This window comes from Girardinichthys multiradiatus, chromosome 20 (assembly GCF_021462225.1).
Source record: "Girardinichthys multiradiatus isolate DD_20200921_A chromosome 20, DD_fGirMul_XY1, whole genome shotgun sequence".
Lineage (NCBI taxonomy): Eukaryota > Metazoa > Chordata > Actinopteri > Cyprinodontiformes > Goodeidae > Girardinichthys > Girardinichthys multiradiatus.
The window spans coordinates 37,949,086-38,093,264 of record NC_061812.1 but is presented as its reverse complement, the minus strand read 5'-3'; the positions used below and the strand labels follow the sequence as shown (position 1 = coordinate 38,093,264).

The following is a 144,179-nucleotide window of genomic DNA, read 5'->3' as shown; positions in this document are numbered from 1 at the left end:
TTTATGCTTGATGAATGGCTGCAGCATATGGTTTGTTATCTTTGAAGATTCCAGGGAGATGAGCGTGATGAATTGCTCCAGGCATCAGCCACCTCCCCCCTTAACACCAGCACCACTGCCACAATCATGTTGCACTTCCAGACCTAAAGAAAGTGAAATGTGATGAATATGTCGTTGACTCGAACACCCCTTAAAGAAGCTACTGCTTCCACTTTACACAAACCAGGCTTGAGTTTAGAGAATTACCTGTAACACCAGTGTAGATAGGTTTTAAGGACAATACAAACAAAGAACAGACATGGGCTTGGACTCATCTGGTTCAGTCATTAGTCTTTTTACAATGGACACCAGTCACAGCTTCACAGAGCAGCACAAAGGTTAAAAACGGGTAAGGGTAAACAGGGGAACTTTGTTATTGTAGTGAAATTCTTGATTCTTTACTGACAATGTTGATTCGTTCTTTGTAGGTCTAAATAAAAAACTATTTTCCATTAAGTCAATAAAAAGCTAATATTTTTTGTCAATTAAAGTATATGTACTTTCAAAATAAACTGTGATGTGCAAGTTTTTATGGTTTCTATTCTCAGCATCATTATGTAAAACAGCCAGCCTAATTCCTAGACACTTGGTGCAAATATGGACCAAAGGACAAAATCATCAAATGTCGATGTGACTTTAAACCAACTTTTTTTAATGTCCAACCTTGAGAGATGTCTGTCCTCACCAAGTCCCCTTTTTGTTAAAGTTATTTGTAAGCCAGGTCATTTACGGCAGGTCATCCATCAAGTAAATCACATTAAAAGAGGTGTCAACGGTCCTCTTAAAATAGACCCCCAAAGCACCTATGTCCACATACCGTGCCTGTTAAAGGAACATCAAAATATAAGGTTGGGTATATTTGGGATAGCTGTGATGTTAGACCTCCACCCATTTGTAATGAAGATGATGGACAGAAGGGCTGATGAGTCTCCACTCTAATTTATTTTGGAAGAGCTTGAACAGACTGGGCAAAGTCCTGACCTCAGTGTGATAGAACACCTTTGGAATAAATTAACCTTCCTTTATGCACTGGTCTGCAGTTATGTTAGATCTGGAAGGGCCCATTCCTAAACTCTTCCAGCAAAGTTATGAACATGAAATTTTCAAAAATGTTTTAGTTTGCTGAAGTAGTTTCTTTCACTGGAACTAAGGGACTTATGAAAAACAGACCCACATCATAACATCTCCTGCACCAAACTTTACACTGGCTCAGTGTAAGAGTCCATGCAAAGGGCATCCACGTAGAGTCTTGGTGTATCCTCGATACATATGATGAAATTTAAGTCACAAAGGCTTTGGTGAGTGGACGGTAAAGCAGACTGGGATGTAAGGTTGCACAGTATATCATGAATAACGTATAGTGTCATTGCAATTTTAGTGTGTGCAATATTTATGTCACAAAGGTCTGTTTGGAGAGCATTTATTGATGGCTAATATATTCCAAGGGTTATAAACTTGCATTTTACATGGTAATCTAATGTTTAGCCAGTTGGACAGAGCCTCACGGCAGCAGATGCTCACACTAGACACAAACGGCATCGTTCAGAATGCTAAAGGTCATAGAGAGATGGCACAGATGACAAAGACAGAATAGAAGAAATAGGCATCTATCACAACTGATATCGACATCGTAATATTTATCAATATTATTACATGATTTGTTTTATTTTTTACAGCCCCTAATATCATATCATAATATCAGCACCAGAAATGCTCTATTTAAATTGATTGTTTAGTATTTGAGGAAAGAGAATTTAATTAGGTTTAATACAATACATTTATGACCAAATCAGAGCAGAAAAAGCTACTGTAAAAACTTTATGACATAAATTTAAACCAATTTTCTTTATGAAACCTTATGGACACATTGAACTTCTCAAAATGTATAATATATTCTTTTAAAATGTCCCACATAGCAAACACTTTCCAAATCCCAAAGTGAAACAGGTTTAGCACAAACTATAAGAATCAGTTATTATTTTTTCTTCATCATCACTGAAGTCATGTTTTAACAGAGTCTCATATTTCATTTATTTTTCTTTCCTCTATTAGCTGGAGGCCTCACCTGCAGGCGAATGTGCACACAAACCCGATGCAATGTGAAACCATTGTCTGTTTACTGGAAATGGAACAAGAAACTGTGCCACTGAACTTGCCTGCAGTGCTGCAGGTGCGAATATCTGTGTCCCGGTCATTGTGATTAATGGCGACGAAACCTGGGACTTCGCCCAGCACGAAGTGATCACAATAGCTCTGACAAAGTCAATCAAAACAACCTGTCAGTGCCAAGAAAAAATTTGATGGGGGGAAAAAGTGTTTCATGGGGCCAGGCTGGCTGACAGCACTGCTGATTTATCGCAGATGTGCATTTCTGAGACCACGGGCAAACATGATTTCAGCATTTGGGAAGAATTTTTTGGCTTTCATGTGGCCTTTACAGGGCAAGTTTAAATAGTGGAAAGATCAATAATGGATGGACAAAACACATGGATCCACTCAGAGTCTACATGTGCATGCTTACACACACCTGGACAAAACAGCCTTTTTCTGGTGAAAGAAGCACTAAGATCGTCACGTGCAACATTGAAAATCCTAAATATAAAATTGTACTTGAATAAACTAATCATCATGATGTGGATCATTTTTTACAAGTAGAGGTTTTACTTTGGAGGCGGCTCTGTAACAGGAGCTTATTGTGACATGTTTTGTTATTAATGTACAGTAAGTCCAGAATTATTCATACCCTTGGTAGATTTAGATTTGTAATCATTTTTATTCAGTCAGAAAGTTTGTCTCTGATATAAAATGAGACAGATATCCATCAAAAGATAAAGCAATGTAAACAGTATCAGTTTTGGAAAACATATTTGCTTTTTTTTTCATTTACATTTTTAATAAAACATGGCCTGTTGAAAATTTGTGGAAAAATCTTTATTGGTATTACCTTATACCAAACCCCTCTTATAATTGCTTACCAGCTTTTCGCATGTTTCTACTGGTATTTTGAGGATTTATTCTTGCTTATGAGCTTCAGGTATGTGAGGCTCCTTGCCATAGCCCTAATTTTCTGGCTCCCTCCACAGATTTTTCTAGCAGACTGAAGTCAGACGGGTCCACTCCAAAAACGTAAACATACCTTGCAGATAGAAGAAACAAACTTATCAAATAAAATGTTTACTTTAAACCAAAATCTGCTAGGGGTATGAATAATTTTATTCTTAAGTGTATATAACAGGGCTCACTTGCTCACTGCATGTCTGTAAAATACAGTTAACTGCTATGATGTTTGGGTCGCTGTACATTGCCATCCCTGCTTATTGGCAGCCCGTGTAAAGATGTGTCAAAAATGTCTTAAAATAAATGTCTGCTTTTGTAGCATAGTCTCACATTTGTTAAGAAATATATTTTTATTTGATTACATTTATTCATTGGGGAACAACATTCTGCATAGAAAATAATAAAAGATACAAATAAAGAGCACGAAGGCAATAAAAATACACACACAAAAGATTTTGTACATGATAATATAAAAATTGCAGGGGTAAAGGTGGTGTATATTATCTATATTATATATTAATTGCAGACAGACAGATTTCTGTTAATTATGATCATCTTCAAATTTCAAAATTTCAAATTTACAAACTTTATCAGCATGAGATTACACTGCTGCATTAATAGGCGGCTTGATTTTCAAGGCATTTAAGATATCTTTACCAAACCAAACTCTTGCAGCTATACGTTTGTAATGTTTTATGACTTTTAAACGGCAAATCCTTCTATGTTGGTAAAAAAAAAAAAAAAAAAAAAAGCGTTTTTCTACTCGTTCTAGTTAAATGGCAAATCTGAATGCTGTGGCAAAATGTAGGCTGACCTCTTGGAAATAAAAGCAGCTTCAGCTTTTAGTGATGCATCACGGAAATCAAATAAAAAAAGTCAGTTTGACGACTGAAGTACATTCATTGGATGACTCCTCACAAGTTTATACGTTTACAAAGCATTTAACTGAGGGTACAATTGGTTTTTGAAACTGTACTGATGGGCATTTAGTAAAGCTGATTCTGATTTAAGACGCGTTTGAATAATAAGGTCAATGTACCTGGAGCTGTTCTTTCTGTTCTAAATGCCATGTGTAACAAAGCGTTGTTTATTACTTCCTCGCTTGACTCCCTTATTTCACATGTAAATGTTGGTGTCAGAATGGAATTGTTAGGGGCATTCAAACCAATTATGTTATTATGGCTTGTTATAATGCGATTACAGCGATTGAGCTGGGGCTGATTGTCTCTTTAAGAAGCAGTGAGAGTGACGGGGGGCGGTGCGATTTCACACCCTGGGGTGGGAAACATGGGCGGGGCCCAGCGGGCTTTGAGTGACAGCCGCTTGACTAGCCGACGCAAGGACAAGCCGCAACAACCAATCACGTCGCCAGGAAACCCACGCATCAAATCCCACCAGCCAATCAGGGCAGGCGACGGGAGGATCCGGTATCGCTGTTGTGCTTCCAACGTGGGACTACGGAGCGATCGCCCACAGAAAAAGGAAAAAGTAACTCGGCAAAGGAGAAAACTCATGGTGGTTAACCCAGGCTCGGAAGAAGGAGGGGGACGCAGTTTTGTTATTTATCGGATCGTCTAGATGTTGTGAGCACAGACTGCACCTGATGAGCAGCTGGTGGAGTTTCTTTGGATGGTACCGAGTCCGTGTTTCAAAGTTGGATTTATGCGGTTCAGATTTGGAGCAGAGATTTCGGAAAAGCGCTCGGCTTGAACGTTTTTACCACTATTCCTAATTTATTCACTAAATATTTGCATTTTGGATCGTTCCAACTCCGTTAGACGTTTGTGTTAAAGGCAGTTTTTGGAGGAGAGCAGCTGGAGTCGGGCGCAGAGTGTCCTTTAATATTTGGCTCCTGCGTGTTTTCAAAGGTAGCTGCGAAGGCAAGCCTTTTCCCTTTTACGGACACATTTTTGCTACTTAATTTGAATCAAATGTTTCCGACAGTGCAGCTCTGTTTCTTCGTCTGTGGGTCTCCTTAAATCTCACTCCTGCGTCGGACTCCGGGGGGAGAAAGTTGGGAGTCAGGACTTGTTTCAGAGATGAATTCCGCTGAGACGGACGCAAAGTTGTTTCTACTGGCCTTTGTGTCAAAACAAGACAGTTCATGAGCTGCAAAGGCTTTTTACTTTTCCCGAAGCGAGACTGATCATTTTCCCAGTCCGTGGGATACCTGGAGAGCTCCGCTGCCGCGCTGCTATACTGGATACAAAATGGCGGCGTCCCTGGGACGGCTTGGATGTGTTTCTCGCTGTGTTTTTTATTTAATGTTATCGCTGGAGCTGTCAAACAGTTTTGGACTGTGTTCGGACGCACCTTGCCCTCAGAACTGTACCTGCAGAGGAGATTCGGTGGACTGCAGTGGCTTGGAGCTGACGGTACCGCCTCTGGACCTTCCAGTCCGGACTGTTTCCTTGTAAGTAAAGCGCTCTAGGCGCCTCCAAACTATTTATTGGCCAGTCCATAACGGGGTAACTGGGTTTAAAGAAGAAAAAAACTACGCAACTATATAAAGCTGATATTTTGTCTTGTGACAGAAAAAAGTAGACATGGTGGAAGGGACTTTTCGGTCCAGAACTCTAGCTGGACAGGGATTTCTCTGTGATTGTCCTTCAAGAGCCTGTCAAAGGCATAAGCAAACAATGCAGCTTTGGGTCCATACACCAATAGGCAGAGTTTCTGCATCTTCCATTGGCAGTTTTTATTTTAATTAAATATACCCTAATTTGCGTTCTCACTGTGGCTAGTAAGGTGTTATGATGCTGGGGAGACCCTCTGAAGAAATCTGTTCCAGAAACTGGCTCCTTGTTGTTTGGGAGATTTGAGATAAAACATTCCTGTTCCTTTATTAGCTTGTAGCATATATATATATATATATATATATATATATATATATATATATATATATATATATATAGTAAAAGCGTCAACAGGTAGTTGAAACCTGTTGTCAGTAATATTTTCACAATCCTCACTGTGAAAGCAACTTTGTTAAAGTTAGATAATTTAAGTGCAAGATAAACTCACTCGCATGCCACAGCCAAAAAATACCAAGTAGTTGACAGAGTTACATTTACCCAAGTTACTAAGTTGGTTTCAAAGTATTGAGTAGTAAAGTTTTTGTTTTCTGTGATTCCTTCTCTCTCCCTGTATAGATTAGTTATGTACAAATACACCTTAACATTGCCCTTCTTCCTCAGGCAGTTTTCAAATATCATCATATACTTTGATTAGTATCAGAGATGCTCCAATTGGTCAGCCAGGGATTGGTATCGTCCAGTTTCCCATTGATTGACTCTGATAAACGATCGTCAGGACAAATAAAAAAAGAGATCAGGTTTTCTTTTTCCCCTTATTTATTAAACGCTTTAAAACTAAGAAGACCCACTGTTGTCAGTCTACACTGCATCAACCAGCAACATGCACTTTGATTATCTGTTTTGCGTTCTGTTAGAGGAACGTTTTTTCCTCTTCTATCTGCCGTAGTCCCTAAAATCTGAACCGGCAGATCTCGAAGAAAAAATTGGAAATCGGTATCGGCCAAAAAGAAAGACAGCTCTGTGCATCTCTGGTGTCGATAGCACATAATTACACACATTTGGGGAGGGGATGATGATGTCATTTATTTATTTTTTTATATTTTCTGCCTCTTTAGTTAGGGCCTATTTACAGCAGTTTAATGTGAATGGCAGATTTACATTTATAGTTTGACATTTTTGTTAACATTTCTTTGTCTGTTTCAGCCTTGTATACCTATTTCTAAATGTTAAAAAATACTTTTTATTCATAACATTATTGTAGTATGATTTCATTTTAAATTGATCAACCTTCTAAACCTATTGCTTTTCCATAGTTTGATTTCTATCTGAATGAGTTCCTATTTTCCTAGACATAGAACGAGCAAACTTGTTTGCTTGGGACGAGTAAACAAGCATGTCATAACAAATAAAGCCCTTCATTATTCCTTCAGATTGATGATGTGTATTATCCACATTTCCTTTTCTGCATTGGAAGCCGTAGTTCTCAAATTGAATTTGTAGTAAATAAATCAGTTTTCTGTCCGGGATAAGACTGACAACAGTTGATTCCTTGTCTGTCAGCTCATTAAGGAAAATGAGCTACTTTGGGACATTTTTATGAGCCATCCTCCAGTGTTTTGGGTGTCTCAGCTACGGTCCTGCTGAATGAGACAACTTGTCCAAAGACAACACAAGTCTATCCTCCTCGCTAACCCCCTGAAGCACGAACCGCACTGTCTTGTCCAGCGGCGGTCGATATTCATCAGTGACAATTAGGCGTCTTGTTCCAGGGTTTTCCACCATCTGCTTGTGTTTGGTTCCCGTACATTGTCGGAAACCTGAGGTTCAAAACCAAAGTACCTGAGGGCCTCTGCTGCTCCCAGGTTCCCACGTGCTGCACTCTATCTTTCCATCTGTGAAGTCAGGAATGCAACTTTTAAAAGAAGTCTTCTCCACTTGTGCCCTTCGTTGCTGCAGCTCGTCATGCATGCACACAAGCAAACCCAAACCCTGACAACAGCTGTCTTATTGTGGGACAAATGTTCTGTTTGAAAACAGCTGCTGGGAGTCCAAGCGTCGCTCTGAACCTTCTTCTGTTATCTTCTCCGAACCTTATCGGTCAAGATTTAAGCAGCCGCAATCTTTTTGTTTTCAAAGGGAATGGCTTTATGGCTCTGAATTATCTTTCAAAACGCCTAAGGTTGCACATTTCCACTCGCAGCGAGATAGTAACTTCATGTTGGCAGGTAACTCAAAGGGAGAAAGCGCCATTGTTCTTGACCCTGCATATGAGACAGTTATTATATGGTTGCTTCAAACCCAAATAAACCCCGGTAAAGACTTTTTGACCCATAGCCAGGGGTTTAAAGTTCTATATCCAAGTCTGTTTAAATTGACAGAGCTGTTCATCGATAACTCTCTTTAGAAACTTTGAGATCTTTTGTATGGTTCGTGCAGACCATGCACAGTAACAAAAAGGCTTTTTTACATTTGATGCTAATTATTAATTGCTTGTTCAAATAAGTTGTGATTAGGTGGAGAGCTCTTGTTTCTGTGTCTGATTCCTAGTCTCAAATGAACTGGGATTGCCGGTTTCCGCAGTCAGTCATGAGAACGGAGGAAACCACTAGGGAAGCAGCTATCTCTTTGATATGTGCCCCAGAGGAGGAAGAGGAGGTGCAGGCAGCAGCAGCATCAGTATGGCTGCTAGCAAGGGCAGTCTGGTTTCCACTCTGCCTCACTTTCTCCGTGTCTAGATTTGGCAAGGCAGCATCCAGGAACAAAGATGCTATTTGCAGAAGAAAGTGTCAGAGTTACCAGACTTCTATCCGGCCGCATGGAGGATAGATAAAGGCAGAGCTCCCCTCCACCACCCATAGCTGCACACTGCAGTTCAGCTGGCTTTAAGAGACAAAGGTGGAAATACAGCGTCCTCCACTCCTATTGATGAAGATGTTTTAAAACCTTCGAACTGAAATAATGGTTTGCTGCAGAGGAATAAACTCACTTTGAAAACATTTCTGCAGTTCTCTATCAGTGAGGTTTAAAGATCTTTTCCATCTCCTCAACCATCCTCTTCACTGAACATGACGGCAAAATAAACTTGCTTCCTGTTGTTTTTAACATAATACACATTCATCTATTTCTCTGTTGTCATTTTCTGACTTCTGGAGCTCCGCAGACATATGCCTAACTTGAATGACATGTTCTCTTGTTTTTCACATTTTGAAGAGTGGCAAATAAACTAGATCAGCTTTCTGGTTTCTGTGACTAGAGATGCACGATCTGTTGCCTTTAACGTCCGTATTGGCCAATGTAAGTCAGTTTTAATATATCGGCCCCATAAGTAAAGCCGGGCAGATATTAATAACCAATGTTTATTTTTCCATTGTGGTGGGGGTTGGCTGTGGTTGTTTAACTGAAGCGGAGAAGCATCAGTGTCAGCGCACTGATGGGTGTCAAAAGGGAAATGAATATAATAATTTGCTTTGTAGGAATTGTTAATGGGTGCCACTAATTGTGCCACAGATAATTTGGTAACAAAAAAACATCTTTCCCGAGAGGTACCAATACAGTGGATGGTGCTGTATAAAATATGGTTATTGTATTTATGGCTAACCACAAGTTAACTGGTTCATATTGGATTTATAGCTGTAACCTTCCTGACAGTGGATACAACAGTGACGCTGTTTGTTTCACCTGCAGCTTAAATAACATATATGTTCACTGATTACAGGTTTTAGCCTGCAGCTCATCCATCACTGGCACAAATAAGGCCACGACTGTTGGTGGAAGAAAACAAAACAGTAATGCTTTCCAGCTGTCAAAATAATCACGCCTCAGGACCCTGATTGTAATGGTCCTCTGTGAACAAGGGGTCTTGATGAGGATTCAGGCAAGCAAACATGTTGGCACATCCACTGCAGGGCGGGCTGAGCCAACACGGGCCTGGGGGGGACGCTACCATGTGGACCTCTTATGCACTGTTATTTTAAGTAGCCTTATACTGTAATGATCAGAGATTTTTTTTTTTTCAGTACAGCACACCCTTGTAGTTATGAATCTTTTTTACAACCACATTTGTTGCTGTTTTTCATCAGAACTCTTTTACATTTAACAAATTGACCATTAGCCTCAGAAGTTCGGCTCCTCCTTATGATTGATGAATAGCCTGACAAAATCCAAAGCAAGAAGTCTCTCACACAGTTGCATATTCCCTCTCAATAGTGGTGTTTTATCTTATTTGCAGCCAGTGTATTGTGTGCAAAAAGCATTTTTACCCCCAGTGCTACTGGCGTAATGGGATTCTGTGAGTAAATAAAAGCATGAGCTTTGCTAATTTTGGCAGCGATTTGCTGTGTTTGGTAAAGATGAAGCAGATACCGGGTGTCTGTCTGTCACAGTGTCTCCATGTTTTTCGTGCGTGATGCAGTGAAGTCCTCCTCATGGAAGGTTACAAATTTTTAATGTGCCCCGCCTGTATTTTCATCAGTCTGTTCCGTTCTTGGAAAGATCCTCTTTGTGATCTGGCATCTCCTGACACGTTTTCAAAAGTAACTGCTTCTACGCACAGGGCACTTACTGGTAACAAGGTACCCCAAGGTTATCAAACATAAGCCTTAAAAACTTCAAAAATGTTTTCTGTCATGTCGTTCATACTTTTAATGAGAGAACAGAGAAAGTGACCACAATTTTCCGTGGCTATGAAAATATTATAGCTGCTGTGCACTGCCAGTCAGCTGGCTCTCATAGAAGGCTGCTGTGTTTAATCTCTCACTTTACAAATTTGGCTCTCTGGGAATTCTCTCACAGTTGGATAACTTTCAGGATCTGTATTGGTGTATTTTATCAGTGCTGCACAACATATCGACAGAATCATCATTGCAATGTCAGTATGTTCAATATCGCAGTACCACAGGGCTGCTTGGATGAAAAATCGGATATGATAATATGTTTCATGTGGCATGCAATTAAATACTGTCTGCCAATAATACATTTGGCCGGTTGGTTGGACTTTGGTAAAAATTAGAGGTAATACCTGCATCGAGATATTCAACAGTTCTTTTGTGATCTCATATTTACCCTCAAATTTCAAACAAAAGTGAACACATGTAAACAATATTTCAATATTTCTTTTCTTCAAGAGAAAGGTGACAATTATTCCTACTGCTGTTTTGCTGTTTTTCACAGTTTATCATTCTTTATAGAGTAACAAAAATACAACAAGCTTATATTAGCTGGTTAAGTAGTTTGGCTGTCTGTTCAGGCAGGACTTTACACTCTAGGACTGGTATGTTGAAAATGTTTTTGGGTTTGAAACACTTCGTACTGGTAACTGGCCTATGCCTACAGCTGACTGCAGGATGGCTATCTAAGCACTGACATGACTAATTAACCACCTCATGTTGTTACACTCCCAATGTTACTTTATAAAGAGCATAACGGCAAAAAAAGAGACAATATTCTCCTCAATAAGAAGTTTATCTCTCAAAATCAAAATGCCTGTTGTAGATAACGTCATTATTGCAATAAATATGTATTATTTTTGCAATATTATTTTTGGAACATTATGAATGATTGTCGCCTCTGTTTTTAAATCTAAGAGCAATAAATGTGGTTATGCCTTTTTGTTTCAAATACTGGTGTAAATGATGCATGCCCACCAGCCACACTTCACACTGCTCGGTGTAAACCAGTCGCTCTGTTGCAAGTCGGCCCTAAACTGTCACTTCCAACCAAACGGTGGAAAACCTTCGCACCGCCACCTCCAAGCAGCTGGCTTTGGCTGCTACCCTCAGGAAATGGGTTAGTGTCGGTGGTTTCATGACGGGCGCTGGGAACTCAGGTCTCTTGTTATGGGCTGCTCGGTGGGGGGGGTTTGGCTTCAGGTCATCTCGCCTTTGGGGGTGGGGGGATTATGTGTAGAGGTATGTGAGGATGGGGGTGTTTTCCACCAACTGCATGGAAGTGTTTAATTATTGTGAAGGTCTGCTGCGGCCGCTGCCTTCAGCCTGGTTCCACTTGTTGGGAAAAGTTATGTCAGTGGTCAGAAACCTCAGCCACCGTCACACATGTTGCAACACACACAGGGAAACCAGAGGAAGTTAAGCGTTACATGGCAGTCTGGTTTAACGTCATCTGCTATCAGACACAACCTCTTACGGTATAGGTTTTGTTTTACCTTATTCTGACCCACTGCTAGGTATGGAAAGTATGTAAACATACACGCTCTGAGCGTGACGGGCGGGTGGATTCACATACAGTGTGTCTGCTAGAGTAGCGGACCGCGTCATCTTTGACAACCCATGAACATTTCAGTGGTTTGGGCAGAGATGGAGCAACAGCAGCACCACTCAGCAAGGCTGAGCCCCTTGTGGTTTCTGGGGCATTTCTCACTCTACAGCCTTGTAATTTTGTGGTTTGGGGAGTGATTATACTCCGTTTGTTTATTGTCATAGTTTTGCTAGCCTTATGACTTGCATGTCCTCTGGCGGATAATTTAAAGTCTCAACTTGAGGCTTTGGGAGAGTTTATTATCACTGGCACTGATTGTTATCAGCTGCTCTTCACTTTTCCCTCTCTTATCTGGCTCTTAGTAAAAGCACCAGGAGTTTCCATTAGGAACTTTAAAGGTACAGACAGTTTTTTTGTTTTTTGCTTTTTGCCTTCATCTTTTTCTTTTTTTTTTTCCGTAATTGGCTCTTTTTTGACTATGCGAGATAACTCATGCAACAAGTTAGCTGCGAACAAATTAGAAAGAAACAGTCAAGGTTGACCCACTCTTTGAAACCGCCTGATAGAGCGAGATAAAGTCTGACAACAACACGAAGATACGGGATGAGCTCATGGCCTCGGTCTGGCTTTGATGATAATCAAACAGCTGCTGCCACAAGTCATTCTGCAGGAATTCACTCAGCAGAATAGATGGCACTTTTGTGAGGACAGTGTACAGTGCCAAGTTCTTTGGGGGGGGGGTTATGCTTTCCCTTAAAGTCAGTGTCTACAAAGGGAGCTTGATCAATGAATCATCTGTGAAGTCCCAACATCTGGTAAGAGTTTGGAAATTTGGAGAAGATTGGAGGGGATGGGGGGGAGCGTGACTTGGAGAGAGAGTAAGAGGTACAGCGTAAAGTGGAGCAGCTTCTGCCTGGAAAACACACACAGCATCAAAGTGTGAGGAAAGAATTAGACCAAACACTTTTATTTTGGACACTGGAGCCTTTTTATCTTTCCAAAAGGTTCCTACGCAGTCTTACCAAGTCTGGAGCAGTGACTCAGTTGATATCATTTTCAAGTCTGGATAAGTTTGGAAAAAAAGGAAAATTAAGTATTGAAAAATATTTGAGTATCCAGATATTTCTTCTTTTAGATCTGAATTTCTATAAATATAATTTTTCTACTAATAAATGCCCCCTTACTGATAGATTAAGATCATTTTTGGAAAGCTGGGTTCAGTTTCAGCAGCCACACTTTAGGTTCAGACCTGTAGAATCAAGAAACCACTTAAAAAGAACTTGTCCGACAGCACGCAGGAGGCTGATGGCTGGTACACACTGCAATTTTGGGCGGTCACAGACGAAAGACGAGGATTGTAAGAAAATCATGGAGAAATTTGTGGTTGTGGCTCTAATTATGTGGTGTTACGTCGCACTGTGAGCCAGGTTCGAGGACGGTCTTATGTTAGCGTCTTGCTTTCAAAGATGCCCTGCGATACAAATCTCCCAGTGTCAGATATTTAGAATGACTATCTCACAGTGAGACCTATGTCTGCTAATCAGCCAATAAAACTGCAGCATAAAACCGGTGTTGTACAAAATTCAGTTCCCCTGGTCACACAGCACCAGTATTACACCCATGAGGGAGCTACAGGTTTTCACCATGTAGTGTTTCCACGGAGTTCTTTTGGTTTAGTGATGAGTCCTGTGAGGTTAGGGTTAGTAGATAGCAGACTGGTGAGGAGAATCCGCTTGTGTGGGACAAGCACACAGCAGTCATAGAAGAACAGATTATTTCAGGGGAACTGAATTTTGCACAACACCGGGCAGCCCAAGTTGGCCTCTTTTCCCCAGCCACAACCACGTCCACATTCTCCTCCTCCTTCTTTTTGTCATATTCATTTCAAGGCACATAAATGCCGTTTGTTGTGGTTGTGGCTGGCGGCACAGATAGAAGGTGTACGCTGATGCGGCACACGCTGATGATGTTCATTGTCGTACGTCGTAATAAACAGTCATCGTACAATGTGCACACATCAAACTTGACTGTATCAACGTTTATTAGATCCACATCTTATAGTGTGTCATGGAGTTGTCTTATAAGATTGCTAAAATAACACAGTGTAAGAAGGCCATCAAGGATCATGTCATCAATGGCTTTTTAGTTGTCCCCGAAAAATGACAAAAAGCTTGTCTTGTTCTCATGAAACGTAAATCCTGTACCGTCTGGTGAGTTTGATAAATGTGTACAAATCCTGATGATTTGATTTTAAATGATGTCCTTTTATCTTTAAATTGAAACATGTTTTTTTTTTTTATTCACACTTGTACAAAAATCTAAATTTAACAGGTTTTCTTTTGGCCTCTAGACCATCTTATGTCAACTGGGCCGGTTCTTAAACTGGATCTGGTGTGGGTTGTTATAGCATTGACACGCTTCCTTTTTGGAAATTTTACAAACAAAGACATCCCAGATCACAAACTGTAATTTAAAGAATGTATTTAATCTAGAGTTATCCATATTGCGGTCCAGATTTTCTAAATATTTGAGATTTGTGCAATAGAGCCGATTGTTCATTATTTATGAACGGTACAGATAACCCAGAGCATATGGTTAATTTTCAGATGTCCAAACTAAACTGTCAGGAAAACTGATTCTGGAAAGGAATGACATTTTGAATGGGGAGATATGTAGGAACCATGTTTCTATTTCTCTTTTCCAAAAGAGCAGTAAAACCCCAGCGTCTAGACATCTCCACTAGAAATTATTACCATCAAGGGTAATTCTTGTTCTGCGAGTAAAACAAACAAAACAACGGGGGAAAAATTTGGACAAAGCAATCTTTTTCCGCACTTTGAAGATAAGAGCATTAGGTCAGCCTTGCTGTAGTACTGCACCAATAGCCCAGCTAAAGAGACGTAGCCTGTTTATGTTATTCTTTCAGATTAATTGGAGACACTCATTTCCCTCTGCTCATAACATCTGGCGCCATTTGTAACAAATTACATTGTCATCTCATCTGAACCCTGGGTTTAGTGCACGAGCGTGAGTCTGTGTGCCTGTGGGCTAGCATGTGGGCTGCAGTTCATACATCGCAAGCGTTATTGGACCTCTTTAGAGTCCGAGCTGGACTCTGTGCGTCTGGCCCTGGGGGTAGCGCTCAGTTTTCTCCACGTCGCGCCCGTTTGTTCGGAGTTCTCTCCTGCTCCCCCATTTCCCAGAGCAGCAGCAAGGAGAACACGTGGCTCCAAGATGTGCGCCACCTTCAGAAATGGAGCCAAACCGTCCATCCCGACTGATTTCAAAGCAGTCTTCTGCTTTGTTTAGTGTATCTGGGGGGCAGGTGGGAATGGTTTGGTTAAACATGCTCTCTCCTCGCTCCCCCAGGATTTTACATTTATTAGTGTTTTGGTCAAAATTGAGCTCATCAGATTTATCTTTATTATAGCAAATGTTGTCGGATGGCATATGCTCGTCAAAGCTGATAAGAGACCGTCCTGCTCCTCTCCCTCCCTGCTCGACTTGTGTGTAAATTGGTGGCCCGGAGCTGCTGTTAGCTTTGTGTACACTCTCACTGCAGTTGCTGAGCCATAAAGCGGCCCCTTAATGACAGGAAGAGCAGTGTGTTTGTGTGCGTCTGGCTCTCTGACGCGCAGGTTATTCTTTGACCAGTTTTATGGTGCTCTGAAATGGGCCGCATTAAAGGGCTTTTGTCTCGCAGCGGGACTTGCAGACGGACATCACTGACATCACTTCACACTTACAGCGAACAAAGTTCGCTCCCTGCTTATCTACTGAAGAAATGGGAGAGGTAATGACTATGTATCCCTGTTATGTGCAGGACCCTGCTCCCTCATTCCCCACATCCCCCCGTAAACGGACCGTCCGCTAACTCACAGGCATGGTGTCATATGCTATGACATCACCGCTGGTACTCCTACTGTACGACCACAGCAGCCAGACCACAGCTATTTTCTTAAAGCCTTTTAATGAGTTTTAATAGTGACATCAGCTGCATAGCCCAGGGTTGATAAGTCTGCTGCAGGCTGAGCTCTGCCATTTTTCCAGACAGTTGCTCAGTAGGATGCGGGTTTTATGAGCTTTGTATTTTGTCTTCTGTGGAAGTTTATTTCAAGTTGTTTGGGATTGAAGAAAAGGTGTCTGGTGTGAAATTTAAACTTTCCACCAATGCCCCGGGGGGCAGATGGATGCTCCATCCTGGTTTCTGCCTCAAGAATTTCAAGTTGTCCTGATGGGAGGATGGAGCTGAGGATGGGTAGATGATCTGCTCTGGTCTGTTGTGGTGGAGAGAGAGCGGAGCCAATAAGGCATCAGTTGACACTGGTCACTGGGACCTGTTATCCCGCTGACCCGTTCTCTGAAACGCAAAGAATGGGTCAATTTTATACCAGAATTTGACAGAATATTCAGAAATGTAATTTTAATGGGGTGTAGTGAAGGAAATTTTTTTTCCTGGTGTGTTTGTGAAATCCAGTTAAGGCAGCTGAGCAGGATTTGGACGATGAGAATGGAAAACTGTCTTCTTTATCCCAGTAAATAGTTTTTATCTGTGGACGGTACAAAAAGCTTGAAAGCAGTGAGAACAGGTTTAGGTTCTTGATCGCTTTTGATTCGATCAGATCCAGCTAATTCTGATTCTGACAGTATGGTACATAAAATTCAACGTGGAGTTTTTCGATGATATGGCATACGTTTCTAGTAAGTCTGAAAGGATAATTTAGCTGTTATTTTTCTTCAGATTTTGTTTCTGCTGCCGTTTTTATGTTCATCTCTCCGCTTGTAAATCAGCCAGAAGCTCTGATTCCGTCACAGCCAATTCTTCCAGAAACAGCCTTTAAGCGTTTAAGGTTACTTTCTGGAAAGCATTAACTACTCTCCCTCTTGTTTTTTAAGCGGGAGTAGGTGTGGGGAGAGAGGGAGGGAGTCATTGAGGCAGGAAAGCTGGTCTTATCACCATCTCCTGCCACAGTAGGTGTTAAAACACTGTGAAACTTATCTGATCTGATAGCTAAGAGAATAAATCTGTCTGAAACAAGTGGAGGGAAGAAAGACTCGGTTGTGTAAACACTACAGGTGGCTCAGGGAAAGGCACACATATGCCTGCGTACCAACACAAAAGACCAGTTTTGTTTGTTGCTGTGGCCTTTGGCACCTGTACGGCAAGTTTAGCTCTCGAACTTAATTCCCCTCTTGTTTTTATGTGTCATCATCTTGTTTGTTGTGCACTTCTTTTAGTTTCAAGCTTGAGTCGTGGGAGAGTTTTCCTCCTTCAAACGTTAAACGAAAGGTTTGGGGATATCTCTCTGGTATGTTTTCGTTGCCAAAAATCAGGTTAGGAAAAGCTTTTGTCTGCTCTTGGAGGGCATGAATCACTCTCCATAGTTCTCCCTATTAGAGCACGAGTGTGTTTATGTGTTGGCTGATTATACGAGCCTCTAGGCAGAGGCCGCTTGTGTGAACACTGATTTTTTTTTGTAGGCTCCGCTGTAATTCCACCCTGTTGCAGGGGGACAACAATTCAGCCAACTAACCCACAATAGGAGGTGCCCCAGCACACGAGATCGTCAGGACGCGGGCATTTATGAGCACCGTGCCTCGAGGGCAGACACATGCTCTGCTATTATCTCGTCTCACATACACGTCAGCAGATAAAAACTGGGCAAAGAAGCTGTCATCATCTGAAATTGAGTGCAGAAGACAAGAAAGGGAAATCTGTCAAGTTAAGACGGTGATTGAGATTGATTGTTTTTAAAAAACACTGAGTACCATGCTATTAACACACCCTCCACACATTAGCTTTCTTAATATCTCCATCTGCTTGCTCTAAAATGCTTGGTATGAAGTAACAGCTTCTTCCTGAAACTCTGTGCTCCTCCGTTTCCTCCTCCAGAGGCGCTCTTTTAAGGCCACACTGACACTAGAGACTGAGGAATGTGTTGCATCAGGTAAAAGTGTCCGCAGTCTCTGCCATGTCTCTGCAGGCCCCTTAAAAAATTTTCTGCCGTCTGTCACGTCGGTGTGGAGGGGTTGGTGGAAAGCGGCTGTGGGCTCCTTTTGTATCACCCAGCTTAACCCCAGCGCACACAAGCAAACACTGGTCTCACTGTGGGCTGCTCTTTGCCATCACGCAGTCTGCATGCAAGCAGCCCCCACAATACAAGATCTAAGATATAAGAGCCTCTTGTTTTGAAGATGATCTGGAAACTTTACTTTGAAGGTACAGACTTTAACCTCCGTCTGTCGGGGGCATGCTCACCACATGCATAGTCTGTGGTTGCCTTGGTGATTCCCGCCTTATCTGGGCAGCAGGTGTGAGAGGAACAGAGCAGTGCCTCACCTTCTTTTATGAAGATGAGCAACGTCGCAAAACATGCAGAGGTCATTAGAATGTAAACATTTTCAGCTATGAATTAAACATGACAGAGGTGGCACTTATGTCCTTCATCCATGTAGTGTTGAGGTCTGAAACGGAGCTGTTTGTTCAGCTGCGGCCACCGTATCCCCGCCTTTTCACTTGTTGTTTGACAGCCGTATCGCCAGCCGTTGTTTGACAGCCGTATCGTACAAATCGCTCTCTAATAAGCCTCCTTACAAGTCAAGTGCCAGCTATTAAATACGCTGTTAGCCTAAAGTGCAAATTGACTGCTGCAGATGGATGGCCCGCGGGTCATGTTTGGAAAGTGAGCCGGGAGAGAGGCACACTGTATCGACAGTATTGATTCAGAGCCTTCCCTTGAATGCCAACTGGATTTATGTACTGTGGTGTCTTTACACGTGTGGATGGATAAGGCTGTTTGTCAAATGGGAGATGTAATTTTTATTGCTGCAACTGATCAGAATCCCTTTTTTTTCCACATGCCAGAAAAAATGGGTTTGATATAAAAGACTGAAAGGCTGCAAAGCTAACTGCAAGTAAATGTTATCTGCTGTTTTTATGAAAAACGTTCTTTTTTTTCCATGTTTCAGGAATCTCGGACACAATAAGTTGGCCTCCTTCAGCCCCGAAGCCTTTGACAATCTTCCTAACTTGCGTGAACTGTAAGTATTCAGCTGGATTACCCAGATCAGCTTTTACACAGTGCCTTGCTCATATACAGGGGTTGGACAATGAAACTGAAACAGCTGTCATTTTAGTGTGGGAGGTTTCATGGCTAACCTGGACCAGCCTGGTAGCCAGTCTTCATTGATTGCACATTGCACCAGTAAGAGCAGAGTGTGAAGGTTCAATTAGCAGGGTAAGAGCACAGTTTTGCTCAAAATATTGAAATGCACACAACATTATGGGTGACATACCAGAGTTCAAAAGAGGACAAATTGTTGGTGCACATCTTGCTGGCGCATCTGTGACCAAGACAGCAAGTCTTTGTGATGTATCAAGAGCCACGGTATCCAGGGTAATGTCAGCATACCGCCAAGAAGGACGAACCACATCCAACTGGATTAACTGTGGACGCAAGAGGAAGCTGTCTGAAAGGGATGTTCGGGTGCTAACCTGGATTGTATCCAAAAAACATAAAACCACGGCTGCCCAAATCACGGCAGAATTAAATGTGCACCTCAACTCTCCTGTTTCCACCAGAACTGTCTGTCGGGAGCTCCACAGGGTCAATATACACGGCCGGGCTGCTATAGCCAAACCTTTGGTCACTCATGCCAATGCCAAACGTCGGTTTCAATGGTGCAAGGAGCGTAAATCTTGGGCTGTGGACAATGTGAAACATGCATTGTTCTTTGATGAGTCCACCTTTACTGTTTTCCCCACATCCGAGAGTTACGGTGTGGAGAAGCCCCAAAGAAGCGTACCACCCAGACTGTTGCATGCCCAGAATGAAGCATGGGGGTGGATCAGTGATAGTTTGGGCTGCCATATCATGGCATTCCCTTGGTCCAATACTTGTGCTAGATGCCAAGGACTACCGAACCATTCTTGAGGACCATGTGCATCCAATGGTTCAAACATTGTATCCTGAAGGCGGTGCCGTGTATCAAGATGACAATGCACCAATACACACAGCAAGACTGGTGACAGATTGGTTTGATGAACATAAAAGTGAAGTTGAACATCTCCCATGGCCTGCACAGTCACCAGATCTAAATATTATTGAGCCACTTTGGGGTGTTTCAGAGGAAACGTTTTCCTCCACCAGTATCACGTAGTGACCTGGCCACTATCCTGCAAGAAGAATGGCTTAAAATCCCTCTGACCACTGTGCAGGACTTGTATATGTCATTCCCAAGACGAATTGATGCTGTATTGGCTGCAAAAGGAGACCCTATACCATACTAATAAATTGTGGTCTAAAACCAGGTGTTTCAGTTTCATTGTCCAACCCCTGTAATTATATCCCTTGAGGTTTTTCCTGTTTTGCCACATTATGTGTTTTGACATGTTTAGAGCTGTGTCTTTTCTTTTTCCAGTATTGGTCTCTTTTTAGCTCCACCCGTCTTCCCGTTAACTCTGACCATCTTAGGAATTGCATCCCGACAGCATGATGCTGCCACCACAATGTTTCTCCATGGGAATGATGTTTAGGGGGATGTGGAGTCCGTTTTGGGCTTATCTGATCAAAGCACCTTCTTCTACATTGTTAGCTATGTTTGCAGTTTTTGGCAACATACAAACGAGACTTTTTGTGGCTTTGGAAGGAAGCAGTATAAGAAGCAGAACGCCCTGCTGCAGTCTAGAGCCAAAGCCGGAGAGAAGAGTGCTGAACATCCATGTTGCGTCCATGTTGGACAGCCCTGCTCTGCCCTCATGCAACACACACACACAGTAGTAGGTGCCCGACACCCACTGCATCCTAGCCTTCTGCCTCTACCTTTATCCATCTTTTCATCAACTCCAACCAGAATCCCTCACCTTGCTGAGGAAAAAACATCCTCACAGCATAATGTTGCCACCACCATGTTTCACCAACAAGCATGGTGTGTCCGGTTTGTTGTGCAGTGTTTGGCTTGTAAGTCAAAAGGTTATGTGTCCCCTGCAAACAGCGGCTTTCTTTTTGCATCTCTTGTATAAAGGCCAGATTTGTGGGGTTGATTTTATTTGGCAGTTTCAAAGTAAAGTTTAAATATAAAAGCACTCTATATTTTTTGGATTTTCATATTGAAATCCACGTGTTTCTTTCCCCTTCACCATGATATACTACTTTGGTTATAGAGCATAAATTCTCAATCAAATACATAGAACTATGGTTGTAACGTGACAAAGGGCTATGAAGGCTTCTGCAAGGCACTTTAAATGACTCGATACAGACCAATGGCAATGTGCTTCCCAGCAGCATCCTTCTGTGTGTTGCCTTGAACTAAGTCCAATTAAGAAATAAGTGGTGGTTTTCTATTTTAAGCCTTCCCCTCCACCACCCGATACTGTGGCCAGCACTGGCCTTGTAAATATTTTATATGGCGACGAGAGGGGGCTCGGCTTCGTGTCACTCAGCACCAGCGTGCGGGACACACGATAATACATGCACTGGTGACATCTCTGGCAGGCTGGCCCACCAGTCATACGCTCCTGGACATCTGTTTTACTCCCGTGTTATTTTTGGTTTTCACAAGGATGACCTACCGCTTGCTCCTGCGGCAGACGTGACAAGTAGTATTTGAAGTCCTTTGATTTATGTCCAGATTGAATTTAGCAAACTCACAAAGCTTACTTGTGATGTCTTAGGTTTATTGCAATCTTTTAATACCTATAAGATAAAAATCTGGTACCATTTAATGTGTGAAACAATGCATGTCCTCAGTGTACGTTTGTTTTGGGGTACTGTTTTTCTCTGACCTACTGTTTGTCCCTTTCAGGCGCTTGGATCACAATGAGCTGACGTCCATACCAGATTTAGGACAGGCTGCTTCCAGAATTGTATCCCTCTACCTGTGAGTACTGCCCTACTTTCTTCTTGAAATGCTACCAGGAATATATTTTCTTCCATTGCATTCAGAAGTCGGGGGACTAGAGATGCCTCCACAGTGAAGATAATCATTAATACAACCCGGCTGCACCAAAGCGGATCAAAAACACTCTTCCCTTTTGAGCCCTGTTGTCATTATTATGGACTCCTTTCTTGAGATTAGCACAAGGTTAAGCAACCGAAGGGTCTTATTAGCCGGCTCTGTGGTCCTGTCTATAGTGAGCTGCACTGGCTGTTTGGAGTGTCAGCTCATATATAGATTCGACTCTGTTGCTCCCAGTTGTGAAACCTTGCCTGTTGGGGACTGGCTGCGATGGCATCTCGCTGGAGATTTACTGCCGTATTTGGGAAGGGCGTGTACGCGCTTGTGTGTGTCACAAATGTGAGCTCAGCAGTCCATCAGCAGCCTGTCTATTTTTTTTCCTCCCCTCCAACAGTCGAAAGACTCATGCGATGCGGTCAGGTAACAGTAAAAGTAAATATGAGGAAGATGTGCACTAATAGTAGATGTTTCTAGTTAGGATCATGCTAATGCAAGGTTCTTCTTTTGGCCAGAAAACATTCTCTTCTCTCTCAGTAGAAATTTAACTGGAGCTCATTCAGCGCTAGTCTTTAGCTTTCCCATTTAGCTTCTTTCACACATTTGTAGGACACCGGCTGCTCGCTCGGTAGTAAAGCACACAGCTGCTGCTTCGTGTCATCTTTGGTCATTGGCGTATCGGTTTTCCGCGATAGGCTTTTGTGGGAGTCACACACTCGCCTCTCCCTTGTGTGTCATTTGCCTGCTTCTCAGAATTCATCATGATGCACCGATGTGGTCAGAATATTTCTGTAAGCTGTAGATGGTTTATAAGAAAAGGGAGTTTAAGTTTGATTAGGCAATGCCGACTAATAACTGTAAAAAGGTGTCTTTTTCTTTCAACTTTATGTAGATGTTACTGCATGTTGTTTGGTTTTCTGTCAATCCTTTTTCCTTCTGATCCAGAACAGACTGGAGCAAGTTCACCCCCACAAACTGTGGAAAGTGGAAGCTCATCCAAAAGTGTGGGGCTGTCTTTTTTTGGCCTGACTTGAAGCCTGTTGCTGGGGAGGAAGGGCTGCTGTCCTGGTGGGAGTGGAGGCTGGAGGGAGGGTCAGATTTTTACAAAGCTACGCAGCTGAAGTGAGGGCCCGCTGAAGCACTTACAGCTGCAGCTGTCAGTCACATGGCTTACAGTAAAATGGGTAACATTGAGCAGGGGAGGAAGGATGAGAAAACATGGAGGGAGCGAAGCATAAGGGATTTGAACAGCGTCAGATCAGGATGACATCATTATGTGTCGAAAGAGGCGAGATTAGGGGAAGTGGTGAGGTAGTCTGTAGGAGGGTACAGAGAGCCAAAGGGCAACAAGAAGTGAAACTAGGGTCAGCGTAATTCCTTAAAGTAAATCCAGTGCAAACTAGCTTGGCACTATTTAAGCCAGTTGGAGTTAGAGTGTGTTTGTGTGCTGGCAAAGGCAGCCACCGTGTCTTTGCCACTGGTTGGAGGTTGTCTGGAATGCCGTCTGACTGCAAGTCTGTGCGAGACAGTGGCCGAGGCGCATGCGACAAGACAGACAGAAAATCCCGTCTTCAGACAAATTCATCAAACGGTAACCTCTCAAGAAGCCTGAGAGCAGCACGTATGTGGTTGCTAATGTCTGATGGACCGACAGCCTCCAAGGCTTCCAGTGTGTCATTTGGGCCGTCTGGATGTTTACATAAGTCTTTTTCACAGAGCTTGTTGCAGGAAGGGAAAATCGACTGTTTAACTTTAGTTGCGTCTCACAGTGGGGGAGTGGAAGCAGCTGTGTGCTTATTGGCAGCCAATTTTGACAAGAGGGATGTAAGAGATGTAAAATTAAACCTGAATCGCTCAATTAAATGGCCAGTATAAGATTGTCATGATAACTTGAGGAAAAATACCAGGGTTTTGCAGTATTAATAATAATGATAATTTACACTTTATTTATCTCACAATGGATAAATTATCCTCTGCATTTAACCCATCCCTTAGGGAGCAGTGGGCTGCCATTGTGTGGCGCCCAGGGAGCATTCTGGGGCTAAGGGTCGTGCTCAGGGAGTGGCAGGCTGTGGGGTTCAAACCAGGGTACTTGTGGCCTCTCCAGGACCCAACTGACCAATTCTCTAACCACTAGGCCATAGATTATTATAAACACTTTAATCATCCCAATTATCCATTATATTTATTTATTATATTATTTTGATTCATTGTCCAAAGCTAACATTTAGCATAAATACTTTAATTTCTGTATCCTATCCCAGGTGCTTTGGTAGAGACCTGGTGGGTCTGGTTTCCTTCCAGTGTCGAGCCAGATTTGCTCTACAAAAAGCTGTATATTCTTCATGACATGATCATCTCTACTGACTTAATGTGGTTCACTGTGGTTCTAAAAAGCTACGGCTTTTTAGAACCACAGTGAACCTTAAAACTGGTGAACAGCACATACCTAGTCTGGGCACAGATCCAGAAAATGACAAACAAGTTAACTTGACTTGACAGAGGAACGAACACTGAGCCATCTAAACACCAGATGCCAGGCTCCCACAGTTCCCACAATGCATTTGGCAGGCCTGTTGAGGTCCCGCAGACTCTCAGAATGCCACAGCAGGGGTGGCACAGAGAAAAAAAAAAAAAGAGTGAGAAGCAACAAAAAGTTTTAAAAACACAGTGTCTTTGTGACAGCAGAGCAGCACAAACTTTCCCTTTGTACCCATCGCTGGGCCAATCAACTTCATAGAGGCTCTTTAGAACAGTTTGGGATAAAAATCAAACGGCCCACAGGATCTGATTTTTAAATAACCCTCCTTTTGTCCATGAAGCCCAACATTTGCTCTAACATCGAGGTCAAAGATGACACCGGTAAGCAGGACCCTGCTAGTGTAACACCCTCCACACGCACACACACACCCTCCGATACTCTTCCCATACATCAAAAGGAGTCGGCCTCATGCTATCAGGCGGTCAGTGGAGCTGGGCCGTGACATTCGGATTTAAGTGGAATCAAGGCGAATAAGACTCTCAGACTTTCAAGAGAACAAAAGGTAACCATGCTCCTCTTTATCAGAAAGTCATATAAAAATCAGTTCTTATAAACGCCACTATTGTACGAACGTGGACTTCAAACGCGTTCAACGCTGAGGCGTCACCCGTCTCTAACACACAGCTGGGAACCTAGCTTTGGGAATAAATGTGGCTAATGTGGAGAGAACGAGTTGAGACCGATCTGTTTTTCCCAGCAAGAGGTCACCAGCTGTTGACCCCACCTCACCCCTTATTCTCCCCCCTCTCCTCCCACACCCTCCTTTTCTTCTTCTCCAGTGCTTTCCTCCTCCTTTTGGTGTATTTGCTCACTGTAGCCACTGTCCGTATCCCTGTCCTGTGTGTGTGTGTGTGTGTGTGTGTGTGTTGCTTGTATTGTGCATGTGTGTATTTGCGATTGTGCTCATCCTTAACCATTGCTGCCACTGTTTATTCAGGTGGACCACTATAGTGAGCCACCCCACCCTCCTCACAGACAGCAGAAAGTGTGTGTGTGTGTGTGTGTGTGTGTGTGTGTGTGTGTGTGTGTGTGTGTGTTCATCCGCTGGTTGAGAGCCAGAGGGGAAGTTGGGACTTACTTTGTTTTTATGAGTTTTACTGATGGAGCACCTGCTCTGTTTCATTTTGTCCCACGCGAACTTGCAGCCACTAACCATCATGAAGTTTTTTAATAAATATTTAATTACTACGTAACTACTGATATCTCTAAAGATTCTAGGAATTGATTTGTATATACAGGAGTGAAAACAGACCATTTGCTGGAGAAGTTTTTACTGCTTTGCCTCTGACCTAACAAATCAATTTGAAAATCATTTAAATCGGTCATGTCTGCCTCAAGGTGGGTGAACAAGAGTTTGGTGACCTTACAACGCAGGAGTTTTTAATCAGCCACGCAACGTTTGCCATTTCCAAAGCAGACTTTCCTAAAAGTAGATAAATAATGAAACAAAGATAAAAAGGAAAGTGAAATAATGTGGAAAAAGATTTGCCACAAGCCGTGAAGCAGACACAGCAAACACCTGGAAGAAGGTGCTGCGGTCGGATGAGATCAAAGGATTCTTACCCTACATTCATAATGTTATGTGTGGCAAAACAACACACAGTGCACATGACCCTCGCACACCATCCATGGTCAAATATGGTGATGGTTGCATGGTGCTGAGTTTCAGACATGTACATGTCCAAGAAAACAAATAAGTGAAGGACGATGCTGAATACAACAGGCTGAGGCTATTAGAAGTGAGTTTAAAAGATGCTACTATTGGGAAAAAGTGCCTAGAGATAACAGGAGTTGGAGCCACACATTATTACCTTTATCACATCTTGTTGCAGCAATCTCACTTGGGTAATAAAAGAGTCCATTTCAAAAAGTAGTGATTGTAGGTTCACAAGCTTATAGTTTTTATTACTTTCATTTCTTTTTAGCAAGGAAAACTAGAAGCGATTCCCATCCACAGTTAGCACTTAATCGTGTGGCGACTCGCATGTGTCACCCAGTGAAAGGCTTTCATCCTTTCTCAGGTAATACAGGCCGGTGGTCTTCTAACAAGTACATCCTAACAGTGAGACAAAGGGCTGTAAAACAGTCGTACACAGTCAACGTCTCCCTATTTAATTAGTACTCAGTGAGGCAGTATTTTATTTTCATTCTATTGGTATTTCATTCTTTGGTCCCTAACCCTGAATAACCTCACCCCAGCCCCCCCTAGTAGACCTCTAAACATGGCTGAAACATGTCCGGTTCTCTCTGGGTTGACCTGGCAACATGCAACAAGCCAGACAGGATGTTTCCTCACCTGGAAAGGCCTAAATCCTGGGCTGGTCTTTGCTTCGGTGTTTCGCAGTGGTTTGCTCTAGTTTTTCTGTCATCTCAGTCTTCCTTAAAGGCCAGACCTCCCCTCAGAAACACGCTGCCATCACACATTTGGTGGCTTCCTCTGTGTCCTTGGTGTTGTTTACAGAAGGCCAGCTTTTGTTTGGAAGCTCTTGAAGAACCCAGTTTGTGGTGGATGGAGGCCACTTTGTTCTGTGTACTCTGTTCTCGCTGTGCCTTAAGTGGACTCAAAGAACTCCGAGCAGATTTGAGTGTCTCTCTGCCTTGATTGATAAACTACACTCTCAGGTTAACCAAGGCAATTTCCAAGCACAACTAATGTTAAATGTTTTTCATTTTAATTTTCAGACATCATAATAAGATCCGCATTATTGATGGCAGTCGTACCACAGAGCTGGTTTCCGTGGAAACGCTGGACCTGAGCAATAATGAGATTACTGATCTGCGGGCGGACGGCTTCCCTGCGGGACTTCAAATCAGAGATCTGTAAGTTCCTCAGAATCCAGAAGATTCTGGATTAATCAGCATGCAAACGAACTTCTTAGAGAGTGACAAGAATTTTTGGCGTAATTTTTAGCAGTAGGTAAATCGTTTGTGTTTTATGCTCGGTTTGTCTTTTTTCAGATACCTTAGCAACAACAAGATCAGCACGCTGCAGCTCGGAGCGCTGGATCATCTGGGCTCAACTCTGCAGGTTCTGAGACTGAGCCGAAACCGCATCAGCCAGATCCCGATCCGAGCCTTCCAGCTTCCAAGGCTCACCCAGCTGTGAGTGCCTCTCTCTTTTATCACTTCAGCAACATAGATGGCGCGTTGAAAGGTTTTGGGTCTCGGTCTGTGTGACCAGTCCATGTTCAGGCTTAAAATGAATAGCCATCCCCCGTGTTTCCTTAGGAGACGTCAGAGAGTTGAAAGGATTTAGGAGTTTGAGTGAGGAGTGGTTTCCTGGTGTCTGTTGATCGAGCTCTGTGTGTTTAACATTTAGAACGCTGTTAGTGTGAGCTATACCTCCAGGGGTGGATAAGGTCTGACAAGGTAAACACCAGAGTTGTATTATTAGTGATTTACTGCCTTCCTCCATGTCCCCAAAGTGGTTAGTTCAATTCCCGCACCATGCTCCATTATCTTCGTCAAACTTCCCTCCAGCATAACGACGCCGCCAGCCCATTTTGTAGCTCAGCACCTCATCTCCGCAGAGCTAAGCCGTTTGCATAATGGGAGTCTCTCCCCAAGGTTCCCCAGGTGCCTTTTGTTGAGCAGGTGCTCCGGTAGACACAGTATCTGCAACCACTATTGGTGATGAATTTTAACATAAAAGAACCTGTATGGATGTTTGTCATTCCAAGCCCTGGGGGCTTTTAGAGCCTTCAAACCCATAGCAGCTGCACAGTTTAATGTTGCATGCAAGAGAAGACCTGGTTGAGCTGAATTTTAAAAAGTAATATCTGGAATCTTGTTTCTTGACGTCACCAGACTGCAGTGATGATTCAGTGGTTTGAATTGGTGGTGTTGAATGTCTTTTTAGAACTGAGACAGTACATTTTGGAGACTAGAGCATAATAAGGCAGATTGTTTCTGTGTTTGTCCATCTGCCCTACAGGGAACTGAACAGGAACCGCATCCATCAGATCGAGGGTCTAACTTTCCAGGGGTTGTCCAGTCTGGAGGTGCTGAAACTGCAAAGGAACAGCATCAGCAAGCTGACTGACGGAGCCTTCTGGAACCTGTCCAAGATGAAAGTCCTGTAAGTAAAACAAAAATAAAACAAATTTCCCAGTAAATAAAAAAACATTATGCACCTTTACTGAATGTAGATCCTCCAAAATGACAGATTTTACATTACTACCCCACCAATATAACTTTCTAAACTGTATAAAAATATATCACATTAATGGTCAAAAACCTTATAATACTTTTCAGAATATATTTCATGCCAGTTTTGTTACTTTAAAAAACATAAGATTGAAAAGGAAAAAAAAGAATTCCAACATCACTGCACCTTGCATTTTATCCCCTCTGTGAAACATGGTGGTGGCAGCATTAGGCTGTGGAGTTGCATTTCTTGTCAGAGTTAAAGGGAGATAATCTGTTAGAGGTTACAAAAGGTAAAGAGGTTGACCTTTCTGCTGTACAGTGACCCTAAACAGACAGCCAGAGACACAATGTAATTGTTTAGATGAAAGGATATTCATGTGTTAGAATGGCCAAACCTAAAGTTAATTGAGGATATTTGTTGAAATCTGGAAATTAATGTTCATATATTACATCTGTTATTTTGTGTTTGTCTATTAAATATAATAATAGAAAAAAACGTTTGTTGTTGTACCATGAAGAACACGTTAAAATGTTAAAGTTTCAAGGCACTGTATTTGACCTCAGCCCGGTGCAAGCAATGTCATTCTCACTTATTCAAACGTTACTCACCACTGTTTCTTTTTTTCCTCCCTAAAACGTATTTCCTGCAGTCACCTGGAGTACAACAACCTGACTGAGGTGAACAGCGGCTCCTTGTACGGCCTGAGCTCCCTCACGCAGCTCTTCCTCAGCAACAACTCAATAGCCCGCATCAACGCCGATGGCTGGAAGTTCTGCCAGAGGCTGAGGGAACTGTAAGTACCTGCATGTAAAAGAGCCTGAACAGAGCTGTGTGCCCTTAGATGCTTTAGTGGTTTTCAGTAACCCAACTCTCTCCATCATCCTTTGCCCAGGGTTAAATAACATTTTGCTTTAACACTCTACACGCTACGCCATTCTCAGGATAAGCCTGTTTATCCCATAATTAGAGCTGGGCTCAACGGCACACAAGCCCTTCGACAAGAGTTTTTGTACTCGTCTCTGAAGCTTGAGGTTTTGGCAAGCGGGCGTGTAATCCTCGGTTGTTTGTGTTGTGGTAATTATGCTCGAGGATCACCTCCTCAGCCTTTGTCTACCAAGTTATTATCTGCAGGTCTCTCCCCTGTGCTGTTGACAAGAGTGTCGTAATGCGGCTTTAAAGTGCTTCGCTCAGCTCAGGCGTCGCTAACTGTGAGGTAGCGCCGGCTCTCCGTGGCGCCTCGGCTTGTTTACGTGTAGCAGTCTGAGAAGATTAAGTGGTGGACGGTGGTTTGCTCTGGGTATATCTCAGCACTGCTTCCTGTGTGCACATCTTATGAATGGCAGATTGCTCCCGGCGCTGTACATCCCCCCCCGCTTCACGGCAGTCTCCGTTCACATGAGTTTTATTACCTATAGAGCTATGTTGACCCTTGCTGCTGATAGAGGCGAGTGACTCGTCTTTATGAGGAGCCTGTTATTGCAATCCCACTGCGCCTGGCTGAGCTGGTCATCAGGGGGAATCTCTGCACACATGGCTGGTCAAGCAGACCTGAGGCCTGGCCACAGAGACCGGCACAGAGGGCCACAGAAAGGGCAATAAAATGCACAATAATGTTTATGAGTGCTGTTGGAAAGTTACTGCTGTAGGATTTATTATCATTAAGAATCTAAGTTTACCAAAAGCTAATGTGTGAAAAGAAGAGATGCACCGACCAATCAGCCAGAGATCACAATTGCTCTGTTTTGCTGCAATACTAAAGTCCGACGACTTTCCGACTATAAAGCAGGGTGCAGTGTAGAAAAGTCTGGCTTGTTGCAGTGTCCAGGCCTGAATAAGTAGAGAAAAAGAGACTTTTTTTAAAAATTTATTTAAATCACATGGTTTATTTATGGAGTCCCCAACATCACAACTTAATTTTACTAATTTACCCACTAGTGAGTTTTTTACTCACCAACTGAATGCACAATAATCAAAAATGACTGTTTCACTATTTATTTTGACTTTGGACAGTTTTAAATTCAAGTTCAATTGGACCTGTGATCGTTCACCTGGGTCCTTAAGAATTGCCAATTAAAACAATTATTTCAAATGTTTTGTTGTCTTTCACACACACAGTGAAATCACCTGTGTTCATAAAATGTACTTTATTTTAGCCCAGATGCAAAAAAAAAAAAAAAAAAAAAAACTGACATGGTTCAATACCACTCTCCAAGAACTGGAAGCTAATTTCAGAAATGTTTTGTTTCATGATTTGTTGAACCTACAGATAAGACCTGATTAATTTTCAAGTTTTCTCCTGTACACACATGTCCAGAATATTATAAAAAAAATGTTAGTAAGGTGAAGCAGAGAATATTGGCACTGAAAGAACCTTGAATCAACCAACAGTATGTACTTGGATGCAGTTAAACAAAAATCTGATAATCAGTTTAAAACTACTACGTCTGACAAAGAACCTCCAGCCCTGTTTTCTTTATGCTTTTATGTGTTATTGTGTTCAGAAAGAAAATTGTAGTCGGACCTCCGAGAAAATCTGTATGAGCCAGGACAAAGCTTGCATGTTTATAAAAAAACAGTATTTCATGCTGTTATTGGTTTATAGATGCAGATGTTGTTCCAACCAGGACTGCTTCTTCCCTGTTCAATGATTTGGATCTCAGTTCTGCTTCCACGTCTGCTGGATCCATTCTGTTAGCAGCTTGTTACACTATGAAAAGACAACAGGGTGGCAGAGAACTTTCAAATCAGCCATTAAATTGAAGTCTAATGATGTTGCAGGCTGCCTCGGTGTTCTGTAAAGCTGTCATCTCCTTTCAGAGCTCACACCAAACTGTTTTCCTCTGTCCGTTTCTCCATCCCTGTCCCCTCCTTTCTGACTGCGTCTCCTTCTGTCTAGGAATCTGTCGTACAACAACTTGACTCGTCTGGATGAGGGGAGTCTGGCTGTGCTGGGGGACCTGCACACACTGCGGCTGGGCCACAACTCCATCAGCCACATCAACGAGGGAGCATTCAGGGGCCTCAAGGCACTACGAGTCCTGTAAGTACACCCCCCCAACCACCCTCATTAAAGTCTGGCCCCTGTTGGAGATAAGGTTAGACGTTCCACTTGGGAGCAGTGAAAGCTGAGCTGTTAAATATTGGTGTGATATTTGATATTTATGCCCAGGTAGCCCCTTTACTTGACTTAAAAAGCCTCCTATCAGCATTCATGTATATTCATGCCTTCTTCTTTTCTTTTTACTGGCCGTCTGTTGTTACTTTTTGCTGCCGTTATAAACATTGCTCCTTTTTCTCCGGTTTTGTCTGGACAAGCTTGGACCTGGAAGTGTTTAGTATCACTCTGCTTTGTTGATTTCCCTCCTTACTTTTAAACTTGCAGATAAAGACGCTTTTCTTTTCCTTCCACCTTTTGCACAAAGTGCCTATATAAAATAAAGGGGCTGAAAAAAAGTCAACGGATAAATCCTTCACAGCCTTTTGGTTCCTAACCGCGGTTTGTTTAGCTCTGCTGCTCTCCAGCCAAAAAACAAAAAAAAACCAAAACAGCCCCACAGAGTAGAGCCAGTTCTTCATAGACCAGATCTCTCGCAGCAGGTCGATGAGCCAAGACACACTGGAGGCTTGTTTACTGGACACAGAGGGAAGAGACGAGCAGTTTTGATGACCACTAGGCTCTTATCCATGTTTTTATTTCTAGTGTTTAATCGCCCCGTTTTTCTTTTATTTGCTTCTACTTATGCTGTCATCTCTTCATGTTATCTCAAACAAAACACTTAATGTGCCTTATGAAAGTATTCATAGCCCTTGAACACATTACAGCTACAAAGCTTTTATGTATTTTATGAGGATGTTCTGTTAAAGACCAACTAAACCAAGCAATAAGGTTACCTGGTTTAAATTTTTTTTTTTTTTTTACAAATACAAATCTGCGTTAATATTCAGTCCCTTTTAATTTAATACACTGAAATAAAATCTGCTGTAAACAGCTGCCTTGACTCTGATTAGGAGCTGTTTTGCAAAGAAGAATGGGGAAAAAAGATCCTGTTAAAAAGTTTGTGGTTGTAACGTGACAAAATGTGAGAAAATCCAAGAGCTATAAATACTTTACTGTGGTAGCCTACTGTAATGCACATCTATAATTTTGCAGTATTTTATTTACTCTCCTTTACTTGTCTAAACTTGGACTTGTCTAAACCTCTTATCTTCTGAGGCGGGTGTAATGTAATCAGTGCAGGGGAGGAAGGGCATAGGCAGGGCCCTGAAAAATAGCTGGGGGAGCTTTAATTGGGTATGTGCTGCTGGTTGTGCTGGCATGGGGCTGGAGCCTACATCAGGGTGTGAAAGCTCTATACAAGCCAGCCTGCCCTCTAATTCGGCCACAGGGGTCGTTGGCTCATTGGGGCCCCCTTTTGCCGGTCCCTCAGCTCCACGGCTGCTCAGCTACCCACCCCTGGCTTTGCAGGCAATGGCGATTCAGATCCATCCAGCCAGAAAGTGTAGGAAATTGGCAGGCCTAGTGCAGCCCCATACCAAAGACAGCAGCCAGTGGAGACTGAAAAGAACCAGAGGGGTACAAAAGATGCTTGGAAAGCAAAGAGAGGAGGAGGTGCAGCTGACCATCAACCTCAAAAGGGTTTTCTTAGGTTTGGAGGAAGGTCTTTTGTCGATCCAGAGGACTTCTCCAAATTTGATGGGGGTTTTTTTTCTTTTTGATCTTTATGCGAGAGAAAGCGGTGGCTTCACCACAGCGATGACTTCATCTGAGAGGTAGTTCCTTGCACCTCACAGATGCATTCACAAACCCCACTGCACAAGAAAAAGAAGAACCTTTTTCTTTTTTCTCCATTGATTCTATTCTCTATCTGCCTGGCCATGGCCAAGCTTGGCCCCTAACCCCCATTAAGAGTGTTGGATATACCCTACCTGCCACCATCACTCCCAACTGCCTGCCTCTGACAAGGCATTGTGCTCTCGCCAGTCCCCTCCATGCCATCATGAATTATACATGCGTTTCCCTGCGCCAGGGGCTTGTGTCCTTACATGCACTTGCATGGCTTGCTCCTTCTCCACCCCTCTTGAAGGAAAGAATGCTTGGTTGGCAGAGCAGAGCAGCAGAGGGGCTCTTCAGGCCAGGTGCAGATGGGGGAGGGTTGGAGCGTGGTCGAAGGGGTAACCTGTAACTTCCAGGGCCGGGGCTGGGAACTTTTCTCTGAAGACAGACTCCGTCCATTTCCTTCTTATCCCCCTCTCTTCTCTCCTTCTCTGCAGGGAGCTGGACCATAACGACATCTCTGGCACAATAGAGGACACCAACGGGGCCTTCACTGGATTGGACAAGCTCAACAAGTTGTGAGTATCTTCCACTCGTTTTTTTTTTTTTTTTCCTGCTCCCTCCTCCGCTCTTCCTCTATCACACCCCTCCTTTTCACCACCCTTTAATGGTCTGGCACTCTCTGCTTTTCTTTGAAAAAAGAATAACAAAAGTTTCTGTGCAAGAGTCTTTACCTACGCTTCATTGCCAACTAAGGTTTCTAGGGTTTACAGGACCCTCACATGTTATTGCATCACTAAAAGCAGAAGCCATTTCCCCTTCAGAGCGTCCCTCTGATAATTAGCTCCTTGGTCTAATAATGGTGGAACAGGATAATCCCAGGACATGGCCACTGACTGGTTTTTGGCTTCAGTGCTAGCGAGTGTTGCGCCCTGTGGAGCTCTGATCCTCAGGGGTTGATGTCCTGCGACTCTAAGGTGTGAATCTGCTTTAACAAAGAGCTGTTGAATAATTAGCTCAATAGATGACACTGTTGCATACATGCCGAGAAGGTCATTTAGCCATTTCATTCAGGTGCAGTGGCCTATGGGGGTGTCTGTAAGTTGCAGGGCACCGGCCTCAACATGTGGTTGCCGTATTTATTTTTTCCTAACACTTTCTCATATGACCTTAAAGGTGGTGGTGGTAGAGTAGTCAGATAATTGTACTCAAGTAAGGGTAGCGTTCCTTTAAAATATTACTCAAATAGAAGGAAAAAGGGCTGTGCAGTAGAACTACTCCTAAAAGTACTTTTTTTTTAAAGTTACTCAAATAAATGTAACTAGTTGCTAACCACCTCTGCTTAAAGGCCATCTTTTTTCCCGTCTCTAAGTTTCTTTTCTTATAATTAATCAAGTCAAGCAGCGGTTCTGTTTCTCAAGTTAGCGATTTGTGAAATGGGAGCTAGAGTGAAGTTTTTGTGGCGCTGGGCTTCAATCATCAACCTGCAGGATGAAAAGATGACGTCCAGCCAAGATGGTTCCCAGTGTGAGCACAGCCGAAAGAAAGAGCCCAAGAAAGCGGGAGAGAAAGGGCTTTTCTTTGAGCTGGCAGGGGTTCTCTCCCCAATAGGCTTACTTCTATTTCTGCTTCATGCCTCCGCTCCTTACGTCCTCCCAATTCCAACTGTCTGTTGTTGGCAGCTGAGAGAGGGTGAAATTAAGGGCCGTATTCAGTCATCAAACATCAAATGCCTCCACTGCCCCCCCCCCCCCCCCCCCTTTTTTTTTTTTTTTTTTTTTTTCGTGGCGTTGGCCGAAGCAGTCCTCTGCATCCCGAAGCTGTCAAAGCGAGCCATGGGAAAAAGAAAATGTAGAAGGGGAAAAAGAGGACTTCAAAGTGTCCGGCACACAGTACTTTGCAGAACCTTCCTACCCCTTGATCCTTTCCTCGTTTTGTCCCATCATAGCCACAGACCTCAGTGTATTTTACTGAGACTCTATATGATGGATAAACATAAAGTGGTGAATGATTGTAAAATGGAAGGGGAATGATAGATGGTTTGGCTAATAAAACTCCAAAATGTGTAGCCTGCATGTGTTCAGCCCCGTTTACTCTGGCACCTATAACCAAAATCCATTGAAAACATTCCATTCAAGTCATCTAATTAGTAAATGGAGTCCACTGGTGTGTAACTTTATCTCATTATAAATCCAGCTGTTCTTTGAAGGCCTCAGAGGTTCTCTAGAGACCACTAAGTGAACTCTCTGGAGGAGCTGTGGGAAAGTTCATGTTTCGACATCACACCCACGACACTACTCTTTATGGAAGAGTTGCGAGAAGAAAGCCATTGTTGAAAGAAAGCCATAAGAAGATTGCACTCTGGTCAGATGAGACCAAAGCTGAACTTTTTGGCACATTTGCAAAACCTGGGGGGGGGGGGGACTCGGCAAACATGGTGTTGGCTGCATCATGCTGTGGGAAGGCATGTCATCAACAAGGACAGAGAAGCTAGCCAGCGTTAATGGGAAGAGGATGGGTTGAGTATTTGAAACAGAAGTTGCAAAGTTGCTTGTCACCATTGTGATGGGCGTTTTGTGTGCACATGTGGATGAGTTTGAACACTGGGCTCTTCAATGTAAGGCACCAACCTGTATAACGTCTTCCTAGGAAAGTGAAATCTCCATCAGAAGAGAGTGTCGAGGTCAGACTCACTAGAACAGTTCACAGCCACTAAAATGATTGCACCTACAAGCTCAGCTGGAAAGAGAAGCACGGCTATTCACACATACACACACAGTAGTGCCCGGTTATCACTGTTCAACTCTAATAAAGATAAAAGTGGTATTAAAAGAGCAGAGCAGAGTCTTTCTAGCTAAAAGTCAAGCCCCATTACATTTCAGTCACCCTTCTTTCTGGCTAATCTCCCCCCAGTTCAGATTTCCAGTTCCCCAGTCCTTCCTCTTATCAGATTTAGCCTCACTAATTGTGCCTCTCTCCCCTTGTTTTGCTCCCTTTTCCTCACCTCTTCTTCCTATCCCACTCTCCCTTCATCAATCGACGCCCTGCATGTTCTGGGACGGCAGGACTCTATTTGGAAACGAGGTCAAATCGGTGGCCAAGAAAGCCTTCGCCGGCCTGGAGACCTTGGAACACCTGTGAGTATCCCACAGCAGAAACACTGGGAGGGAGACAGTTGGGTGTAAAGACCAGCAGAGAAGGGGGGGCTGAGATTGGGTAAAAGTAGCTGGCAGAGCTAGCAACTAAATAGGGTCTTAGAAAAAGGAGCTGCCTCTCTCTTGTTAGTCTAGCTCAATCGCTGTCTAGAACTTTCTTCCCCTCCGTGCCTCAGCACAAGTTATTGAACATATGGTGAGCTCTGTAGTACAACTCCTATTCAAATGATGTTGGGACGTTGTGTAAAACGTTAATAAAAACAGAATCCAATGACTTGCAATTTAATACACAACCAAGACAAGATATTTAATGTTCAAACTGATAAACCTTTTTGTTTTTTTGCAAATATTATTGGAAAAAGGTCATTTTTATGATTTGTATAAATGGAGCTTCCCTGAAAGGCTCAGTTGTTCACAAGCAAGGGCAACTGTATGAGCAAATAGTCCAACAGTTTAGCAACAACATTTCTCAACGTCCAATTTCAAGGAATTTAAGGATTTTATCATCTACAGTCCATAATATCATCAAAAGATTCAGAGAGTCTGGAGAAATCTCTGCAAGGAAGAAAACCAACGTTAAATGCCTGTGACCTTTGACCCCTCGGGAGGCACTGCATTAAAAACCATCATTATGTAATGTATATACCACATCAATTAATAGTTTGTAGCTATATCTAAGAGTACAAGTTAAAACTCTGTCATGCAAAGCCAAAGCCATATATCAACAACACAGAAATGCCGCTGAATTCTCTGGGCCCGAGGTCATCTGAGATGGACTGACACAAAGTAGAACAATGTGCTTTGGTCTGACGAGTCCACATTTCAGACTGTTTTTGGATATCAGGGAAGTCGTGTCCTCTGGGCCATAGAGGAAAAGGACTATCCAGATTCTTATCAGTGCAAAGTTTAAAACCCAGCATCTGTGATGGTATGGGGGTGAGTTAGTGCCCATGGAATGGGTAACTTGCACATCGGCCAAGGCACCATTAATGCTGAAAGGTACCTACAGGTTTTGGAGCAACACATGCTGCCATCCAAGCAATGTCTTTTTCAGGGACGTCGTTGAATATGTCACTGCCACATTCTGCACGCGTAAATATCTTGTCTTTGTAGTCTATTCAATCGCAGCTACAGGTCCTTCTCAAAATATTAGCATATTGTGATAAAGTTAATTATTTTCCATAACGTCATGATGAAAATTTAACATTCATATATTTTAGATTCATTGCACACTAACTGAAATATTTCAGGTCTTTTATTGCCTTAATACGGATGATGTTGGCATACAGCTCATGAAAACCCAAAATTCCTATCTCACAAAATTAGTATATCATTAAAAGGGTCTCTAAACGAGCTATGAACCTAATCATCTGAATCAACGAGTTAACTCTAAACACCTGCAAAAGATTCCTGAGGCCTTTAAAACTCCCAGCCTGGTTCATCACTCAAAACCCCAATCATGGGTAAGACTGCCGACCTGACTGCTGTCCAGAAGGCCACTATTGACACCCTCAAGCAAGAGGGTAAGACACAGAAAGAAATTTCTGAACAAATAGGCTGTTCCCAGAGTGCTGTATCAAGGCACCTCAGTGGGAAGTCTGTGGGAAGGAAAAAGTGTGGCAGAAAACGCTGCACAACGAGAAGAGGTGACCGGACCCTGAGGAAGATTGTGGAGAAGGGCCGATTCCAGACCTTGGGGGACCTGCGGAAGCAGTGGACTGAGTCTGGAGTAGAAACATCCAGAGCCACCGTGCCCAGGCGTGTGCAGGAAATGGGCTACAGGTGCCGCATTCACCAGGTCAAGCCACTTTTGAACCAGAAACAGCGGCAGAAGCGCCTGACCTGGGCTACAGAGAAGCAGCACTGGACTGTTGCTCAGTGGTCCAAAGTACTTTTTTCGGATGAAAGCAAATTCTGCATGTCATTTGGAAATCAAGGTGCCAGAGTCTTGAGGAAGACTGGGGAGAAGGAAATGCCAAAATGCCAGAAGTCCAGTGTCAAGTACCCACAGTCAGTGATGGTCTGGGGTGCCGTGTCAGCTGCTGGTGTTGGTCCACTGTGTTTTATCAAGGACAGGGTCAATGCAGCTAGCTATCAGGAGATTTTGGAGCACTTCATGCTTCCATCTGCTGAAAAGCTTTATGGAGATGAAGATTTCATTTTTCAGCACGACCTGGCACCTGCTCAGTGCCAAAACCACTGGTAAATGGTTTACTGACCATGGTATCACTGTGCTCAATTGGCCTGCCAACTCTCCTGACCTGAACCCCATAGAGAATCTGTGGGATATTGTGAAGAGAACGTTGAGAGACTCAAGACCCAACACTCTGGATGAGCTAAAGGCCGCTATCGAAGCATCCTGGGCCTCCATAAGACCTCAGCTGTGCCACAGGCTGATTGCCTCCATGCCACGCCGCATTGAAGCAGTCATTTCTGCAAAAGGATTCCCGACCAAGTATTGAGTGCATAACTGTACATGATTATTTGAAGGTTGACGTTTTTTGTATTAAAAACACTTTTTTTTTATTGGTCGGATGAAATATGCTAATTTTGTGAGATAGGAATTTTGGGTTTTCATGAGCTGTATGCCACAATCATCCGTATTAAGACAATAAAAGACCTGAAATATTTCAGTTAGTGTGCAATGAATCTAAAATATATGAATGTTAAATTTTCATCATGACATTATGGAAAATAATGAACTTTATCACAATATGCTAATATTTTGAGAAGGACCTGTAGTAGGTTGAACAGGATTTGCAAATCATTGTATTCTGCTGTCATTTACGTTTTAAACAATATCCCAACTTTATTGGAGTAGGGGATGTACAAATAGCTTTTTTACAGGCCTTTGTTAATTGAAGGCAAGGACAACCCTGCTAAGAATGCTTGCCTGTGAAAAGCCTTGATATTTCCACCTTTGCTTGGTGTGACCGCTGCACAGCTAACATGCCGATTTCTTACGTGACAACAGGAACCTGGGGCAGAACGCTATTCGTTCCATCCAGCCTGATGCTTTCAGCAAGATGGGGAACATAAAAAGCCTGTGAGTTGCATCATTGCTTTACACAAGTTTTCTTTTTTTTTTTTACACATTACAATCACGAAATTCTATATATTTTATTGAGATTTAATGTGCTACACCAATAAATATCGGTGCATAATTGTGAAATGGAAAGAAAACGGTTTTTCAATCATTTTCATAAACGATCTTAAAAGTGTGTTTTCCATTCAGCCATGCTAAATAATTACTTTAAAGCAACTATCAATGCAATTATGTCTGCAAGTGTTTTGGGGTATGTGTCTACCATGCTTGTGCATTAGAGACAGAACATTCTTCGATCACTGAAGCGAGGAAATACAAATGCATGCTACATAATTCGATTTTTATTTGTAAAACATATATAGAAAATCGTCATTTTCGTTCCACTTCACATTTTTGCACTACTTTGTGTTGATCCATGACATAAAACCCTGAAGAAGCAGATTCAAGTTTCTGGATGTAATGTGATGTTACATAGTTGAAGGAATACTTTTGTCAGGAGACTGTTTGATCAAACAAAAATGCTTACAGTAGCAGATGCACAGTTACAAAAGTTTAAATCTGGCCTTGTGCTGCTTCACACATTGAAAAATGCTCTTGCAGTTTAAAATGCACGAGAAGTGATCGATTGCATTCTGCTCTCCTCACGTCTAGCCTCATTCAGAGCAACAGTTTCCTCTGTGACTGCCAGCTCCAGTGGTTGCCCATCTGGCTGCAGATGCATGGTCTGCAGGCGGGTGTAAATGCCACCTGTGCCCACCCAGTGAGCCTGCAGGGCACCAGCATCTTTGAAGCTCCACAAAACAGCTTTGTGTGCGGTAAGTCAGGGCTGCACTCTTGTGTTTTTATATTCCACATCATGTTTCCTAACCTGTTTTGGCATGATCTCCTATCCAGATGACCTCCCCAAGCCTCAGATCACTGTCCAGCCGGAGAACACGGTGACGGTGCTCGGCAGCGATGTGCGTCTCACGTGCACGGCGGCGAGCAGCAGCTCCTCCCCTATGACTTTTGCCTGGCGCAAGGACCAGGAACTGATTCGCCAAGGCGAGATGGAGAACTTTGCACACGTGCGCACTCACCACAAGGGTGCAACGCCCTACACGTCAGGCATGGGAGGAGGTGTGATGGAGTACACCACCATACTGCACCTGCGGCACGCCACCTTTGCCCACGAGGGACGTTACCAGTGCATCATCACCAACCACTTTGGCTCCACCTACTCCAACAAGGCTCAAGTTGTCGTCAACGGTATGTGGTTTCCAAGAAACATCGTACAGGAATGATGACCCAGATTTTTTTAAAAGGGAAATGATTCCTGGAGAGGAAAACAGAAGAAAACTCTTAATCGTGTTTTTATAGAAAGGTTGTTAAACTTTCACTTAAACATATTGCCTCTTGCTTGGCCTCCACCCACTATAGGATGGTGCATTTCTAGTACAAATATGTTTTGAAGACAAAAACAGTTTCCTGCAGAATCTGAGCTGTGGGCCTTTAGCAGAAAGATTTTAGGTCTGAATACCAAGAACATCTGGAAAAATAAGTGAATAGCTCGATAATCCTTAACATCTGCTGTTAAATTCTTAAGCAAAGGTTCTGCTCCAACTATATCTTTGACAGAAACCAATAAAAAATAATGTTAATGTTGTTGTGGTCCTTTTTATACCAACATGTTCTTTCTTTATAGTACTGCCGTCCTTTTTGAAGACACCCAGGGACAGTACCATCCGCACGGGCCACACTGCCCGGTTGGAGTGCGCCGCAGAAGGCCACCCGGTACCCCAGATTGCCTGGCAGAAAGACGGCGGCACGGATTTCCCCGCCGCCCGGGAGCGCCGGATGCACGTCATGCCCGATGACGACGTGTTCTTCATCATGGACGTGAAGCCCGAGGACATGGGCATGTACAGCTGTACCGCCAAAAACACAGCGGGCACCGTCTCGGCCAACGCCACCCTCACCGTGCTGGGTAAGAGCCGAGGACATCCAACCCTCCGCTCCGGTTTGTGTTGGTCACATTCCCACAGCTACATGTGGAAATAGCCGGGCGCTCATTTGGGAATTGGTCAGCCCCAGGCCGCAGAATGAGAAGCTTTATATTTTTCTTTTCTCGGCAGCTGTGACCGTGCTGCAGGTCAGGGGCCAGAGGTCGGAGATAGGGTTCATAGAGGGGGGGAGGAGGGGCTCACAGAGGGGTGTTTGTTAGGCATTCCCACCCCCTTCTCTTCTCTCAGTGGGAGGGACAGTGATGGCTACCTCGCTGCAGGCCTGACTGCTCCCAGTTTATTGGCTGTTTTACACAGTAAACTCCAACAAAACCAGCTCACCACACAGATCATCTCTGTGCTTTGTGTTTAGACTGAGCAAGGCAGCTCCTTGAAGCAAAAAAAGGAAGAGTTCCAGCCCTCCTAAAACGATTTCTATATTTAACACACTGGTAGATTTAGGTTAGCGACATGTTTGCATGATGTGTGACTCGATAGAGACTTCTGTGCTAATCCACCCAGCAATGCAGAGCGCTGAAGCAAGTAACAGAGCCTGTGATGTTTGGGTTCGAGACACAGAGAGATGGGGGTTAGTGCAGGGGGATGGTGGCTGCAGTCGAGGGGCCCCTGTCTGGAAAAGAGGGGAGGGTGGGACAGTGAAGTATGGGGAGGGGGTTTGGAGGAAAAAAAAAAAAGAAAAGAGCTGTGATGGGGTGGGGTTGATGGAGATGGAGAAAGTATAGATAGAAGAAAAATGGGGAGGCTGAAGTGGGTTAAGTGAGACCTCTTAATCTGTGTATGTCCCACTGTGAGGGGAAGTGTTGAGTCTGAGAGGCCAACCCTCACACACACTCACGCTGAATTCAATGCAGTCCATTCTGCAGAAACACTGGCAACCTTGTTCCAAAGAGGATCCTCTGGCAAGAGACATCTTGTTGGTGTGTTGAGATAAAACGTTACCTGATGCCACAGTTTGTCATTGTTTCAGATATGAGCTCAGGTGGAATAGTGTCTTTGTTAAAGGAGATCAGCTTTTTCTGTTTAATCAAACTGATTCGCTGGGATTATTTACACTGTAAATATATGGAGCTGTAGCAGAGACCTTAGAACGTTAATCTTTCATAAGGCAGACCTTGGACATGAGATGTTTACATGCACTAATCTCGGGCATGAATGTCACGGCACTTTGGGGTTTTCAATGATGCATTTGAAGCATTCTTTTTATCAGGGTGGTGTGAATGTACAACAGTCTCAATAAAAAAAAAAAAAATGGGATTGAGAGAGACAGAGAGCCTCAGGTTGAATCATCCAGACAGTCCTTCTCATTGTGGCCAGATACGTTTAATTTCTCTCTCTAGAGTAGAGTTTTGAACCCTTGGTAATCGCAGAAAAACGCCATTAAATTCAAACTTGACTCTTGCCGATGATGAGTGTGTAAACTCCCCTGTAATGACATCTGAATCCTGCAGCTTTGTAGCTTTTCTGAGAACTGTATTTCTTCCTGGTTCAACAGAAACACCCCACCTGGCCCAGGAAATGGAGGACCGCAGCGTGGCGGTGGGAGACACGGTGGCACTGCAGTGCAAAGCCCTCGGGAGCCCAACCCCTCGCATCACTTGGCTGCACAACGACCAGCCACTGCAACCCTCCGACAGGCACTACTTCACCCCCGGCAACCAGCTGCTGGTCATCCGCTCTGCCTCGATGGAGGACACCGGCCGCTACACCTGCCTCATGTCCAACACGCTGGGCACGGAGCGCGCTCACAGCCAACTGGTGGTGACCCAGCGCAGGAGCGTGTGCGTGTCGCCGGTGGGCCTGAGCACGGTCACCATTGGTATCATCGTCATTGCGGTGGTGACGAGCATCGTGGCGACATCGTTGGTGTGGGTTTGCATCATTTACCAGACTAGGAAGAAGAGCGAGGAGTGCAGCGTGACCAACACTGGTGAGTTTAGAACTACCTTGAAACCTGAGGGTGTCCTGTTTCGGGCCTGGCTTTGATGTCTTCCTCTGTTCTACCTTTCGTAGATGAGACCATTGTCCCTCCAGATGTCCCTAGTTACCTGTCATCTCAGGGCACTCTGTCCGAGCGGCAGGATGTCTGTATCCGCGTGGAAGCTGGAAGTGGAGCTCAGCCCAACGGGCATGTTGTAGACACCTCAGGTACCCATCAGTCCACCCTCTGCCTTGCTTTGCCAAACATTAGTTCTGCCAGCAGCCTCTGGTGTCTGTGAAACCTGCTCAGAGTCAAAAAATCACAGCTAATAGCAGTGCTGACGATATACTGCCGTCAAGTGATTTCTTCTCCTCCTTCGCTGCAGGTTTTGACGGAGCCGTGATGTGCACAGACTGCATGGAGACGGGCAACAGCTACGGCGATGCCGACTACCTGACCCACGGTTACGGCCTCGCTCGAGGCGGCGAGTACCAGCAGCAGCAGCTAGCCCCCCCTCGGTACTCTCAGTGTAACCTGGGGGAGCAGAGGGACCCAGGGTCACACTTAGCAGCTCCGCTCTGCAACGGAACTCCCCACGGGATCCGAAAGGACATGCAAGGATCCACGTATCCCAAAAATCACAACACGATAGAGCGAAGCCAGAACAATAGAAAAGGTTTGTGGGTAGAGCTGGGAATATATTTTTATTGCTTGGAGGAAAATCAGAAGAAATGCCAACAGTAAGCCATAAATTTAAATTGAATTCCTGAAGCCTTACTCTCTTGCAGGGATATCATTTACATCAGGTGAACAAAGGAATGAAAAGAAACTCACAAATCTGTGTCAAGGCAAATTTTGTTCAGTTTGCATCTGGTTGTGTATTATTGTTGCATGACCAGAGCCCCTCAGGACATCTCAGAAAAACGCTGAAATGAGACCTCTCACTGCTGCCAGACTCCTGCGGATGCATGTGCAGGCCTGCGCTGGGATTTAACTGTGGAGTCATGTGCTTGGAATTGGCCTTTTGAATACCATTTTTCACCTCCACATGTCGACGCAGCTCTATGCACACATTCCACTCCCTGAATTTCCTGTAGCCGAATGAGCATTTTATCAACGTACAACGCCGTCCCACGACCCATGTAAGGACACAATGATAAACATGTGGAAAAAGGGGCTCTGGTCAGATGATACCAGAATGAATCGCTATAATAGAATGGTTAAGATCAAAGCATATTCATGTGTTAGGCCTAGTCAAAGTCCAGACATCCTAAATCCAGTGCGACTGAGTTATTTTGCAAAACAGAATGGATAAAAATGTCTCTAGATGTGCACAGTTGGCAGAGCGGTAATTTCAGCTACTTTGTGTTGGGCTTTGACATAAAATCCCACAAAAACAGCATCACTTCCAGTGTTTGCTAGGCACTGTACATGTCATCGCCTCTATTTCCCTGACGTTTTCTCTCTCGTGTGTCTTTTTCTCCAGCGAGCAGAGTGGGACACACGCTGGTGGGCTGCCCGTCGCAGGACGACTCCTTCCACGAGCCGGTGAAGCTGGCCGGCGGGACAAACTACGGACGCCTGGACACTGACTGTGAGCCTGAGCTCAGGCAGACTCTGCTGTCTAACGGACACGCCCTCAGAGCCTCTCAGAATGAGAGCGCCCTTCTGGGGAGATCCAGCGACTAGCAGACACTGAATGCAGCCCAAAATGTTGACCTTTTTAACTCTTTCTTTGCACTGGGAAAAAACTAAAAACTGCTACCTCACATCGAGGGGAACGATCCAGAGTCTCCCGGATCTGGACCGACACGGGGACGCTGGGAGGATGATTGTCGCGGTTGAAGGGGAGAGTCCGGCGTTTGAAGGTGGAGCTTGTGTGGGTGGCGTCCCACCTGAGCGTATAAGATGTACATAGTTTAAAACCTTCGTTTGGGAGGTGACCGGTTTAAAGAAAGAACTTTAGCGCCAAAAAATGTGACTTGCATTTGAAGCATGCAAATATAAGGAATCTTGTACAGTGTAATTATGTGCAGTAGGGAAAAAAGAGAAATATAAGAGTGGGACTTCTGACTGTACATAAGAGTTTTCTTATATATTATATAACTTTTACAAAAGAGTGTTGGAATATATGTGCATGGCAAAGAAGGAAGCGATATTTTTATTGTTCTTAGGGAGAAAACAACCTTTTTCAGCTTTGACCAACATCCAGCTGCTGTGCCTTATTGCATGATCAAAGAAGACTCAACCTGTGATTTTTATTTTTTTATTTTTTAGTGAAAGATACAGGTACACTTTTATAGCAAACAAAACACTTGGTTGCACTTGGTGACGTATTTTATTTTCTTGGACAAATGCCGCTATCTATGGCCTTACAGAACCAGAATTCACGTGCATTGTTGCGGTATGAAGGAAGAGCTTTGATGTGAAATATTTTTGGTACGTTTGTGGTCAGCCAGCTCCAGCACTTTTTATGTTCTTCAGAAACAGATTGTGCACATCATCTGCCGACAGGAATGCGAGGAACCTGCTCCGGGTGGGGGAGACATTCCACATTTTTGACACAATCAGCAGAACATGCTGTGCCGTTAAGACTCCTCCACTGGTTTGATATTATTATACCACAGATTACTGCGAAGCTGCTCTGATCTACCTAGGATTAATGTGTCTCAGGATGGTTGAGTTGTTTAACTTAAAGTGACGTTAAAAGCCATTAATGAGCCCAGATGTAAGTGGAGATGCACCGATCAGATTTGTGGCCAATTGTTCGGTTTATGTTGAATTTGGACCTTGATACATTTTTAGCCAATTTTTATTTAGTGAGCTCAGTTGAGGTGTGAAATCATTATCCGAGCTCAGACTTCCGAGACAAACTGTAAATCTTTAACACAGATTTCCAAATGGCTGCAAACAGCAGCGAGTTCCAGAAGATTAAGAAGCAACTGAGCAGTTTTCTGATGAAGTTCTCCCCAAAGCAGGTATGAAGTGACCTCTAGATGTCTTCGTAGTAAAAATTCCTTTCAAATAACATCTTACACCTTTAGTGCTTCTTCTAAATTCATTTTAAACGCCTCACTGAGGCTAAAATCAGCTAACCTTTGGTCTTGTGTCAGTAATAACTTCCATAACGAGGAGTCCAAACTAGCAGGCACTTAGGCGTGGAGTGATCACTAAATAGAAAACGACAGCAATGTTAAGGTTCTGGCCAAGCTGAAAACCAGCCGATTCCTGTCATCAGCTCATTTATCGGTGCGTCTCCAAGGAACATTCACAGTTAAAGCTAAAAACGTGTGCTCTGGTCATTCATCTGGCTTCATCCTACGAGTTTTGGGGAAAACCGTGTTACTGCTGTAATCTTCCTCGACACCCACTGTGCTGCGCTCTGAAGCAGTAAGGCCAGTATTCCACCCGAGCTCCCATCATTGCAGCTCAGTCATGTCATGCTTTGTGGTAACGCGGTGAACAGTTGGGATGCTTGTGAAAACGTGCTTTAACCAAACCAGGATCAATGCAGTCAGGAACCCCCTCCCCCACACCCCGCCTCAGACTGCGTCAGTTCCTGGATACACCGGGTCACATTCAGGCGAAGCAGTTCCATCGTGTTTCAGTACCAGAGGTAAGGTGGAGGACATCCTTCACCAGTTACACCTTTCAGAGGTGGCTTTACCTGCGAGACCACTCAGAGACCCGCCTTAAAGGGACTGGAGGGTGTGAGGTCCAGTTCAATGTTTTGAGACTAATTTATTGAAGCGAAGCGTCTGTACCGATGTCAAAGCTAAAACAGTGAAGTGTCTAACATGGCATTGAAGTGTCTAATAAAAAAAAACAAATCACATTTTGCTATGATCATGAGTGTCGGGTCTGTTTTCTCACCTGTGCAAACACACAAGGCGGATGTTTCGGTTGCAGCCGCGTCACCACCTGCTGGGTTAGCATTTGACATCCCTCTCCTGTCAGGGTGGTTATGGAGAAGTCATCAAGTCAAATGGAGCATTTGCTGCCACATAAAATCCACAGACCTCGATCTTCAAAAGCAGCCCTATAGCCTCTGGTCCACATTCACATAAAGCTGAACTTCCACCAGGAATGTCTCCTGGCTCCCCCCCCATCTGCAGCCTGTTTTGGACTCTAGGCTGACTTCGGGCTCATAATGTGCATTCCAGATGGATGTTTGTCATCAGGTGATTGACATGCCCCTGGCCGTGGCCTCTACCAATCAAACACTGGCTATTGGTGTTCAGCAGCACAGTGACATGCAGCGTGACATGGAGTCCCACCTGTGAGGCCATTCGTCTTCCCCCTCCCTGCAGTTTTCTCTGCACCGATTCCTGAAGGACAGAGCTTTCACCCTGATACTGCCTCACTTCCATATGAGACCACACTAAGCCCTCAGTCTGACATAGAGTCATTTGTTGGTCTTCAACTAAACTCTCAGATAACATCTCTTGTACAGAAGCAACTGAACAGATCTCAGCTTTGATTATATTTACACAAAACCTGGAAAGTCCCCTCATTTTTAATTTCATTTCAAACCATTATGCCTTCACCCACATCGTGTCACTTCAACCACTTTTGCGGGAAGTGACTTAGAAAACAGACGCTCTGCTGTTAATAAGAGATCAAACACATAATTAAATGTGCATGCAAGTTGTGGATCCCAGCAGCTGATGTCTCAGAACCTTTGCAAACAAAATCAAAGCCATATGCCTGGCCTAATCTGCAAGTAGGAAAATATTCAGGAATTTCTTTGTAACCAACTGGTACCCAGAGCCATTTCTCATTACAGGAAAGAAAAAGGATCTAAATCATCTGACAGCATTGATACTGTATTATGAAAAAGTATTTGCCCCCTTAACAATTCCCTGTTTCAGATTATCAAACAAATGTTATTCAAGATTTGAAAACCACTATCTAAACCAACCTGTTCCATTGTGAAAATATAATCCCGCCTTTGTTTAATCATAAATTAACTGATTAACAAATTATGTTGGTGTTTAGTTTCACAATCTATACTCATGCCCTCATGTACAAAAATTTAAGAACTGATGAGAAAGATGGCGATTTACATGTTAGTCTTGAAAGGGTTACAGAGCAACTTCAAAGAACCATTATCAGACTTGTCTCACATTTTCACCAGCAGCTTCTGATATACGGTAGAATTCATGGTGGATTATATGGTGGTGATCTGACCAGGTCCTCCTGAAGCAAAGCAACCTCAAACCATGACACTTCCACCTCCATGTTTCACTGTTGGTGTGAATTGCTTTTCTTGGAATATTCAATTACGTCTTCCATTACTATGTCCAAATAATTATATTTTAGACCTATTTGTTCAAAGAAGATTATTCCAGAAGTCCTGGTCTTTATATACATTCTCAGACAAAACATGGTTTGATCTTCATGTTTTTTATAGAGAGCAATGGTTTCCTCCTTGGACACTTTCCTTAAAAACTAGTGCAGTTTCTAGGTCTCTTAATGACGTTTTATGGACACTTCTTTTAGCGTCTTTAGCAGATTGTAATATGGAATAAATGTGGGGTGTCCTAATTTATTCCTCACCATAGAGAAAAATTACAATGTCTATTCTCCAGTTTTTTTCAGTATTGCTGAAATTAAATGTGAATTTGCTTAAATATGGTAAAAATCACACATTTTCAGGGGATCTCCTAATTCTTTTTTTACAGCTGAGTAAAATATGCAGCCTGTACTGTTTTTCCCACCATGATATTTATTAAAATCTAATATTAATCAGTACCTTTTAAAGGTTCACCTCAGAGCTGAAACAGTTCCTACAATGTTTTTCTACTTACCAAGAGCAAGAACCCCACAAAGTCATGACAGGTAGACCTCAGGCTGTAATGAAGAAGCTTGTGTGGAGCAGCTGAGCCTCCAGATAAACCCACAGCCTTGTCAATTCAACAAAGTGTTCTATTGTTGGAGGCATCGCAGGGGAAAAAATATTGCTCTTGTAGGTGGATGAGGTCAGCTTTGCTCTAGTTGGAATGTAACAATGGCAACATATTGCTGTGTCTCCCTGGTGGGTCTTATACACAGGTGGCTGAGCTTAACAGAGAGAAGAAAATATGGATGAAACATTAAAAAGGACGTTAAACAGTGTCAGACTGTAGTCCAGAGAGGAAATCACCAGAAGTCACTTAAAGTGTAAAAGACAACCTTTAATTCTAAAATCCGTTCAGTCACATAAACTCACAGGACAGAGCTTGGCTTCATTTCATCTAATCATAAATACTACTGAAGTCTTCTCCACTTTATCCATTGTGTGCCCATGAGCAGGAATGCAGCACCCTGGGTAATGTAGTCAACCTTGACTCCTCAGGGCACCAAGCTCATTCCTCATGGCCCGGCTGCATGAGGACACCGAGGGTCCACAGTAGGCGGGCGGACTGAGGTGATACCTCCAGAGACTCTTCCTGCATCTCCTCGCCAGATCAGGCCCCTCAGGACAGCCTCCGATGAAGCCCTGCTATAGCAAAGTGCGGCGGACCTTTTCATATGCTCCCAGGAAGATGAAACCTCCCACGCTGATGAAGGCCATCCTTGGGATGCTGCCTGCAAACAGCCTGCAGGAAGACATGGAAATCCATTACAGCTCAAATAATGTCACCTTCTGGCATGTGAAGTGTTGCTTTGGAAAAACTTGAATGCTATTTTCTAAACATGTTCTAGATTCCCATAAAACCTCTAACATCTATTCTTGTATTGTGATTTATTCACCTGCTATAACATTTTTAAATGCTTACTTTTCTTATCAAATCAGCACAACAACAGAAGAACATAGTTCAAAACTAAGTAATCCAAGCTCACTGAGCAGTCACTGATTACTTCTATTAGGAGCAGAGGCGAAGTCACACTGTGTGCGGGAGAGAGCAGTCGCTGTAAAATAAGCGATTAGCACAGGTAAGAATGATACATTCACTGATTAGAAAACACATGTTTTGTTTAGTTTTTATAGAAATCTGACAGACACGAGTCCATCAATAAATGAACAGCAAGTTATGGCTGTCAGCTTGTTAATTCTTAGCTTCAGATGCTGAAAGGAGGGAGAGGAGGAGAAAAAGATGACAGTGCAGAACCACCCAGAACATGAATCAGAATTCAGTCGTAGTGGAGGTTAAAATGATTTTCCTAAAAAATATCTGACATTGCTTGATATTTGTCTTTGGTCATGGGAGCGTTAAACCACCACAGATTTAAGGCTATGACCAGAGCTTTTTCTCTCCCATTGAAAGCTTTTGGCTAAGATGGCCAATAACTGAATGTGAACCAGCATTAAGCCTTAGTTGCTCCACATCTATAATCTGAAGATGACATGGTTTTGTCTTCATAGAAACTGGCATATAATCCTGATACAAATTCAGCGTCTTATTTTTCTGACTTTAGCTGTCAGGGATTAGACCGAAGAGTCACAGCTTGGCAGTCACTATGCGGTAATGAGCAGGAATACGGTTCTTCAGAACTGCACCGATGTAAAAGTCATTGTGCAAATGTGTAAAAAGTAGCTTGACAAAATAAACACCAGGTTAAGTTTTTGCAAACTGACACCACTCTTTTTGTTTAACGTTTGACAGAATCGGACTAAATTACAGTTTCCTTTTGTTCAGGTGCTGGGAAACGGTTAAACATGAAGCTTCAGGGTTTTTGTTGAGGGCCCAACGAGATGCTGTTGATGTTATGAAGGTCAGAGGATGTTACGGGCCATGAGAGAGCACCCATCTCCCAAGAACCAAGCCTCCCACTCTCCTCCTGATACACACAGCTGTTTTAGAGATTAGGCTTCAAGCCCCCACCTTTGTTCCTCATTGGAGCTCTCATCCCCTCCTTTTTTTCGTCCTCTCACTTTTTCTGTGCCTGACCGATGGCCAGATGACATCCACACATGTAGGTCTTCTGTCTATCCATCCAACGCCCTCCCCCAGCTGGCTCAGTTGGTGGGGATTTCTCCTCTGTTTCTTGTTTTTGCTGCGTCATCCACCTCTTCGACACATGCTCGTGTTGTCTCTTCTGTTAAACTGCCTTTTTGTCCTCCCTTCTCTTCTCTCAGTCTTTCCCTTGTCAAGCATTTGCTTACCAACACCTTCTGTCTGCCAATACGCCTCCGCGCTCACATGGTCTTCTGGCCCGGTCCCGGCCAGATGTTACGGATGGCGGCTGCTTGTGCGTGTACGCTGCTCACAGGCACAAGGGGAACGAGAAACGCACACAAAAATGTCTGTCTGCATTTATCATCTGCGAGGGAGTGTTAGTACTTAGGTTTCGGTCCGTTTTCATTTACAAAAATCACCTCTGAACCGCTGCAATAACAGGCTTTGGTTTTCATCAACTCTTAAGAAACTTCTCAAAGGCAGATTAACACACAGCGTTTAAGCAGATGAGAATAAAATGTGCAAGGCAGTTGATCAAATTAGATTATTGACATGAATACCCACAGCATAATGCTGCCACCACTGTACCAATGTGGGAAATGGTGTGTTCAGGGTAACGAGCCTTATATACCTCTGTGCCTCTGTGCATCTTTGTACTGGGGCCGACTAGACCTCTGGGATAAGCATACGTCCATATTTATACTAGTTTTGGCTCAGCTGAACCGCAACATTCAACTCAGAAATACATAAGCCTCATGGGGACAAACATGCCATGATTTGTACACTTTTCTTCTTAGAAGAGGAGAAGAAAAAAACTCAAAAAGAACAAAGTGATCTTTAACACACAATTAATGCCATATTACAGCACTGAATTCCTTTGTTGTTTTTATTCTTCTCCTCATGATCTGCCCCATCTTTTTTGTTTCTTTTGTTTTTAGCACCCTCGGTCTGGCCTGGTCTGTTACTGAAAGTCCACAGAAAGTCCCAGCAGAGCCAAGTGGGCGGGTACAGATGAAGCAGTTCAGGTCTCACAGGAACTGCTGTTGAGAGGACAGAGCAGCAGACTGGGAGGCATGACTTACGCGTTAGTATTCTGCGACGCAACGTTTTATACATGTAGTATAACAAATTCTTGTACCTGAGCTTTGGATCTCTGCAGCTCCTACAGAGCTAGCAGGGTTCTGTTTACTGCTTCTCTGATTAATAATCTCCTCGGCTGGATTTGCATTTAAGGTCTACAGTGATGTCTTGGTGTTTGCAGTGCCTTACTCTCTGCATTTTAGATGAGTTGAACAGAACTTTAACTTCTCCAAGACTTTCTCTCTGACCTGTCTGTTGTGTCCCTTGGTCTTCGTGGTGCTGTTTGGTTGCTTATTTTCACAGAACAGCTGTAGTCATACTTACTGTCTTGTAATTTTGCTGAAACATCCCATAGTTCCACCCTTTTCTCCAATGTCATTAGGCAGTTTTTATTTTCTCCAAAAAGTAAAAAAAACTGTAATCTTAAACACTGACATTTAAGTTTGTTGTTCTCAGATGGTATGTTTTAATGACATTGGCGTTCATTTCACATTTTTGTCCGTCTCAGTTAATCAAGTAAATAGAACTCCATTAAGAAGAATCAACGGCCGTATTTTCTTTTGAAAAACCAAATATGTTTTTGAGTCATCATGGTGCCATTAGCGTAATAGACTCCTTCTCAACAGCATGTGGGTGGTCTTCTGAAAATACTTTCATATTTGAGATGTTTTGGCCTTCCCGTTTTTTAAACTAATTGGGTCTCAAGCATCCCTCTCCAGTATCCAGACATTCCAAGTCTGGGCTTAAAGCTGTAAATATCCAGTGTCATTAAGGCTGATTTATACCTCAAGTTAACATTAACACTTAGTGTTCAGACAAATGTGTAAAAAGTATAAACAACTATTTAAACTCACTGCATTTCATTTTTCAGTTCAACATCTATATCAAGACTTCCAAATGCAGCTCCTCTGCTAATGACTGTTGCTCCACATTTAGCATCTTCTGGGAGTAAGGTCAGACCTGGAGGAGCATTGAACACCAATTATGAAATAATATCATATACTTCTTTTAAAGTGAGTCACAGGGAAGAGTTCTCAAAAGATTCCACTGAGCGTTCTGGACCACATGAAGACCCAGCAGTGCGAGAAGCGAACTAATTTTATACGCTGTTGCTTTGTCTCCGCTCTCCACCCGACTTACATTTCCTGTCTGGGATCGGGCCCACCTGTGGACTGTGAGATGTCAGAGCTGAGCCAGAACTCAAATATTCCCTTACGTTCCCCCGATTGCCTCAACTCACAGACGACGCCGCCCCGGCAGCTGCTGAGGCAGCCCCATGTTGTTGGTCAGCCACCTCCCCTGAGGAATCAGGCTAAATATAGTTTATAGACATGTGAGGGAGAGTAGTTGTGAGTTCAGAGAACATGTCTAGGTTGTGGTTTAGAGAATGTTGCTGCTGTTGAAGAAGAGAACAAGTGCCAATCATCAAATGCATATCGAAGCAACTATTTGCCTGCTTTAAAAGCTGCTTTTTATAATATTAGGTGTTTATTTTTTAAAGAATACATTTAAAACAGACCGGTTTCCAAGGTCGAGCATTTTCCCACATTATGATCCTCCCACCACCGTGCTTCACAGTTGGGAAGGTGTCTGTAAGTGGAACTATTTTCCATCCTTTACATTTTTTTGACAAGAGCAATTTAATCGACATGATTGTGGAACTCGAATGATCTCTTTTGCGAACATCAAAAATTGAGTTAACAAGAATACAAAATCCACATTTCACTAATAAACAAATGTTCAACCAGACTAGCACCTGCTGATTTAATTAACTACTAATAAAACTGTAACATCGGTAGCTCTAGAGAACAGGGCAGGGTTTCTCTAGTTTAACAATTTAAAGTCCCAACTACAACAAGCTATAAATGCCAAATACAGATGTTGGGAATTTTACAGCTGAAAGATAGTAGTTTTCTTGGAATGTCAGAAACAACAGACAAAAGCAGGAGAATGCATTATTAGTCAATGTGTGACTAGAGCACTAATAGGAGAGGGACAACCGAAGACCAAACACACATTTTCCTTCCACTCAACCTTCCATCAATATCTATTTTATTTAGCCAGCTAATTTAGCTGGCTTATCCTGCTTCTGGTGGGTTAGGCTAAAAGGTCTAACTATCCCTGACCTTCCTAATGTTTCACTGCAGTAGATCAAACCTAATCCAAAGATTATAAACAATAACTTTGCAGAAGCAGAGCAACTGAGCCGCAAAATATTTCTTCAAAGTCTCACAACCCAAGGTAAAAACGAGGCAGGTACAAGCACCGCCACCTGTTTGTGCATCCACGGCTCAGTAGGAGGTTTCCAGTATGAGACGCATCTTCTCAACTAGAAATACTTTGCGAAGAATGCATTGCATCTGAAAAGAATGTGAATGTGTTTGGTTTTTAGCACATCCAGGTAGGCGGGTCAGGCTCCCAACATAACAGTAATGACTGCCGTTGTGTTGGCACAACTGTATAAATATAGTTATTTTATGCAGAAAATATCAGCAGGTCAGTAGAAAAACACAGAATTTGCAAGAAAAGATTTCATCAACATGAACTCTGCTGACCTTTACCTTCACCGGTCTGAGATGCTTCATCCTTTAAACTAGAAAAGCTGTCTTGAGTAAACATGTAAAACCTTGATCTGTAAAGCTAAAGGAGAAATAAAAGTACAATTAGGGCTTACTGCATGCTCCAGGAGGCTCTGCAGTGCTCTGGATCAGGGTTCAGTATATTTGCATATCTTCCATTTTGTTTTGCATATGTAGTAACTCTGAAAAAAGCTTGAGGACATATTGGTCATTAGTCTGCAGTCCTGACATGACTCCTGGTGCAGTTTGGTTATTTCGCAGGTTACTGTTGGGGGTTTAAGGGGGTAGTGTGCAGCGTTCTCTGCTTAGCTAGGGTCTCTGGGGAATTGGCACACACATGGAAGCACTTTAGAGCTTCACTACACTGCAATTGGGCCTATTACCATAATTACAGCTTTAAAGCCCCAGCAATTTGTATCAGGCATGCACCGGTGCAACAAGCAGGCCTTTGGACCTGCAGAACAACAGCATCTAACCTTTTACTTCCCACACACCCTCCTTTGTTTCTACATCCCATCTGACGCTTTCTCCTTTCTTCTAATCGTTCACCTTCTCTGGTTACATGAGAAACAAAGCAGAAAAAGGAGTTTGCCATGTTGTGGAGCTTAATTATGGTGCATGTTCTCCAGGTTCTCTGTAGCATCAGAGATTCGGCTAAGCCCAAATGGTGGTTGAATGGGATAGTAGAGAAGACAGAAAGAGGAGAACATCTCCAAGTGGCGTGGAGCAGCCACACATTTCCTTCTCTAGTCAGAAATAATAACACCATTCAGGCTATTACTGATGTTTGATATTCTTATTAGGTTTAAACAAAGCAGCTTCTGCTCCGCAGCACAAAGAAACTGAATAAAATGAAGCAAGCATTGCAGAGGTTTTCACCCCTAATACTTTGAAGAACAACCTTTGGTACAATTACACCTAGACGTCTTCTGGACTGTTTCTCCCAGTTTTGCCCAATAGAAACTGAAATATTTGCCCATTCCTCTTTACAAGATAACTCAAATCCACTCAGATTAGATTAGATCTGTAAAACATCAGTTTTCAAGTCTTGCCACTGATTCTTATTTGAATTTAGTTCCATACTTTGACTGAGCCATTCAAACACATGAATGTGGTTTGATCTAAACCATTCCAGTGTGGCTTTAATGTTTTCTGCTCGTCTCGAGGTCCCCAGTCTCAAGTCTTTTTTTCTTTTGCAGTCTCTAACAAGTTTTCTTTCACCAACCCTGACCAGCTTCAGCACAGTATGATGCTGCCACCACTGTGTTTTACTGTCGGGATAGTGGGTTCAGGGTGGTGTGCAGTGTCAGTTTTCATCCACACAGTTCTAAGACCAAAGTGGTCAAACTTTTCCTTCTTCTACTTCGCCCCCTACAGGGCTTGTGGCACACTGCAAATGGGACTAATTATGTTTTCTTTCAACAACAGCTTTCTTCTTGACACTTGTGGGGTGCAGGAGTAATTTTCATACAGTCGACAGATTCTGGCGAGTGAGCTGTGGATCTTTGCAGCTCCTCCAGAGTTACCATGGACCTTTTGGCTGTTTCTTATTTCTTATTCGCTTGCCCATCTGTTTAGGTGGTTAGCCATGTCTTAGTGGGGTTGCAAATGTGACTTTCATGTTTTTAGTTGATGGACTGAACAGTGCTCTGTGAGATCTTAAAATCCTTTGTTATTACTTTATAATCTAACTAACCCTGCTTTAAACTTCTCCACAACTCTTCCAGAGCTGTCTGCTGCGTTCCTTGGTCTCGTGTTGCTGTTTGTTCACTAATGTTATCCAGCAAACCAATTAAATTACACACAGGTGGTTGAAAGTAAAGATGGTTTAATACAAATGCATGCCACACTTTTCAGATTTTATCATAACGTGACAAAATGGGAAAAGCCTCAAGGGCCTGAATAGTTTTACAATGTACCATACACGTGTGTGTGTGTGAGGCATGGAGGAGGAGGGCGACATAATGTCCTGCTGGTGTTTGGCCCAGTCCCAAACGCTACGGGCGTTAAGCTGAGATGCATCCCGACTAACTGATGGTGGCTTGTACACCAGCCGCCTATTATTCACCACAGCTGAGGGTTTGTTTTAGCAAAGGCAGCCCTCTGCGGCCCCATTAGACCAGGCCTTTTGTCCGGCGCGCATCATAAACACATCAAAACACTTAAATAAACCCTTCCACTTGGCCCTTCTAACACCTTAATCAATAGGACGATAGAGTGAGTCTGCAGCAAAAGCTTTTATGCATCTCATTTTTCAGCTGCGGCCGTTAATCCCCCATTCCCTGGAGAGGCCGCCCTGTCATCACGCTTGATTGTGTGCGGGAAGTTAAATCGAATCATGTAAAATGGGAGGTTTCTCAGACATGACCAGGGATAAAACGGTTTGTTTGTTTTAAAGCAATCACATTTCAGCAAACTAAAGAGAGACACTCTCACCCTGGAAGGCCTTTGCTCCTCCACACGTCATAGAGCACCATCGGGATGTTGCCGCTGGCTGTGACAGAGCCTGCCTGCAGGAGGACAGAGAGCAAATAGAGGTGTGATGACGGATAGATTGTCTTGCTCGCTTCCTGCTCCTCTGACAGACACCCTGTTTAGTCTTCCATGGGGGAGCTTCCTTCAGCTGCCCCTCCTTCTGGTCAGGGACAGCTGTGTCAGCACAGGTGTCACCTTCAGGACCCACCATTAGCCCCCCCCCAAAAAAAATAAAAATAACACTCAACAAGTTCTCCATGTCCTCCCTTGCATCCATCAATCAACTGCTTTTATTTACACACTGCAGACTAGCTGGGCAGAGAGTTTTTAATCCATCACTGCAACCAAGTGAGTGGGGTAGCAGTAGGTTAAACAGGATAGGAAGGCTGTGAAGAATTGTCAAATTTACAATATAAATATAAGCAAATGCAATGAAATGAATGAAATCACTTTTGAGAATCAAACAACAGTGTGCTCACTTGGATAACACATTTTTTGAAGGGGCTAGTATTGTTGATGTACCTCAGGGGTCTACATTTGGTCCTCTACTTTTAAGCCTGTGTAGTAATGACTCTCCTGAGATCTCTTATGCAGAGACTGCAAAAGAACTGCCAGCTGTAATGGTTGAGATCTCTCGACTAATTATTTCACTCATATTTGCGTCTTAGTGTTGAAAAAAACTTTTTTCAGTCTATAAATTAACATGCAGAAGTTACTGTGCCTGGAAAAAGATCGTCTGTAGCACAGTAGTAACTGTGATCATATCAGACTAAATACTACATAATAAACTTTTTATTTGCTTTGTCTTGTGCAACGTTTTATTCATAATTTTCCAATTTGACAGATCATGCAATTTAATGTTTTAATCTTGTTTTATACAATCAACCTGCCAGGGACTGAAGATGGAAATTAGCCTCTATTGCGGACCACCAGGTACAGGCACCATTATCTTGCATGGGCCAGGGAGCATTTATTCTGGACGAGGGACCACTGGGCCTCAGTGCTGTTCTCTGATGAAAGTCCATTCATGATGAGCAGAAACGATGGCCGCCAACTATGTTGGAGATGTCAAGGAGAACGCCATGCATCAGCCCCTGTTGTCACCAGAGGAGCCTGTGGTGGTGAGGTTACAGTGAGGGCAGGTGTGTCAAGTCAATACAGAACTGCCCTATAGTTTGTGAATGGTACAGTGACCAGCCCATACTACCTGAATAACATCATTAACCTTGTCATTGTGTCCCTGCATGAACCACACAAACCTAATTTTGTCTTCTTGGATGACAAGGAAGATGAAAACCTAAATAAATTAGGTCACGTCATTAGGGACCAAGCTGGAGCCTTGGGTACCTTGAATAGAGTGGCCTGCACGTTTTCCAGACCTGAATCCCATAGAAAACCAACGGGATCAGCTGAGTTGCATCTAGAGACTCGTAGCTCTGTATCCCAGAACCTCAATTACTTGAGGGCCGCCCTTCAGGAAGAGTGGGATGTCCTGCCTCAGCAGACAATAAGACAACTTAGAACGACAAATGTTTGATGAAGCAGTCTGCATGGCCTAGCTGCTGGATTTCACACACCTGTGGACATGGATATGATTGGAATGCATGAATTCAATGATTTTGAGGGCTGACCCAGTACTTTTGGCAATATAGTGCATGTCTCTATAATCCATTTCTTTTCCATACTTGTCTAAATCAAGGGAAACACTTAAATCTAAAGTATATCCAGTCTTTTTCCAGACTACACAAAAACCCTGATCTCAAAAACCCTAAACCCCGGCCACATCTACTTCAAGACATTTTCTTTATAAAACAATGGTCAAATATAGGATATTAGAAGGTAACTTCACATTATAAAACATGTATAATACCTGCTGATTTCCGTCAAAAGGATGTGATTTTTTTTTGCTGATTACCCAAAAAGTCTCAAACTTTGCTCCCTTCTGAATAAAACGAAGAATTCTGCAGAGCAAATCAAAAACTTGGCCTTATAAAGTTATAACAGGACCTCTACGCAGAGCAGAGCCCTTTGCGGGTGGTTAGATTACAGCAGCTGCCTGTCAGATCATGTTTACTGGAAGCTTTTGTACCTTGCAGTTCCACCTCCAGCCAACAGCTTCTTGCCAGAGATCCAAGCCTGTCCGAGTGTTTTGTTAATTCCAGTATCTCATTAGTTAGGACGGGGGGCGGAAATGGAACACTGTGCCTTCTCCAAGGACCGTCCATGTGTGTGTGTGTGTGTGTGTGTGTGTGTGTGTGCGTGTGTGTGTGTTGGGGGTAACTCTGAAATCCTGCACACAAACACACACAGGACACAGTGAAGGAAGCCAGACGTATAGTTGGACAGAGCCAGAAGAGAAAAAGGCGGTGAGGAAGAGGAGGAATATCACCACACAGAGGATGGAGAGGGAGAGTTACCAGGAGGGACAGCGTGCTATTACTTCACCTCTGCATGACACGCAGCGCTGAGATGGAAACAAGTCCTCACTCTAACACTAACCATGCACACATACATGTCTCCACCAACATCGTCCATATTCCCCAGCAGGTGATAGATGAGCGCGGTCCCAGCGCTACCTCGGCTCACTCTGCCCTCGGTGCTGACGCAGTAGAAATGTGTTCGGGCTGCGGGCCCGCTCAGGGCTCTGCTCTCTGCCTGTGAGGCATCACCTGACAGCAGTGTTTAAAAGCAGCTGCCAGAGGAGGCTGTGCGCTGTGTCTGAGTGTGCGTACCTTCGCCAGCATGATCCTGGTCTTTGCCACGTCGAGAGGAGTGGTAACAAACGCTGCCACCGCACCTACAAAAGACATAGGCATGCGGTGAAATGTATACCTAGAAAATACTCAAAACAAATAAATCTACTCAAGCACAGACACAGTAAGGTGAAGGGAGCTGGAACGCTTGGCCTGTAAGTTTCCAACATTTAAACAAATGATAACATTTTGCATCCATTCCCTTCCCCCTGTTATTCGAACACAAAAACCAGACAGACACCCTTACGTTTACCCTCCTCACAACTCATCCAACCAAGTCTCTCCCCTGAGCTACACACACGTGCTGCCTCTCCAACATACAGGTAAAGACTTGCATTTACACATTTGTATCATGACCACAAACGTCCTCCTACGGGCTTTTTGGGGCAGCTGCACTTCAACTTAAAAAAAAAGTTAAAATAGCTCCATTCCACCGTTAAACTCTCAGTAATATGCAGTTTTTGTATTAGACTGACCAAAAGGAAGTTTGTTAAATAAGTAAAAGAAGTCAACGGCGCCCAAGAACTGACATAGGGAAGAAGAAGAAAAAAAAACAAAAAAAAACACACACACATATATATATATATATATATACATATACATACATATACATATATACATACTACAGGGGTTGGACAATGAAACTGAAACACCTGTCATTTTAGTGTGGGAGGTTTCAAGGCTAAATTGGACCAGCCTGGTAGCCAGTCTTCATTGATTGCACATTGCACCAGTAAGAGCAGAGTGTGAAGGTTCAATTAGCAGGGTAAGAGCACAGTTTTACTCAAAATATTGAAATGCACACAACATTATGGGTGACATACCAGAGTTCAAAAGAGGACAAGTTGTTGGTACACGTATTGTTGGTGCATCTGAGACCAAGACAGCAAGTCTTTGTGATGTATCAAGAGCCACGGTATCCAGGGTAATGTCAGCATACCACCAAGAAGGACGAACCACATCCAACAGGATTAACTGTGGATGCTAGAGGAAGCTGTCTGAAAGGGATGTTCGGGTGCTAACCCGGATTGTATCCAAAAAACATAAAACCACGGCTGCCCAAATCACGGCAGAATTAAATGTGCACCTCAAATCTCCTGTTTTCACAAGAACTGTCCGTCGAGAGCTCCAGAGGGTCTATATACACGGCCGGGCTGCTATAGCCAAACCTTTGGTCACTCATGCCAATGCCAAACGTCGGTTTCAATGGTGCAAGGAGCGCAAATCTTGGGTTGTGGACAATGTGAAACATGTATTGTTCTCTGATGAGTCCACCTTTACTGTTACTGTTTTCCCCACATCCGGGAGAGTTACGGTGTGGAGAAGCCCCAAAGAAGCGTACCACCCAGACTGTTGCATGCCCAGAATGAAGCATGGGGGTGGATCAGTGATGGTTGGGCTGCCATATCATGGCATTCCCTTGGCCCAATACTTGTGCTAGATGGGCGCGTCACTGCCAAGGACTACCGAACCATTCTTGAGGACCATGTGCATCCAATGGTTCAAACATTGTATCCTGAAGGCGGTGCCGTGTATCAGGATGACAATGCACATGATGTCGCGGTCACGTGACCGCACTTCGCGATCGCCATATTGGGTGGCAGCTGCAGCCATTTAACTATGGGGAAAACTTAATTAAATTTGGGTTGTGCTGCTCGTGGTTGTCAAGACCAACGTTCAGTCTATTGTCTTCCAGCTGTATTATGTATGTATTATCTAATAATATAATTATTATGTAAGTATCATATAAAAGGCAATATTGAACTTACCATGGGTTTTTGCCTATGTTGTGGCTATGAAAAAATAGTTGCATACTTGTCTAAAAATTATGTGTGGCCAATTGTTTGGATTTGCGCAAAACAAACCAACATATGGTACAAATGTATCCACCTTGTTGATGACCACAATTTTCTTCAGGCAGTAACAACTCTAGATACTTATCCATGGTTGAAAAAGTATGCAATGTTGCAATGTTGTGAAATGCATGAAGCGACACGAAGATGGCGGACCGGCGACTTCAGTGACGTCAATGAAAACCCCTATAGTCCTCAGTGAACCCATCAAACATTTCCCATTTTGTCAAATTGACAACATAATGTACCAAAAAATATGATAAATGTGATGTGCGTCTGTGCTCCGATACCCCTAAATAAAATCGGGTGCAACTAATAGCCATCAAAAGTCTCCAAATTAGAAACTATTAGAAAGGAGGGGGTGTTTTTAGCAGTGTCAGAGAAAAAAGTTGTCGGGAAGACGGATGATCTATGGCAGTCCTGGAGAACACTCTGTTGGAGGCTTCAAAACATTAGAGACAGGTGGAGGTTTACCTTCAAGCAGGTTGACCTTACACATTCAGCCAGTGCTACACTGGAATGTTTATGTCTAAACATGTCCATGTGGTAAAATGGCCCAGTCAAAGTCCAGACCTAAATCCAATTGAAAATCTGTGCTAATACTTGAAAATTGATTTTCATAGATATTCTCCATAAAATCTGCCTGAGCTTGAGCAGAAGAATGGACAGAAATGTCCCTCTCTTTAGGTGCAAAGCTGTTAGAGACATACTCCATTAGACATCCAGCTGTAATTACAAAACATTTTTAATCAGGGGGGGTAAAGTGCAAATGCGAGTCAAAATCCTTTTAATATTTTGTTTGTAAAGAAAACCAGATACTATTTTTACTCCACTGAAGTCTGGGATTGTAATGTGATGCAATATGAAAAGGTTTAGGGTGTATGAATGCTTTTTCAAGACACTGGATGTAAGACAGGGCTACTATTGTTTGATTGAGGGTCTTTACGTCTCTGTCTTGGGTGGTTACTGCAACTGCCTTTATGATATTTTTGGAAAACAGTCAAAGAATGCATTAGGCAAATAAATCTTCCATGTGGAGAGCTCTATTAAATGATCTAAATCCGGCTAGAAAAAAACATGATGGGGTTGAAGGCTGGAAACAAATCAGTTGGTGATGTCATTCTTTTCTTGGTCAGTTTTCACATGATGCAGAGAGGGAATCCAGTTCAAATCTGCCATAAGTCAAAGTAGGATACAAGCGGAGATATTCTGGATGATTAAAAATGCCTCTGTGAGTATTTCAAAAGGCAGGGAGATTATAGATGAGTGAAAAAGCGTTTATCCTTGACAGGATCTCAAGGTGTAGTTGTGGATAGGAGGGTGTCTGGTTTGGGAAACTCGTTTTTATGTTTTGCAGATAATGTAGCTGTGTTGGTGTCTTTGTCGTGACCTTTAGCATGACCTGGAGCAGTACACCACCAACTGTGGAGCTGTCAGGGTGAAACTTAGCTTCTAGGTTACAGTCTGCGGTAATGTGGGCATTGCTCTGGTTAGTTGTAGTGAAGAAAGAGCTGAGTTAAAAACCGAAGCCCTAGATTTATCGATCTGTCTATGTTCCTACCCTAACCTGCTGTCATGAGATGTGAATTACGACGGGGGAAGCTAGGAGCAGAGCCACTGCTTCTCTGTGTCAATCCCTTTGGAGGTTTTCTGGCAATTTCCTGATGGGAGGAGACTCAAAACTTATCTAGGACACAAACGGTAGGATGGACGCTACAGTGGTCACAAACAGATGTGAACACAAATCATGTCCCAGATCTACTGTCCCCTGTCTCTCTTATATGCACCACCACACCCCTACCTTCTATGTTCTAATCATCACATTCTGGATATTTAAACTGCCAGAAGTTCAAATGTAACCAATTTTCCTGCAACAGACATAAGAATCATTTTATAACTCTGCTTTTCCACATACTGAATTCTGATGCGTCCCCCCCACTTCTTCTCCCTGTGCACTGTTTCCAGGTGTGGTGGTGCAGGACCACATCTCAGCTCCTTTGGTTGCTACGTCCTCTCCTTACCACCTTTTACCTCTCCATCTCCTCCATCTCAGTGTCATCCCCTGAGTAGCTAACCTCAATCTTCCTGTCCTGTTAGTCCAGCAGCGGAAGAGTTATGGACTGGGAGATATAAACGTACGACAACGGCTCGGTGCAAGACCCCCGTCGTGAATTATGTATAAAAATTGTGGTTTGACGTTTGCATCGTGGTAAAACGTTTTGACTGGGAGTAATAACGGATGATGTGACACATTTTTTTAGTCAGAGCTCACGTAGTGAAGGTTTCTGCTATGCTGTAATGTTTCCTTGGCAAGTTGATTTGCTGAGTAGAGCATTTTACACTTAAAACATTTAATGTTACTTAACTAATCAAATAAGTCACCACTGATCATTAAATTAGCAACATTTTATTATACTGCAGATCCTCTAAAACCTTCTCAACCCATATCACTGCATGGTTGCCAAATCATCCTGTGGATACGAGGTTTTTCATTGTTGCCATTTGCCATTACACTGTTACATTGTCGCCCCAAAACTTTAATTTACTAATCATCCATTAATTACATTTATTGTGCTATTACAATGACACACTGTATTTTGATTATTTTAACCAAAACGTAATTTTAACCAAAAAGTAAATATTATCCCTGAAGTTGTGAAATTACAGAAGTAAATTGGGCAAAAGGCAAGATTTTAAAGACTAGCAATAACTAGGAGGTTTTGCATCTCATGTTGTGTAGTAGAGAAGAACAGCTGCATCTAAAGGGGTCCTAGGAAGAAATTATGGTTATTCTGAAACAGGATTATGATAAAACCAAGGCTATCTTGCAAGCAATATTATAATAAGCATTATCATAAGCAGTAATATATTTCCTAATCCAAAAACCGACCCAATGCAAATTGAGGGTTGGAAAATGCTCTATTCCTGGCAAGGTTTCCCAATCAACATGGTCTACTGTCATCCAGATCTTTAAATCACTCTAAACCCCTCCCTGAGACCAATTTAACATGGGAGCCCCTACTCCACATCAGAGTCCCAGACAAGTAACCCCCAGGATGATGGGGTTAACTCAAAACCCTCCACTATGCTCAGGTGGCTATTCTACAGAGATGAGTCTGTCTTTACTTCAAGTATTTTGGTCTTTTGTTCACAAGTGATGGTAGAATGGAGCAGAAGATGGAAAGCCTGACTTGGGCCTCGTCTGCCATAATGTGGGTGCTGCTCATGTCTGATATGGTGAAGAAAGAGCTTAAATAAAAAAGCCTTTTGGTTACTCCTATTTCTGCTGAGGAGCCAATGGTCATCTGATCAAGATGTCTCCTGGGCGCCTCCCTTTGGAGGATTTCCTGGCACCTCTTACTGAGAGGAGACTTAGAATATACTGTAGAGATTATAGATCCCTTCTTGCCTGGGAACCTCCAGAATGAGATAGAGTGTCACAGGGGTGAAGGATCTCTGGGTTTTCCTCCTGGACCTGTTGCCCAATCTCAGATAAACAGAAGATGGAGGGAAAAGCAACAATAATGTTCTACCAATAGATTAATCAATAATAGCCAAGCACTGTCCAGTTTCCATTTTTAAACTGCTTTTACAAAGTTTCCCACCTTCTTTTGGAACCTTTCTTTCAAAATAAAGAAATCATTCCAGATTCACTACAAAGTAGAGAGACAGTTTGTCTCTTTTCTGCATAATAACGTTCCACTCAATTATGCCTCGATAAAAATCTCCGGTATTTGTAAAAAATATAGCTGTTTACATCAAACTTTGACTTCCTGATTACAGAAGCAAAGGAAACATTTTAACTCAAGTCTTCAATCTTTATCTGCAGTGCTTCATTTGTGCAGCAAAGTTTAATTTATTAATTTACACACTGCTTTTTGCTTATTCATCCTATTTATAGCTAACCATCTTTCACTCCTTTTCTACTCTTTTCTTCCTTCCTCTCTCTTCCTTAAACCACTTCAGGCTCCAGTGCTCCGAAGGTCAAGCAGCTGCGGGGGCACAGACCCAAAACCCAGCTCCTCTCATCCCTCCTCTCTTTTTCCTCCAGTTGTCTGACTTTCCCCTGACACTCATTTATGAGACAGACTCATAAAGTCTGCCATGGTGCAATGTCCAATGGCTCCAGTGCTTGAGAACGGTGATAATGTGACCTCTCTGTGTGGAAAACAATGCAGGGTCCCTGGAAGTGTAGGACTTCTTTTTTAAACAATTTGTATCAAAAAAAAGAGAAAAAGTTTGGTCCAATTCTCTCTTCAGTGCTTTTGTTTCAACATATCTGATGAGCAGGTGGCTCAGGGGAAACCTAACTTTCTCTGCTGGTCTTTCTTTTATTAAACTGTCCACCATCTACTTATCTGCTTTTTTTCTCCCATGTCCTCCCTCAACATAGCCCCCTCAGCTTCATTCCCAAAGCTACATATAATCCTCTGCACCTGCAAAAGCTCCGCACACCGCTGATTGCCAAGAGTGAAGCGTGTGACCTTGTCTCCCCGACCACAGCATCTGGAAGAAAGAGAGAAAGGTTGCAGATAAAATATGATGATTAAAGGGCAAGAATAATGGAAAAAGGGACAAAGAAAAAGAGAGAAAGGATTGTTGTTCGAAGAGATAGGAGACATATTGAAACCACATTGTGAACCTTGGTCTAGTCTGTCTGAAGTCCAGAAAACTCGGGTTTGAAAAAGGCTCTTAGACTGTTTTTGTGTTTCTTTTCTTCCCTGTGATGCCACAATACTTGGTTCCCAAGAAAAAAGATTTATATGGGAGCTGGAGAAGCTGCAATATCTCCCACACATGTTGTTCCTGTGGTCAGCATACAGGTGCATTTCAGTGCATTAGAACATCACCAAAAGGCCAACTCCAAACAACAAGTGGAACATATATAGATTCACAACACAAAAATAACGTATTTCAGTATATTTATTCCTGTTAATTTTGAAAATTAGGTCTTACAGCGAATAAAACCCAGAATTAAGTGATTAGGATATAAGAATATCACAAAATATCACTAAAAACTGTTTTTAATACATAAACAAAATATTATGGCAATGACATTGCCTACACAATCACAGGGTGATTGTGAGTGCAGACTTGACAAATGTCAGCAAGAATGTATCGACACCATCCACAGTGGGAAAGTTGAGCAGAAGAAACTGTGATCAAAAAAGGAACAACAGGGATGTTTGGGGAATTTAACAAGGTGTGGACTGCAGTCGGTGCCAGCACTCAAGAATTATCAAACAGACGGATCCAGGGCATCATTTACAACTGTTTCATTTGGTTAAGTCGCTCCTGACACAACTACAGAAACGTCAAACCTGGGCTAAAGAGAAAAAAGACTGGACTGGTGCTCAGTAGTCATCTTCTCTAATAAACGTTAGTTTTATATTTTATTTGTAAAACAAGGTCTCAGAGTCTGGATGTAGGGCAGAGATGCAAAGAACCCAAGTGGCTTGACGTCCAGTGAAACGTCTCCATAGTCAATGATGATTACAGTCAGCTTTAATCACCATGGTATCACCATGCTTGCTTGGACCCCATAGAGAATCTATGAAGTATTGTCAAGAGGAAGACGAGAGACACCAGACCCAACAATGCAGATGACCTGCAGGCCACTATCAAAGCAACCTCAGCTTTCATTAAGCCTCAGCAGTGCTCCAGGCTGATCACTTTCCTGCCATGCTGCATTGATGCAGTAATTCATGCCAAAGGAGGCCCAACCAGCTATTGAGTGCATATACTGTAGAGTACATCACTACATTGACAAGTATGCATTTTGCTTTTTCAGTTAAACTGTCCAGGATTAATGTTACAATAAAGGTAGGAAAAGTCAGGGTTGAGAAGTTTTTGTCACAAAACCCCCAAAAAGTTATTTTAACAGTGGTGAGTAATTCTGTATAAAAAAAACATTTCTGAACATTTTATTTATATATAGGTAGAATAAAACCGAGAACAAAAGTATTTTTCCAAGTACTTGGTGCAATAGGTGTGTATAACCTCTCATATAACTGAACTAACCTCCCCATCTGCAACTGGCTACTGAGTGAAACCACCTGATGTTTTTATTTGGAGTTTGAACTCAGGATGAGATAGAGGCTGTCTCACACTTTTCCTCCACCCATCGGTTCAGGCGAGGGATGAGGGGAGTGACTGTGCAAAGTTGGTGTCTGGAAGAAATGAGAATGAACAGCTGGGCTGCCTCGGGGCGCTGCAAGGTATGATTACTTCTAGGGGAGAGGAACTGAGCAACAGCATGGAGTGATTACTAATATTTTCTTTGTACCACCTCCCTCACCGTTCCCCACCATTGAAGGTTTAATCGATCGCATGTTATCTCTCTCTCCTTCAATCTGCCACACAAATTGACATCACTAAAACCATGTGTGTGTGTTTGGACAAACAAGTATACACACAGAGATAAAAAAGGATGGCAAAAAGAAGACAGCGTAGTTTAGCTCAGGACGGGTCATGTTCTATTCCATAACAGGTCAGATTAAAAAGGAGATTTTTGTTTTCCACATCAAAGGCCTCATGCTGGGCGGTTCCTCTGAGTCTCCCCCGTTTTCTGAGCATCTTCCTCCCTCACTCACTCTCCTTTTCATGAATAGATAATAAGGGGTAAATCTGGGAAAACAAACTTTCTGACCTGCAGGTCCCTTGTGCCGGGGTCCCACTTTGCACCTGGATGACTTCCCACAGGAAAGAGGCTGTTGGATCATTTGCGAGTGTCAAATGTCTTTGTACTGTCATGTACATTTGCATAAAGCCCAAGTGTGTTGTGAAGGTATTTAACAAACTCATTCCCAGAATCTTTTGCGGCCCAGTATTTGTGTTCAGTCATAAACTAGCATTCCGCCCTCCTGTTTAAGGTCAGAAAATTGATGGAGAAAATTGGAAGATACAGTCATTTAGAAAACAGAGCGAAAAAAGTGCTCTTGTGAAGTTCATATGAGAACTTCACTGTCTTGCAAAAGTGTTCACACCCCTTGAACTTTTTCACATTTTGCCAAGTTACAACCACAAGCTTCAATTAATTTCACTGAGTTGTCATACACAAAGTGGTGCATAGCTGTCAGTTTCATGCATGAACACACTGAAATAAACACATAGGTGCTGACATTTTTTCACACCTTTGAACTGAATTATACTCTTTTTGTTACATGATTAAATCATAGGGAGCGCATTTCATCCTTGCATTATTTGGGGTAAAACGAAAGATTTCTACTGTGTTTTTCAAAAGCAAGCTTCAGTATTTCCTGTAGAAAGAACTGTAGCATTTTCCTTTAAAGTGAGCACTGAGTGACTGCTGTGTGTGCTCGTGCGGGCAGGAGAGACAAAGTTCAACTTCAGCGCACATGCTGGTGGTTTTTGCCATCTGTGTAGGGACTTTTATTAGTAATGTAGGAGTATGCGTCTCCCCTCACTTTAAACCTGACATTGGTGCTTACAGAGTCATTTTCTACTTAAGGATATGAACTGCTCAACTCCAGTTTCAGTATCTGGCATTTATTCAGTGTCACTTTGTATTTTTAACCATGCAATAACAATCTAAACAGAAAAAAAAAAACTCGTGAAATTATGTCTGCGATGACTTGATGGTAATAAGAGGGTTAAGAATTATCACCAAAACTTTTGTTTTTTCTGACAATGAAAGTATTAAAATATGTGGATGAGAGCACCAACGACGTAATCGATATGTCAATTTGTTAATGATGTCACAATCTATATATGTGTTTTAAAATTTCATTTCAGACAAACTATGATAAATGAATGAGATCTAGTTCATGTTGGAGCTGTGAACTTTAACTGGTGAACTATAAACATTAACTAACTCAATTTGGCTAAACTGAATTTAGGACTTGTTCTTGTTAAGGATGAAGAGGAACAACACTATTAGCTCTAAAATGGAAATAAAATGATACATGGCTTTTAACAAATATATTTCTGAACAGTGTGGCCTGACTTTGTCTTTAGCCTTGTTAACTCTGATACCCCTAATTAAAATCCATTGCAACCAACTACCTTCATAACTAAGTATTATTACTTATTAGTATACAGAGTAAACCTGTGTGTAGTAATATGGACTGTAGATGGGATTGCTGAGCCAAAAAGTTTATTTTTGAATAATAACCTTTCAACCAACAAGTTTCTACAATTGTTTTCATGGGCTGCAAGGTGGCGCAGTGTTGCCTTGCAGCAAGGTCCTGGGTTTGACTCCCGGCCGGGGGTCTTTCTGCATAGAGTTTGCATGTTCTCTCCGTGTATGCGTGGGTTCTCTCTGGGTCCTCCGGCTTCCTCTCACAGTCCAAAAACATGACAGTTAGGTAAATTGGTCACCCTAAATTGCCCTTAGGTGTGAATGAGTGTATGCATGGTTGTTTGTCCTGTGTGTCTCTGTGCTGCCCTGCGATGGGCTGGCAACCTGTCCAGGGTGCACCCCGTTCCTCTCCCATACACTATGCGAGATAGGCACCAGCTCCCCCGTGACCCTGTACCAAAAAAGTGAGTATTAACAATGGATGGATGGATAAATGGATGGATGGTTTCTTTGTGTTTCTATAATAGTTTTTACTTTTTTGGAAACATTGATGATGGTCAATGGCATTTAATTTATGATTTGTACTGTAAATATTGTGTTTTTTGTGAGTTTTGTTTCTACTTTATTTGTTTTTCATACACTTTTGGTAAATGGCCAGTGTTGGTGGGTAGTATGATAAACAAATAGTCTTAATATACATGAGAGTGGTTAAACCCCTTCCCTTTAGGTGCTTTTTGGTCAGCCTATCTATTTATAAATGTGTCAGTGGTTGTTTGACTGTTTTCTGTTCTATACCTTTTCTATTTAAATGTAGTGACCCAGATGAAGGACAAAACCTGACACATTGGTCTGTTTCGTAAAGTTTCTTAGCACTTGGACACCTTACATTACCAGATCATTGTCTGATAACATCCACACTGGAAGTAGATGAAGCTCTGCCGTAACCTTTCGATTTGTATCAAATAAAATCCTGTTAAAACACACTGAGGTAAGAATACAACTGTAAAAATGACCAATGTGAAAAACCCAGCTAAAAACCCTAAACTTTACTTAGCTTTTTCAGTTGGAAACATGATTCGAGTGGAAATATCAGTAATACACTGACCAGTTGAAGTTACAGCACAAAAAAGGGATTTCTCCCTTTTTTTCCTGTTTGCTCTTTCCATTTTTCTTTTCAACAGCTGTGTTGGCTCTGTGCAAAATTAAGACCAAAAAATAAGCCACAATGCAGCATTTTAGGATTCCAAAGAGACAGATGGGAGTCAAAGCCACACAAATGCACTAAGTCAGGCTCCATCATTCTTTATTTCATTTTAAATGGAATCCAATAATTTCTGAACATCTTAGCAGTCATTCTGGAGGAACGACAGTAAGGAAACCTGTTTGCCCATAATTAGCCGCTTTAGCTCCTGCTAATCTAGCCCGCTTTTGTATCTGACAAGAGCCCTAATTGGTATTGTTGAACAGAGGGTGGTGGAGGGGTAGGTGGGTGTTGAGGGATTCCAGCAGTTCAGCTCCTCGCCAACAGACATGTGCAGATGGCCTGGAGAAAGAAGGCCTCTGACTGAGAAACAACGAGGTACTTGTGACCAACACATCCGCATATAAACACAAGCTGCACGGCGTATTGTTCATCTACTCTGCGGCCGTTAGCTCCCAACACTGATGGAAGGTTTGTATGTCCACCCTTGAGACGTGATGTCACTCCGCCTTAATGGCGTCTTCTCAAAGAGAAACGGTCTTATTGGCTCAGGGCCACGCAGTGAAACGAGACAGAGGGCATCAGGACAGGAGAGACACAGAGGAAAAAAAGACATAACAGCAGAAAGGAAGATACAGAAGAGCGGAAGGAGAGGTCCTGATAAATTCAAGGCTTGCTTAATGGCAGTGGTAACAACACATTAAAGTCACATTTTTTCCTGCCACAATGATACAGGGGAATGTAGAGGAGGAGCCTGCTGTAAAAGTGTCAGCAGGTTAAGCTCCAAGCTATAACTTTACTATGGATTTATCACTCAATATTACTGCTGGAAATTAGGCTACTAAGATAAAAAGGCCATACAATAAAAACACAGAAGGAATAAAATAACTGTTTTTATGAGAAAGAGAATCATACCTACCTTTAAATATTCCCAAAGTGGAAACTGCACCAATGAGAACGGGATCTGAAAAAACAAATCAGAGTTTTAATAAATCAATTGTGTCTTAAGAATTTCCTTGTGTGCTAGAGTTTCAAGTTTAATACTTAACATCTTATTTCTGCCTTTTGTCTTTTCTTGCCACTATTTTCTTTTTCCTGTCACTCGATGCCTCAATAATTACTGATTTATAATTTGACAAATAATATTTTTTAAATATTATTTTATTGAAATAATATTCTATTTTTTCTATCTGATTTGCATTCTGAACTGGATGACCTCATTCCAAATCCTCAAGACTTGGTTTGTCTTGAGGATAAACCAAGGTTTATCCAATAAACCGATGCAGTGATATCACTGCATCGGTTTATTGGTTATGGTTTATTTTTGTTTTGTTCATCTTTTATTGTTTAACAGTTTTCCTTATTTGTTAATTTTTACTTAGAAGCTTAATTAATGTTATTTGCCAAGTTAAAGAGTTTGTTAATTTAAGTATTTGAACTTAAAGTTTCATTAATTTTGTTAATAAATTCTAACATTTAGGAAAGTTGTTCATTCTATATATGTGTGCAGGGCAGCTGGTTCGAACACCAGTGCTCAAATTCCCCCTTTCATCGATTGTTCTATAATAAAGTCAAATTGGACTGGTATTCAGGACAATCCCAAACTGAAGGCTGCTTGGCTAAAATTACACATTCAAACTTTGTTAATGATTTTGTTAATAATGATTAATTATACTTATTAATAGTTGCTAATAGCCAAATAAACATATTGTTGCACAACTGGTGTTTTGCAAAAAAATTCCCTTTCTGTGGTATATTTATGTTTGTCAATATTTTAAGCTGTAAACTTTGTACACAATTTTGTACTAAAATGCACTGTGGTATGACAATAAATAATTCTAATCTCTAATTTAATTCATTAATTTAATTAATCCTTTCAACCAAGGCATGCAAATGTGAACAAACACAGTTGAGTTTTATTGAGCAGCGGTGGTGTTTGAAGTATGCTCCTAAACTCTCCCCTTTACAACTACAAATGTAAAAGTAATGGGCTGAGAGTGATTATTATCCCTTGTTGTTTTTTACAGTAGAGCTGACTGAAGCAATTGTAAACTAACTCACATGATAACATAGCTGCTAGCTAGCCAGTTCAGACCACAGCAGAGCTTTTTTCCATATAAGGTGAGGAGCAGTGTTTTCACCATCCAGCTAAAAATGCAGCTCAAGATGTGATGCAAAATCTGTTTTTGATGTCCTTCATTTTTCCAAACTCGTCAAAAATGTATATATGTGTTCATTTGATTTGTTCCTCTTTATTTATATTTGTTTTGTGGTGAAAAGAAAAGCTAGAAGAAGACCTTTAATGTACATGCAACTTGACTTCTAAAGTAGTACTGCATTTTTTAAGGGATAGAATAATGGGGGCTTAACATGTATGCACGCCAAACTATTGAGGTTTTTCTATGTTAAAAAAAAAAAAAAATCTAAGAAATGTATATGTGGATATAGATGGAGACAACAGGCAGAAAATCTGAGAGTCCTGGCTGAGAGGGGTGTAACGCTGTTGGATTCACAAAGTCGGCTCATGCAGGAAATTACACAGCAGAGAAAAACTAGAGCAGTGTAAAGCCAAAGAAGCAAATGACACAAACTCAAACTATGCATACACGTGGAGTGATTCAAACACATGCACTGGAATGGGCAAGGCTATTATAAACAGGCACGTGGAAAAAACCCCACAAAAACACTAATTCACACAGACTTGTATACACTGTCATTCTGCGCAGCGAGAATAGCGGAGCAGGGCAGGAAGGAGAAGAGGAAACAAAAACAAATTCACAAAGAGAAATAAATACAGCAACACGGAGTTGTGTCAGTGAGCTTTGATCAGAGTAAAGAGAGGATCATTCATGCGCAGACTCCTCCATGTTCCTATACTGCTGGATGGATCCAACTGTGAGTCAGCCAGACAAAAACACAATACATGAACTGTCCTTACGCCACCAAATGAGTTTACAACACACTTACTTCAAGCGTAATCTCTATACAAAAACACTTAGTTTCAACTACATTATCACTTATGCTCCCTAATCTTTGTCAACAGTGTAATATAAAAATGTTTTTATAAAACAAAATGTATTATAATTTACCAGTGAGTGCAAATGTTGAAAAAGATGATTTCGATGATTTCCGACTTGTTCATCATAACATTTAAACACCAACTTTATTTTTTCATATTTTCTATAAATCAAAACATCTTCAAGTCAGTGTATGAATATAATTTACACTAAAAAACATGGATTTAATGTTCAGACTTTAAGCTATAAAATAGTATCTAGCTCAGATGCAACTTGACAAATCATATATGATCTTTCATTAAACTACTGAAATAAATTACTTTGTTATTCTAATATACATATATATATATATATATATATATATTTTTTATTATTATTATTATTTTTTTCAAGCATTTATTTGTATTAATTTTGGTGATTATGGTATAAAGGCAATAAAAACCCACAAATTTGTTTAATAGAAAATTAAAATGATTTGAAATTAATATCACAAAAGAGCAATAAAAATACACAAATGTGTGAAAATTATGTCCATGTACTCTACAGTAGCTATATGATTTTGATAGTTGGTTGGGTTCCTTTCACGTGAATTACTGTGTCAATACGGATGGGTATAGATGGGATCTGAATGTGACTCTGCCCACGTATCTTTAATAGCATGAGATCAGATTCTGCTGATCAACATATTTCTCACATCAGACAGATGCTGAAGGATATGTCTCCACTCAGTGTGAACCAGAGCACGTTCTGCTGCTGTCTTTACTTGGTACTGCGTCACACTCGTTTCACAATCCCGTATAACCACTGTAACCCCGGGAAACGCACTCCGGTGGAGCAAGATTGGCTATTCTGGTGAGAAATCTAATTTAAGTGAAGATATGAAAATGACAAAATGATAGGCTAATATTTTGTTGTTTAAGTTGTTTGAAATATAAATTTTGGTGTAGTAAGGAACTTCTTTTTGTTTTCTTTAGTAGGCTATGCCACGGTAGGGCCATGGTAGGGGTGAAATGGCACACAAAAATCCCAGTTCAGTACATATTCAGGTTTTAAAGTCATGGTTCAATACATTTTCGGGATGCTTTAATCTGGAAAAATAAATAAATACAAATATGTGATGTTTTTCAACTTTGGTCAGCAGTAAACAAATAATGTTTTTCAATTTCTGAAAGAAATTTGATTTTTTTTAGGTTTGAAAACATAACAAGTGGAAAGCATAGAACTGCCTGGAGATTTGATTGGATGTTTTTCAATGAATAAATTAGTGTAAGCAATTCATTGGCAATTCATCCTACTTGCCTCTAATACCATGTAGAGAGTTTGGGCTGATTGGATGCTACAGGTAGCCATTTGGACATCAGCTGATTTTAGTCCAGTACCAGTGATGTTTACATTTGGCTTGACGTTGTTTCAGGTGAGTAATTCAGTTAAGTGAAAACAAGCTACATTCCCTTCCTGCTGATGAAAAATGTGGACCCTGACAAAGTTTTGGTCCGGTGGACCATTCTTTCTCCATTGTAGCTGGATGAAAAACCTTAATGTTCCCAAACACCAGAGCTCAGTGATAGTAGGGAGTCTTCTCTGTTTTGATTTGGTGTCACCAAGTTCTACAGAACGTTGCATTGCGCACATACAGAGGTTGGACAATGAAACTGAAACACCTGTCATTTTAGTGTGGGAGGTTTCATGGCTAAATTGGACCAGCCTGGTAGCCAGTCTTCATTGATTGCACATTGCACCAGTAAGAGCAGAGTGTGAAGGTTCAATTAGCAGGGTAAGAGCACAGTTTTACTCAAAATATTGAAATGCACACAACATTATGGGGCACATACTGAAGTTCAAAAGAGGACAAATTGTTGGTGCACGTATTGCTGGCGCATCTGTGACCAAGACAGCAAGTCTTTGTAATGTATCAAGAGCCACGGTATCCAGGGTAATGTTAGCATACCACCAAGAAGGACGAACCACATCCAACAGGATTAACTGTGGACACAAGAGGAAGCTATCTGAAAGGGATGTTCGGGTGCTAACCCGGATTGTATCCAAAAAACATAAAACCACGGCTGCCCAAATCACAGCAGAATTAAATGTGCACCTCAACTCTCCTGTTTCCACCAGAACTGTCCGTCGGGAGCTCCACAGGGTCAATATACACGGCCGGGCTGCTATAGCCAAACCTTTGGTCACTCATGCCAATGCCAAACGTCGGTTTCAATGGTGCAAGGAGCGCAAATCTTGGGCTGTGGACAATGTGAAACATGTATTGTCCTATGATGAGTCCACCTTTATTGTTTTCCCCACATCCGGGAGAGGTATGGTGTGGAGAAGCCCCAAAGAAGAGCACCACCCAGACTGTTGCATGCCCAGAGTGAAGCATGGGGGTGGATCAGTGATGGTTTGGGCTGCCATATCATGGCATTCCCTTGGCCCAATACTTGTGCTAGATGGGAGCATCACTGCCAAGGACTACCGAACCATTCTTGAGGACCATGTGCATCCAATGGTTTAAACATTGTATCCTGAAGGTGGTGCCGTGTATCAGGATGACAATGCACCAATACACACAGCAAGACTGGTGAAAGATTGGTTTGATGAACATGAAAGTGAAGTTGAACATCTCCCATGGCCTGCACAGTCACCAGATCCAAATATTATTGAGCCACTTTGGGGTGTTTTGGAGGAGCGAGTCAGGAAACGTTTTCCTCCACCAGTATCACGTAGTGACCTGGCCACTATCCTGCAAGAAGAATGGCTTAAAATCCCTCTGACCACTGTGCAAGACTTGTATATGTCATTCCCAAGACGAATTGACGCTGGATTGGCCGCAAAAGGAGGCTCCTACACCATACTAATAAATTATTGTGGTCTAAAACCAGGTGTTTCAGTTTTATTGTCCAACCCCTGTAGTTCCCCTCATAACCATTCTGCATGTGTTCAGGTATAAAACAACACTGTATTTGATCTGTGCATGTGTGTACAGAACCATCAGGGCCGTACCTCATATTTCTGGTATGAATACGCGTACTGTTACAGAAATAGCGATCTGTTCAGTTTAAATGCACTCCTGTGTCATTCGAACTGCCTGTGTTAAAGGTGTAATTTCTCACAAGCCAAAAATGCGCTCCCAATGTGTATTGTCCGCTAAGTTCATAGTGGTGACTGGTTTATGACTGCCTCCTAACGTCGATCAAGAATGTAATATTGTCGGGTTGACTTCAAACCCCCATTCCGTTTTGGGACCTTTCAGTTGATCGTGAAGCTACATAAAAACTTACTCAGATCATGGAACAAAAGGACGATCTCATAGGGGCTTCTGACCCTTGCTGGTGTCCATGCCAGGTGAATCTCCCTCAAACTCATGAATGAGCTTTGCTTAAGAGACTTCTCAAGGCTAAGGTTATCCCTCTTGCTTGTACACATTTTTCCAACACAAGTTTTCCTTCAACTCAACTTTCTTTGAATCTGCTTGCATACAGCACTCTATGAATGGCTAACTTCTTTAGCAATGACCTTTTGTGAATTACCTAGGTTGAAAAAAGTGTTATTATCTGTCAAGTCACCACTCTTCTCTGTGTTTGAAACAAATATATAAGACCTTCAATTATTGAACTACATTAATTAAAAAAAATGTAATTTTCATTAAATTTATTGTGAGATTCCAATAAAAATGGATTTGGAAGTTACCAACCTAAAATATTCAAGGCCTTTTTAAGAGGCTCATAAACTATTACATACAGTTATGTATACATTTTATAGGAAATTAACAATGACAATGAATTAAATAGAACTGCACAAATATTGAATCATAATCCTCACAATATCTCTGTATGTAATATTACAATCGCAAAGTTCCACTTGGATGCAATATTTGGTCACAAATTATATTTCAAATGTCAGAGATTAACACTCAGCATATGTATAATATATGATACCAACTAGATGGACTCTAGCTAACCTTAATGCCTTCACTCCTTGTAACTTTGGAGGCTGAGCTGATAAAACCCAGGGTGGTGGGGACAATGGTAAAGAAAGAAAAGTGTCAGGAAAAATGAGGGTTAGCTGTAACTAATATGATTGTTATTTTCCACAACAGTGTTGCAAATGCTTATTTTTCTGAAATCATGCAACTTTAGATTTCAATGGCTAATTATTTGCATACATGGAGACCTTGCCTAATGTTGTTTTGTCTACTTTGTAAGGCACATAAAGCTCAGTCAGACTGAGCAGCATGTTCCTTGACCTTTCAAAAGTCTTGCAGTATGTTTTTTTTGTTATTGACCATCTGTACTTTGCATCACCATCTAATATATTGAAGTCCACCAAGCAGGAAGAGGAGAGTCTATATATTAATGCACAATGTTAATAAAGAATGGTATAAGAGGTAGTAGAAGTAAACTCTTTTTGCTTTTACCATGTATGTTTTACTCATGATGCTATTGGCCAATTTGTGCTGTCTATTGTAACTTGCATGGCAAAGCATTAACACAGAAATCTGAAATTGAATACATTTGTTTATCGGCTGACTGCACAGAGTTGCGTGGACTCAGAAACGTTTGCCCATCTGGTCTGTCTAAGCAGACAGAAGCAGATTCTCAGAGTCCACGGAGATTATCTAAAAACTTTATTTGACGTACTTTGCGTCTGGCATCCAGCCCCGTGAAAGTGTTATAAAGTGCACCTGTGTTTTATTACCCCACCAATGAGTTCTATTCCAGGCTGTGAAAAGAGAAAGTGAGCGAGAAAGAAAGGAGTAGGGAAAATAGAGGCAGAGTTGGGAGACTTCTTTTACACAAACCCATATCGGATAGTTTTACTTGGGTTCAAAAGGTACCCACTGCTGCTTCTCTTGCTGACTTTAATTAATACATTTCATCAATACAACAGTTTAAGTCAGATGAATAAGAAAACATAAGAACTTAAAAAGTCCAATATGATCAGTGGATCTATAATTTGCTTGAAATACAGGCTGCACAGTTTGCAATGAGTGCAAAGAGTAAGAAAGAGAAAGACAGATGGTTCTACTGAAGATCTGGAAAGAATGATCTACAAGAGATTTACGACTTGCTTTGACACTCCTGGCATGCTGTGCATGGAGTGTGTGTGTGTGTTGGTGTGTGTGTTTGCAGGCATTACCCAATAGAGAAGACCCTTTTAAAAATCTCCTGTGGTCTAATAAAACTGCTAACACACACACACACACACACACACACACACACACTCTTGTTTTGCTATATGTAGTGAGGACCATGTGTGTCAACACTCCCATTGACTTCCATTGATTTTCATTTATTTTCAACCCTTTCTATGCCCTAACCCTGACAATAACCCTAAACCTAACCATTACCAGTGCATGCCTAACCCTAACCTTAACCTAAAGTCAATTCACACCTTAGTCCTAAACCTAACCGTTAGCAAAATAGGTCGTGAGGACCAGCAAAATGTCCTCACTTTGGTACAAACGGTCCTCAATTTGATGGTGAAATCGGGAAAATGGTTCTCACTGTGATGCCAAGACCGGAACACACACACACACACACTCTTGTTTTGCTAAATGTAGTGAGGACCATGTGTTGACTCCCATTGACTTCCAGTCATTTTCAACCCTTTCTATGCCCTAACCCTGACAATAACCCTAAACCTAACCATTACCAGTGCATGCCTAACCCTAACCCTAACCTAAAGTCAATTCCCACCTTAGTCCTAAACCTAACCGTTAGCAAAATAGGTCGTGAGGACCAGCAAAATGTCCTCACTTTGGTACAAACGGTCCTCAATTTGATGGTGAAATCGGGAAAATGGTTCTCACTGTGATGCCAAGACAGGAACACACACACACACACACACACACACACACACACACTTTAACATGTCTGAACCTAACTGTGTGAAAAACAGCTGAATCAGGGGCAATTCTTCAGTTTGTGCTGATTTAAGTTTCAAAAACCAAAGCACAAAAGGTCGGCATGAGAAGAATTCACTGTTGTGTTTTTCTTTTGTACTGCTAAAATGCCTCGCTGTCATCTTGCATCGACATGATTGGAGCGACCAGCTCTGTAACCTGATGTGGGTGCAATGATAGAAGGGGATGAGAGAAGTAATACATTTCGGGGTTGAAAGAAACGAGGACCAGACAATATGCTGCAACATAATGAAGTCTGAAAAATGTTGTTTTGATTCTAAAATAGACAGAATTATATTACCACTTACTAATGACAAACATTCATTAGGTCACAGGCAGAGATATTACACACATAAAATCCCAAGTTATACCATAAAGATGTTGGTGGTAACATAAAGCTGGATTTTCGTTGGCAGCTCTTCCCATGGACTTTAGCTCAACTGATCTTTTCACGGGCTGCTGGGGTTGATGCTGTATTGGCAGCATGTTGGCTTAGCTCTTCGATCCCTTTAGAAGCTTCAGGTTTCAACTCCAGGATGTTTTGCCATCCACAGAGAACTTTTTTCTTGTTTTTAGTGAGCAAGCCCGACACTGGACAAATCTCATCCTAAAACATCTGAAAACTCTGCTGGTTTCCTTGGTTAGTCCTTAGCCATTAGAAATCCAACAAATTTGTTTATTCAGAACCTCAAAGTTTGCATACAATGTCACTTTATTGGGTACACATGTTCAGTTGCTTGTTACCACAAGAAGCGGCCCAACCAATCACACAACAACTGTGAATGTGAAATCATTTTTGGTGCCAGACTGACTGGTCTGGACATTTTAGAAATTGTTGATCTAACAGAATGAAAGAAAATGACCAGACTTGTTCAAAATGATAAGGCATCAATAGCTCAGGTAACCACTCATTTCAACCAAGATATGTGGAATACCATTTCTGAATGCACAACACATCAAACCTTGAAGCAGATAAGCTACAGCAGCAGAAGAGGTCACAGAGTGCCATTCCACTCCTTTAAAAAAGGCAAACAGAGGCAAAGATCTGCACAGGTTCGCCAAAATTGGGCCATAACAGGTTGGAAAAATGCAGTATTGACTCATGCCTCCCACAGATGGGCCTTCTCCAATATACAATAACATTACTTAGTTCATTACAGGCCTGTGGTAAACGGACAGCACAACCACCCAGCCAGCCTACTGATGTTCGAAAAGGGGAAAATAATAATAATCTGCTAATAATCAACAGTGAGTCATTTTCTTCCTGCTTGCCTTCTTAAGCCCCTTTTCCACAAGTACCTACTCAGCTCGACTCGCGAAGACTTGACTCGTTTTTTTTTATTTTTTTTTATTAGATACTGGTACTTTTTACCAGCTCATTTTTTAGTATCCACTCCAAGCAATCTAAGTTGAGCTGAAACTGCCGTCAGAAGACTGCCGGTCACTGATTGGCTGGGGGGATTGGCATTCCTGGTTAAGTCATGAGAGTGACTCCATTACAAGAATCAAACCCGCCAGTTTTAAAAACTTGCAACAGCAACTGAGCATATTCCGAGCTTTAGGAACAATGGAAACACTGAAAGCAACACCATGGTCCCACAACCATAGCCAGACATTTTTGTGTTTTAATGGCTGATGAGAAAATACAGAGGGAGCTAAAAGGAGAGAGCCGAAACGAGAAAATGTCCTCCATTGTTTCATGGTGTTTCTGTTGCATACAAATCACATCATGTTACCTTTCACATTAAAGTGATGCTGAATTGTAATGGAAAACTACCCAATCCGTGTACAACAGAGTGATGCCGAGTTGAGTTTAGCTGAGCACATACTGATGATAAAGAGCCTTTAGTGCTCAGAAAACACCTATCCTCTTTTTCCAGTAGTACCTCTATTCGGGTCTGGTCATTTTAACATGGTTTGATTCACTTTCCATGACAATTGAGTACCATCTTAATGGGGGCGGGATCATCAAAAGCAAGGTGGCCCCATGATCCAAAGTGATGTGATTTGTAGTGACAAAAGACACAACAGCCTAGACTGCTGCTCCATTTATGGCTGTTGTCAGACTGAATAAAAGAAGAGAGCCAGGGAAGGCTCTGGACAGCGAAACCCGAAGCACTGTGGATAAGTACAAGAGAGAGAGAGAGGGAAACCATGGAGAATCAAAAAGGGAAGGATACGAACTAGAGGACATGTGAGAGTAAGCTAATGCTACCAGAAGCTAGCTAGCTATATTTGTGCTCATATACATAATAAGTCCAGCATAAACGATGTAACAGTTGAAGATATTAGTTACTGAAATATGCTGTGACTAGTCACGCTGCTCCCTACCCAATCAGTGACCGACACTCTTCTGATGTTGCGTTTTTAATTACTAATAGAAATTCCTAAAAAGCAAGTCGACCCGTAGTGAACCGCTGAGTTGGTACAAGTGGAAAAGAGGCTTTACAAACAGTGGCAGCTCTGACTCCTATGATAAACCTCTTTAGGCCAGTGAGAATACCTCAGACTGGTGAAGAAAACACCAACAAATTACATATCAATTTATAAATTCAGGAGGAATCTGAATACCCCCAAAATAGACAGACTCTGCCTAGTCACTGCAAACAAGAATTTCTGACTGGCTTATTTCTTTCCTAATACAAAATCACTGTAATGTACATATCTTGAGCTGAAAACTCAAAATGTAGCTTATTTTATATCATATTATGAAGTGTTTCTCTGATCATTTGCATTTATTTTAAACAAATTGTTTCATAAAATTCTTATTTTTTATTTTATTTATGGTATTTATTTAACAATTATTATAGTATTTTTGTTTCTGGGACCAGTTGGGGTGTTCTCTGAATACCCTGAATGCCCTCATGGTTTGCTAATGCAAGAAAAGGTTCATGGGGTCAGAATTTGGGGTAAGCAACATGAATACATTGATTAATCGTGTTGGGGAAATTTTATTGGCATACTTTATGCCCATTAGTACCAGCTGAGCATCCATTAAATGCAACAACCGACCTGAGTGCTGCTGCTGACAAAGGTCTGGCCTTTGTCAGTGTTCCCATTCTCTGAAAGCTACTTCCAGCTGGATAATGCACCATTTCCCAAAGCTCAAATCATCTTAAACTGGTGTCTTCAACATGATCATGAGTTCACTGTACACCAGTGGCCTCCACAGTCACCAGATCTAAATCAAATTGAGTACCTTTGGGATGTGGTGGAATGGGATTTTCACATTGTGGATGTTGAGGTGACAAATGTGAGATTCTATCATGTAAACATGGACTGAAATCTTAGGTCCCTAATATCCTGTTGAATCTCTGCCATGAAGAACTGAGGCAGTTCTGAAAGCAAGATGGTCCAATTCATCAGTAGCAAAGTGTTCCCAATAAAGTGGCTGGTAAGTGTATCGAACAGCACAGATTGGTCAAGTAGAAATGTCCTGGTTATTGCAAAAGGTATATCTGCAGGGTGAATATAGGAGTCTCCAATTGAGTGAAAAGCCTGAAAATAAATTAAAACTTTATTGCAGCAGCATATTGTTACTCTAAAATTTTAAGCTGCACAAATCTGTAGTTTGAGTAGATTTATTCAGTGGGGATAAATCCAACTTTAAGATATTGCTTTTTTTTTTTTTTTACATGAAATCCTGCAAAGCATAACTAATGATATCCTTGCTGTCAATACTTTATTTTTCACCTTTTGCCAACAGAGAGTTGAAGGGTACAAAAAAATTATTCTTTAAACTTTCCTCTCTGCACAAATGCACTAAATAGTTCCCTGGTTCTCTTTAGTCTCTTCAGCTCACCCCACAGGGTTTTCACTGGATTTAAGTCCAGTGTCCAGTCTGATATGCCCTTAAGAGAAGGTTTTACATCTGCTGAACCATTTCTATGTGCAATATCCTTCTGAAAGACTCAGTGATGACCTAATTTCAGTGTACCTGAAGAAGCCACTAGATATTGTATATATATTTTTTGCATGTTGTAGTTTGAAAGAGTTATTGATAACATGAACTCTAATGAGTTACCCAGGGCTTTAGTATGATATTTAACATTGAACATGAGGTGCTTTTCCAAATAATTATACCTCTTTTTTACTCTCGAGTTCGTAGGAAAGCTCAAGGTTAATGTCATCTATCCAACCATCTGTCCCATTTTGAAGAGTGACTGAGAGAAATAGGCCTCTGTGTCATGCCATCTTTTTACCCCAGGGTATTACTCATCAAAAGTTCTCAGACAACCTGGTCAACTTAAAAAAGTGTAAATAGCTAAAATAATTCAGTTACATTTATTTTATAGGAATTATTGGAGGTGTCATTGAATGTGGCAATGGTGATCTTGTTTAAGTGTGACCCCACCCCCCTTACACATAATGTGTAAGGATTATGAAAGATATACTTAATATCAATGTCTAAAACTGAAATAAAAGGTTCGTCTCTTTTCATACTAATTAAAGACTCAGAGTTGTAAATGCATTCAGGTGCAGGACCTAAAGTCTACAGAGGACACTATAACCAAATGGTTTGCAAGCTGCACAGTTTTTATATTATCCAGTTACAGATGTTCAGCCACATGGAAAGCACATGAAGTCCCCAGCTAAGCAGGCCTGCACAAACGAACACAGTCATGAAGACTGCCAGGGTCGTTCCATGAGGGTAGCCAGGTAGAATAAACTCCACAAGGCTGAGTTCCTAATGGCTGACTGTCTCCCCCTGCCTCATATAATGCCTCAGCTATCTCTTCATATGTAGCTCCATAAAGCCAAACTAAGTCACTGTGCATGTGTTTATCTGCGCGTTTGTTTGAATAGTGGAAATAAACTCAGTATTTTAATGATAAGATGAAAGGAACACAAATGACAGCAATACTTTACTTAATAAATATGTTTAGTTCAGCAGCATTATGCAGCGTTGTTCAATGCCATACTTCCCTTTAATTGAATGCATGCTGTAATTATTTCACTGATCATTTAGCATGAGAAAATGTTTCCCATGAGGACAAACAGCCAGAGATGTTTATGTCCCCTGAAAAGACTGAGGTTTACGCCCGACTGCCAAAACTCTGCTCTAGCATGAGCCAATCAGTGCACCCGGATGGTCCCATGAGCAACAGATGAATCATAAACATAACCAGGGAGAAGAAAAACATACCCACGACATTTAACACATTGCTGAGGTCTGCTAACATGACCTATCACTGGGCTTTAGAAAAGCTTGGCACACCATGACTCAGTATATGTCTCTAAAGCTACAAAACAGATGAGGCAGTAACAGCAAAACTTTAATTATACCCAATTTTTTTCTGATTACTAGCGGGACTTTAGATGTAGCTATGTTGATCGGTTTGGTTTTCAGTGGAACATCTTGCTGTGGATGGTCTTGATTCCGACTGGATTATTCCAACAGACTTTTGTAATTTCCTGACATCTCTCAATTTCAGACAAAAATGCAACAACAACTTTTGGGAGAAATATCATCTAAATTAGAAACTATAAAAAAAAAAAAAAAAAAACTCTCCTTTCAGTTTCAATTCTGTCTCACTTGATTTTTGTTGAACGGTTTCACAACAATAAAAGGAACTATACATACATTCAAAATAAACATTTCAGTTTAAGACATTTTTTTTCAATAAATGTCATATTATGATCAATTTGCATTTTGTATACAACAAATGAACCTAATTATAATTCAGTTAAAATCAATACATACTGTGCCATAAACAAATCTTTTGTACACTTAAAATAAATGGGAAAAAAACATAAGCACCGACTCCTTATGATTCCAAGACTAACAGCAACATGGGAAAATGGTAAGATTTATAACTCTCAATAACTGGCCTCAAACCTATTAACTTCCAAACTTTTTTCTCTCAAGCATGGCAGCTCCTAACATAAACAGAGATGTGCAGAAAAAACAGTTTGTTGACCAGAACCAATTGATTTAAAGTTTGTTTTCTGAATGAGGACCTGCTACTCAGAAACTCAAAGATCGATCTTTTTATTATCTGTGTTCGGCGTGGACACTGATACAGGGTGTAGAAAACTCTAAGTTTGCTATTTTCAGTATTAATTACATGTTTAAAATGGCATCCAAGCAGGTGCAGGGATGTAAGAAGCCCTTTAAAAGGAACATGTTTTCAATGACTTGTTAATACATGTTTTCTCTTCATATGGCTGTGAAGGGGGCAAGAGAGTAATATTTTAGCAGATAACAGGAAGGCTAGAAGGATTACAGCGAGGATACTGTGTTTATGCTGTGGAACATGTTGGATTAAGAAATGTTGGAAAAATTTTGGAAATCTGGGGAATACACACAGATTCTGCTTTAGTAATGTTAGATGCACTAACTGCTGATGTAAGATGATTTAAAACTCCATCATCACACTGCCTTTGTTTTAAAATGATAGTGAAATAAAGTTTCACAAGGACAACTCTGTGTCTAAAAAGTAACATAATTATTTTATTTTCCTATTATAGATCCTTAAAGGCAAGAACCGGCTAAAGCTTGTATTTACAGGTCAATGCTTTACAAAAATCAGAGATCAAAAATTGGCCACAAAATTCTGATCAGTGCATCTCTAAAGATCATTTTTGGGGCTCAGACTTGAGCGTTAATTTTTTATATTTAATTCCAAAAAATAATAACGGAAAAAAACAACAAGTTTAATCGCACTATGGAACATAAACCCACATGCTATACAAATAAGTGTTTAAATGAGCAAATATCAGATGTCCAAGTGCAAGTTAATGCAATTTTATTTCTGTCGTTACTTTGCTGCCTTTTGATCACATTTTCAGCATTCAGACTGGGAGTTGAAGCGTTAAGACAAATGCATCAAATGTAGACGATTTAAAAATCACATTTCCACTAAAATTAAGTGACTGTGAAGAGTGAACCAGAGACAGGTTGAACACCCTGTTCTGCAAAATAGACAAATATTTAACTTTTGCTCATTATCATTGCATAATTTAGAGGTGTATGACGTGCACGGTTTCTGGCTTAAGACATTTTGAATTTAACTGCATCTGGATCTATGTGGTTGAGAACCACAACATTCTTCTAAATTGAGGTAGAAATTGCTGCACATCATTATAATCCAAATGTTTTGTCTATTTTTTGATTCAGTCATTAAGTAAAATTTATTGGAATTGAAATTGTAATTAATTAATTACAAAGCCTCTAAATAATTAGATATTTTTTTAATCGCATCCCACCACTAAGAAATAATTTAATAATATTTGATAACCTTTCAACTTGGCAACATAATAGACTTGGAATACATGTTTTTAAGTCATACCAGGTTTTGTCCTTTTCTGAACCTTAAGGGACCGAGCAGCATCTGCCACACAAACATCTGCATCCTTCAGACACAGCATTGCACAGCTGGGACACACACATATACTCCTGCATGAAACTGCTGTCCTGCATGTGCATCCTGTTTGTTTTTGGGTGAATAATTGGGCACGCTTTAAAAGATTTCCATGCAAGCGTACGAATGTATGCAAGAAGGGCAGTATTATATGTTTTCAAGCTGACGCATATTAAAAATGATCAAGGGTGACAGAACCACTTGCTATGACTGTCAGGTATGGTATTATACAAATATGGAGATGACATTCGCGGTGTCATTTCTGCTGACAGAGTTCCCATTTCTGTGTGTGTATGTGTGTGTGTCCCTGCCAACTGTAGCACAGCTAACTTTATTAGTATTCAGAGAGGCCCCGGGCTGTCACAGGTCCTTAGGCATTCAACTAAGGGGAGGAAAAACACATGTCAAAATATATTCACACTGAGCCTGATTGTCGTCCAGCCAGTTGGCTGCAATTTGACAAATGACTTTTAATAGGTTACACTGCAGACTTTGCATACTGATGGCAATTTTGAAGGAGAGTAATGATAAAGGAGATGGATATTAAGAGACAAGTAGACAGATGCATCAATGGACAGTCCATTGGAAATAAGATGATGTTGCTGCAGCTTCCTTTCCAAGAAACGCCCTCACTTTGAAGTCAAAATGCTACACTACTGTATACTGGATTTGCTGTTAACTGGAATGTTATTGCTGACACTATGTAGAAAAGCATTTTTTTTTTTCATTTAACCGCAGTATAAAAAGGAAGAACTGCTCTGAAATAATTAAGGTTATTTTAATTTATTTAATCATAATGATTCAGTTTATAATTCTAAAAAAATTGTTTAATTCATTCTAAGTATACACTCACCGGTCACTTTATTAGGTACACCTGTCCAGCTGCTCGTTAACGCAAATTTCTAATCAGCCGATCACATGGCAGCAACTCAATGCAATTAGACATGTAGATATGGTCAAGATGATCTGCTGCAGTTCAAACCGAGCATCATAATGGGAAAGAAAGGTGATTTGAGTAACTTTGAAAGTGGCATGGTTGTTGGTGCCAGACGAGGTGGTCTGAGTATTTCAGAAACAGTTGATCTACTGGGATTTTCACGCACTACCATCCCTAGGGTTTACAGAGAATGGTCCGAAAAAGGGAAAATCTCCAGTGAGCAAATGTCTTGTTGATTCCAGAGGCCAGAGGAGAATGGCCAGACTGGATCGAGCTGGTAGAAAGGCAACAGTAACTCAAATAACTACTTGTGACAACCAAGGCATGCAGAAGAGCATCTCTGAACGCACAACACGTCGAACCTTGAGGCAGATGGGCTACAGCAGCAGAAGACCACACCGTGTGCCACTCATGTCAGCTAAGAAAAGGAAACTGAGGCTACAATTCACACAGGCTCACCAAAATTGGACAAAAGAAGATTGGAAAAACGTTGCCTGGTCTGATGAGTCTCGATTTCTGCTGCGACATTCGGACGGTAGGGTCAGAATTTGGCGTCAACAACATGAAAGCATGGATCCATCCTGCCTTGTATCAACGGTTCAGGCTGGTGGTGGTGGTTTAATGCTGTGGGGGATATTTTCTTGGCACACTTTGGGCCCCTTAGTACCAAATGAGCATTGTGTCAATGCCACAGCCTACCTAAGTATTGTTGCTCACCATGTCCATCCCTTTATGACCACAGTGTACCCATCTTCTGATGGTTACTTCTAGCAGGATAACGTGCTATGTCATAAAGCACGAATCATCTCAGACTGGTTTCTTGAACATGACAATGAGTTCACTGTACTCAAATGGCCTCCAAAGTCACCAGATTTCAATCCAATAGAGCACCTTTGGGATGTTGTGGAACGGGAGATTCGCATCATAGATGTGCAGCCGACAAATCTGCAGCATCTGTGTGATGCTATCATGTCAATATCGACCAAACTCTGGAAACTATGTTTCCGGTTTGAGAGTGAACGCTGGCGTGTTTTGCAACCGCTGCTCCCCGGCCTTATTTTATTTTAGGCTTTTCTGCTCTGCCCTGCCTGAACGAAGACCATCAGCCTATCTGCTGACATGCCTTCGATTATTATTCGGACCTGCTATGTGTGGCTATTACTTGTCTGGATTATCCTGTTCCTGGTCTATCATCCAACGACAGCATTACACCAGTACTCTGCCGCTGAGCTTCATAAGCTCCGGTTTCATCTTGATGGGGCCACCACCATCAGCTCTGTTCCTGAACCAAGATATCTAGCTGCCCCGTCGGAAATACATTCACAGAGGCTCTCGCCGGATCTTCTGCTGTGACGGACTGAACTCCATTACTTCTACCTGGTCTACTGTGCGTCGTCTTCCGAGGATAACTAGTCGCCGTATTGATCACAGCGTGTTGGCCCACCTGGCTCGGTCAGCTAATGCGGCTGTCAGTTACAACAAAACCATCAACTTTGGCCTCTTCAATATCCACTCACTTACGAGTTGTTTGTGTAACGAGTTACTTGTGCAGGAAATTATCTCTGACCTTAAGTTAGATTTTCTGTGCCTCACTGAAACCTGGCAACAGCCAAATGATTTTGCTGCACTCGATGCTACTCCTCCGGGGTTTGTTTACATCACTCTACCTCGTGATTCTGGCCGAGGGGGAGGTCTTGCGATAATCTACCGTGAGAAGTGGAGGGTAGCGCCTGTAACTGTTCTTGTCTGTCACTCGTTTGAAGCAACTGTATGTCAGCTTTCTGGATCAACTCCCACTATTATTGCTGCCTTGTACCGTCCCCCGAAGTACAACAAAGACTTTATTTCTGAGTTTACAGGTTTTGTGATGCAACTTTTCATGGTATCACCATACTCCTGGGGATTTTAACATTCATGTGGATAAAGACAATAATCCTTTTACCAAAGACTTATATCCTGCTTGGACAGTTTTGGACTACAGCAGTATACTTATTTCCCCACACATATTAAAGGTCATATTTTGGATTTAATCTGCTATTCTGGTCTTAAAGCTGTTGGCTGTACAGCTTACTCTTTCCCATTTTCAGATCATATGTTTTTATCATTTGGAGTTAAAATTTCTAATTCTAACCCTCCACGTAATATAACCTTTCGTAAAATTAAGAACATTAACTTAGATAACTCCCCCAGTGGGCCCACCACCTGCAGAGGGAACCGTGAGGGACCGGTGCAAAGAGGATTGGGTGGCGGACGAAGGTGGAGACCTCAGCGGCCCGATCCCCGGATGCTTAGGCTGGCTCTAGGGACGTGGAATGTCACCTCGCTGGGGGGGAAGGAGCCTGAGCTTGTGCGGGAGGTCGAGAGATATCGACTAGAAATAGTCGGTCTCGCCTCCACGCACAGCGTGGGCTCTGGAACCCATCTCCTTGAGAGGGGTTGGACTCTCTTCTACTCTGGAGTGGCCCACGGGGAGAGGCGGCGGGCTGGTGTGGGATTGCTTGTTGCCCCCCAGCTCAGCCGTCTCGTGTTGGGGTTTACCCCAGTGGATGAGAGGGTCGTATCCCTGCGCCTTCGGGTTGGGGAGAGGTCTCTGACTATCATTTCAGCCTACGGGCCGAGTGGTAGTGCAGAGTACCCGGCCTTCTTGGCGTCCCTGTCGGGGGTGCTGGATAGTGCCCCTCCCGGGGACTCCATTATTCTGCTGGGGGACTTCAACGCCCACGTGGGGAACGACAGTGACACCTGGAGAGGCGTGATTGGGAGGAATGGCCTCCCCGATCTGAATCCGAGTGGTGTTTTGTTATTGGACTTCTGTGCTAGTCACGGATTGTCCATAACGAACACCATCTTCAAACATAAGGGTGTCCATCAGTGCACTTGGCACCAGGACACCCTAGGCAGGAGGTCGATGATCGACTTTGTTGTCGTATCATCAGACCTTCGGCCGCATGTTTTGGACACTCGGGTGAAGAGAGGGACTGAGCTGTCCACTGATTATCACCTGGTGGTGAGTTGGATCCGCTGGAGGAGGAGAAAGCCAGACAGACTTGGCAGGCCCAAGCGCATAGTGAGGGTCTGCTGGGAACGCCTGGCGGAGCCCTCGGCCAGGGATGTATTCAACTCCCACCTCCGGGAGAGCTTCGACCAGATCCCGGGGGATGTTGGAGACATAGAGTCCGAGTGGACCATGTTCTCCGCATCTATTGTCGATGCTGCTGCCCATAGCTGCGGCCGTAAGGTCTGCGGTGCCTGTCGTGGCGGCAATCCCAGAACCCGGTGGTGGACACCGGCAGTAAGGGATGCTGTTAAGCTGAAGAAGGAGTCCTATCGGCTGTGGTTGGCTTGTGGGACTCCTGAGGCGGCTGACGGGTACCGTGAGGCCAAGCGTGCTGCGGCCCGGGCTGTGGCAGAGGCAAAAACCCGGGCCTGGGAAGAGTTCGGTGAGGCCATGGAGAAGGACTACCAGTTGGCCTCGAAGCGATTCTGGCAAACCGTCCGGCGCCTCAGGAGGGGGAAGCAGTGCTTTGCCAACACTGTTTATAGTGGGGGCGGGAGACTGCTGACCTCGACTGAGGACATTATCGGGCGGTGGAAGGAGTACTTCGAGGATCTCCTCAATCCTGCCATCACGCATTCCGTGGTGGAAACAGAGGCTGGGGACTCGGGGTTGGACTCTTTCATCACCCAGGCTGAAGTCACCGAGGTGGTTAAAAAGCTCCGCGGTGGCAAGGCTTCGGGGGTGGATGAGATCCGCCCTGCGTACCTCAAGTCTCTGGATGTTGTAGGGCTGTCATGGTTGACACGCCTCTTCAACATTGCGTGGCGGTCGGGGACAGTGCCTCTGGACTGGCAGACTGGGGTGGTGGTCCCCCTTTATAAGAAGGGGGACCGGAGGGTGTGTTCCAACTACAGGGGGATCACACTCCTCAGCCTCCCTGGTAAGGCCTACGCCAGGGTATTGGAGAGGAGAGTCCGACCGATAGTCGAACCTCGGCTTCAGGAGGAGCAGTGTGGTTTTCGTCCCAGCCGTGGAACACTGGACCAGCTCTATACCCTCTACAGGGTGCTCGAGGGTTCGTGGGAGTTTGCCCAACCGGTTCACATGTGTTTTGTGGACCTGGAGAAGGCATTCGACTGTGTCCCTCGTGATGCCCTGTGGGGGGTGCTCCAGGAGTATGGAATCGGGGACCCTTTATTAGGGGCCATCCGGTCCCTGTACGAGCGGAGCAGGAGTTTGGTCCGCATTGCCGGCACTAAGTCGGACCTGTTCCCAGTGCATGTTGGACTCCGGCAGGGCTGCCCTTTGTCACCGGTCCTGTTCATAACTTTTATGGACAGGATTTCTAGACGCAGCCAAGGGCCGGAGGGGGTCTGGTTTGGGGACCAGTGGATTTCGTCTCTTCTGTTTGCGGATGACGTGGTCCTGCTGGCCCCCTCTAGCCAAGACCTACAGCATGCGCTGTGGCGGTTCGCAGCCGAGTGTGAAGCGGCTGGGATGAGGATCAGCTCCTCCAAGTCCGAGGCCATGGTACTCGACCGGAAAAGGGTAGCTTTTCCTCTTCAGGTTGGAGGGGAGTTCCTGCCTCAAGTGGAGGAGTTTAAGTATCTCGGGGTCTTGTTCACGCGTGAGGGAAGAATGGAGCGGGAGATCGACAGACGGATCGGTGCGGCTGCCACAGTAATGGGGGCGCTGTGCCGGTCCATTGTGGTGAAGAGAGAGCTGAGCCGAAAAGCAAAGCTCTCAATTTACTGGTCGGTCTACGTTCCTACCCTCACCTATGGCCATGAACTTTGGGTCATGACCGAAAGAACGAGATCACGGATACAAGCGGCTGAAATGAGCTTCCTCCGTAGGGTGGCCGGGCACTCCCTTAGAGATAGGGTGAGGAGCTCGGCCATCCGGGAGGGGCTCGGAGTAGAGCCGCTGCTCCTCCACATCGAGAGGAGCCAGTTGAGGTGGCTCGGGCATCTATACCGGATGCCTCCTGGACGCCTTCCTCGGGAGGTGTTCCAGGCACGTCCCACCGGGAGGAGGCCCAGGGGACGGCCCAGGACAAGCTGGAGGGACTATGTCTCTCGGCTGGCCTGGGAATGCCTTGGGCTCCCCCTGGAGGAACTGGAAGAGGTGTCTGGAGAGAGGGACGTCTGGGCGTCTCTGCTGAGTCTGCTGCCCCCGCGACCCGGTCCTGGATAAGCGGAAGACGACGAACGAACGAACTTAGATAACTTATATTCTATCAATAGTATTCCCACAGTCAAGTGGTCTTCTACCACAGATGAACTGCTATCACATTACAACAAATACCTGCAGTACCTTCTAAACAATCTTGCTCCACTTAAAACCAAATCTGTTTCATTCACTCACACAGCACCTTGGTTTACTTCCACCCTTAGACAGTTAAAAGCAAAAGGTCGTCAACTCTACAGGAAAACTGGTCTCACTCTACACAAAGATATGTATTCAAACCACATTCTTCACTATAAAGATGCCATTTCTACAGCTAAATCCATATATTATTAAAATCTAATCAGTTCTAATGAGGGTAATTCCATGGCCCTCTTCTCCCTGCTGGCAAATATTACAAAACCACTAGATTAACTTCCTCCGCATTTATATTCTTCTGATTTTTGTAATACTATGGTATCTTTTTTCTCTTCAAAAATATCAAATATTCATCAACAACTGCTACCCTCTGTGGTTCTGTCATCAGTTTCAGTTTCAACTGCCTCTACTAATTTATTCTCAGTCTTTACTCTTCCCTCGATTAATGACATCTCCAAATTAATTCAAAAATCAAAATCTTCAACCTGCTAATTAGATCCTCTTCCAACAATTCTTGTTAAAGCTACCTTTCCCTCTCTATCCCCTTTGATAACAGACATTATACATTCTTCTCTTACCATTGGTGTTGTTCCTTCTGCCCTCAAAACAGCTGCTGTGTTATGATTTGGGGTTGTTTGGTTTTTGGTTTCGGGTTTTTTCTTTATTTGTTATTTCACAGTTGAAGTTTTGAATCATGTTTCTGTTTATTTTTCTGGTCATGTTTTAGTCTTGTTCATGTTTTGTCAAGTTTGGTTTTTGGATCTGGTCATGCTTTAGTTTCATGTTGTTCTAGTTTCTGTCAGTTTGTATTCAAGAGTCTGTTTTGCTCCAGCCACGTTTTGTTCTGTCTGTCAATTATCTTTATTCGGTTCACCTGCTCCAAGCTAATCTGTCTCCTTGCTCCACCTTGTTAACGCTCCATAAATACACACCTGTTCAGATACACATGGAATCATTTTCAAATCATGCTTATGTCTTGCTTTCTGGATCATGCTCATGTCCTGCTGTTCGCGCCGAGCCTGTCTTGCCAGCCTGCCCATGTCAGTTTTGCCTGTCTGTTTATTGTTTTGGTTTCTGCCTCCTAGTGAGTGAGTTTTTTGTTATTAAATATTTTTTTCCACTTACCATCATGCTGCCTGCTAGTCTGCATTCTGGGTTCCTCCGTTGCTCAAGTCCTGACAGAATGTTTCCGGCACACTTGGACCTCGCGGACAGTAGGCAGGAGAGCGCCAGGGATCAATGGGTTCAGCAGCAGATGGAGGAAGCAATGAGGAATCTGCCGACCGATCTGGAGGTTCTGCCCTCTCCACTGCTGCTGGAGGAGATGGAGCGTGAGGCGGTTCAGCGCCGTTCTCCACCTGCTCCCCTGGCAGCGCACTCTGGTCCGGCAGTGAAGCCCTCGCCCTCCTCCCGCCGCAAGAAACGTCGGCGCGGAGCACCTTCCTGTGGTTGGCAGGGAAACCACCTCCTCGCCAGCCGACATGAGGGCTGCGGCAAGACACGAGGGCTGCGGCAAGTAAGCCTGCATCTTCGTCTGCCACAGTCCATGTCATGTCTCCAGAACGTTGCTACTGCAGAGCAGCCCACGCCAGGTCTCCAGAACACTGCTGCGGAGCAGCCCACGCTAGGTCTCCAGAGCACTACTGCGGAGCAGCCCACGTCAGGTCTCCAGAGCGCTACTGCAGAGCAGCCCACATCAGGTGTCCAGAGCGCTGCTGCAGAGCAGCCCACGTCAGGTCTCCAGAGCGCTGCTGCAGAGCAGCCCACGTCAGGTCTCCAGAGCCCTGCTGCAGAGCAGACCACGCCAGGTCCAGAGCCTCCACAGCCTAACACACCACAGCCTGACAAACCGTCTGCCTCAACCGCCTCCACATCCCGCAGAGGACGTCGTAAGAGGGGCGCCTCGGCTGAAGTCACTGAGGGTCTCGGCGACGCCTCAGCCTCTGCCCACGCCACTGTGGGTCTCGGCGACGCCTCAGCCTCTGCCCACGCCACTGAGGGTCTCGGCGACGCCTCAGCCTCTGCCCACGGCACTGAGGGTTTCGGCGATGCCTCAGCCTCTGCCCATGCCACTGAGGGTCTCGGCGACGCCTCAGCCTCTGCCCACACCTGAACTCTGTGCCTGCTCGGAACGACCTCCTGGACGCCCGCCTGAACTCTGTGCCTGCTTGGGACGGCCTCCTGGTCGCCCGCCTGAACTCTGTTTTTGTTTCTGACCCTCCTACCGAGGACCCCGCCACCCATCCTGTGTGGATTGTTTTTTGTTTCTGGTCCTCCTGCCGAGGCCCCCGCCACCCACCCTGTGTGGGTTGTTTTTTGTTTTGTTTCTTCCGTTGCTCAAGTCCTGACATTCTGTAACCCCAATACTAAAAAAACCTGGCTTAGATTCCAATAATCTCAATAATTGTCACCCCATCTCAAATCTTCCATTCATTTCCAAAAGTCTTGAAAAAATAGTTTCTGCTCAACTTCATAGTCATCTGTCTTGCAATAATTTGTATGAACAATTCCAATCTGGTTTCCGTCCGCTTCACAGTACTGAAAGACCACTCCTTAAAATCACTAATGACCTCCTTCTTGCTGCTAATTCTGGTTTATTATCCATACTTCTTCTGCTTGATCTGACTGCAGCGTTTGATACCATTTCTCATAACATCCTTTTGGACAGACTCCTTTTTTGGCATTATAAATATACTTCTCAATTGGTTTCATTCTTACCTTTCAGAGCGCACTCAGTTTGTCCAGTTAAAATCATTCACACCTCATTATGTTTTAGTTACCTCAGGTGTTCCCCAGGGCTCTGTCCTGGGGCCCTTGTTGTTTATCGTTTACCTTCTCCCCCTTGGTTATATTTTTTGTAAATATAATATTCAGTTACACTGTTACGCGGATGACACCCAGCTTTACCTTTCAACTAAACCTAATTCTACACTTCCACCCTCGTCCCTCACTAATTGTCTCATTGAAATAAAACACTGGTTTACCCACACTTTCTGAAATTAAATTGCAATAAAACAGAACGTCTTCTAATTGGCACTAAATCAATACTAAACAACCACCATAATTTTTCAATTTCAATTGATAACTTGTTCATCTTTCCTTCTCCTCAAGTTAAGAGTCTCAGTGTCATCCTTGATAGCAGCCTTTCCTTCACTTTCCATGTCAATAATATTACTCGATCAGCCTACTTCCATCTTCGTAATATTCAGCGTCTCCGTCCTTTTCTCACTCCTCATTCCACTGCTGGCTTGGTTCACAGTCTGGTCACTTCTCGTATAGATTATTGTAATTATCTTCTTTTTGGTCTACCACAGAAAACCCTTCATAAACTACAATTGGTTCAAAACTCAGCAGCTCGTATCATTACACAGACTCCTTCAATCCATCACATCACACCTGTTCTTCAACAGCTTCATTGGCTTCCTATTTCATATCGTATCAACTACACTACTCCTTACCTTTAAAGCTATTCACAACCTCGCTTCTTTATATCTTTCAAATCTTCTTCACATTATTGTACCTGTCCGTACCCTCAGATCCTCCTCCTCAACCCATCTCACTGTTCCCCCCGCCCGTCTTGTTACTATGAGGAGCAGAGCATTCAGCCGGTCTGCTCCCCAGCTCTGGAACTCACTTCCACCTGATCTCCGCAACACACACTCATTGCTACACTTCAAATCTAAACTCAAAACGTATCTGTTGAAATTAGCTTATGCATTGTGATTATAATTTTTCACTGTTTTATTTAACCACATTTTGTACTTATTTTATTTATTTATTTAAATTGTGTCTGTGTTATGTAAGGTGACCTTGAGTGCCTTGAAAGACACCTATAAATACATGTATTAAACTCTCTGAGGAATGTTTCCAGTTCCTTGTTGAATCTATGCCACGAAGGATTAAGGCAGTTCTGAAGGCAAATGGGGGACCAAGCCGGTACTAGCAAGGTGTACCTAATAAAGTGGCCGGTGAGCGTATGTCTTATTTAAAATAAAACTTTAGATGTTAAATGTTTTAAAGTTTGCATGAGAATCTAAATGGACCTAGTTTAAATTACTTTAATGGCTGAGAGCGTGCTGGATTCTCTCTGGTCGCCTGGGGCGTTGGAGCATTCACCCTTCATCCCAACCTAAATTGTTGGCTACCAGACAAGCCAAACCATCTGGTTTTACAACGCCCTTCACACTCTTTTAGAACCCCTGTTAAAGATGTGTGAAAAGCCTTAAAATATTAATCTTTTACTGCAGCAGGATAATTTCACAAAGTCCTGTTTGGAGTGTGTTTAACCAAAAACCCAATCTTAGTCCCATCTAATTAAAGCAGATGGCTCCAGTTAAGGTCTCAGAAGAGTTTATCAGACTCCACATGATTATGTTTGTTATGGGAAGACAGAAAATGCTTTTTCCTGACATGCCAACCAATTAACTTGGTGACATGTTGATGGTTACAAATGGCTGTTATGGAGACTTATTCCAAGATGCCACTCTTTGCTGTGGTTGGGTTTCTTTCTCTGCCTTTCTGCTTGCTTCGTGGATTACTAATAAAAAGTTCCTAGACACTCTGAGTAACTTCAAAAAAGTTTAAAAAAATGCTTCTGTTACTTTTATTTTATATGAATTGGTATTGGCTCCAATAACCGAGGCCACACTGATCTTGGGAAAAAAATATTTCATAACTTAGCATATTTCAGTTATTTAATTGGTTCCCTAGAAATGTGTTAATGGAGCATCAAATGTCAGTGTGAAACTATGCTACTACAATAACAAATGAATTTAAACATTTTTACCAGGGTGCCAATTAGCGTACATAAGGTAAAGCTCTTTCTTTACAAACGTGTTTGCAACAACCGTAAGAGTTAGCATGTCTGTCAGTAAAATAAACAGCTTGTTTTGATACCAAAACAGATAAGACAATTGATTAACTTGCTAAGATCAACGTCGACATAGCATTGCCACATAATAAAGATTGTAGCAAGAAAGTATTAATATTTTGTGGAAAATTGGTGTTTTCTTCAAAACTGTAACTACACTTAGTAGGTGCAGGCTTCCTGGCTTTTACTTTAATCTCTCACTGATGTGACAATTAGTTAAAATCCGACTCATTTACTAAGTATATGTTAGGATTAGGATTTGAACCTTGATCTTCAGGACATCTATAGTTAATACAGTTATATGCACCTTCAAGATAAATAAATTTATTTAATTTTGAGTGTCACAAGTAAATAAAATTGTTTCAATTAAAAAAAATGTTGGAACACTCAATTGTGTTTTACGACTCTCCCTATGTGTACATGAACATCAAAAGTAAATATGATAAATGGTGACAGATTAAAGCTTGTAATGATACTGTTCAACTTTCATACTGCTAATTATTTAATGGCTGGGCTTTCTGGAAACCTGCATTTTCATTTTTTCCACCCTTCTTGCTAAAGGCTCGTCTCAACATATGGTTTCAAAAGAGGCAGTCAAAGCTTTATGACAGTGCTTATTATTATGATGACAAATAAGGGACCTCCTCACAGATTTCAGTGTTGCATGTTATGAAATTCCAGACACAAATAACCATCACTCATGATTTAACTCAGGGAAAACACTCTGTTGCAATCAGCAATCCCACAACATTAGGGTTTTATATCTGTCTCCAGATGTGTAACAAAGTCAGCCACTGATGCATGAGCCAGAGAATCATACTGGGTCTGACTTGGCGAAACCGCCAAAACCGGTGGATTTAGAATTTACCGAATGTATGTATTTAAATAAAACCATGTGTGCCGCCTGAAATTCAATTACATATTAAATAAAGTCAAAAAGGCTCCTTTTAAATATTTACATTGTTATCAAGCATTTTAAGAATAATAAGTGACTGAAGAGTTCAAGTTAAGAATAAAGCAAAATCTTCAATGTTGAGTCCAGCCTTGGATCTCAAGGTGAGGAAAGCAGAAGAGAGTCAAGGTTTTAAAAGAAAACAGATGGGACTCAGATGGTGAAGCAAGCAGCAACCGGCTGATTCAAAGTAGAGAATCGCTGAGGGCCACGTGAAGCCCAAGAAATATACAGACAGACACACAAACTGACAAAAACACATAAAAACATGTGGACTAAGCAGTGGGAACAAAGCCCAGACTCTAATTCCACATTTATTACCTGTTAATGCAACAAGGCCTGCATCTGGATTCCTTTTCAGAATCTCACACACACACACAGACGCGAACATACTTTCACACAAATATGCAGACACACCCACATTCCAGCTGCTGCATGTCAAAAAACTATGATGACTGACTGACTGCGGTGACGTGCTGATAATAAACAGAGATCAGATTTTAATAAGCTGAACGTTGATAAAGTCATCAATCATGTCAGAGTTGCAGGTGGTGTTGGATTTTCTGTGTACGGATCACGCCAAAGTCACTGTGGGAAGAAGGCAGTCCTGTTTGACAATCTGTAGGAACATCTTGAACGCTAAGCCACCAGAAGAATTATTAGGAACTGTCTTGTGTTGATATATTTGAGCAAGCACACACTGGCTGTTCTAAACCTTGAGAAAAGGCCTTGTAATGAGGTAAATGTATTTTTGTGATGATTATTAAAATACTGATGTGTATTAACTAATTAAAAGCACAAAGTAGTTTGCAGTGTTTTCTATCTTATGCTATTGAAAAATAAATATTATGTAAATGAGGAAAATAAAGGGAATTCACGTTTTTGAAGTATGACTGCCATGTTTGATGCACTTCCAATCTGAATAGCATACATTTGTTGGGATCACTTGTGTGGAATTGAGGTTAAGCTATAGTATCTCACAAAAGCGAGTACACCCCTCACATTTTTGTAAATATATCTTTTCATGCGACAACAATGAAGATATGATGCTTTGTAAACACCATGTAAAGCAGTCAGTGTACAGCTTGTATGAAAGCATACATTTGCTGTCCCCTCAAAGCTCAACACGCAACCATTAATGTCTACACCGCTGGCAACAAAAATGAGTACACCCCTAAGAGAAAATGTTCAAATTGTGCCCAAAGTATCAATATTTTGTATGGGCACCATTATTTTTCCAGCAGTCCCTTAACTCTCTTGGGCATGGAGTTTACTAGAGGTTCACAGGTTGCCACTGGAATCCTCTTCCACACCTCCGACATCACAGAGCCGGTGGGTGTTAAAGACCTTGAGCTCCTCTAGCTTCCATTTGAGGATGCCCCACAAATGTTGAATCAGATTTAGGTTTGGACACATGCTTGGCCAGTCCAGCAGCTTTACCCTCAGTCTCATTAGCAAGGCAGTGGTCGCCTTGCAGGTGTGTTTAGGGTTGTAATCATTGGAATACTGCCCTGTGGTCCAGTTACCAAAGGTAGAGGTTTATGCTCTGCTTCAGTATGTCACAGTATATGTTGGCATTCATGGTTCCCTCAATGAACTGTAGCTCCCCACAGCTGGCAGCACCCACGCAGCTCCAAACCATGACACTCCTGCTACGCTTGACTGTAGGCAAGACACAATTGTAATTGCACTCCTCACCTGGTTGCCCCCACACACACCTGACACCATCTGAACCAAATTAAGTTTACCTTGGAACATGGTTCCAGTAATACATATCCTTAGCCTGCTTATCCTCAACAAACTGTTTACCGGTTTTATGTGCATCATCTTTGGACGAGACTTCCTTCTGGGACCAATTTGATGCCATGTGCTGTGTGAGGTCTGAACACTGACAAGAAGATGCCCCCTCCACCCCTTCAACCTTTACAGCAATACTGGCAGCACTCATATGTCTATTTTCAAATAACAACCTCTGGATATGAAGCGGAGCACGTGCACTCAACCTCTTTGGTCGACCATGGTGAGGCCTGTTCTGAGTGGAACCTGTCCTGTTAAACTGCTGTATCTGGCCACCGGGCTCCAGCCCAGTTTTAGGGTGTTGGCAGTCTTCTAATAGTCTGGTCCGTTTTTATGTGGAGCAAAAACTCTTTTTTTTTTAGATCCTCAGAGACCCCTTTGTGATGAAGTGCCATGTTGAGCTTCCAGTGACCAGTATAAAAGAGTGTGAGTGCGGTAACACCAGATTTAACACACCCGCTCCGCATTCACGCCTAAGAACTTGTAACACTAACGAGTCGCATGACACCGGGGATGGAAAATGTCAAATTGGGCACAAGTTGTTCACACATTTGTTGCCAGCGGTTTAATGGCTGTGTCAAGTCATTTTGAAGAGGCATCAAATTTACACTTTTATACAAGCTGTAGACTGACTAATTAAAACTAAAAGAAGGATCACACAGACAGGAGTGCCATGCGAAGGATAGTGAGGGGAGGCGAAGTGTTTAGTGGAGTTTTTTAATCTCCGTTTAGAATCTGCTACAGGAAAAGAGAAGCATTTTTAGAGAGTCCTCCCCCCCCTTCATCAATGTTTTGAACTGCAAACAGTACAGGAAAATCAAAAGCAGAACTACCAGAAGACTGCTATTTTATATTCTTATCTGGTTTGAGTTTTTACTTTTTAATGATTTTTTTACATTCATCTTTCATGGAACCCAGAGAAGCAACATGTCTTTCCTTGTTTTGTTGTAAACTATTAAGTTGACAATATTAATAATAATAATAATAATAATTGGATATGTACTGGAATTGCTACAGTTCTAGACTCCTTATAAAAGACTGGTGCTCTGTAAACATAGGTTACTGGATTGCCAGATTTACCTCAAGCCTTTAATTTATATGTGAATGACAAATTTAGAAAACTGAAGCACATTTGCATGAGTAAGTCAGCTGCTATTTAAAGTAGTCCGGCCCACAGCCCCAGGTAATTTTAGGTTTAAACATAACACAAAAAAGAAGTTCTAAATCCTTTCATTATAGTTGCCTTCTAGCAATACATTCATTAAGGAGAACAAATTTGTTTTTCAATAAAAGGTTCTGTTCAACAATTAAGTTCATTTTTTGTGTTTATGTGAGATCCAAAGGGACTGGCTCGCATTTCTCAGACAGCCTCAAGTGGTAATAAGAGGAACTGCTATTTATAACACAAATTTGCCACATTTTTCAAAATGTGGAAGTCATTAAGAGCAGAATGCAACATTTGTCTCTGTTTAAAAGGTTTATTTATAGCTTCTAAGATATTTTCTATGAATGTAATATAGTAAACAAATACATTTCAGAGTTATTATTTAGGTATAACCCATCTAGACGCCTCAGGTCATCAGGGACCTCTTCACTCTCTGTTTGCTGAGAGTGAAGAGGTCTGTTTTGTCACTGTATGCCGGACAAAACAAACCTCAGAGCAAACAAGGAATTTGCGTGTAAAATCATGGAAAAAAGAAAATTCATCCTCTTTCAATTGCAGGGTTTTACGTATGAGGAAATGAAAAAAGATCATCTGAACCATACCTGGTTGGACTTAGTTTAAACCAACTCTCAGCTGTAAGAATATACACAACAGATACCACACGGTCAATATTTGTTGAAAAAAGAGCATAACATGGACAAGTCAATAGCTTGCAGATCCACCTTCAGCAGAAACTAAGTGGCTGTGGAAGAATATTGGCTGAGTCTTCTTTACGTCATTGCTTCAGTTCATTAAAGTTTAATGACAGCAATTTCCTGCACAATCCTCATAAGGCCCCACTACAGCATTTCACATTTGTTTAGATCTGGACTTTGACTGGGCCATTGCATTGCCTTGATTCTTGCTTTTATCAGGCCTTCTGTTTTAGATTTGTTGTTGTATTTTTTATGACCATCCTGTTTATGACAACTTGGGTCAAACTGTAGCAGCTGACAGATGGTGACACGTTTGACTCTAAAGCCTCTTTTTTTCATGGGCTCTACTCAGTCCATTTTGGGATTACTGGCTTTTCCAACATGGTACTGCCTTTTTTGGTACCTGCTTAGCAGCAGGTCCCATTGGGGCTGAGCAGGGCCGAAATGTGACGTAAACAGAATGCTGTTCACTGATTGGCCATGGGCGTGGTCAGCCGTATGAGTCCATGAGCAGAAAAACAACTGCAATTTTCCAAACACACTACATTACAGCTACCAGCAACTCTAACCCTTGGTGCAACTATGAGGTGGAGGATTTTCTGTGCATCATAAGAAACCGCAGCAGCTCAATGGTGTCTCGAAAAAATGACAATAGGTTCTGGACACATGGTTATGAAGCACAGCACACAACGCTAACAGCTTGAAGTTGGGCTTCAAACCACTCCTCCATTCTGTCATTGAGTTACTGAAAACACAACAGGTTTGGTGCTAAGTAGAGTGGTGCTGGAACCATCAGTTGGAAAAGAGGCTTAGAAAATGTTTGGTGTAGACAGGAGTTTATGGTCAATGATGCCCAGGTCATGTGGCTACAACGCAAGCACAAATAATTACCCTTCCACCACCATGCTTGGCAGTTGGCGTTTTAATTGATATGATGCATTTGTTTTTTGGCACATGTTACCGTGCATGATGAAAACTGTTGTGGCAATCTGCTTTGGGGTGTAGCTATGAGTGTGTTGCAGGCATGCTGTGCCTGTGCTGCTCTGTGGTGCACCTCAGCAGGTCAATACAATCTGACTTAATCAGCTGCAGTCAACTCAAACAATACAAATGACACACCAGTCCTTTGACAGAGTTGCAATTAAGCTGCAGACGGCAAAAGCAGTCGCAAAAGGAGTACTACAGAAGCAAAGTAACCAAAAAAGGACTTTGAAAAAGGCTACCAGTAAACTCATCTTTATGGAACTTTGTTGAGGATTTAATCTGGTTTGTTTATATTTAGAAAAAGAGTTGCACTGTTTGCTGATGAATTTGTTTGAGTTAAATTCATGAAATGTAGATAATATTAGTTAAAATACAGCAACTTTTCTTTAGTAGAATATAGGGCTAAAATCTAAAGCATACGAGTCTGATGATATTGATATATGATATCAAAGGAGATGATTGTAGATTTTAAGAGAAACAGGAATAAGTCAAACACTATTTCTATCATGGGAGAAGAAGTGGAGGTGGTGGAGGAGTATAAATACCTCGGTGTTCACCTGGACAACAGACTAGAGTGGAGATGCAACTGTGAAGCCATCTACAAGAAGGGACAGAGCAGACTGTACTTCTTGAGGAAGCTTAGGTCCTTTGGTGTTTGCAGCAAGATGCTGCATATCTTCTATAAGTCTGTTGTGGAGTGACCAGGGACTTAAAAAAGCTCAACAAGCTGATAAAAAAGGCTGGCTCTGTTCTGGGGACTCCTCTGGAACCTCTGGAGATCATTGTGGAAAGACGGATTCTTCATAAAATGAAGAACGTTATGGAGAACCCTGAGCATCCTCTTCATGAGACTGTCCTACAACAACAGAGTGTCTTCAGTCAGAGGATTCTTCAGATCTGCTGTAAGACGGACCGCTACAGGAGATCCTTCCTGCCCACAACCATCAGCATCTACAACGGCTCTTTGAAGAAACTTACATAATATGAGCTATAACAACATTTAATTTCCCTTTGGGATTAATAAAGTATTTTTGAATTGAATTGAATTGAATATAAGTTAAAGAAATGCAAAAGAAACTGTAAAGGTTCTAAACAATGTATATGTTTTTATTGTTTATAGGTTTTTCACCTTTCCTCTAATTTACAACCTTCCTGAGACTTGTTTGAAATAGAAGAAAAGAAGAACGGGTGAAATCCTGAGTTTGTCAAGTCCTTCCTTTGTTACGTGTGGGAAGCCATGATGTTTTAACGACACTTAACAAAAACATTTTTAATTTAGTCTCATCTGTCCAAAGGACATTGTTCCATGAGTCTTGTTTTTCATTCAGACACAACTTTGCAAACATACCAGTAGTGCTGCCATAATTCTTTTAGAGAGAATAGGCTTTGAGCTTGCATCTCTTCCAAACAGAGCATCCTTGTTTACTTTTCCTCAAACTGTACTTTTATTATCTTCAACATTTAACATAATGGTTGATGCCTGTAGGGACTGACATGGAGTTATTGGATTTTTTTCTCAACCTGACATGCTCAGACCTTGGGGTGGAATTTGCTGAGATAACCATTCCTGGAAAGACAGGCAGCTGTCTTGAATGTTTTCAACTTGCGAATAATCTTTCTGACTATAGAATGATGAACATCAAAACCGTTTGGAAATGACTTCATAATCCTTCCCAGATTAACGTGCAGCAGTTATTTTGTCTCTAAGGTCATAGTTGATGTCAGTCCTCCTTTTTGTGTTAACAAACACCTGTACGCTTCAGAGCAGCAAACGTCCAAAACTCCTTTTATAGAGATGGTCAAACTTGACAATTTCAGTTAATCAAGTGCTAAAAATAGTAGCACCTGGCTGCTCCTCTTCCTCTTTTGTGCATTTTGAACAGGCTGGGGTAAGTTTAAAGAATTTTGGCATGTGATGGAGATCAAATAGTTTTTTTTATCCTCAAAGATAAAACTAAAATGAAAAGATTGCGTAGGTCCTTTTCCCACATCTATATATGTTTCAGAGTTTCTCTGCTTGTGTGTGTCAGGGAGCATGAAGGGTTGGGGAGGGGGGGGCTAAGTACACCTTAGGGACAGACGGTTTCAGGTCTTTTTAAATAAATAAACACATAAGAAAGCCAATCGATAGAAGAAGCCTGATCTGGTGCTCTGGGACCATGTTTGGCCTCTCACTTCATCACAAGACCTAAGGGGAGTGAAGGGGGCCGTGCGGGTGCTGGGGGGTGTTTTGGGTTGGGGGTAGAGGGGTCTGAATGAGAATTTGGCATGCAGAGAGCACATCCTCATGGTGGATGTGCAGCTCTATTTCATGAAACCTAAGTTCTTGTCTCCCACTTACAAAATACAGCCTCCCAAATGTTATCTCAGTTGAAGTGTAGACCCTCGCAACACACCTGTCTTTCAAATTCCCAGAGGTGAATTTCACAGAAATCAGATCCATATCCAACTTACAAATACAACTACTACAACACATACAAGCATAACACATCTTGTGCTCAGCACGGTTCCACAAAACCCAAATTTGCCACACATTAGTGAGAATTGGAGGCCATAAGGCTGCACGCATCGTGTGGAAATAATGGCAGCTCAGCCTTTCCAACTCCTCAGCTCTGTACAAACTAGTGAAAGTGTGACTGCATATGCTGAAGAATTCCACCTGACGCTTCTGAACGCCGAGGGCTGTCTGGTGTGAGAAAGTGGATGTGCTTAAACAAACTATACTAGGGAGAGGCCTTGGAGTTTGCACATCTCCTCTAAGCTCGATTCACAGCTGTTCCCATAAAATGCTGCAGCTAGCCAAATCTCAACGCTCGACAGTGTTCCTGACAAATTAAGACTTGTTTAAAAAGAAGAGGGGGGCAAAGTTGTTGCTAGGGGGCATGGGGTTACAGAGTGCTGAAAACGAGTTAAGAGCAATGGCACTGACTAGAGATAAGCTTCTCAGGAAGTCTGAATATTGTTGTTTTTTTAAATCAGCTTTGAAGACTGTGGTACTTCTAAATAATTGCCTGATGCAATATGGAAATTAGGCACCAAATTAGACCCACCTGGCCCCGACCCCCCAACTGGGTCACAGCAGAGATTACTCATATGAAATGTAAAAGAAAAGAACAAAACAACAACAATGCAAGCAACGGCCATCAAAAACCCCCAGTTAACAAGACTCTGGGAAAATCCATATATATCATATCATATCATATCATATCATATATCATGTCATATGATCATTGTGTAAAAGTGTGGATGTTTAAAATCTCAATCATCATCATAATATTGCAAAGAACTGCTTGGAATTAATATCTGACAGGATATTAATTTTCCAAGTGCCAGGTATTCTTGCTGACACTTGATCTATAACATATTTGGGCTGATGGATGGAGTCAAAAGGTGCGTTACCAAAGCAGGAACCTTTTAGAACCTTGGGTAATTATTTTGGGTAGTTTTCCTCCCTCCAGCATTTTCACTGCAGAAACCAGAACCAAATCAGACAAAAGTAGGTAAACATCTGCCCTGAAACAGCTCTGGTAAGGGGATAGGACTTTTTGGATGGATCCTGAACTAAAGGTGGAGATTTATGGTGGGAGGATTTCTCACTGGTAGAACATTCCCAGCATTTTGTTTCAGTTATCTCCCAGTTTAAACGTCTCTACAGATCAAATTTTTTGTTAACCTTAAATTATAAGACAGGAGTTCTGTGAACAAACATTTAAACTCTGCCATGTCTGCTGACTATAACATGACTTTACAGAGTTTGCATTAAAATATTCAGATAAAATCGTGGTGAAAAAAACGCTGGTGAAACGCTGGTGAAAATCTTAAATTGAAGGAATCCTGGAACTCCGCCTTCAGCATCTTCACTGAGCAGTTTTAGGAGATTTGAAAATGTAAAGTGAGAAAGTTGGGCAGCCTTTATATTTGAGATACAGATTAAACTACAATTTCCAAGGGCTGTAGATCATTTACTGATTTTAAGTTTAAATGGAGCGGAAACACTGTGGCAGCAGGTTTAATTATTAAACAACTGTGGATTATTACAAACGTCTCAGTTTATACCTGGTTTTAATTTAGCTTCAAACCCTAACCGGTATAAAACTGTCATAGATTGTGTTCAGATAATCCTAATCGGAGCGCTGCTTTTTCCTTTCTTTTGCAGTGGGGCGTTGGGATCACCACAAGTCAATTAAAATCCACACCACCTATACATTTTCGTAGTTGTAGGTAATTGCAGCAGCCCTCCTGGAGGAGGAGCCACTCAGAATCAGGGTACCTCATCTACATAAAAGGCCTGGCTTTACCACCCGACGGTGGCAACAGATACAAAAAAGCAGGCTTGGTACATAAAAATGTTCTGGGAAGTTAAGCTCCAGACGAAAAGCATTCAGTAACTCAAAGTAGAAACGACTGCCCATCACAACCACGTCTTATGTATATCTTGGTGGCCTAGATGCTAACACTCATGAGGAGTGATGGAGTAATGTGTAATAGTATTGATATTACTATTGTTTCATTCTTTATTTACCCAAGTAAAGAATTAATAATTGAAAAAAAGCTATTCTACTTTGCTGTGTACAACGTCTGAGAACTCCAAAACTATCTGAGCTACAGTTTAGATATACCTCTAGTCATTTGAAACACAACTTGGATCAATGTAGAGGTAAAGAAGGTTAAGAACTGCTTGTAGGTGAATCCTCACAACACACAAAGAAAAACTGCTGCACCTATAACAACATAAAGCACTTAACAGTTTCAGCTGTTGTGCAATAAAAGCAGTCAACACAGAAGTCAGGTTATAACGAGCTAACAAGGAACTACAGATGGAAGACAAGTGTTGTAGTTTTATCACAGTAACGTTCATGTTTATGAGCCCAGCCACAGAGGCCAGAAACAATTTCTTTAAAACGGCCCCATTAATTACCATGCCTGACATATAACATCTGTTGTGATCAAGATGGTCACAACTATTATTTGAATATCCGGAGAACCTGCCTGTAAAATATATAAAATAAGCAATGAACACGTAAATGCTTTTTTCAACTTATTTCCAATATTTCTGAGTCCATGTATGTACTAAAGGTGTCCATAATGGCAATGATTACAGCTGCATTTATAAACTTGTAAGCGTCTGAATGCTCCAGTGAGCAATATTGGAGCAATGAAACCAACCGAGTACAACCACGTACTGCCTGTAAGATTTCTGACAGAGAAGTCGACTGAATAATCAGAAACGTTGACCAAGAACACTTGCAGAGAACTTTAAATAATATGTAATGGACTCAAACATGATGGGCTTTATGCACACTCACTGCACAAGAGTCAGCTGCTGAAGAAAAATCATGTTGAAGCTTGTTTAGACTTTGCTTTATAAGAATTGAAGTGAATTGGGCATTCTTGGTACTATTCTGAAGATGAAACGAGAATAGATTTTCAAGGAAGACAAAAGTCCCAAACACACAACCAAGGAAAGTCTTAACTGTTTCAGAGAAAGAACGTTAAACTGCAAGAATGGCCCAGACAATCAGCTGACTTTTCTCAAATTTAAAATCCATGGAAAAAACTAAAGATCAAAGTACATAGAAAGGACTATCAGAACCTTCAAGATTTGAAAACAGTTTGTGTGGAAAAATGGGAAAAAAAATCAAACCTGAACAATGCATGTGATTGGTTTCTCCATATAGGAGACATTGTGAAGTTGTCATTAATGCGTTGTCATAAAGTATTTCATACATTTCTACTTTTTATACATTTCTACTAGAAAGTTCAATAATTATTGCTTGGTTAAAATTTAATTATTTAGCTTAACATAATTTCTGGCCTAATTTGCTTTTGATACCTTTGTTTTTGTGGATTACTCGGGTTGTTGGCAACATTGTTTGTGAATTTCATGTCCAAAGAAATATTAGAAATATGCTTACTGAAAAAAGCGGAGATGTGTTCAATACTTTTAGCCACTGTAACTCTTTGTTTCACTCCTTTTTTTCCTGTTTCCAGTAAAACACTTAATCTCTTAGTGGGTTAAAACAGGACAGTTTGATCAGTTGTAATCACTGATAGATGACATCTGAGGCAAAGTGCATATTCACCAGTGGAGGGTGATGTGTTATGATACAGGATGCCCTAGGGGTCAACCGATTAGCTGCTGACAGGAAGGGAGATGTATGCATGCCTGATCCGTCTGAGGCTGGGAGTAAGACGTGGGTGAATGGACAGAGAAAACATGGTGGTGCTGAGGGCTAAAGCACAAAACAGGAGGATGAATGAGAGTGCTGCAGGTTTGTGTGTCATATTGTTCAATAAAGTTAAGATATCAAAATGTCTGGGGTAAAATTTACTCATCGTCGTCAGTTTTTCGGGGACAAGGTCAAAGGGGGGAGCAGTCTTAGCACATATGCCCAGACTTTCCTCTCCCCAGACAATTCCTCCAGCACCTCTGGGGGAAGCCTGAGGTGTTCCTGGGCCAGCTGAGAGACACTGTCCCTCCAGCGTGTCCGGGGCCATCCCCTGTGGCTCCTCCTGATAGGACGTGCCAACAGGCTTCTAGGGGCCATCAAGAAACCAGGCCACCTCAACTGACTCCTCCTGAAGTGGAGGAGCAGGGCTTTACTCCGCGCTCCTCCCGGATGGCTGACCTCCTCACCCTATCTCTAGTGGAGTGCCTGGCCACCATGTGGAGGAAGCTCATTTCAGCCGCTTGTATCTGAGATCTCGTTCTTTCGGTCTTGACCCTAAGTTCATGGCTATAGGTGAGGGCAGGAAAGTAGACCGACCAGTAAAATGAGAGGTTTGCCTTTCAGCTCAGCTTTTTCTTCAACCGCAGCATACGCATTACTGCCACGGCTGCACCAATCCGTTTGTCGATCTCCCGCCCCATTCTCCCCTCAATTGTGAACAAGACCCCAAGATCCTCGAACTCCTCCAATTGATGCAGTAACTCCCCACCAACCCGGACAGGGGTAAGCCACCCTTTTTTACACCAGTGCATGCTGTATTTCTTCACTAAAGGGAGCCAGCAGAACCACTTCATCTGAAAAAAGGAGATATGAAATCCATTGGTCTCCAAACCAGTCGCCCTCCAGCCCTTGGCTGCACCTAGAAGTCCTGTCCATGAAAGTTATGAACAGGACCAGTGACAAAAGGGCAGCCCTGCCCGAGTCCAACATTCACCGAGATTAGGTCTAACTTAATGCCGACAATGCAAACCAAATTCTTCCAACACTTGTACAGAAACCGGATGGCCACTAATAAAGGGCCCCGGGCTCCGTACTCCTGGAGCACCCCCTCAGTGCACCATGAGGAACACGATCTAATGCCTTCTCCATGTCTACAAAACACACGAGGACAGATTGGGCAAACTCCCATGAACTAGTCTCATGTAGAATTTTATTTATTAGTATTCTATTTTCTAAGTATTACACCATATTCCCATTTACTTTGGTTCTAATGTACATTTGGGCCAGTTTACATTAATGATACAGTATATGTCATATTATGACCCCTGATCAACTGGGAATTCTTGTACAAAAACCTATAGGAGCTAAATAATATCTTAAATAAATAGCATAATGAATATATTTTGTCATTCTTTATTCTACATATGATAAAAAACAAAAAGTCTGAGTCAGTTAAGCAATAATACATTCAAGTATTAAATGTAGATGTGGAAAGAAGTAGCTGAAGGCATCAACACTGTTTGCACATTTACTACAGTGATAGGAGTCATTCTCTGGCTAATCTTTGTTTAAGCATCTAGTCAAGAGACGTTCTGAATTACAAACTAATTTTTCTCTTAAACTCTACTTAGGTTGGGTGAGAAAAATACATTTTTGTTCTAGATGCTTTATGGTCATACAGAGCTGCTTATATGAAGATAATGATTGTGGCTGGTGGAAAATGGTGGGCAGGAAAATGGATGGAAAGGTGGGTGGGTAGCAGGTGCAGCTTCACCCGACGGTCACAAAGAGAGGTCCCCTATTTAACAGAAATCTTTATTGTTTTTTATGGCAGAAGGAGGGTGTTGTAAAGAGTGAGGTTAACCTCTAATTGTCGACTGCTCCCTTTGCACAGACATGATTTATCTTACTTCCACCCCATCAACACTCTCTTTTCCCTCCTGAGTTAGTGATGATAGATTTACCTAACTCGAAGATTTACGAACCTGTTGTTCGGTTTGGGTCTCTGATATAGTCATTTTGTGCACATTATAAGACAAATGCACATTATGCACCTATCTTAGTTTTCTAAACTTCATTAACAAATTTGTCTATCTGGGGAGTATGGCATAAATCACAATTAATCACAATCACCAATTAATGACACCAATTTAATCCAAATTCTATTAATATATATATATATATATATATATATATATATATATATACACCCATTTTACAATCATTCCTACAGACTACTCGGATCCCTGCAAGGCCATCGACCTGTTTGTAAATAGAAACATGTGGGGCCCCCTATGATTTTCTGCTTGGCTTAAAAAAAACACCCCTGCTGTGGGAAGAAAACGTACCCTGAGGAACCAGAGAGTCAAACAGACCAAAAAGTCTGCCGTAGTTTTGTCCGCTGCACTCAAACCAACATACTTACAATGGGCAACAGAGGCAAGAAAACAGCTAGGGGAATCAAAGACAACTCTCTAATTTTCCTGAGAAATGTCTGCTTGTAGATACTGGTAATACATTTAATAAAAACATGCACCATGTAGGGATATGAACCTATGGAAAATGTTTGTAATGTGCATAAATCCATCAGTCTCATCACCTACAGTACCAAAAATCAATCTTTACCTTTCCTCTGAGCTATCTCTATTACATACTGAAAGAAGAGATTAGACTTTATTTATAATCAACATAAAGATTAATCAGCACATTAACTAAGAATTAAGAATCAAATATAGTGAATCACTTATAGAGGCAAGAATTTCATTTATCATTAATCAAATCACAAATGATTATGTGGGCAAAAGAAACAAACAGCATAATATGACCAACACAAAGACTGACAATGCTAATGAATTTACATGCTACTAAATGAGAAATATTGATCACTAGCAAGTGATTAAAAGTCTAAAACTAAAAACATTTATTAGGAGCATCTCAGCCTCTCAGAAGCCTGAAGGAAGGCCTAGTTTAAAATTGTAATATTTAACTTTTACATAAGATAGGCCAAGGGAACAAAGGTGATGAAACAAGATTCTGAACCAGTTTTGATCCATCAGTTTTCAGAATCAGAACACAGCCGTAATAGAAATAATTAGGCACCTTACGTTTGTCAGAAAAAAAACGATCACTCCTGACAGATGGGCTGGGTCTTTTTAGGTGTAAAAATATTGGCAGAAAAACTGTTTGAAACATCACTGTACATAACTGTGAGGTGGAAAGGCGGTTGGTTCTGGTATTGGTCATTAGATGGCTGTGTGGTTCAGACCTTTGGATCATGCAGGGAGCAGATTATTGCTTTGAATAGGTAAAACTTGTCTAAATCTAAGCTAAGCTCCAGCTGAAGATTCTCGATGGTGTGTACAGAGGAAATCTGAAAATAAAGCCCCAATTATAGGTTTTTGAGTGAAATGAAGTGACCAGTGATGACAAAACATACTTAACATAAGGGGATGATTCATGGGTCTCAGAAAAAATGGCTTCTGATGCACTATGCTGCAAAGAAAAGCACAGAAAAGCCTTTAGTGTTACCCTGGCCAGGCCTGCACTGAGCAGAAATCCCTGTAGGGGGGCTGCCAGCATGTCAACCAACTCATTTCCAACTGCAGAACTCATCAATAGAACCACATGTTGATCTAAGGAAGGTTAAAGAGGTTTAACTTGGAACAGAAATTCCCCATGCCTCGTGTTCACCTCATTAGGACTGGACGCATTGAGGTATAATGACACGATGGACCAGATCCATGGCAATTTTAATGTATAATTATGCACAGAAGAAGAAAATGGGAAGATTTCCAACAAACCCCACTGATGTGAAAGACAGACACAGTTAGTCACTGAGGGAGGAACCACATTCATCTGTCATCTAAAGATGCAGCAGCAGCAAACCATTAATCTCTAGAGCGACATCTATGATAAAGTGCCTGGAATCATACAGTGGTGAAGAGGTAACTCAAGACTGTCATCAGTCTTCTAGAAAAGGTCACCTCGACCTGCATACAAACGTTGGCACCATTCGAAAAAATAATCTATCTATCAAGCAAGGAAGACAGAAGGGAAGGAAGCCTTCAAACAAGAATACGTCAAGCTGAGCACACTGTGCTACTGGCCAGTTTTTTTTCTGATTAGTGAATGCACCATACTAATCACTACGAGGTCATGCTGTTTAGGTCAGCAACACTGTGTAACATGGAGGTTAAAGGTTACTGGACAAAAGGTTTTCAAAGTTAGCTATTTTCTGTGTCAGTGAGGTATTTAAAATTGTGTAAGATGTTATTTAAACAGAAAAAAAATGATGTCGTACACGATTCATTCAGCCTGCAAGACAGAGAGACTTTGAGTAGATAACAGGAAGGCTGAACGTATAGCAAAGTTGCTGTTTAACCCTTTACAGCAATCACCTCTGTTTCGCTGGATTTGTTAAGTTTCACCCAATAGAAAATCATAAGTTCGCAATTGCGACACTTACAGCAGATTTATTCAAGTGTATTTCAATGAAACTATGTGGTAAAAATTAGTAAGATTAAAAACCTCTCATGCATTGTAAAGAACAATATGTATATATTTTTTATTAATCAATCATTCTATTTCTTTTCATTTTCTGTAGCACCACAACTTTTTCTGCTTTGAGGTTTAGATACAAAGAGCTAAAAACACAAAAAAGAAGCTAAGAAATCTCCTCTGAAGTATACAAGACCACAGTCATATTAGTTAATACATTTACAGTAATTTCCAACCAGCAGGCTTGACATTTTTATTCTTTCATTTCCCCTTTCCCTGTGTAAACCTGTTATACTTCTTGTACTGTCTAATCCAGGTGTGTTAAGCATTTCATGGACTGGATGGATTTCTGGGTGTCCCGGGACTCCCAGCAGCTGTTCTGATGGCGTTCAACACTAAAACAGAGTGCAGGCGGAAGCCCTGCAAGCTTAACACTTCACACAAATCCTGCCTTACATTCAGTGCCATGCAGCGGTGTTCTTACCCTGTTCTTGCTCACATTCTGCCACATTACAACCATAAATAGCATTTTATTGGGGTTTTATGTAATAGACAAAGGGCTGCCTAGTTGTGAAGGTACATGGTCTTCTACATTTCTCTCTGCTTTTTGTTATGTGAGAACGTATAAACATTGGCCTCAGTGTGCACAGAAACAGAATATTTATGGATGGGATGTTACTATTCCTTTCCTAACTCAGCCGGCCTCAAAGACACCCAAGTTTGGAGCCTTTAGGAAAACATGCCATGCATGGATCACTGCTGTGATCTGTTGCGTGACACGCCTGTTTAGATGGTTTCCACCCCAGCATCTGAGCGCAGGAAGCAGAAACTTCTCCTTTCTGTAAGGAGTCCTACCTCAGAGCAAACATCACATTCAGGGCACAGCATATACAGTTAAACCAGATATTTACTTATATTGTATAAAAAAAACTATTAATTTATGTCAGACGTTAAATCAGACCAAACCTTTCCTGTTTTAGATCAGTTAGAATTAGTCATTTATTTTGCATTTGCTAAATGCCAGAATGATGTGTAGCAATTTTTAGAGACGTTTTTAAACTTTATTCAAATTTTGAAGTTTACATATTTTTTCCTCTGTGTTTGGTAGTTATCTTTTATCTCTTATATATTATATTTTAAACTGTATATCTTGGGTCAATCATTTTGTGTATGACTCCACAAGCTTCTCATAAGAGTTTTCTGGAATGGTGGCCCATTCCGCCTTACAGAACCGGTGAAACTGAGTCAGATGTGTAGGCCGCTTTGCTCCCAAACAGCTACAATTTTTAATGGATCTCAGGTGAAAGGCTTTGTGATGGCAACTTTGAAACTAATGTGGTGGTATGATTGGGCCACTGTCTATTTGAGCATAAGCTTTAACTTCCTGGCTGAAGTCTTGAGATGTTGCTTCCTTGTTGGTCCCTACTACAGCAAAACAACCCCACAACATGATGCCGCCACTCCCGTACTTGAAAGATGGGATGGTATTCTCTGGCTTGCAAGCTTTTTCCTGTTCTTCCAAATGTAAGATTGTCATTATGACCAAACACCTCAATCTTAGTTTCATCAGACTGCAGGAGATGTCTCCCAAACTTGTGGCTTTTTTGCCTGAGTGTATAAACTGTAATCTGTCTTTTTCATGTGGTTTTTGGAGTAATGGCCTTTTCCTCTCTTTCTGCTCATGTCGCTACAGACCCCTATTTCACTTCAGATAATGACGCTCTCCCTCCAGCTTCACCCAGCATCTTCACAAGGTGGTTTGCTTTTGTTCTTGGGTTGATACACACATTGTGCACCAAAACTCGTTCATCTCTGGGACACAGAACGTGTCTTCTTCCTGAACAGTATGGAGGCTGCTAATTCCTAAACCTGTTTGAACAGATGGGTAAATCAGACTAGTGGAGGTCCACAATTCTCTGATTTCTCTGATTTCTTTAGAAACCAAACTGTTCAAAGAAATGTTCATTTTAGTGCAGAGAAAAAAGTAAATTAAAGTAATAATAGGGTAATTAGTAGTAATAGGGAAGTAATAAAAATCTATGTAAAGTGCTCTCATTCTGTCAGTATTCTGGAAGTTAGCTAAAAATAAATAATTTTGGTAATCCTAACTGACCTAAAACAGGAAAAGGTTAACCTAATTTTATGTCAGACAGTAAGGAAAAAAGTGTTGTGTTTTTTTATTGCATTATGTAACTATGTGATTTAAACTGTGACTAAACACAGCTCCACCTTTAATGAAGGCAAACTGGGGCGAAAAAAAAATCAATGTAGGAATACGGAGAGCAATTTTAATAGATAATAGTTGGTGGCTCGAACACACAGAGACCATAACGTAGTCATGGATGAGGCCAAATAAATGCATGCTTCAAAGCAAGTCACCAAGTATCCCCACAAAAGGTTTGAAAATAAGTTTTGGCTGCAGGATTCATTCAGCCTGACGCTAAAAAGCTCAACTAATGTCAGCCCGCTGAACCCCCTAATGCAGAGAGCATACAAGAATGATCTAGGGCTTAAAGAGGAGATGAAAGTAGAATTAGCAGAGGTGTGGTGGGGAGGAGCCCTGACAGGGAGGTGTTTCATAAACCATATTTTGTACCTCATGCTGCCAGGTTCCAGATGTTTGGGTGGAGAAGCTTTCAGCCTGATTCAGAGTAAGGATTAAGAAATCTATGTACACAAGAAGAAGATATCCCAACAGATGGATTTTTACTTTACTCAGCTGGCTTCGTTTCATTCCCTGTCTGAGCGTAAAAATTTGAGAAAAGAAGGTCAAAATGGGTCTGAGATGTAGACATGACAGCAGGCGCCTCAGTCTTCCCTGTCAGCTTCACTTCCACACAGTCATAGCAATAAATTACTACCTAACAACCCATCTCAGGCTCATTACTCAGACTCAAATTGCAGGAGTTCAGCTTAAATTTAAGATCGCCTGGCCGACCTTCAGTTCAGGAAAATTAAGAGCTCTTCACTAAACTGCTGCACATAAATGTAATATTCCTGGATAATGACACAGCAAAAGAAACTAGTGTGAAGACTCTGCGAATAATAATAATCTTCTCATGCCACCTAGTGGTGAGAAGCAGCATGACTGAGCAGCAGAAGCCTTGGGAATCGCAGCAAATTGACAAACATCATATGACAATGAAACATAATTAAGAGTCTTGATTAGAATTGGATTATTACCTGGTGTATTTCAACACAATAAAAACAAATTAACATCCAGACGACAGCGGCAGCTTGCAGCAGGGCAGGGAATAAAAAAAGGTCCATCTTGAAAGTCCAGAGCAACTTCTGGTTGGTGTTAATCTAATAGGTCCTTGTTTTCAGAAAAGAATAAAGTCATTTTGCACGGCACAAATTTATTCACCCCAATCAGAATCTCATTGATTTCATGCTCCATTCAGCCGGAACACAAAAGATGCCGACTCAGCAGAGAACGTGACAGTTTCTTTTAAGGAAAGGGTGTACCGCAATGAAGATTAATGCGCTGCAAAAGTAAAAAGAGCTGAATGCCTATTAGTCAATAGCTTTTAATAAAACTGCGCCCTCGATGCAGTGTTTTGTGTAAAATTAGCTACAGCCGCTGCAAACCTGTTGAGACCCAGCAGGAAAAGAACCAAAGATACTCTTATTCTTTTGAATAAAACCTACAGTGCTATGAAAAAGTATTTGCTCCCCTAAAGGTCTCCTCTGTTTCTGTTTTTTGTCATGCCTCAACTTATCAAACAAATTTCAAATTCAGACGTTAAATTGAGTGAATATAGAAAATAAAGTTGTCATTTCATTTATTAAGAGATGAAAAGCTTTTGAAACCAACCTGGTCAAATGTGGACAAAGTATTTCCTCCCTCAACTAAGGAACTGGTTGAGCGAGACCACAACTGCTATCTAGCATTTGCAATAACTGGACATTTTTTGCCTTAGGCATCATTGTGGACCCTTCTTTGTAAGCATTAACAGCCTGTTTAAAGCCACATCACAGCATGTTAATCGGACATTAATACAGACTAACAAGGCTACTCTAAAACATTCATTTTGTTTTTTAGCCATTCTGAGGTAAAGTGCCCTTTAGCTTCATACCCTGCTTCATTACCCAAATGCTTCGGAGCTTTACGTTACAAACCGATGGTTGTACATATCTTGGTTCTATCAACTACAAAGCAGCCCCAGAACATCACACCACTTCCACCGTGTTTGACTGTCCGAATGACGTTCTTTTTCTGAAACTCTGTGTTGGCTTTACACCAGGTGTAACAGAACACACTTGTCACTCCACAGACGTTTTAGAGATCATCAAGCTGTTTTTAGGGAAGACTGGCTTTTCTGTTCTTGGTCAGCAGTGGTTCTTACCATTCTTGCCCACTCTCCTCACTGACCTAAACTAAGACAAGTGAGGCCTGCAGTGCTTTAAATGCTGTTCTGGGTTCATTAATGACCTCCTGGGTGAGTTGCTGATGTGGCCTTGAAGTAATTTTGTTTTCTCCACCCGTGTACACCAAGTCCCACTGTGGTTTACTGGAATCCCCTTTCCAGGTGGTAGTGACTTTGTTTTCATCTGTTCTTGAATTTCTTTAGGTTGGGGCACTATGTGTTGCTTTTTTGAGATGTTGTGGTCTGCTTCATCTCGTCAGGCAGGTTCTATTTGAATTATTTCTCAAGTCTACAGGTCTGGCAGTAATCAGGCATTGGTTTGGCCTAGTGGCTCAGCTTTCCAGAACAACACAGTCAATTACAGGCATATAATGATTTAACAAGGGGTGGCAATACATTTTTTAAGAAGCGCCAGGTTGGTTTGGACAACTTCTTTCCCTTAATACATGAAGCCATTGTTACAAAAATGCATTTCTGAATTTATGAGCGTTATCTGATATTAAATCTAGCTTGATGATAACAGTTTTGTGACAAAAATATAAAAAGCAGAGGAACTTTGCGACGGGGCAAATACTTCTTCACAGCACAGTAAGTGGATTCTAACACATGCTCTACTTATGTGATTTTATGTCCATCGCAAATACTTCCTGAAGACTTACTAATGAATATAAAGCACAGAAAAGTCCACAATTAGCAGGACAGCGAGGAGGTGAGGCACCATGGCATAACACATAAACAAACTTATCTTGACAGGTTCTGCAGGCCGAAGGAGGTAGATGTAGCTGATGGCGGAGAAGGCCCAGAGAAAATGAATTACCTTCCTGACACACGTCAAAGCCAATCACCAGCAAGTATCCTCTACCGTTGCCCTGCCCCAGATCCCTGCCACCGTTGCCGTTGCATTTCATCTGCCAGCGTTGGTATGCACACAGGCCATGCATCAGCCTCCAAATGTATTCATTTATTCAGAGCCCCTCTGAGAAATCACAGTGTCTTGTTGTCCTTTTTTTTGTTTGTGTTTTTTTTTTTTTCCTCGGCTCTCCAGATGGAATTTGCATGAATAACATCAGTTTAGTGAGGCAGAAAATAAGTACAGGCTACGGGGGCAGAGGGGACCGTGTCACCTTCCTATTCTTCTTTCTCCATGTCTGTCTCCCCTTACAGCTGATCTTCTCCAGTGGTATCGAAACTTGGAGGGTGGTGGGGTGAAGGTGGTGGTGGTGTGTGCGTGTGTGTGGGGGTCACAATTGTTTTAATATTAATATTATCATGCATGGCAGATTCAAAGAGCTACACAAACGTTTCTTATTAGACAAAAAAACCTGAACGACCATCAAGGGAGTGCAGCCCGGTTGTCATTTATCCTTCCTTTGTTTTGCATTTATAACAACGGATTGCATTAATATTTCAGATTCACCTCGACAACAACCAAGCTCATCTTCGGCGAGTAATTGAGATGAAAAGTGAGGGGGAGAAAATGTGAATCAATATGTCCAGCTTTGAAGAAAGCCTGGGAGAAATTAAAATGACTTTAATCACAAGAGTGGAAAGCCTTAATATCCATCCCAACAAAAAGACTGAAATCAACGAGCAATTTTCAAGAGAGTGAGCAGTCGTTTTTACGATATAGTACTGAAATTAAAAGCTTCTTTGTGTTGAACTGTACAATTACTAAACTTTACCAAACAGACATATACTGTGCATTCCAAAAGTATTCATACCCCATGAAATTGTCCACCTTTTCTCATATTACAACCTCAAACCGCAATGTAGTAACAGGGAGTTTATGTGGCAAACCAACACAACGTAGCACATAATGGTGAAGGGAAAGGAAACAGATACAAGGTTTACAAAAGTTTCACAATAAAAAAAAAAAAAACATGCACCAAGAAAAGGTCCAACTTAGTGCCGGCAATGCGGCACCTTGGAGAAGGTGCTCTGGTCAGTTGGGGCCAAAATCAAACCTTTTCGCCAACATGCAAAACACTAAGTGTGAAGGAAAATTAGCACAGCATATCACTTTAAAAAAAAACATCCACACATAGGGGTGGCAGCATCGTGCTGTGGGATGCTTTTCTTCAGCAGGGATGGGGATACTGTTAGAGGCTGCAAACAACTGTATGACTGGGGCAGAGGTTCACCTTCCAGTAGGACAACGATCCTAAACATACAGCCAGAGCAATGATGTGATGGTTTAAATAAAAAATATCCATGTGCTATAAAGGCCCAGTCATAGTCCAGACCTACATCTCACTGAGAATCTCTGGCAAAAAATTTAAACGGTTGTTAACAGATGTTCCATCTCAGGATGCATCAGGCTGGTAAATAAATACTCGAAAAGATTTGCAGCTATAATTGCAAGAAAAGGTTCTACAAAGTATTGGCACAGAGAAGCTGAATACAAATGGACACCAACACAATTTTCAAAATTGTATTTATAAAAAAATGTTAAACTGTGTGTCCTTTTCCTTTCACCCCAGTTCCGCACTACTTTATGCAGGACTATCACATAAAAGCTCAATGAAATACAACATTAGGTCACTTAGAGCAGTAAGTGAAAGAGACCTCACCTCTCTGAGAACTGTGCTGCCGTATCCTCTGTAAAGACCTCGAACACCCTACGTAGAACAAAAAAAACACCAACACACTTAATTTGATATTGCATGCTTACATCCAGTCAGTTTTTACAGAGGTGGACAAAATTGTTGATCTGTAAGTAACTTTCACAAGTTTTATATGCAAGATACTTATGTCTACCTGCCTGCCTTTAGTATATTCAAACCAACCCTGTACATCACCCTGAATACACCATTTCCCCGATGAAACGTGGTGGTGGCCGCATCATGCTGTGGGGACATTGTTCTAGACCAGGGGTGGGCAAACTTTTTGACTCATGGGCCAGGAGCGGATGGATGTAGTATTGGTGTGAACTAATTTACATGACATGTAAAAGCCATAATATCAAAAAGGTTTTGTCCTTTAATAGATAGTAAAGCATGGATATGCAAGGCTTATTGTTTAAATTATTTTCCAAATGCATTTTTTTCACAACACAGTAGAGAAACTCATGTTCGGCGGGCCGGATTAAAAACCCAAACAGGCCGTATATGGCCCACAGGCCGTAGTTTGCCCGTGCCTGTTCTAGAGTAAACAAATAAGATTATTAAAAAAATTATTTGTGGTTTATTTTGCAAATATATGCTCCTAGCTTTTCATCAGCCATTCAGCCTACTGTAAAGGAACAAAATGCCACTGGGTATTTGAGATCCTTGTGTGCACTGCACTGAGCATGGACCAGAGAAAACTGACTTGAGAGCTGTCTGAGGAGCTCAGGAAGATCCATGATAAAGGTAAAGGCTACAAGACAATTTCCAAGCAGCTTCATGGTTTCTGTGAAGACATCTGCCAGTATTATAAAAAAAGACATCATGGGATAAAATGAGGGAGGAAAGGCAACCCAAGGCTGATCAGAAGATTATTGTGGACTATAGAAAAAGAGGAAACCATCCAAAACTGTTGAAGCTGAACTCCAAGAGCAAGACAGGTAACTTTCTGTTGAATTTTGAGCCATTATGGACACCACGTAAAAGTCCCAGTATCAAGCCCTTTGCAGCCTCTAACAGGTTTCTTCTAGGATGGTCCTGTATTTATCTCCACGGCATGATGCTGCCACCACCGTGTTATACCACGGCGAAGATGTGTTCAGAGGGATTTGCAATGTCAAAAAATGTCAATTTTCGACAGGACTCAGTGACATGTTCTCGGTGTAGGATATTGTTTTTTAATCTCTTCTCTGGTCCATGTGCAGCGGGGTTTGTTGATTTGGGCACAGGAGAAGCTTTACTCTGTGAATGCAACAATGAAAACATACACCCAAGTGTCAAAAAACTGAAAGCTAAAACTACTCATAAATGGCTATGAAAAACCATCGGACTATTCTTAAATGAACCCTCATGACCCCAGATCTTAATCCTATTAAACATCTCTGGAAATATTTCTGAAAACTGCAAAATCAGATTTTTGTTTTGGTAAACATGGATAAACAATTAGGAATTTTTCAACAATATTTGTGCAGGAGGAGCTCTTTCTAGACTTCAGTGTTAAGTTCAAAAGACAAGGAGCTATTCAGATGAGACGGGCATTAGCTTTAATATGAAAAGAGGTATTCTTGTTTTAAAAATTATTTAAAATGCATTGATTTCAGTTATTTTATGGATAGTTGTGTCTGTGTTTGTTTATTACTGAATATGTTTACATATCTTTACAAACATAAAGCACTTTGAATTGTCTTGTTGCTAAAATGTGCTATACAAACAAACTGGCTCTGACTTAACGACCTCCTGTTGAATAACCATTGGAGGGAATCTGAGCGGCTCAGATTCATTCTAGAACAGATACTCCCCCCAGGTTTGGATCTGTGACGTTTGAATGCTGGGTCAACTCCTTGGCTTCACTGGCATGTTTCTTCTGCTTAGAACTGGTTCCCATGTCTTCCCAGAGGAAGCCAATGCAGTCAAGGAGTGTACTTAGACTGCAGGAATGCTTCATTTTCACAACAGAACCAACAGAACCAAACAGACTGCAATGTTGACAAAATAAATCTAGTTTGCACTTTTTACCTGTCAACGGTTTTGCTACTCTGGTTTCAGTACTGTACAACTGCATCAAAATACAGATCTAAAGAAAAAGCAAAGCTCATATTCTTGTAATCTTGGCCTCATAGGTTTTTGAAAAAAAAGCTTCTGAACCAAAGATTTGTTTCTAGCAATGAACCCGAAAAGAAACTGACTGGAATCTACCCTCATTTAACAATGTGACTTACTACACAAGAGGAACTGAAAGAGTAAGCATTCCCTCCATCTCCATGTAGAAAGTGTGCACCATTACTAAGAAAAAGAGCACCAATGGGTCCAAGTAGACTCTGACCCATTTGCCATCATTTCCTGCTCTAACTCGAGTCATCGCCTTTGCAGCAATCCTTCCTCTTTCAGCCTGATTCCTATTTTTTCTAGGAACTAACTCTGGTAAATATGTGAGTACAACAGAAATACTACAGATAAGAAACACAAAAAAAAAAGACAAAAGAAAAACTAGCAGATACCTCCTCTCTGAGTGTAGCCAGCAGCATGTTATAGGTGGTGGATGAGGGAGAGGCTTGGGTTCTCTGCTTCACCACTTCTGTGGGCACCCGGATCAAACATGCCACCTGGAAGAAAAGCAAAAAAAGTATCTATCTATGCCTTATGAGTGTTAACTGAATTTTATGCATGACTAAACCAAAAAGAACACTTATAGGAACACTTATTAGGTCTGAAACAATTAATCGTGGTTAATCGATTACTGAAATATTCGTCAACTTATTTAGTAATCGAATACTCGTCAACTGGAATAAGCAGACTCTAAAACATGCCATTTGCTGAAAGAACCCCTTCAGAGCAGTAATTAAGTCAAAACTGTACAAAGAAATCTATACATTTTGCATTTAAGATGGAAAACCTGCTTTGTCTGTAAATACGCTCTATCCAGAAATCCTCAAGTTCCATAGTTTTAGCTTCTCCTGGTTCAATTTCTGTAAAAAAAAGAAAAAAGAAATCTCCTATTGAGCACCATTGCAGTCCGATTATTGATCAATTCATCGAAAAAATAGTCGACAGATTAATCGATTAGCAAAATAATTATTAGTTGCAGCCCTACCACTTCTAGCGCCATCTAGACCTGCACAATATACCTAATTACAATACTAGGCAATATCTGTGTGTGCAATTTCACAATCACAATAGACTGCCTGGATGTATCTCTCAAGAGGATACGGTGTTTCAGGTTTCATGCATTCCCACTCTGCATTCAGCTGACATGTCAGGCTAGCTGGATGGACTCAGGCTTTAATGCCCACTCCTTATGTGTGTCTTTAGCAGTGATGATACTAAAGCTTACAGAGAGTGGTGAGGAACTGTACAACAGTAAAGAAAGAAAATAGTTTGAATATTTTCCTGATATGAGGCCCAAATGTCTTAATGTGTTGATCTCAATGAAACGGGTCATAAATGGACAAACAGCTCTCTGCTTAAGTGCTCATATCTACAGAGTACTATTTAAAAGCTACGTTGTTTCAATGCTATGCAGCAGACATCAGCCATAAGTAACTTCCTGTTATAGTTGTTGAGGTGAAAACATTAAATTACACTTTTTTTCCAGTAGCTAACGATCCCAATTGATACTATGGCCATTGCATGTTTTCCTAACATTGTGCAGAAATAATGGGAATGCACCTCAAACTCACTGAGTATGGTGGAGGATCTGAATTGCTTGAGGCCCGTTTTTCCTCCAAGGTCTTGCATGACATTATGAGCTTCTCAAACAGCAGGACATTTTAAATTAAAACTTAATTCAAATTCAATTCAAAAATATTTTATTAATCCCAAAGGGAAATTAAATGTTGTTGTAGCTCATATTATGAAGGTTTCCTCAAAGAGCCGTTGTAGATGCTGATGGCTGTGAAGGATCTCCTGTAGCGCTCCGTCTTACAGCAGATTGAAGAAGCCTGTAGGACAGTCTCATGAAGAGGATGCTCAGGGTTCTCCATAATGTTCTTCATTTTATGAAGAATCCGTCTTTCCACAATGATCTCCAGAGGTTCCAGAGGAGTCCCCAGAACAGAACCAGCCTTTTGTATCAGCTTGTTGAGCTTTTTTAAGTCCCTGGTTCTGATGCTGCTTCCCCAGCAGATGATGGCAGAAGAGATCACACTCTCCACAACAGACTTATAGAAGATATGCAGCATCTTGCTGCAAACACCAAAGGACCTAAGCTTCCTCAAGAAGTACAGTCTGCTCTATCCCTTCTTGTAGATGGCTTCACAGTTGCAGCTCTACTCTAGTCTGTTGTCCAGGTGAACACCGAGGTATTTATACTCCTCCACCACCTCCACTTCTTTTCCCATGATAGAAATAGTTTTTGACTTATTCCTGTTTCTCTTAAAATCTACAATCATCTCCTTTGTTTTAGTCACGTTCAAGATGAGATGATTGTTTCCACACCATGCCACAAAGCGGGCCACCACCTTCCTGTACTCAGCTTCTTGTCCATCTCTGATCCACCCCACGACTGCAGAATCATCCGAGTATTTCTGCAGATGACAGGAGTCTGTCTTGTACTGGAAGTCTGAGGTGTACAGAGTGAAAATGAATGGTGAGAGTACAGTCCCCTGTGGTGCTCCTGTGCTGCTGACTACCTGGTTAGACTCACAACCCTTCAGTCTCACAAACTGTGGTCTGTTTGTCAGGTAGTCTTTGATCCAGGAGGTTGTTGAGGCCTCCACCTGAGTCTTCTGGAGTTTCTGACAAAGCAAATCGGGTTGGATTGTATTAAATGCACTGGAGAAATCAAAGAACATGATCCTCACAGTGCTACTGGCTTTGTCCAGATGACAATGGGTTTGTTGAAGCAGGTGTATGATGGCATCTTCAACTCCAACTCCACAGCAATAAGAAACTGAAGGGGGTCCTGATGGTTTACTGTTTGCTTACTCAGGTGGGCCAACAGGAGTCTCTCTAGGACCTTCATGATGTGAGATGTCAGGGCAACAGGTCTATAGTCATTGAGAACTGATGGGTGAGTTTTCTTTGGTACCGGAATAAGACAGGAGGTCTTCCACAACACCGGAACCTTCTTCTGGGCCAGGCTAAGGTTGAAGAGGTGCTGCAGAATCCCACAGAGCTGCTCTGCACAGACCTTCAGGACTCTAGGGCTGACATGATCTGGACCTCCAGCCTTATTCCTATTCAGTCTCTCCAGTTGTCTCTTCACCTTACTTCTTGAGACACACAGGTGGAAGGGGGAAGCAAAGGAAGCATCAGCATCTTCTGATATGGTTGAAGGCAAACATGTAGAAGCAGAAGGGTCTAGGGCTGAGGTGGAAGATAAAAAAATGTGAGGTGTTACTGGACAGCTGTGGGTCCTGTGGGTCAAAGGAAGATGGAATGTCTGTTTGGCTGTGAGCAGGAGAGGAGGATGCGAAGCTTGTTTCTGAACTGAACCTATTGAAGAATGTGTTCAGTTCATTGGCTCTGTCCAGACCTCCATTGGTCTGATCATCCTTCTGCTTGAAGCCTGTGATCTTCTTCATCCCTGTCCACACATCTCTGATATTGTTTTGCTGGAGCTTGCTCTCCAGCTTCTTCTTGTACACTTCCTTGCTGTCTCTTATCTTGACTTTAAGTTGCTTCTGTATAATCCTCAATAATTCTCTGTCTCCCTCTCTGAAGGCTCTTTTTTTCTTGTTAAGCAGGTCCTTCAGGTCATTGGTGATCCAAGGTTTGTTATTGGGGAAGCATCTCACAGTTCTGGTGGGGATGATGTTATCCACACAGAAGTTTATATAGTCGGTTACACACTCAGTCATGGCATTGATGTCCTCTCCATGTGGCTGGCACAGTGCGTCCCAATCTGTAGCCTCAAAGCAACCTTGCAGAGCTTCTTCAGCTTCCTGTGATCATTTTCTCACAGTCCTCTTTATTACAGGTTGCCTCTGAACAAGGGGCTTATATTTCGAGCAGAGAAAAACAAGATTGTGATCTGATTTGCCTAGAGGAGGTCTTGCTGTAGAGATGTATGAGTCCTTGACATTTGCATAAAACAAATCCAATGTTTTGTTTTCTCTGGTAGAGCAGCTGACAAATTGTTGAAACATTGGAAGTGTAGCAGAGAGTGAAGCATGGTTATCTCCAGAAATTGCCACAAAAGCATTGGGGTTTTGTGTCTGTAGCTTAGCAACAACTGAGCTGATGGGATCACATGCAGTGTCAGCAACAGCAGAAGGTGGAACGTAAACTGTCGCCAAAATAACACTGGTGAACTCTCTGGGTAAATAATATGGACGAAGATTTACTGCCAACAGTTCAATATCTGGACTGCAGAGATGACACTTCACAGTAACATGTCCTGGATTACACCATCTGTTGTTCACAAGTACTGCCATTCCACCTCCTTTACATTTGCCGCTCCTCTTTAAATCTCTGTCTGCTCGTATGGTTAAAAAGCCCGGCAGAGAGACGCCGGAGTCGGGGATATGATCCTGCAGCCATGTCTCAGTAAAACACATGATACTGCATGCCCGGTACTCTGGCTGGGTCCTTTGTAGGGCTTGGAGTTCATCCAACTTGTTTCCCAACGATCTCACATTGCCCATCAAAATCGACGGAAGAGATGGTTTGAACTTCCTCCTTCTCTCTCTTCTCTTAGCTCCTGCTCTGCATCCACGGCGTCTCCTTTTCAACTCATCAGGGATTTGGGGTTGTAGCTGAAGTATTATTTGAGCTTTTGAAATATTAATCAGCTGCTCCCGGTTGTAAGAAACAACTCCGTTGCCATGGCAATGCATCATAACAAATGTCCAAAAATAGAAAGTATTAAGAAAAATCCTCCAAGCTGCACAGCATCCGACACTGGAGTGGACAGTCATCCAAAAAAAATCAACTGTATCCACCACAAGAGGAATAGTTTCCAAAAAAGAATAAATCAGAATCAAAAGTAACAGAGCTACTCCAACATGCTCCCACCTTGAGCGGCGCAATTCTAGAATTAAAATTGTGATAAAATTGAAATAAAATTGTGCTCAAACCTGGTGGACTCTGCAATAAAACTGAATCCGGCAGGATAATGATCCAAATTGTATGGCTAAATCAATACAAAAATGGATCACAGAATAAAAAAAAGACCTTCTTCCATGGCCATATCCAAAATCCCATGAAAAACCTGTGGGCTGAGCTAAAAGGAAGAGATCATAAGAGAGGACCCAGAGATCTGTATGCTCCAGTCTTTGCAATGTTATAGGAGAAGATTAAGTGCTATCCTACTGCTATTGAGGGAGCTGTTCCCCACTAAATAAATGTGCTCAAATTAAACATTGGATTTTTTCCTAAATATTTCAGTGTACGATTTTGCTTATAGCAAGAAAATACATTTATTTTAAGGTTTCTTTTACACATTATTACCAGGGATGCCAATAAATGTGGAAGGCGATGTTTTTTTTTAACCTTTCGGTACATGATAAAACGCTGAGAGCTTTTATTACATGGGATTGACCATAATACGGCACAAGCAGAGCGTTCACATGTAGGTGCCAGACTAACGACTGCTTTAGTTAGAGTGCAACTTGGCCGGTTAACAAACGGCTACAAACAGGCGACACTATGCAGGTGCGGCGGCTGGAGCGTCTGCAGAAGGTCATCAGGCCCGGCCGTGTATCTGTGTCCAAAGAACATGCTCCTGTCAAACACACTGATGGATTCAGACACGCGCTCGCACCTCAGCAACCGCACGCTCTGCTCAAGTTCCAACCCATCCACCATATGTCAACAAAAATATGGACTGCCAACAGCTAGTGAAGATAGACATGAATATTAATGCCTCCTAAAGGCGGACAGGCGGGTGCAGCTGCCCACCTGGCGATTTGATTTCCCATTTATCCTGCATTGGAGTGGAAACACCAGCTAACAGCGAGCAATCTTATGGAGCGACTGGTGGAGCTGCCCTGCCCCCCCCAGAGACCCCAGAGTGGCGCAGATGAACGTCGGCTGGTGCCACCCTCGCCACAATGAAGTCGGGTGAGGAGGGAGGGAGGGAGGGAAGGAAGGAGGGAGGGATGAAAAGCATCCTCTTTCCCTCTGTTGCTCCTTCTCATTTAGTGGCACTGAGACCAAAACATAAGGCTCTCTGGCCGTGAGGGAGAGGAAGATACCCTGACAGCTGTTGGAGGAATCATTTTAGACAGGCATTTGTATTTTTTGCCATTTCTTCAGTATGCCACCAAAGAACCTTCGGAGTAAGAACATGGAGATACACGAGAGAATGTTAAGATCCAAATCACAGGCTTAGATACAGGAAGCATAAAGCTGGACATGTAAATATATAAACAGTGAATCACGTTTAGCTGGGCACATTTAATTCTCAATATTCTGAACTATTGGGGTTCATTAAAAATGGTTTGTGTGGTGGAAAATTAACTCTGGTGAACATGGTGGTGGCAGCATTATGCTAAGGGGAAGCTGAGAATAGTTGATAGGGAGATAGAATGTGCTAAATAAAGAGCAATCCTGGATAAAAAACAGTTTGAAGCTGCAATTGAAAATGGGCAGGGCAACGGCCCTAAACATATAGCACATAAGTAATCAATCAGCATCAGGAAGACCGATTAACACACCACAAAGGTCAAGGGTAAGGTTATGGAGAGGTTCAAAACAGGGGGGGTGGGGGTTACAAAATAACATGCTTTAAACATCTCATGGAGTTCTGTTCAATGAAAAATGGAAAAAGTATGGAACATCAGCAACCTACCAAAAGATTGCTAGAGAGCTTTAATTAAACAAGAGGTCCATGACAACTTTGGAGTAGCTATAGGGATCCACAGCTCATGCGGGAGAATCTGTTGTCAGCACAATAAGTTTCAATATCTATTCAATATCTACATGCTCTCCCTAACTCAGATTTTAATAAACAACAACATAAGTTATCATAACTATGCAGACGACACCCAGCTATACGTTACGATGTCACCAGGTGACCATGAACCCATTCGAGCGCTGGGTAAATGCTTAGAAGAAATCAATGCATGGATCTGCCAAAATTTTCTTCAGCTGAATCAAAACAAAACTGAAGTAATAATCTTTGGACCAAAGGAAGAGCGTTTAAAAGTTAGCACACAGCTTCAGTTAATACAGCTAGAAACCACCAGTCAGGCTCGAAACCTGGGTGTAGTGATGGACTCAGACCTGAACCTTCAGAGGCACATAAAGACAGTAACAAGGTCGGCCTTCTATCACCTAAAGAACATCTCCAGGATTAAAGGACTAATGTCTCAGCAGCACATTGAAAAACTAATTCATGCGTTCATCTTTAGTAGAATTAAATACTGCAATGGTGTCTTCACAGGTCTGCCTAAAAAGTCGATCAGACAGCTGTAGTTGATCCAGAATGCTGCTGCCTGCATCATCACTAGAACTAAGAAAGTGGAGCACATCAACCCGGTTCTAAAGTCCCTACACTGGCTCCCTGTAGCTCAGAGAATAGAGTTTAAAATACTTCTGTTAGTCTATAAATCACTGAATGGTTTAGCACCAAAATACATTACAGACTTGTCAGACCTCTCAGGTCATCTCGCTCAAATCTACTCTGCATACCCAGAACCAGAACCAAACATGGAGAAGGAGCTTTTAGTTCTTATGCTCCACTAATCTGGAATAAACTGCCAGAAAACTGTAAAAGCTCCGAAACCCTAAGTTACTTTAAATCAAGATTAAAAACTTATTTGTTTAGAGTGGCCTTTGACTGTGCCATTTAGGCATGATTAGTTGCGTTTTCAGTCCAATTTTCCTTTAATTTTCTTGTCCATCATTCTATTCTTTTTATTTTATTTTATTTTACTTTTTTAAATTACTTCTGTTGTTTGATTTTATCATTTGATTTATTTTTCTGTGTCTGTATCTGTGTTTATTTTCTTTATGATTGTATTGTAATTGTATGTACAGCGCTTTGAGTGTCTCGTTGCTGAAAAGCGCTATATAAATAAACTTACCTTACCTTATGCACTCCACAACGCTGCCCTTTGTGGAAGACTGACAAGAAGACAGTTAAATACTGGAAGAAATCCTAAAGGCTCAGAATTATATTTGTAAAGAAAAGAAAATGTCTATCACATAAAACCTCAATAAAATACATTGAAGTGTGCGGGTGAAAAAAAAGTAAAAAATAAAAAAATAAAGGCAAATGAATCTTCTTGCAAGGCACTGTGGTACTGGCTTTAAAAGCATCCGTTTTTCTCCAAGGCTGTGGTACCATTCGCTACACAGTCAGCAGATAAACCTCCATGTCTGTTCTATAAAAGCTAATTCAAGAGCTGAAAGAGCCTCTATGAAAAGTTCTGTGCAGTTTCCTATTAATATTTTTCATGAGTTAATGTGGTAGCGCTGCAACTTAAGCATGGTGCAACACTGCCACCAAGTGGCAAAACGTGCACCTGCATGGCTTCCTCATCACTGTAGGATAAATCCAAGTCTTCATTTGCCTCCTTTTTCCGGTCAAGTAAGCATCTGTAAAAGACTGTGCATCATGTTCCCCAAACCAATTCTCTGGGACGCCACATAATAAGGCCAGTGCACAAAAAAGAAAGTGGCTATGACAAGTAATTACTGATGTAATTGTCCAAGGGACTTGGACATTAAATATGAGTCTCTCCTGTTTCTGGAGTAGGTAAGAAAGAATGAGGCAGAAATTACTCCTAATGCATTAGAGATATTGTTTATTTGGCTGTGATTTGTTCCTGGCAGTGGGGAGGAGGAGGCTGCAAAAAAGATCAAGTTTGCAGAGTTTTTTTTTTATTCATGCAAATGGTAAATGAGGCTAGGCATGTATGTCTTGATTCGTTTCCATTTCAACATTTTCTACTGATTTGTCAGTTTTATAATGAATCCACCATCAGTTTGTTAAATATTGAGGGCTAAAAGTGATTAAAAATATTAGATAGAAGAATTATAATTATAAACAAGATAAATTATTTAATAAACATTTAATCAAAACTAAGAAATACATGCAATTTATTTCCAAAATACATAAACAAGTCTTCCACTGTTGAATTGTTTCACAGTCCCATTAAGCAGCGCCTTATAATTTTAAGTCATCTGACACCTCTTCCCATCAAAGTAAGCGGACGCTAACACTGCTTCACTTAACATGACTGGACCAATCTGTCCAATCAGATGCGCGACTGCATCTGGTTAGCCAATCAGATGCCCTAGTGACAGTTTATATTTTTTCACATTACAAGGCAGACCTATGAAATGCTACTGTTAAATAAAAAAAATAAACCAATAAAAAATTTATTATGTAAACAACATAAATTAATTTAATAAAACAGACCCTAAACTTTTAGCGGTTAAGCTGCACAGGAAGTGAACAGCAGACGAATTACATTGAATGGATCAGAGGAAACCCCATTCATGATGTCCTGCAGTGAGAAATGATGAAAAAAGTGGAATTACGACATATTATTAAATAAAATCCAGTCAAATATTATTTTTAATAACATATTTCAAAACTTATCTAAACATTAATTGTTAATTTTATTTTTTATTGTAATAATTTTATTTAAAAAAAATGTAGTTATTCTTTTATTATATTGGGGCACTATTGGCACTCAGGACAGCACAGGAACCATGTAGTAATGAAATAAATGCTAAAAAAAATCTAAATGCTTCTAACATATGATGTATTAAAGCTTTAATACACCAATTTGTTATTTAATTATTTAAGTATGTATTTCATAAACTGGCACAATAAAATTCCCATAATAACTTTATTTGTTAATGCTTTTAGTTATTCATTCATTTTGGCATTTCTGGCCCTCCTTAGCCAACCTCCTGTCACCATTCATCTTTATCTTTGAGCTGTTGAATTGCCGTCTAGAAGTCTGATCTTCTCTGTTGCCGTTCATCCAAAGAAAAGTTTTTAATTACCGGCGCTGGCACACAACTAGTTAAGCAGGTGTCTGTCAATCATCTGCACACCTCGGTGAGGAAAGGCAAATTAGCAGTCTCCCAGCACATCATCAGCGTAACCAGTGAATCCATCAACAGAGTGAATCATTGCATTTCTCCATCCCCTCCTTCCTTTGATCCGTCCCTCTTTAAATACTGGCACGCATCAGGACACAGTCAGTCAGGATCAGGATTGCCATCTGGCTCCACATCAGAAACACAAGCAAGCTGCAGCTGAGATGAGCTTGAACTATTCCAATTAAGGTGTAATTAAAAGATTAATTCCCAACTCATCAAGTCACATGTTTAACCCTTCAAACCTGACAAGATCCCTAAAAACCGACTGCTGCACCTAAGGAAAATGACGAAAGAAGGCCAGAAGAGAAGAAAAGAGGTTATGAAGAAAAAGGGATAATGCGAGGACATTGCAAGTCCCGACTCTGAAACAACAGCCGATAAATCACAGAGCGAGGAGCTGCTCAAAGGCGATGCATGGATTATTTCTCAGTGCCAAGTTAAGTGGTTGCCATTTTGTCCCCCACCCTTAAAAAAAAACAACAAAAAAAACTCCTCTTTCAGGCTCCCTCCTCCTCTTCACTGTCCCCTATCTTGTCATGTCACACTGTATTTTGCTGAACATCCTCCTGCCGACATGCGACGGCAAAGGGAGGGGGTTGCAGATGCGAGAAAAGCCCGCTGCCGGGCCTTGACAAATGAGCTTTCAGGGCAGACGTCGAGCGAATGGGAATGAAGATAAATCTGATCTAATGGCTAGATAACAGCCTGCGAGAGCCTGACAGACACCATCAGCTTACACATTCTTTATAGGAGCGTCCCACATCTGCAGCCGTGCGAGCACCAGGACACTTCAGGAAGGAGAAGGAGGGGGGTGGACTTTCTCTCCTTGTCTCGACCACCACCACTTTCTTTCTTTCTATGACTTCTGACTATCCTTTCTCTATCCTTTCTTTCTTTCTGCTCCGCTTTGTTTCGAAGTCATGCATTAAGGATATTAATGAAATGAGATCAGTTTAAGAAGCAGAGAAAACAAACTCCAGAAAACGTTTTTTTCGGCTGAGTTTTTGAAGATGCTATCCAGTGTTTATTCTACATACAAGTGCTACCTGATAAGACAAATACAGCAGGGTGACAAAGCATGGATTATAACCCAAGCAAGCTAAAGGAAATAGTTGCTAATTCTGCTTTGCGTGCTTCGTTCGATGACATGACAATAGACTGATTAACAAGCATCAGTAAACATTAGCAGAAAAGTAATTTATGAAAGATTTTGACTGAGATTCTATTAGTCTGCCTGGCGATGGTTTTTGGCAGAAGTGGTGGGTGAAGCAGAAGTTCTGCAGGAAATCTCGTTGGAACATTGAAATCCTTTTAAAAGAATCCTTGTACAACTGCTTGGCTCAAAATGATGGTTTGCGCTCTTCTCAACCCCCTTCCATTTTTTATTTTATGCTCAATTGTCCTGAAATAAAGATTTAAAAATATTAATATAGACTACAGTAAATGGGGGTTGGGGTGCAACCGTACCCATTAATCGTACAATGACTTACACCAGCAGATTTACAGTCTTCTATGAGCGAAGCACATTTTAACCGTTAACAGCTGTAACTTGTTATTAAATCTAATAAATTCAGACTGTAATAAATAGTAAGAATACGTTTGTCAGCTTTCAATACCAGCCTATGCCTCGTCTGCAAAGGACAAGAGCCAGGATACACCCTGGGCAGGTCACCAGTTCATCACAGGCCACATCAGGACAACACTCACACATGGGGAAATATTAGAGCGACCCATTAACCTAACATGAATGTTCTATGATGGTGGGAGAAACCTGGACGAACAAAAAGTAAACACAAGTTTTTCAAAGATCTAGACTGCAGCTCATAGCATTTAAACACCAAAACATAACAACTTCCTCATCAGTCATTAACGGGATTTGAATTGTTTTACAAATCATTAAAGCACTAGACCTGGGCAGTCTATTTCAAGTATAGCTTTACCACTTTGCAAGACTTTTCTACAACAAAACACACAACGTCTGATTAAAACTCTTTACCAATGACCGAGGAGAGGCAGAATAATAAATACCAGATATTGCATCACTGTGCAGGTGTTAAGGCTTTTGATTGAACTCGGGGCAATGCTGGGGTTGAGCCTTTCATGGATAAGCCTGCAGCTTAGACTCTCAAGTCGAAGTCAGTTGCCAGAATTCAGTGGGGTAGCGCCCATGCTCTGTTGCTTTATGCCTTTGATGTGAATAAATCCAACCTTGAGGTTAAAGGCAGTGGCAACCTCTGCCTCACCTTTCACATGTATCTCACCTATGACCCGGGCAGAAGCTAGGAAGTTTCACCAGCTGTTAACTTTTCCACTCCTGCAGCACTTGAAACCTGATCCGGATGAGAACTAAGAAGTTATAATCAGACAGTAGCTTGTTATTCTCCTGTAAACTAGGCATGGACAGGTATGTATCTCGCACTATGATAAACCTGAGTGAAAATATCACAGTTTCTCACAATCACTGCACCAATGTAGACATTTTAAACAAACATGTGTAACCTCACCAAATTGCTTTTATTTAAAACTTCCTAATGTTTTAGAAATAATGTAACATATCGATTGTTGATATAATGGCTTTTGCTGGCCGATACCGATTTCTAGTTTTCTGTTTGGTCCGATCCACAGATTTCTTTTTGGACCAATTCTGTATTGCTGGAGATTCTTCCTGAAACCAACGGGTCGGTGCATTTATAGAGCTGAATGGCGTGAATTCTTACTTTTGATGCATTTAATGAATAGCAAAACAAACAGATTGTTGTTCATATCTAAAAACGTTATCTATCGCATTTTTTGTTGTTTTGATTTTAATAAATATACTTGATACATCATAGTTTTTAAAAGCTTACTGTTCAAAACATCATAGCTTTTGATGTTATGTACTTTACAGCGTAACACAAACTAATTTTAGCTCGGGCGATCTGCTAAGGTAGCCAGGTTGCAGTCGGGTATGCTGCTACTGGCTTGCCTACGGAGTTTTAAAACTGGGTTCTTTTAATAAGAGTGATGGGTGAGGTTCCTTTAGTTTTCTATACAATAACTTTGGTATTGCAGTTGTTTTTTCTCAAGTGGTAATATAAAAAAAAATAAAACGTTTTTCAGTCATCTCAACAGCAGTGGGAAGCAATAGGTGAGGGATGGGCAAAATTTACTCGACACACCTAACAGCCTAATAAAGCACCATTTATTTTGCAATCTTCTGCGGCCCCCTCGGAAACAGAAAAAAAATGGGCCTCTCCACGGTCTGTTAGATTCCAATGAAAAACACTGCAATACCAAGTCTCCTCTGGCATATCTTCGACAATATGAAAATTCAAAAGGAGAGGATCTGAGGGTAGCTAAAGCTGCACCAGGCTAAAGGATCAAAGCATGTCCTTTTATTTCAGTCATTAACATTTAATGTTTAATGGAAACAGAGTCATTAAAAAGCGAGACACGTGGGGAATTACTCATAAAAACTACTCACTGTTGTTGTGGTTTGTACCACAGATTCCGCATTTGCAAAGTGGGCCCTCTATGTCAATGTTTTTAACAACGCGGATATCCAGTCCCCCTTTTACACCCTAGGGCGGGTTTTTAAAACAATTTCACTTTGAAAAGCATTTCTAAAAATCTGAGCTTTTGTCACCAAAAACTCTGTGTGCATGTGGACTGGAGGTGCAAGCTCAGCCTAAAATCGAAGTCATGCAAACTATCCCTGTTAGTGTTGGCCGGGCTTAATAGATCTTATGCTTATGCATGGCATTGTGGGCCATTTTTAGTGGGTTTGAACTTGCAGCTTTTTAAAACCTTGGTTCTCAAAGACAAAGTGAACATCCCCCCCATTGGAAATCACACCATGTCACGAACATTCAAAACTTGGCTAAATTATATCTATCCAAAAGCTATGAATACTGAAGACCGAAACAGCCCGGGTTACAGCCCCCATCTCCATACCCCCCTTCATGCCAATCTGAATACCAGGGGCCCACATTTGGCTCAAACGCTGGGGCTCGCTTCAAGCAACTGGGAGAGAATGGTGCCGAGGAAATTGCACCGCTCCCAGTGGATTTCAAGCCTAAATTTCCCAGACTAAATTGGCTGGGTGTCTTCTCTGGGAAAGTAAATGAGTCAAAAGGCGGTGATGAGATCTTATTTACCCAGCCGGTGGGGAAGACACCGGAACAGTCCTGAGGAAGCCCCCTTAACTTGCCCAGCTGGACCCTAAAGACCCACAGATAAAAACCACTCCCCCACCCTCTCTTTGTTCTCTAACTGGACCCTCTTGCAGTAACATTAGTAACATTAGCAAGCATGCCAATGGTGTTCATCTGGGATATACAGTGATGGGAAAAAAGCAGCAAGGGCAGAGAAGATGGAGCAGCAATAACAGCTGACCTTCTCAAAGAACAACTTGAAGACAGCACAGGCAGAGACAAATCCACACCAGAGAAGACAAAACAAGAGGAGAACAAGGGATGGCAAGACTTACTATTTCTCCCAGCGAGGCAGCCAGCATGTGACTGACAGGCGTTACGTGTGAGGCTGCAAATGTGCTTGCGCCGAGGAGGGACTTGGTGGACTCGTAGGTGACAAAGAACGCAGCGGCTGAAACCAAGCAGAACCACAGTCATTTAGGCTCCATTAGTCAACCAGCATACAGCAATTAATATCCCTCAGTGGAGAGACAGCGAGCTGTGAGAATGCGTGTTTCTGCATATACAACAGATCTAAATGCCCAGAAAATGAATCCTGTCTTGTGTGGAACGACTTTCATTCTTCCAAAGACCCATTGGTTAAAGAAATCCATCCTGTAGATGTAAAAGAAAATCAAAACTCTAATATCTCTTTTTCTTGTCAGTCTGTGCCTGAAAAACTTATGGAAAGGGCCAGAGCTTAATCATATCAACTCATTAAACAGTGAATTTATTCAGTTCTTGCCTGAATGGCTTATTGATCATCAATTACCACGGCTTCTCCCACTTTACAGCTACCTAAAAAAGCATCCTTTATATATTGCTACTTGGAAAGAGTTTTGCAGTTATTAATGTAACTAAAGTCTGCATGGAAGTGAACGTAAAACAGGATATTAACTTTTAGCTTCTTCAAATAAAAAGCAAAATACTTGTTTTGAACATTTCTACTTTCTTAAAAGCACTGGCTTAAAGCTTACATCCACTCTTACTTTGCTTAAAGATAGCCAGATTTCACTGTTAGTAGACTTGATCAATAGACCATTCCTTCCCCCTTAAACCTTTTCATGTTCTCCAACCAAAATCTTCAGCGTATTTCTGGGTTATTTTTATGTGATAGACCAACACTGTGCAGTGGATTACCAAACATGCATCAAACATGGTTTTCCAAGCTTTTTTTACATATGAAAAACAGCAGAATCTTGCAAAGTTGGGTTGGACTGAGTTTTAGTACTTTATCTCAAAAAGGGGAGAATTTGTTAAGAGTTATTATAGCTTAGAGTTCTTCATTCATATTAATGTATTCTCTAACAGTCAGAATCTCACATAAATTCCATTAAAAGGACTTTAATACAACAATATGTTAATTTATAAACGTACTATAACAGTCCCTGATGAATTATGCTAAACCACAACATCTACACCACCATTTCGTTTTGTACAACAGATTTCTGAGCGGAAAGTTAGGTTCCAGATCTTTGCAAGTGAAGCAGTAAGAGGCCACCATGTTGAATCTCTTACCATTGGGGAAGGATCCAACAGCAGCAGATGGCACCCCGGCGTAGATGCCCCTTAAGCCTCCTGCTTTGTGGAAGCCCTGCTGACTCTGCAGCCGGGTCTTAATGGTGTCTAATGGGAACAGGGTCAGATCCACACACATCCCAGCACAGCCTCCTGCCTGCAGAGACATTCACCTTTTGAGATAAAATATTTTTAACTGCACCCCCTATAACAGTTTTTTTTTTTTTTTTTTTGTCCCACCGGGGCAAACGCTAAACGTGTTAAACACTTTATTAATCAACATCATCATACAGCACTGGCCCCTTCATTTTTCAGATTATGCAAGGAAAATGTTAAAAATTAGCTTAGTGAAACATGGAAACATCACCCGAAATACAGTTTAAAACGAAACAATTAGAACCCACTATCCTTACAAAATTCGGATATTACATAACATCATAAACAACAATCTTAATTGGTAAAAGGAAGGCAACTGGACTTATATACTTGTTTCTTAAAGACATTTCCACCTCTCATCCACAACTCCTCAGTTAAAAAAAAAAAAAAAAAATCAAGTTTCCTTCCATTTAGGACTCATTTAGAAAAGCTTCTTTAACTAAACTTGAAGAATAAACCTCCAGGCCTTAGTATGGCCATTTTTTGGTCCACATATGTAAATGCTACAGGAAACGTGAGGTAGGCTGAGTTAAAGACAGTATGCTACATGCTCGGACCTTGAGAAATATTAAAGAAGATAATGTAACACCACTAGTGGTACTTTTGATGGAAAACAATTACTTCTCATCATTGGATTTTTTTTTTTCTTGAAAAAAATAAATTCAAGATTTTGTCACTTGAAAGAAAGAGATTTTTTTTTTTTTTAAGAAATCATTATTAAGATGTTTTTGTTTGTTTTTTTGCATACCACAAGCAGGGCAACTTACAATTGTACTATTAGAAAAAACTGTTAATTTACTGCACATAATTTGTACAGCAAAGCTTGCGGTGACATGTTCACTCCATTATTCTCACCATATAATGAACTGAATAGTTAACGAGGTAAATAATCCATCCCAGCTTTCATCTTCACAAAAACAAATCGGTCTTAAATCCATAACGAGCACATTTTCCTGATACAAAGGTATGCTTTACACGATTAAGAGCGAGCGAACATTTTTGAAACCTGTTTGCTCCTCAAGACTGTCACACTGAATAGTAGTTACTGTATGCTGCTGATTCACGGTATGCAGCTGTCTGTATTTTATGTACGAAGTACAGTAAAATAAACAGGACAGAAACACCTCCGTCTTACCACTAGAGACGCGATAAACTCTCTTCTGTCCATGTTCCGTTCAGTCGGTTCTCCTAACAATTCAGCTCTCCGTAAATTTACTATAGACTTGCATTAGTGCATCTTTTTCACTTCACTGAAACCAAAACATGCCTGTCAAGGACGCAGCCATATTAGCTCGATTACTTCCGCGTAAGGTCATGACGCTCCTCTTTTCCCACTGCCTGACGGGAAACTGTGTTCTGTATGGCTTCGAAACAAAAATGACTTGAATTCCTGGTTTGTTTGACTTTTAGAGTGGTGCGCATGCCCCTGTATGGTGTTTGTGATGAACTAATGGTCAGGGAGAGCATAATAGTGCTAAGTTTAAACTGTTAAAACTTCTTAAAGTATTTTACCCAGCAGGACTCACCTGTCAATGATTTCTTATCTGGGTTACCCAGGTTTCCTTTGCTTTGAACAAAGGTAAAATAAAGGTTTTTGCTCTGACCTGTTCAACCTTCCAGCATCAGACTGGCAACGTAACGTTGCTACAAACAAGTGACCTCAAACTATTGCTGGCTAAAGAAAATGCAACCATAACTAATTAGTCAGTCAAACTATGATACAATGCACAGAACATTCCAGATATTACCAGACACTATAGCGGAACTGTCATGGATCATACCGGTTACTTTTCCTGAACTTAATGGAAAACTTATTGAACTTACAAAGGACTTGTCTGAAACCTTGAACTTTTATTGGAACTTATTGGTTACTTTCCTGGAACTAATCAGGTACTTAATCTGAAATAACAAGTACTTTCCACAGAATTAGAGGTTACTTTAAAGAACTTAATTAGTACTTTGAGGAACTCAGCAAGAGTGTTTTCCTGAACTTTCATGGATATGGATGTACTTTCTTGGAACATGAAGCCTTCATTGGAACCTACTTGTTAAATTCCCACAACTTAGAGGTACTTTCTACAACTTACCATATACTTTTAGAAACCTACCAGATACTTTCAGAAACTTACCAGATACTTTCCTGTAACTCCTTTGGAACTTATTGGTTACTTTCCCAAAACGTAGGTACTCTTCCGGAATTTAGGAGGTACGATCCAAAACTTTATAGGTGCTTTAGCAGGTACATTTCCATGTTTTTTTATGGAACATTCCTAGAACTTCAATGGAACTTACTTGGTACTTTCCCAATAAAGGTCATTTTCTGCAATTTACCTGGTACCTTCCAGAATATACCAAGTATTCTTCTCGAACTTGCCAGATGCTTTCCTTTATTTTCATGGGAACCTCTTGTTACTTTCTCAGAGGTTATCAGGTACTTTCACATACCTTACTGATAAAATTTCAGGATCAAATACTTACTAGAACTAGGTAATTTATGGAACTTAGTAGGTGCTTTTCTAAATATTTTTATGGAATTTACTAGTCACAAGTTCGTTTATGAAAAATGGAACATTCACAGAACTTACTGGTTACCTTTTCCTGAATTTAACAGATATTTTGCCCAGACTCACAACCCAAATGTCCACTGGAGCACTTCCTTCAGTACTCAGGACAATACGTTTTTAATGTAGTCCATAGTAAATACATGCTTAAAACTCTGAAAAAATTAAGACTAACAATGTATGATGTATATCTGTGTCCTACTTTCAGACAACTGTGTTGTCTTGGCCTAACTTTACAGCCTCACACTCATTCATTGCATCTCTCCCCAGTGATTTCTGTGAGTGAGTGAGCTCAGGTGAAAGTGTTCTTTTCCAGAGATGAGCCGATGGGGTTATTTATGGGCTCTTGTCTCCCATCCACTGCCTCCTAGTAGGGAAAAGCACGCGAGAAGATGTCACCCTATTCAGCTCGTACCCAATGATGTCTGGGCTGAGTGTGACCAGTTAGAAGTTTGGTTCTCGCCATGCATCTTGTTGAAGCAGGTCTCACAGGGAACCCTGTTGGATGTGAGCCTCACCTGGATCAGGACTGTGCTGCTGTCACTGCTGTCTTGATCGGTATTGGGCCTGAGGACAGTGGTAGCATTGCCACTTGTGCTTTTGTGCTTCATGTTTTTTTACTTTTCAGGGGATATTCATTTGTCTCGTGTTTTTATTAAACATTGCCCCCACGGCAGAGTTGAATTGTACCTCTGCTTAGTCAGTACAGCACATTAATTCGTTGCCATACCTAACTTTGATTTTTATTTTTATTTTGCATTGTTGCAAAGATGTCACTTTGTCTCTGTGTCCATGGTTATTTTTGTCATTTATGCTCATTTATGCTCACTATATAAATATAGTGTGATGTCACCTAAAAGAGTATCTAAATGTAATGCATCGTGAATAAACCCATCAGTGCAAAACAACTGTATTTTCTCAGTAGGATTACAGCAAAGCTTGTATGTATTCAGATTTGTCTTCTCTTCTTAAAGTCATAATTTCATAGACATAACTGATTATCACCTTTTAAAATGACAAATAAAAAGTATTCATACTTCTTTAAAGTTTTCACATTTTATCATGTTACAATCACAATTTACTATGTATTTTATTGAGATGTTTTGTGATAGACCAACAGATATAGCATATAACTGTGAAGTGGTTGAGAACTGATACATGGTTTTCAGTTTTTTTGATAAATGAAAATCTGGGAAGTGTGTTGGAGTCTTAGTGTGTTACTCTAATACTCCAAAATAAAATCCAGTGCAACCTTTGGGCTTGATGCGAAATGCTATACGTGGAGGAAATCTAATACTGCATATTACTGTTACACCATCCCCATGGTGGCACATGGCGGTGGTAGCATGAAACTGTGGGATACTTTTTTTCAGCAGGGACATGGAAGTTGAAAGTTGAAACCTTTTCACAGACGCTCTCCATTTAGTCTGACTGAGCTTGAGCTATTTTGCAAAGACGTAATGGGCAACAATTTCTGTCTGCAGACATGCAAAGCTATTAGAGGCGCATACAAAAAGACTTGCATTAGTGCATTAAAGTTTAGAAAAGATAACTCTCTTAGGTCCTTGTTTGTAATATGGGAAAATATAAGGAAATATGGGGCATGAATTCTTCCTAGGCACTGTTTTACTTTTATCTTTAAGAATGCCAGCAACCTGAGGGCAGATTAAAGAATAGGCTCAAGAAGAAGTCAACACTAGAGCAAAAATTGGTCTGAACCAACAGGCTCCCTGATTCTCTCTGCTAAAAACTCTGTGTGCAGCATCTGAGTTTACCCACAGATGTGAATGCAAAAGACAGTTGAATTGGAGTGCAAGTCGCCCCTGTGCAGAGGTCAATGAGAAGCACCCAGAGTCTGGGCAGATTTGCAGGG

At 41.8% G+C, this 144,179-nt stretch overlaps 2 protein-coding genes across 2 annotated transcripts; one reads left to right on the top strand and one right to left on the bottom strand.

Annotated features, from left to right (window-relative positions):
- The first annotated feature begins 4,520 nt into the window (after positions 1-4,520).
- On the top strand, positions 4,521-47,234 carry lrig1 (leucine-rich repeats and immunoglobulin-like domains 1). Its single transcript, XM_047348840.1, has 18 exons — positions 4,521-5,509; positions 18,816-18,887; positions 21,651-21,725; positions 27,025-27,162; positions 27,301-27,444; positions 28,277-28,420; positions 29,142-29,285; positions 31,389-31,532; positions 33,764-33,844; positions 36,332-36,403; positions 39,396-39,467; positions 40,119-40,282; positions 40,362-40,715; positions 41,152-41,433; positions 42,963-43,397; positions 43,481-43,615; positions 43,774-44,064; positions 44,875-47,234. The coding sequence occupies exons 1-18, from the start codon at positions 5,307-5,309 to the stop codon at positions 45,075-45,077; spliced, it is 3,153 nt and encodes a 1,050-aa protein (XP_047204796.1). The 5' UTR covers positions 4,521-5,306; the 3' UTR covers positions 45,078-47,234.
- Positions 47,235-49,726: 2,492 nt separating this feature from the next.
- slc25a26 (solute carrier family 25 member 26) lies at positions 49,727-141,057 on the bottom strand. The gene is made up of 10 exons (XM_047348841.1): positions 140,881-141,057; positions 139,590-139,746; positions 138,368-138,483; positions 124,395-124,499; positions 121,864-121,911; positions 72,173-72,217; positions 66,448-66,517; positions 60,138-60,202; positions 57,367-57,440; positions 49,727-49,969 (listed from the first exon to the last, which is right to left on the bottom strand). The coding sequence occupies exons 1-10, from the start codon at positions 140,911-140,913 to the stop codon at positions 49,873-49,875; spliced, it is 810 nt and encodes a 269-aa protein (XP_047204797.1). The 5' UTR covers positions 140,914-141,057; the 3' UTR covers positions 49,727-49,872.
- Positions 141,058-144,179: the final 3,122 nt, after the last annotated feature.

What these genes read in the sequence shown, in the direction of transcription:
- lrig1 (XM_047348840.1), top strand. Translation starts at nt 5,307, where the DNA reads ATGGCGGCGTCCCTGGGACGGCTTGGATGTGTTTCTCGCTGTGTTTTT. An exon ending in GGACTTCAAATCAGAGATCT is followed by an intron (nt 27,163 to 27,300) that starts GTAAGTTCCTCA and finishes GTCTTTTTTCAG; the next exon opens with ATACCTTAGCAACAACAAGA. An exon ending in CGCCACCCTCACCGTGCTGG is followed by an intron (nt 41,434 to 42,962) that starts GTAAGAGCCGAG and finishes CTGGTTCAACAG; the next exon opens with AAACACCCCACCTGGCCCAG.
- slc25a26 (XM_047348841.1), bottom strand. Translation starts at nt 140,913, where the DNA reads ATGGACAGAAGAGAGTTTATCGCGTCTCTAGTG. An exon ending in TGTTGGATCCTTCCCCAATG is followed by an intron (nt 138,484 to 139,589) that starts GTAAGAGATTCA and finishes GCTTGGTTTCAG; the next exon opens with CCGCTGCGTTCTTTGTCACC. An exon ending in CTGCCTCGCTGGGAGAAATA is followed by an intron (nt 124,500 to 138,367) that starts GTAAGTCTTGCC and finishes CTTTTCTTCCAG; the next exon opens with GTGGCATGTTTGATCCGGGT.